The following is a 144,179-nucleotide window of genomic DNA, read 5'->3' on the forward strand; positions in this document are numbered from 1 at the left end:
GAGTGTGTTAATGCCCCCCTATGTCTGCACTGAGTGTGTTAATGCCCCCCCTATGTCTGCACTGAGTGTGTTAATGCCCCCCCTATGTCTGCACTGAGTGTGTTAATGCCCCCCCTATGTCTGCACTGAGTGTTAATGCCCCCCCCTATGTCTGCACTGAGTGTGTTAATGCCCCCCCTATGTCTGCACTGAGTGTGTTAATGCCCCCCCTATGTCTGCACTGAGTGTGTTAATGCCCCCCTATGTCTGCACTGAGTGTGTTAATGCCCCCCTTAATGGCCACCCTATGTCTGCACTGAGTGTGTTAATGCCACCCTATGTCTGCACTGAGTGTGTTAATGCCACCCTATGTCTGCACTGAGTGTGTTAATGCCACCCTATGTCTGCACTGAGTGTGTTAATGCCACCCTATGTCTGCACTGAGTGTGTTAATGCCACCCCCTCATGTCTGCACTGAGTGTGTTAATGCCACCCCCTCATGTCTGCACTGAGTGTGTTAATGCCACCCCCTCATGTCTGCACTGAGTGTGTTAATGCCACCCCCTCATGTCTGCACTGAGTGTGTTAATGCCACCCCCTCATGTCTGCACTGAGTGTGTTAATGCCACCCCCTCATGTCTGCACTGAGTGTGTTAATGCCACCCCCTCATGTCTGCACTGAGTGTGTTAATGCCACCCCCTCATGTCTGCACTGAGTGTGTTAATGCCACCCCCTCATGTCTGCACTGAGTGTGTTAATGCCACCCCCTCATGTCTGCACTGAGTGTGTTAATGCCACCCCCTCATGTCTGCACTGAGTGTGTTAATGCCACCCCCTCATGTCTGCACTGAGTGTGTTAATGCCACCCCCTCATGTCTGCACTGAGTGTGTTAATGCCACCCCCTCATGTCTGCACTGAGTGTGTTAATGCCACCCCCTCATGTTTGCACTGAGTGTGTTAATGTCACCCCCTCATGTTTGCACTGAGTGTGTTAATGCCACCCCCTCATGTTTGCACTGAGTGTGTTAATGCCACCCCCTCATGTTTGCACTGAGTGTGTTAATGCCACCCCCTCATGTTTGCACTGAGTGTGTTAATGCCACCCCCTCATGTTTGCACTGAGTGTGTTAATGCCACCCCCTCATGTCTGCACTGTGTGTTAATGCCTCCCCCATGTCTGCACTGAGTGTGTTAATGCCCCACTGTCTGCACTGAGTGTGTTAATGCCCCCCTATGTCTGCACTGAGTGTGTTAATGCCCCCCTATGTCTGCACTGAGTGTGTTACTGCCCCACCTATGTCTGCACTGAGTGTGTTAATGCCACCCTATGTCTGCACTGAGTGTGTTAATGCCACCCTATGTCTGCACTGAGTGTGTTAATGCCACCCTATGCCTGCACTGAGTGTGTTAATGCCACCCTATGCCTGCACTGAGTGTGTTAATGCCACCCTATGCCTGCACTGAGGGTGTTAATGCCACCCTATGCCTGCACTGAGGGTGTTAATGCCACCCTATGCCTGCACTGAGTGTGTTAATGCCACCCTATGCCTGCACTGAGTGTGTTAATGCCACCCTATGTCTGCACTGAGTGTGTTAATGCCACCCCCTATGTCTGCACTGTGTGTTAATGCCCCCCCTATGTCTGCACTGAGTGTGTTAATGCCCTCCCTATGTCTGCACTGAGTGTGTTAATGCCCCCCTATGTCTGCACTGAGTGTGTTAATGCCCCCCTATGTCTGCACTGAGTGTGTTAATGCCCCCCTATGTCTGCACTGAGTGTGTTAATGCCCCCCCTATGTCTGCACTGAGTGTGTTAATGCCCCCTACGTCTGCACTGAGTGTGTTAATGCCCACCCCCCCTGTCTGTACTGAGTGTGTTAATGCCCCCCCTATGTCTGCACTGAGTGTGTTAATGCCCCCCTATGTCTGCACTGAGTGTGTTAATGCCCCCCCTATGTCTGCACTGAGTGTGTTAATGCCCCCCCCCTATGTCTGCACTGAGTGTGTTAATGCCCCCCTTAATGGCCACCCTATGTCTGCACTGAGTGTGTTAATGCCACCCTATGTCTGCACTGAGTGTGTTAATGCCACCCTATGTCTGCTCTGAGTGTGTTAATGCCACCCTATGTCTGCTCTGAGTGTGTTAATGCCACCCTATGTCTGCACTGAGTGTGTTAATGCCACCCCCTCATGTCTGCACTGAGTGTGTTAATGCCACTCCCTCATATCTGCACTGAGTGTGTTAATGCCACCCCCTCATATCTGCACTGAGTGTGTTAATGCCACCCCCTCATGTCTGCACTGAGTGTGTTAATGCCACCCCCTCATGTCTGCACTGAGTGTGTTAATGCCACCCCCTCATGTCTGCACTGAGTGTGTTAATGCCACCCCCTCATGTCTGCACTGAGTGTGTTAATGCCACCCCCTCATGTCTGCACTGTGTTAATGCCTCCCCCTCATGTTTGCACTGAGTGTGTTAATGCCCCCCTATGTCTGCACTGAGTGTGTTAATGCCCCCCTGTCTGCACTGAGTGTGTTAATGCCCCCCTATGTCTGCACTGAGTGTGTTAATGCCCCCCTATGTCTGCACTGAGTGTGTTAATGCCCCACTGTCTGCACTGAGTGTGTTAATGCCCCCCTATGTCTGCACTGAGTGTGTTAATGCCCCCCTATGTCTGCACTGAGTGTGTTACTGCCCCCCCTATGTCTGCACTGAGTGTGTTAATGCCACCCTATGTCTGCACTGAGTGTGTTAATGCCACCCTATGCCTGCACTGAGTGTGTTAATGCCACCCTATGCCTGCACTGAGTGTGTTAATGCCACCCTATGCCTGCACTGAGTGTGTTAATGCCACCCTATGCCTGCACTGAGTGTGTTAATGCCACCCTATGCCTGCACTGAGTGTGTTAATGCCACCCTATGCCTGCACTGAGTGTGTTAATGCCACCCTATGCCTGCACTGAGTGTGTTAATGCCACCCTATGCCTGCACTGAGTGTGTTAATGCCACCCTATGCCTGCACTGAGTGTGTTAATGCCACCCTATGCCTGCACTGAGTGTGTTAATGCCACCCTATGCCTGCACTGAGTGTGTTAATGCCACCCTATGTCTGCACTGAGTGTGTTAATGCCCCCCCCCCTCATGTCTGCACTAAGAGTGTTAATGCCCCCCCTCATGTCTGCACTGAGTGTGTTAATGCCCCCCCCCCCTCATGTCTGCACTGAGTGTGTTAATGCCCCCCTCATGTCTGCACTAAGAGTGTTAATGCCCCCCCTCATGTCTGCACTGAGTGTGTTAATGCCCCCCCCCTCATGTCTGCACTGAGTGTGTTAATGCCCCCCTCATGTCTGCACTGAGTGTGTTAATGCCCCCTCATGTCTGAACTGAGTGTGTTAATGCCCCCCTCATGTCTGCACTGAGTGTGTTAATGCCCCCCTCATGTCTGCACTGAGTGTGTTAATGCCCCCCTCATGTCTGCACTGAGTGTGTTAATGCCCCCTATGTCTGCACTGAGTGTGTTAATGCCCCCTATGTCTGCACTGAGTGTGTTAATGCCCCCCTGTGTCTGCACTGATTGTGTTAGTGCCCCCCTATGTCTGCATTTAATGTTAGTGCCCCCCTATGTCTGCACTGAGTTTGTTAGTGCCCCCCTATGTCTGCACTGAGTCAGTTAATGCTCCCCTATGTCTGCACTGAGTCAGTTAATGCCCCCCCTCATGTCTGCACTGAGTGGGTTAATGCCCCCCTATGTCTGCACTGAGTGGGTTAATGCCCCCCTACGTCTGCACTGAGTGGGTTAATGCCCCCCTACGTCTGCACTGAGTGGGTTAATGCCCCCCTATGTCTGCACTGAGTGGGTTAATGCCCCCCTACGTCTGCACTGAGTGGGTTAATGCCCCCCTATGTCTGCACTGAGTGGGTTAATGCCCCCCTATGTCTGCACTGAGTGGGTTAATGCCCCCCTATGTCTGCACTGAGTGGGTTAATTCCCCCCCCCCCTATGTCTGCACTGAGTGGGTTAATGCCCCCCCCTATGTCTGCACTGTGTGTTAATGCCCCCCCTATGTCAGCACTGAGTGTGTTAATGCCCCCCTTAATGGCCACCCTATGTCTAACTGAGTGTGTTAATTCCACCCTATGTCTAACTGAGTGTGTTAATGCCACCCTATGTCTGCACTGAGTTTGTTAGTGCCCCCCTATGTCTGCACTGAGTCAGTTAATGCTCCCCTATGTGTGCACTGAGTCAGTTAATTCCCCCCCTCATGTCTGCACTGAGTGGGTTAATGCCCCCCTATGTCTGCACTGAGTGGGTTAATGCCCCCCTATGTCTGCACTGAGTGGGTTAATGCCCCCCCCTATGTCTGCTCTGAGTGGGTTAATGCCCCCCCCCCCCTATGTCTGCACTGTGTGTTAATGCCCCCCCTATGTCTGCACTAAGTGTGTTAATGCCCCCCTTAATGGCCACCCTATGTCTGCACTGAGTGTGTTAATGCCACCCCCTCATGTCTGCACTGAGTGTGTTAATGCCACCCCCTCATGTCTGCACTGAGTGTGTTAATGCCCTCCTTAATGGCCACCCTATGTCTGCACTGAGTGTGTTAATGCCACCCTATGTCTGCACTGAGTGTGTTAATGCCACCCTATGTCTGCACTGAGTGTGTTAATGCCACCCTATGTCTGCACTGTGTTAATGCCACCCTATGTCTGCACTGAGTGTGTTAATGCCCCCTATGTCTGCACTGAGTGTTAATGCCCCCCTATGTCTGCACTGATTGTGTTAGTGCCCCCCTATGTCTGCACTGAGTGTGTTAGTGCCCCCCTATGTCTGCACTGAGTCTGTTAATGCTCCCCTATGTCTGCACTGAGTCTGTTAATGCCCCCCCCCACATGTCTGCACTGAGTGTTAATGCCCCCCTCATGTCTGCACTGAGTGTGTTAATCCCCCCATGTCTGCACTGAGTGTGTTAATGCCCCCTATGTCTGCAATGAGTGTGTTAATGCCCCCCTATGTCTGCACTGAGTGGGTTAATGCCCCCCTATGTCTGCACTGAGTGGATTAATGCCCCCCCTATGTCTGCACTGAGTGGGTTAATGCCCCCCTATGTCTGCACTGAGTGTGTTAATGCCCCCCTATGTCTGCACTGAGTGTGTTAATGCCCCCCTATGTCTGCACTGAGTGTGTTAATGCCCCCCTATGTCTGCACTGAGTGTGTTAATGCCCCCCTATGTCTGCACTGAGTGTGTTAATGCCCCCTATGTCTGCACTGAGTGTGTTAATGCCCCCCTATGTCTGCACTGAGTGTGTTAATGCAACCCCCCTATGTCTGCACTGAGTGTGTTAATGCCCCCCCCCCTCATGTCTGCACTGAGTGTGTTAATGCCCCCCTATGTCTGCACTGAGTGTGTTAATGCCCCCCTATGTCTGCACTGAGTGTGTTAATGCCCCCCTATGTCTGCACTGAGTGTGTTAATGCCCCCCTATGTCTGCACTGAGTGTGTTAATGCCCCCCTATGTCTGCACTGAGTGTGTTAATGCCCCCCCCCTCATGTCTGCACTGAGTGTGTTAATGCCCCCCCCTCACGTCTGCACTGTGTGTGTTAATGCCCCCCCCTATGTCTGCACTGAGTGTGTTAATGCCCCCCCCTATGTCTGCACTGAGTGTGTTAATGCCCCCCCTATGTCTGCACTGAGTGTGTTAATGCCCCCCCTATGTCTGCACTGAGTGTGTTAATGCCCCCCCCCCTCATGTCTGCACTGAGTGTGTTAATGCCCCCCCTATGTCTGCACTGAGTGTGTTAATGCCCCCCCCTATGTCTGCACTGAGTGTGTTAATGCCCCCCCTATGTCTGCACTGAGTGTGTTAATGCCCCCCTATGTCTGCACTGAGTGTGTTAATGCCCCCCTATGTCTGCATTGAGTGTGTTAATGCCCCCCTATGTCTACATTGAGTGTGTTAATGCCCCCTATGTCTGCACTGAGTGTGTTAATGCCCCCCTATGTCTGCACTGAGTGTGTTAATGCCCCCCTATGTCTGCACTGAGTGTGTTAATGCCCCCCCCCCTATGTCTGCACTGTGTGTTAATGCCCCCCCCCTATGTCTGCACTGAGTGTGTTAATGGCCCCCCCTATGTCTGCACTGAGTGTGTTAATGCCCCCCCCTATGTCTGCACTGAGTGTGTTAATGCCACCCTGTCTGCACTGAGTGTGTTAATGCCACCCTATGTCTGCACTGAGTGTGTTAATGACCCCCCTATGTCTGCACTGAGTGTGTTAATGCCCCCCCCCTCATGTCTGCACTGAGTGTGTTAATGCCCCCCCTATGTCTGCACTGAGTGTGTTAATGCCCCCCCTATGTCTGCACTGAGTGTGTTAATGCCCCCCCTATGTCTGCACTGAGTGTGTTAATGCCCCCCCTATGTCTGCACTGAGTGTGTTAATGCCCCCCCTATGTCTGCACTGAGTGTGTTAATGCCACCCTATGTCTGCACTGAGTGTGTTAATGCCCCCCCTATGTCTGCACTGAGTGTGTTAATGCCACCCTATGTCTGCACTGAGTGTGTTAATGCCACCCTATGTCTGCACTGAGTGTGTTAATGCCCCCCTATGTCTGCACTGAGTGTGTTAATGCCCCCCTATGTCTGCACTGAGTGTGTTAATGCCACCCTGTCTGCACTGAGTGTGTTAATGCCACCCTATGTCTGCACTGAGTGTGTTAATGCCCCCCCTATGTCTGCACTGAGTGTGTTAATGCCCCCCCTATGTCTGCACTGAGTGTGTTAATGCCCCCCCCTATGTCTGCACTGAGTGTGTTAATGCCCCCCCTATGTCTGCACTGAGTGTGTTAATGCCCCCCCTATGTCTGCACTGAGTGTGTTAATGCCCCCCCCTATGTCTGCACTGAGTGTGTTAATGCCACCCTGTCTGCACTGAGTGTGTTAATGCCACCCTATGTCTGCACTGAGTGTGTTAATGCCACCCTATGTCTGCACTGAGTGTGTTAATGCCCCCCCTATGTCTGCACTGAGTGTGTTAATGCCCCCCCTATGTCTGCACTGAGTGTGTTAATGCCCCCCCTATGTCTGCACTGAGTGTGTTAATGCCCCCCTATGTCTGCACTGAGTGTGTTAATGCCCCCCCTATGTCTGCACTGAGTGTGTTAATGCCCCCCCTATGTCTGCACTGAGTGTGTTAATGCCACCCTATGTCTGCACTGAGTGTGTTAATGCCCCCCCTATGTCTGCACTGAGTGTGTTAATGCCACCCTATGTCTGCACTGAGTGTGTTAATGCCCCCCCCCATGTCTGCACTGTGTGTTAATGCCCCCCCCCTATGTCTGCACTGAGTGTGTTAATGGCCCCCCCCTATGTCTGCACTGAGTGTGTTAATGCCCCCCCCCTATGTCTGCACTGAGTGTGTTAATGCCACCCTGTCTGCACTGAGTGTGTTAATGCCACCCTATGTCTGCACTGAGTGTGTTAATGACCCCCCTATGTCTGCACTGAGTGTGTTAATGCCCCCCCCCTCATGTCTGCACTGAGTGTGTTAATGCCCCCCCTATGTCTGCACTGAGTGTGTTAATGCCCCCCCTATGTCTGCACTGAGTGTGTTAATGCCCCCCCTATGTCTGCACTGAGTGTGTTAATGCCCCCCCTATGTCTGCACTGAGTGTGTTAATGCCCCCCTATGTCTGCACTGAGTGTGTTAATGCCCCCCTATGTCTGCACTGAGTGTGTTAATGCCACCCTATGTCTGCACTGAGTGTGTTAATGCCACCCTATGTCTGCACTGAGTGTGTTAATGCCACCCTATGTCTGCACTGAGTGTGTTAATGCCCCCCTATGTCTGCACTGAGTGTGTTAATGCCCCCCTATGTCTGCACTGAGTGTGTTAATGCCCCCCCTATGTCTGCACTGAGTGTGTTAATGCCACCCTGTCTGCACTGAGTGTGTTAATGCCACCCTATGTCTGCACTGAGTGTGTTAATGCCCCCCCTATGTCTGCACTGAGTGTGTTAATGCCCCCCCTATGTCTGCACTGAGTGTGTTAATGCCCCCCCCTATGTCTGCACTGAGTGTGTTAATGCCCCCCCTATGTCTGCACTGAGTGTGTTAATGCCCCCCCTATGTCTGCACTGAGTGTGTTAATGCCCCCCCCTATGTCTGCACTGAGTGTGTTAATGCCACCCTGTCTGCACTGAGTGTGTTAATGCCACCCTATGTCTGCACTGAGTGTGTTAATGCCCCCCCTATGTCTGCACTGAGTGTGTTAATGCCCCCCCTATGTCTGCACTGAGTGTGTTAATGCCCCCCCTATGTCTGCACTGAGTGTGTTAATGCCCCCCCTATGTCTGCACTGAGTGTGTTAATGCCCCCCCTATGTCTGCACTGAGTGTGTTAATGCCCCCCCTATGTCTGCACTGAGTGTGTTAATGCCACCCTATGTCTGCACTGAGTGTGTTAATGCCACCCTATGTCTGCACTGAGTGTGTTAATGCCCCCCTATGTCTGCACTGAGTGTGTTAATGCCACCCTTTATCAGCACAGGGAGAAAGATGCCTAGTATGAGTTGTGTATACACTTCCACGCTGTTACTAGTATCGCCGTGGCCTATCATATTAGCCACGATGCCGGCAAATATTGTGGATTACTCTTCTGGTGCCTCAGGAACCGGAATCATAATCACAATAACTCTCTGCCGGAGCCGCGATAACAGAAACATTATTGGGAGCTTATATCGTATACCTACTTCTTCTTAGTTAAGGGCTCTGCTTCTTAGGCTACTGGACACCATTAGCTCCAGAGGGTTCGATCACTTGGTGCGCCTAGCTGCTTGTTCCCGGAGCCGCGCCGTCACCCCCTCACAGAAGCCAGAAGAAAGAAGCCGGGTGAGTATGTGAAGATCAGACGGCAGAAGACTTCAGTAACGAGGTAGCAACCGGTAGCGCTGCGCTCCATGCTCCCACACACTTCACCAACGGCACTTGCGGGTGCAGGGCGCTGGTGGGGGAGCGCTCTAGGCAGCATGTTACTGGGTCTTCTAAGGGCTGGCAGAAGGCACCGTTTTCCGTAACCCCGCCAGCATTTCAAGTTTAAATTTTAGTGGGACTGAAGAGCGCCGGGAAGGGGCGGGGCTTAGCCGCACAGCTCACCAGCGCCATTTTCTCACTTCCACAGCCGCTGCATGAGACGCTGGCCCGGGACCTCCAAGCTCCAATTCAAGTAAAAGGGAGGAAATCGAGGGGGTGGGCACAGATATTTGGTGCATATATATTCTAATTAACAGCAGCGCTTTCCACATATATTGTTTGGTGGGATATATGGGTGCTGGGGTGTGAGATGGCATACTCACTCTGTTTTCTCTATCCGAGCTTCCTTGCGAGTCTGTCCCCTAGTTGAGGCAGTGTGTGTGTGTTGGTACTACGTGTCGGCATGTCTGAAGCTGAGTGTTACTCGCCGGAGGAGGTTGCTGGGTGCGCAGATATGGGTCTGGAGATGGCTCTGTCGACACAGCCGACACTTGATTTGCTTACGATGTTAAGTACACTTAATACAAATGTGGCCTCATTGCCTAAGAGATTGGATAAATCGGAGTCTCAGACACAAGTTTGGAGAAAATCCATGGAGGATGCTTTGTCTCTGTGCGGGCCCCGTCAGGGTCGCAAAAGCGTTCGTTTACCCAGATGGTAGACACTGATTCTGATGTCGACTTCACTGAGGCTACTTTACACCCTAGGCTGGTTAACAGTATTCAGTACATGATTGTGGCTATTAAAGATGATTTACGTATATCTCTGACGAACCGGCGTTGCAGGAAACAAGGATTTGTTTGTGTAAAGGGAAAAAACCTGAGGTGAAGTTCTCCCCCCACCCCCCCTCCCCCTCTCATGAAATGAATACTCTTTGTGAAAAGGCTTGGGAGTCGCCACTCAAGAGGTGGCAGATTCCAAAGAGAATTTTCATGGCGTATCCTTTTCACTCTTATGACAGGGAAAAATGGGAGTAGTCTCCAAATGTCAACAAGGCTCTATCCCGTTTGTCTAAGAAGGTGGCGCTTCCGTCCCCTGACACGGCTGCTCTCAAAGATCCGGCGGATCGCAAGTTGGAGACGTGTCTGAAGGACATTTTCATTAATACTGGTGCATTGCTCAGACCCGCTGTGGCGTCGGTATGGGTGAGTAGTGCTATTGCTGAATGGGCTGAGAATTTAGCAGCTGATATTGATACCCTTGATAAAGATAATGTTCTTTTGACTCTTGGTTATATCAAGGACGCTGCAGATTACCTGAAGGATGCGGCGAGGGATGTTGGTCTCTTGGGATCAAGAGCCAATGCCATGGCGGTCTCGGCCAGGAGGGCGCTGTGGATCCATCAATGGAATGCTGATGCCGACTCCAAGAAAGCTATGGAAGCTCTCCCCTTCAAAAGGTAGTGTCTTGTTTGGGGACGGCTTGACTGACCTGGTGTCTACCGCGACTGCGGGTAAGTCATCTTTTCTTCCTTGTGTTCCCACACAGCAGAAAAAGGCACCCCATCAGCAGATGCAGTCCTTTCGTCCAAATAAATACAAGCGAGGAAAAGGCTCGTCCTTTCTCGCTTCAAAGGGTAGAGGATGGGGAAGAAAGTCTCCTGCAGTATCAGGCGCTCAGGACCAAAAGTCCTCCCCCGCCTCTACCAAGTCCACCGCATGACGCTTGGGCTCCCCTGGGGGAGGCCGGACCAGTGGGGTCTGTCTGCGGATCTTCAGTCAGGTCTGGGTTCACTCAGGCCTGGATCCTTGGGTCCTAGAAATAGTGTCTCAGGGATACAGGCTGGAGTTTCAGGAGATGCCCCCTCACCGCTTTTTCATTTCGGCCTTGCCAATGTCTCTTCCGGACAGGGAGGTCGTGAAGGCAGCAATACAAAAGTTGTGTCAACAGAGGGACATTGTTCCCGTTCCCCCGTCCCAACAGGGAGAGGGGTTCTACTCGAGCCTCTTTGTTGTACCGAAGCCGGACGGTTCGGTCAGACCTATTCTGAACCTAAAATCTCTCAATCCTTAAAAGTTTTCAAGTTCAAGATGGTATCACTTCGAGCTGTGACCTCCAGCCTAGAAGGGGGGGGGGATTTTATGGCGTCAGTCGATATAAAGTATGCCTATTTACACGTCCCGATATATCCTCCACATCAAGCTTTCCTCAGGTTTGCGATACAAGATTGTCATTACCAATTTCAGACGTTGCCGTTTGGGCCTTCCACGGCTCCGAGGATTTTCACCAAAAGTAATGGCGGAAATTATGGTTCTCCTTCGCAAACAAGGAGTTACAATTATCCCGTACTTGGACGATCTCCTGATAAAGGCGAGGTCCAAGGAAAAATTGTTAAGAAATGTGGAATTGTCTGTCGGTTCTGCGACAACACGGTTGGGTTCTAAATTTACCAAAGTCTCAGTTGATTCCGACCACTCGGCTGCCCTTTCTGGGCATAATTCTAGATACGGAAGTACAGAGAGTTTCTTCCGGAAGAGACGGCTCTGGAACTACAGACAATGGTCAGGGAGCTTCTGAGGCCGACAAGTGTGTCGATTAATCAGTGTACTCGGGTTCTGGGGAAGATGGTTGCGGCATACAAAGCCATTCCGTTCGGCAGGTTTCATGCCCGGGTGTTTCAGTGGGATCTGCTGAGAAAATAGTCCGGGTCTCACCTGCACATGCACCGGAAAATAAGTCTATCTTCCAGGGCCAGGATTTCTCTCCTGTGGTGGCTACAAAGCTCTCACCTTCTAGGAGGACGCTGATTCGGAATCCAGGACTGGGTCCTACTGACAACAGATGCAAGTCTCCGTGGCTGGGGCGCAGTCACCGAAGGAAGAAATTTCCAGGGGAAATGGTCAAACCAGAAATCTTGTCTCCACATAAATATCCTCGAGGTAAGAACCATTTTACAACGGCCTGCTACAAGCAAAGAGCCTTCTTCAGGGTCGACCTGTCCTGATCCAGTCGGACAACATAACAGCGGTGGTGCATGTAAACCGTGAAGGCGGAACAAGAAGCAGGGCGGCTATGGTGGAGGCCACAAGAATCCTTCGCTGGGCGGAACAGCACGTGAGCGCTCTGTCAGCAGTCTTCCTCCCGGGAGAGGACAACTGGGAAGCAGATTTCCTCAGCAGACACAATCTCCATCCGGGAGAGTGAGCTCTTCACTAAGAGGTATTTGCAGTAGTGACGAAGCGTTGGGGAATTCCTCTGATACAAGATGGCGTCTCGCCTCAATGAGAAGCTTCCGAGGTATTGTTCCAGTTCAAGGGACCCTCAAGCCAGTGCAGTGGACGCCCTGTTGACTCCGTGGGTGTTTCAGTCGGTATATGTGTTCCTTCCACTTCCTCTCATTCCAAAGGTGCTGGAAATCATACGACGAACAAGGGTTTGGGCGATTCTCGTAGTTCCAGATTGGCCGGGCAGCACCTGGTATCTGGATCTTCAGGAATTATGGGTGGAAGATCCTTGGCCGCTCCCTCTAAGAGAGGACCTGTTACTGCAGGGTCCATGCGGACTTACCGCGGCTGCGTTTGACGGCATGGAAGCTGAACGTCAAATTTTAGTTCGAATGGGTATTCCTGGGGAGGTCATCCCAACTCTCCTTAAGGCGAGGAAGGAGATTACGGCGAAACATTATCACCGTATTTGGAATAAGTATGTTTCGTGGTGTGAGACCAAAACTGCTCCGGCGGAGGAGTTTCACTTGGGTCGGTTTCTCCAATTTTTGCATGCAGGCGTCCATGCAGGCCTGACATTGGGTTCCATCAAAGTGCAGATTTCGGTTTATCTATTTTCTTTCAAAGGGAATTGGCCGCCCTTCCAGAGGTTCAGACGTTTGTGAAGGGAGTGCTGCATATCCATCCTCCATTTGTACCGCCTGTGGCGCCGTGGGATCTTGAAGTGGTCTTGCAGTTTCTTATGTCTCCCTGGTTTGAACCTTTACGTAAGGTTGAGTTAGTTTCTCACGTGGAAGGTAGTCATGCTTTTGGCTCTGGCGTCTGCCAGGCGAGTGTCAGTTGGCGGCCCTATCTCACAAGAGTCCATATTTGATCTTCCATTCGGATAGAGCAGAATTGAGGACTCGTCAACAATTTCTGCCGAAGGTGGTTTCTTCGTTTCACATAAACCATCCTATTGTGGTGCCTGTGGCTACGGATGCTGCAGCAGTTCCAGAGTCTCTTGATGTTGTAAGAGCTTTGAAGATTTACATCGCCAGCACGGCTCTTGCCAGGAAAACTGAGGCTCTCTTTGTCCTGTATGCTTCCAACAAGATTGAAAATCCTGCTTCCAAGCAGACTATTGCATGCTGGATTTGTAGTACAATTCAGCAAGCTCATTCTTCGGCTGGGCTACCGTTGCCAAAGTCAGTAAAGGCCCATTCTACCAGGAAAGTGGGCTCCTCTTGGGCGGCTGCCCGAGGGGTCTCGGCACTTCAGCTTTGCCGAGCTGCTACTTGGTCGGGTTCAAACACTTTTGCTAAGTTTTACAAGTTTGATACCCTGGCTGATGAGGACCTCATGTTTGCTCAATCGGTGCTGCAGAGTCGTCCGCACTCTCCCGCCCGGTCTGGAGCTTTGGCATAGACCCCATGGTCCTTTTGGAGTCCCCAGCATCCTCTAGGACGTAAGAGAAAATAGGATTTTAGTACCTACCAGTAAATCCTTTTCTCCTGGTCCGTAGAGGATGCTGGGCGCCCGTCCCAGTGCAGACTGTTACTTGCAGTGTATACAAAGTTAAAGTGCAATGCTTTGTAGGCGCCAACAATGTAATGGAAGAAAATTATATACGTTCCTTTTAGAGAACTTGAGCCAAGGCAGAACCAGGGTGTATAACCTTTCTTCTCCCTCTTTTGCAACACTTTCTATGCAGTTTTCATCAGCAGAACATCCTCCATATATGCCATATGTTAAAAGGACAGAGAGAATCGCATAGTGTGATACAGTATATTTAATGAACACTCTTTTTATAAAACACACACACGATCCCCCTTCAGATATCCTGAACGGTGAATCCAAAACAATTACCAGCTAAAAAACATATAGTGCGCTATAAAATCCTAAAATCCAACATGTCCTCCTCCCACAAGCAACACTCGACCTCCACTAGACCTCTGATTTCTCCTGGCAAAAAGCAGACCCTCTGTCCAGGTCCAGTGAGCGGTTCCGGGTCGCCAACTGAGTTTTTCATCTTCGGTCTGATTTCCAGGGATCTCTGGTAATTAAGCGAATCCTACCATCACCTAAGCTGTTCCCAAAATTCTGAGTGTTGCTTGTGAGGGGCTGAATTTAGGTGTCAAGAGACACTAGGAGGAGGGGCTGAATTTAGGTGTCAAGAGACACTAGGAGGAGGGGCTGAATCTGGGTGTAAAGAGATACTAGGAGGAGGGGCTGAATCTGGGTGTGAAGAGACACTAGGAGGAGGGGCTGAATCTGGGTGTGAAGAGATACTAGGAGGAGGGGCTGAATCTGGTGGTGAAGAGACACTAGGAGGAGGGGCTGAATCTGGGTGTGAAGAGACACTAGGAGGAGGGGCTGAATCTGGGTGTGAAGAGATACTAGGAGGAGGGGCTGAATCTGGTGGTGAAGAGACACTAGGGGGAGGGGCTGAATCTGGTGGTGAAGAGACACTAGGGGGAGGGGCTGAATCTGGGTGTGAAGAGACACTAGGGGGAGGGGCTGAATCTGGGTGTGAAGAGATACTAGGAGGATGGGCTGAATCTGGGTGTGAAGAGACACTAGGAGGAGGGACTGAATCTGGTGAAGAGACACTGGGAGGAGGGGCTGAATCTGGATGTGAAGAGACACTAGGAGGAGGGGCTGAATCTGGTGGTGAAGAGACACTAGGAGGAGGGGCTGAATCTGGGTGTGAAAAGACACTAGGAGGAGGGACTGAATATGGGTGTGAAGAGACACTAGGAGGAGGGGCTGAATCTGGGTGTGAAGAGACACTAGGAGGAGGGGCTGAATCTGGGTGTGAAGAGATACTAGGAGGAGGGGCTGAATCTGGGTGTGAAGAGATACTAGAAGGAGGGACTGAATCTGGGTGTGAAGAGACACTAGGAGGAGGGGCTGAATCTGGTGGTGAAGAGACACTAGGGGGAGGGGCTGAATCTGGTGGTGAAGAGACACTAGGGGGAGGGGCTGAATCTGGGTGTGAAGAGTTACTAGGAGGATGGGCTGAATCTGGGTGTGAAGAGACACTAGGAGGAGGGACTGAATCTGGTGAAGAGACACTGGGAGGAGGGGCTGAATCTGGATGTGAAGAGACACTAGGAGGAGGGGCTGAATCTGGTGGTGAAGAGACACTAGGAGGAGGGGCTGAATCTGGGTGTGAAAAGACACTAGGAGGAGGGACTGAATATGGGTGTGAAGAGACACTAGGAGGAGGGGCTGAATCTGGGTGTGAAGAGACACTAGGAGGAGGGGCTGAATCTGGGTGTGAAGAGACACTAGGAGGAGGGGCTGAATCTGGGTGTGAAGAGACACTAGGAGGAGGGACTGAATCTGGGTGTGAAGAGACACTAGGAGGAGGGACTGAATCTGGGTGTGAAGAGACACTAGGAGGAGGGGCTGAATCTGGTGGTGAAGAGACACTAGGGGGAGGGGCTGAATCTGGTGGTGAAGAGACACTAGGGGGAGGGGCTGAATCTGGGTGTGAAGAGATACTAGGAGGAGGGGCTGAATCTGGGTGTGAAGAGACACTAGGAGGATGGGCTGAATCTGGGTGTGAAGAGACACTAGGAGGAGGGACTGAATCTGGTGAAGAGACACTGGGAGGAGGGGCTGAATCTGGGTGTGAAGAGACACTAGGAGGATGGGCTGAATCTGGGTGTGAAGAGACACTAGGAGGAGGGACTGAGTCTGGTGAAGAGACACTGGGAGGAGGGGCTGAATCTGGGTGTGAAGAGACACTAGGAGGAGGGGCTGAATCTGGTGGTGAAGAGACACTAGGGGGAGGGGCTGAATCTGGGTGTGAAAAGACACCAGGAGGAGGGACTGAATATGGGTGTGAAGAGACACTAGGAGAAGGGGCTGAATCTGGGTGTGAAGAGACACTGGGAGGAGGGGCTGAATCTGGTGGTGAAGAGACACTAGGAGGAGGGGCTGAATCTGGGTGTGAAAAGACACTAGGAGGAGTGGCTGAATCTGGGTGTGAAGAGACACTAGGAGGAGGGGCTGAATCTGGGTGTGAAGAGACACTAGGAGGAGGGGCTGAATCTGGTGAAGAGACACTAGGAGGAAGGACTGATAATGGGTGTGAAGAGACACTAGGAGGAGGGACTGAATCTGGTGGTGAAGAGACACTAGGAGGAGGGACTGAATCTGGTGGTGAAGAGACACTAGGAGGAGGGGCTGAATCTGGTGGTGAAGAGACACTAGGAGGAGGGACTGAATCTGGTGGTGAAGAGACACTAGGAGGAGGGGCTGAATCTGGTGGTGAAGAGACACTAGGAGGAGGGACTGAATCTGGTGGTGAAGAGACACTAGGAGGAGAGGCTGAATCTGGTGAAGGGACACTTGGAAGAAGGACTGAATATGGGTGTGAAGAGACACTAGGAGGAGGGACTGAATATGGGTGTGAAGAGACACTAGGAGGAGGGACTGAATATGGGTGTGAAGAGACACTAGGAGGAGGGGCTGAATCTGGTGGTGAAGAGACACTAGGAGGAGGGGCTGAATCTGGGTGTAAAGAGACACTAGGAGGAGGGACTGAATCTGCGTGTGAAGAGACACTAGGGGAAGGGACTAAATCTGGTGGTGAAGAGACACTAGGGGGAGGGACTGAATATGGGTGTGAAGAGACACTAGGAGGAGGGGCTGAATCTGGTGGTGAAGAGACACTAGGGGGAGGGACTGAATATGGGTGTGAAGAGACACTAGGAGGAGGGACTGAATATGGGTGTGAAGAGACACTAGGAGGAGGGACTGAATATGGGTGTGAAGAGACACTAGGAGGAGGGGCTGAATCTGGGTGTGAAGAGACACTAGGAGGAGGGGCTGAATCTGGGTGTGAAGAGACACTAGGAGGAGGGGCTGAATCTGGGTGTGAAGAGACACTAGGAGGAGGGGCTGAATCTGGGTGTGAAGAGACACTAGGAGGAGGGACTGAATCTGGGTGTGAAGAGACACTAGGAGGAGGGACTGAATCTGGGTGTGAAGAGACACTAGGAGGAGGGGCTGAATCTGGTGGTGAAGAGACACTAGGAGGAGGGGCTGAATCTGGTGGTGAAGAGACACTAGGGGGAGGGGCTGAATCTGGTGGTGAAGAGACACTAGGGGGAGGGGCTGAGTCTGGTGAAGAGACACTAGGAGGAGGGGCTGAATCTGGGTGTGAAGAGACACTAGGAGGAGGGACTGAATCTGGTGAAGAGACACTGGGAGGAGGGGCTGAATCTGGGTGTGAAGAGACACTAGGAGGATGGGCTGAATCTGGGTGTGAAGAGACACTAGGAGGAGGGACTGAGTCTGGTGAAGAGACACTGGGAGGAGGGGCTGAATCTGGGTGTGAAGAGACACTGGGAGGAGGGGCTGAATCTGGTGGTGAAGAGACACTAGGAGGAGGGGCTGAATCTGGGTGTGAAAAGACACTAGGAGGAGGGACTGAATATGGGTGTGAAGAGACACTAGGAGGAGGGGCTGAATCTGGGTGTGAAAAGACACTAGGAGGAGGGACTGAATCTGGTGAAGAGACACTAGGAGGAGGGGCTGAATCTGGGTGTGAAGAGACACTAGGAGGAGGGGCTGAATCTGGGTGTGAAGAGACACTAGGAGGAGGGGCTGAATCTGGTGAAGAGACACTAGGAGGAAGGACTGATAATGGGTGTGAAGAGACACTAGGAGGAGGGACTGAATCTGGTGGTGAAGAGACACTAGGAGGAGGGACTGAATCTGGTGGTGAAGAGACACTAGGAGGAGGGGCTGAATCTGGTGGTGAAGAGACACTAGGAGGAGGGACTGAATCTGGTGGTGAAGAGACACTAGGAGGAGGGGCTGAATCTGGTGTTGAAGAGACACTTGGAGGAGGGACTGAATCTGGTGAAGGGACACTTGGAAGAAGGACTGAATATGGGTGTGAAGAGACACTAGGAGGAGGGACTGAATATGGGTGTGAAGAGACACTAGGAGGAGGGACTGAATATGGTGGTGAAGAGACACTAGGAGGAGGGGCTGAATCTGGTGGTGAAGAGACACTAGGAGGAGGGACTGAATCTGGTGGTGAAGAGACACTAGGAGGAGGGGCTGAATCTGGTGAAGAGACACTAGGAGGAGGGACTGAATATGGGTGTGAAGAGACTAGGAGGAGGGGCTGAATCTGGTGGTGAAGAGACACTAGGAGGAGGGGCTGAATCTGGGTGTGAAGAGACACTAGGAGGAGGGGCTGAATCTGGGTGTGAAGAGACACTAGGGGGAGGGACTAAATCTGAGTGTAAAGAGACACTAGGAGGAGGGACTGAATCTGCGTGTGAAGAGACACTAGGGGAAGGGACTAAATCTGGTGGTGAAGAGACACTAGGGGGAGGGACTGAATATGGGTGTGAAGAGACACTAGGAGGAGGGGCTGAATCTGGTGGTGAAGAGACACTAGGGGGAGGGACTGAATATGGGTGTGAAGAGACACTAGGAGGAGGGACTGAATATGGGTGTGAAGAGACACTAGGAGGAGGGGCTGAATCTGGTGAAGAGACACTGGGAGGAGGGGCTGAATCTGGGTGTGAAGAGACACTAGGAGGAGGGGCTGAATCTGGTGGTGAAGAGACTAGGAGGAGGGGCTGAATCTGGGTGTGAAAAGACACTAGGAGGAGGGACTGAATATGGGTGTGAAGAGACACTAGGAGGAGGGGCTGAATCTGGGTGTGAAGAGACACTGGGAGGAGGGGCTGAATCTGGTGGTGAAGAGACACTAGGAGGAGGGGCTGAATCTGGGTGTGAAAAGACACTAGGAGGAGGGACTGAATATGGGTGTGAAGAGACACTAGGAGGAGGGGCTGAATCTGGGTGTGAAAAGACACTAGGAGGAGGGACTGAATATGGGTGTGAAGAGACACTAGGAGGAGGGGCTGAATCTGGGTGTGAAGAGACACTAGGAGGATGGGCTGAATCTGGTGAAGAGACACTAGGAGGAGGGGCTGAATCTGGGTGTGAAGAGACACTAGGAGGAGGGACTGAATCTGGGTGTGAAGAGACACTAGGAGGAGGGGCTGAATCTGGGTGTGAAGAGATACTAGAAGGAGGGGCTGAATCTGGGTGTGAAGAGACACTAGGAGGAGGGGCTGAATCTGGGTGTGAAGAGACACTAGGAGGAGGGGCTGAATCTGGTGGTGAAGAGACACTAGGAGGAGGGGCTGAATCTGGGTGTGAAGAGACACTAGGAGGATGGGCTGAATCTGGGTGTGAAAAGACACTAGGAGGAGGGACTGAATCTGGTGAAGAGACACTAGGAGGAGGGGCTGAATCTGGGTGTGAAGAGACACTGGGAGGAGGGGCTGAATCTGGTGAAGAGACACTAGGGGGAAGGACTGAATCTGGGTGTGAAGAGACACTGGGAGGAGGGGCTGAATCTGGGTGTGAAGAGACACTAGGAGGAGGGACTGAATCTGGTGGTGAAGAGACACTAGGAGGAGGGGCTGAATCTGGGTGTGAAAAGACACTAGGAGGAGGGACTGAATATGGGTGTGAAGAGACACTAGGAGGAGGGGCTGAATCTGGGTGTGAAAAGACACTAGGAGGAGGGACTGAATATGGGTGTGAAGAGACACTAGGAGGAGGGACTGAATCTGGGTGTGAAGAGACACTAGGAGGAGGGACTGAATCTGGGTGTGAAGAGACACTAGGAGGAGGGACTGAATCTGGGTGTGAAGAGACACTAGGAGGAGGGGCTGAATCTGGGTGTGAAGAGACACTAGGAGGAGGGGCTGAATCTGGGTGTGAAGAGACACTAGGAGGAGGGGCTGAATCTGGTTGTGAAGAGACACTAGGGGGAGGGGCTGAATCTGGGTGTGAAGAGACACTAGGAGGAGGGACTGAATCTGGGTGTGAAGAGACACTAGGAGGAGGGGCTGAATCTGGGTGTGAAGAGATACTAAGAGGAGGGGCTGAATCTGGGTGTGAAGAGACACTAGGAGGAGGGGCTGAATCTGGGTGTGAAGAGACACTAGGAGGAGGGGCTGAAACTGGTGGTGAAGAGACACTAGGAGGAGGGGCTGAATCTGGGTGTGAAGAGACAATAGGAGGATGGGCTGAATCTGGGTGTGAAGAGACACTAGGAGGAGGGACTGAATCTGGTGAAGAGACACTAGGAGGAGGGGCTGAATCTGGGTGTGAAGAGACACTGGGAGGAGGGGCTGAATCTTGGTGTGAAGAGACACTAGGAGGAGGGGCTGAATCTGGTGGTGAAGAGACACTAGGAGGAGGGGCTGAATCTCGGTGTGAAAAGACACTAGGAGGAGGGACTGAATATGGGTGTGAAGAGACACTAGGAGGAGGGGCTGAATCTCGGTGTGAAAAGACACTAGGAGGAGGGACTGAATATGGGTGTGAAGAGACACTAGGAGGAGGGGCTGAATCTGGGTGTGAAGAGATACTAGGAGGAGGGGCTGAATCTGGTTGTGAAGAGACACTAGGAGGAGAGGCTGAATCTGGGTGTGAAGAGACACTAGGAGGAGGGGCTGAAGCTGGTGGTGAAGAGACACTAGGAGGAGGGACTGAATATGGGTGTGAAGAGACACTAGGAGGAGGGACTGAATCTGGGTGTGAAGAGACACTAGGAGGAGGGGCTGAATCTGGGTGTGAAGAGACACTAGGAGGATGGGCTGAATCTGGTGAAGAGACACTAGGAGGAGGGGCTGAATCTGGGTGTGAAGAGACACTAGGAGGAGGGACTGAATCTGGGTGTGAAGAGACACTAGGAGGAGGGGCTGAATCTGGGTGTGAAGAGATACTAGAAGGAGGGGCTGAATCTGGGTGTGAAGAGACACTAGGAGGAGGGGCTGAATCTGGTGGTGAAGAGACACTAGGAGGAGGGGCTGAATCTGGTGAAGAGACACTAGGAGGAGGGGCTGAATCTGGGTGTGAAGAGACACTAGGAGGAGGGGCTGAATCTGGTGAAGAGACACTGGGAGGAGGGGCTGAATCTGGTGAAGAGACTAGGGGGAAGGACTGAATCTGGGTGTGAAAAGAAACTAGGAGGAGGGACTGAATATGGGTGTGAAGAGACACTAGGAGGAGGGGCTGAATCTGGGTGTGAAGAGACACTAGGAGGAGGGGCTGAATCTGGTGAAGAGACACTAGGAGGAGGGGCTGAATCTGGGTGTGAAGAGACACTAGGAGGAGGGGCTGAATCTGATGAAGAGACACTAGGAGGAGGGGCTGAATCTGGTGAAGAGACACTGGGAGGAGGGGCTGAATCTGGGTGTGAAGAGACACTAGGAGGAGGGGCTGAATCTGATGGTGAAGAGACACTAGGAGGAGGGGCTGAATCTGGGTGTGAAAAGACACTAGGAGGAGGGACTGAATATGGGTGTGAAGAGACACTAGGAGGAGGGGCTGAATCTGGGTGTGAAGAGACACTAGGAGGAGGGGCTGAATCTGGTGGTGAAGAGACACTAGGAGGCGGGACTGAATATAGGTGTGAAGAGACACTAGGAGGAGGGGCTGAATCTGGGTGTGAAGAGACACTAGGAGGAGGGGCTGAATCTGGTGAAGAGACACTAGGAGGAGGGGCTGCATATGGGTGTGAAGAGACTAGGAGGAGGGGCTGAATCTGGTGAAGAGACACTGGGAGGAGGGGCTGAATCTGGGTGTGAAGAGACACTAGGAGGAGGGGCTGAATCTGGTGAAGAGACACTAGGAGGAGAGGCTGAATCTGGGTGTGAAGAGACACTAGGAGGAGGGGCTGAATCTGGTGAAGAGACACTAGGAGGAGAGGCTGAATCTGGGTGTGAAGAGACACTAGGAGGAGGGGCTGAATCTGGTTGTGAAGAGACACTAGGGGGAGGGGCTGAATCTGGTTGTGAAGAGACACTAGGAGGAGAGGCTGAATCTGGGTGTGAAGAGACACTAGGAGGAGGGGCTGAAGCTGGTGGTGAAGAGACACTAGGAGGAGGGACTGAATATGGGTGTGAAGAGACACTAGGAGGAGGGACTGAATCTGGGTGTGAAGAGACACTAGGAGGAGGGGCTGAATCTGGTGAAGAGACACTAGGAGGAGGGGCTGAATCTGGGTGTGAAGAGACACTAGGTGGAGGGGCTGAAGCTGGTGGTGAAGAGACACTAGGAGGAGGGACTGAATCTGGGTGTGAAGAGACACTAGGAGGAGGGGCTGAATCTGGTGAAGAGACACTAGGAGGAGGGGCTGAATCTGGTGAAGAGACACTGGGAGGAGGGGCTGAATCTGGTGAAGAGACTAGGGGGAAGGACTGAATCTGGGTGTGAAAAGAAACTAGGAGGAGGGACTGAATATGGGTGTGAAGAGACACTAGGAGGAGGGGCTGAATCTGGGTGTGAAGAGACACTAGGAGGAGGGGCTGAATCTGGTGAAGAGACACTAGGAGGAGGGGCTGAATCTGGGTGTGAAGAGACACTAGGAGGAGGGGCTGAATCTGGTGGTGAAGAGACACTAGGAGGAGGGGCTGAATCTGGTGAAGAGACACTGGGAGGAGGGGCTGAATCTGGGTGTGAAGAGACACTAGGAGGAGGGGCTGAATCTGATGGTGAAGAGACACTAGGAGGAGGGGCTGAATCTGGGTGTGAAAAGACACTAGGAGGAGGGACTGAATATGGGTGTGAAGAGACACTAGGAGGAGGGGCTGAATCTGGGTGTGAAGAGACACTAGGAGGAGGGGCTGATTCTGGTGGTGAAGAGACACTAGGAGGCGGGACTAAATATAGGTGTGAAGAGACACTAGGAGGAGGGGCTGAATCTGGGTGTGAAGAGACACTAGGAGGAGGGGCTGAATCTGGTGAAGAGACACTAGGAGGAGGGGCTGCATATGGGTGTGAAGAGACTAGGAGGAGGGGCTGAATCTGGTGAAGAGACACTGGGAGGAGGGGCTGAATCTGGGTGTGAAGAGACACTAGGAGGAGGGGCTGAATCTGGTGAAGAGACACTAGGAGGAGAGGCTGAATCTGGGTGTGAAGAGACACTAGGAGGAGGGGCTGAATCTGGTGAAGAGACACTAGGAGGAGAGGCTGAATCTGGGTGTGAAGAGACACTAGGAGGAGGGGCTGAATCTGGTGAAGAGACACTAGGAGGAGAGGCTGAATCTGGGTGTGAAGAGACACTAGGAGGAGGGGCTGAATCTGGATGTGAAGAGACACTAGAAGGAGGGGCGGAATCTGGTGAAGAGACACTAGGAGGAGAGGCTGAATCTGGGTGTGAAGAGACACTAGGAGGAGGGGCTGAATCTGGGTGTGAAGAGACACTAGGAGGAGGGGCTGAATCTGGGTGTGAAGAGACACTAGGAGGATGGGCTGAATCTGGGTGTGAAGAGACACTAGGAGGAGGGACTGAATCTGGTGGTGAAGAGACACTAGGAGGAGAGGCTGAATCTGGGTGTGGAGAGACACTAGGAGGAGGGGCTGAATCTGGATGTGAAGAGACACTAGAAGGAGGGGCTGAATCTGGGTGTGAAGAGACACTAGGAGGAGGGGCTGAATCTGGGTGTGAAAAGACACTAGGAGGAGGGACTGAATATGGGTGTGAAGAGACACTAGGAGGAGGGGCTGAATCTGGGTGTGAAGAGACACTGGGAGGAGGGGCTGAATCTGGTGGTGAAGAGACACTAGGAGGAGGGGCTGAATCTGGGTGTGAAAAGACACTAGGAGGAGGGACTGAATATGGGTGTGAAGAGACACTAGGAGGAGGGGCTGAATCTGGGTGTGAAAAGACACTAGGAGGAGGGACTGAATATGGGTGTGAAGAGACACTAGGAGGAGGGGCTGAATCTGGGTGTGAAGAGACACTAGGAGGATGGGCTGAATCTGGTGAAGAGACACTAGGAGGAGGGGCTGAATCTGGGTGTGAAGAGACACTAGGAGGAGGGACTGAATCTGGGTGTGAAGAGACACTAGGAGGAGGGGCTGAATCTGGGTGTGAAGAGATACTAGAAGGAGGGGCTGAATCTGGGTGTGAAGAGACACTAGGAGGAGGGGCTGAATCTGGGTGTGAAGAGACACTAGGAGGAGGGGCTGAATCTGGTGGTGAAGAGACACTAGGAGGAGGGGCTGAATCTGGGTGTGAAGAGACACTAGGAGGATGGGCTGAATCTGGGTGTGAAAAGACACTAGGAGGAGGGACTGAATCTGGTGAAGAGACACTAGGAGGAGGGGCTGAATCTGGGTGTGAAGAGACACTGGGAGGAGGGGCTGAATCTGGTGAAGAGACACTAGGGGGAAGGACTGAATCTGGGTGTGAAGAGACACTGGGAGGAGGGGCTGAATCTGGGTGTGAAGAGACACTAGGAGGAGGGACTGAATCTGGTGGTGAAGAGACACTAGGAGGAGGGGCTGAATCTGGGTGTGAAAAGACACTAGGAGGAGGGACTGAATATGGGTGTGAAGAGACACTAGGAGGAGGGGCTGAATCTGGGTGTGAAAAGACACTAGGAGGAGGGACTGAATATGGGTGTGAAGAGACACTAGGAGGAGGGACTGAATCTGGGTGTGAAGAGACACTAGGAGGAGGGACTGAATCTGGGTGTGAAGAGACACTAGGAGGAGGGACTGAATCTGGGTGTGAAGAGACACTAGGAGGAGGGGCTGAATCTGGGTGTGAAGAGACACTAGGAGGAGGGGCTGAATCTGGGTGTGAAGAGACACTAGGAGGAGGGGCTGAATCTGGTTGTGAAGAGACACTAGGGGGAGGGGCTGAATCTGGGTGTGAAGAGACACTAGGAGGAGGGACTGAATCTGGGTGTGAAGAGACACTAGGAGGAGGGGCTGAATCTGGGTGTGAAGAGATACTAAGAGGAGGGGCTGAATCTGGGTGTGAAGAGACACTAGGAGGAGGGGCTGAATCTGGGTGTGAAGAGACACTAGGAGGAGGGGCTGAAACTGGTGGTGAAGAGACACTAGGAGGAGGGGCTGAATCTGGGTGTGAAGAGACAATAGGAGGATGGGCTGAATCTGGGTGTGAAGAGACACTAGGAGGAGGGACTGAATCTGGTGAAGAGACACTAGGAGGAGGGGCTGAATCTGGGTGTGAAGAGACACTGGGAGGAGGGGCTGAATCTGGTGAAGAGACACTAGGGGGAAGGACTGAATCTGGGTGTGAAGAGACACTGGGAGGAGGGGCTGAATCTTGGTGTGAAGAGACACTAGGAGGAGGGGCTGAATCTGGTGGTGAAGAGACACTAGGAGGAGGGGCTGAATCTCGGTGTGAAAAGACACTAGGAGGAGGGACTGAATATGGGTGTGAAGAGACACTAGGAGGAGGGGCTGAATCTCGGTGTGAAAAGACACTAGGAGGAGGGACTGAATATGGGTGTGAAGAGACACTAGGAGGAGGGGCTGAATCTGGGTGTGAAGAGATACTAGGAGGAGGGGCTGAATCTGGTTGTGAAGAGACACTAGGAGGAGAGGCTGAATCTGGGTGTGAAGAGACACTAGGAGGAGGGGCTGAAGCTGGTGGTGAAGAGACACTAGGAGGAGGGACTGAATATGGGTGTGAAGAGACACTAGGAGGAGGGACTGAATCTGGGTGTGAAGAGACACTAGGAGGAGGGGCTGAATCTGGGTGTGAAGAGACACTAGGAGGATGGGCTGAATCTGGTGAAGAGACACTAGGAGGAGGGGCTGAATCTGGGTGTGAAGAGACACTAGGAGGAGGGACTGAATCTGGGTGTGAAGAGACACTAGGAGGAGGGGCTGAATCTGGGTGTGAAGAGATACTAGAAGGAGGGGCTGAATCTGGGTGTGAAGAGACACTAGGAGGAGGGGCTGAATCTGGTGGTGAAGAGACACTAGGAGGAGGGGCTGAATCTGGTGAAGAGACACTAGGAGGAGGGGCTGAATCTGGGTGTGAAGAGACACTAGGAGGAGGGGCTGAATCTGGTGAAGAGACACTGGGAGGAGGGGCTGAATCTGGTGAAGAGACTAGGGGGAAGGACTGAATCTGGGTGTGAAAAGAAACTAGGAGGAGGGACTGAATATGGGTGTGAAGAGACACTAGGAGGAGGGGCTGAATCTGGGTGTGAAGAGACACTAGGAGGAGGGGCTGAATCTGGTGAAGAGACACTAGGAGGAGGGGCTGAATCTGGGTGTGAAGAGACACTAGGAGGAGGGGCTGAATCTGATGAAGAGACACTAGGAGGAGGGGCTGAATCTGGTGAAGAGACACTGGGAGGAGGGGCTGAATCTGGGTGTGAAGAGACACTAGGAGGAGGGGCTGAATCTGATGGTGAAGAGACACTAGGAGGAGGGGCTGAATCTGGGTGTGAAAAGACACTAGGAGGAGGGACTGAATATGGGTGTGAAGAGACACTAGGAGGAGGGGCTGAATCTGGGTGTGAAGAGACACTAGGAGGAGGGGCTGAATCTGGTGGTGAAGAGACACTAGGAGGCGGGACTGAATATAGGTGTGAAGAGACACTAGGAGGAGGGGCTGAATCTGGGTGTGAAGAGACACTAGGAGGAGGGGCTGAATCTGGTGAAGAGACACTAGGAGGAGGGGCTGCATATGGGTGTGAAGAGACTAGGAGGAGGGGCTGAATCTGGTGAAGAGACACTGGGAGGAGGGGCTGAATCTGGGTGTGAAGAGACACTAGGAGGAGGGGCTGAATCTGGTGAAGAGACACTAGGAGGAGAGGCTGAATCTGGGTGTGAAGAGACACTAGGAGGAGGGGCTGAATCTGGTGAAGAGACACTAGGAGGAGAGGCTGAATCTGGGTGTGAAGAGACACTAGGAGGAGGGGCTGAATCTGGTTGTGAAGAGACACTAGGGGGAGGGGCTGAATCTGGTTGTGAAGAGACACTAGGAGGAGAGGCTGAATCTGGGTGTGAAGAGACACTAGGAGGAGGGGCTGAAGCTGGTGGTGAAGAGACACTAGGAGGAGGGACTGAATATGGGTGTGAAGAGACACTAGGAGGAGGGACTGAATCTGGGTGTGAAGAGACACTAGGAGGAGGGGCTGAATCTGGTGAAGAGACACTAGGAGGAGGGGCTGAATCTGGGTGTGAAGAGACACTAGGAGGAGGGGCTGAAGCTGGTGGTGAAGAGACACTAGGAGGAGGGACTGAATCTGGGTGTGAAGAGACACTAGGAGGAGGGGCTGAATCTGGTGAAGAGACACTAGGAGGAGGGGCTGAATCTGGTGAAGAGACACTGGGAGGAGGGGCTGAATCTGGTGAAGAGACTAGGGGGAAGGACTGAATCTGGGTGTGAAAAGAAACTAGGAGGAGGGACTGAATATGGGTGTGAAGAGACACTAGGAGGAGGGGCTGAATCTGGGTGTGAAGAGACACTAGGAGGAGGGGCTGAATCTGGTGAAGAGACACTAGGAGGAGGGGCTGAATCTGGGTGTGAAGAGACACTAGGAGGAGGGGCTGAATCTGGTGGTGAAGAGACACTAGGAGGAGGGGCTGAATCTGGTGAAGAGACACTGGGAGGAGGGGCTGAATCTGGGTGTGAAGAGACACTAGGAGGAGGGGCTGAATCTGATGGTGAAGAGACACTAGGAGGAGGGGCTGAATCTGGGTGTGAAAAGACACTAGGAGGAGGGACTGAATATGGGTGTGAAGAGACACTAGGAGGAGGGGCTGAATCTGGGTGTGAAGAGACACTAGGAGGAGGGGCTGATTCTGGTGGTGAAGAGACACTAGGAGGCGGGACTAAATATAGGTGTGAAGAGACACTAGGAGGAGGGGCTGAATCTGGGTGTGAAGAGACACTAGGAGGAGGGGCTGAATCTGGTGAAGAGACACTAGGAGGAGGGGCTGCATATGGGTGTGAAGAGACTAGGAGGAGGGGCTGAATCTGGTGAAGAGACACTAGGAGGAGGGGCTGAATCTGGGTGTGAAGAGACACTAGGAGGAGGGGCTGAATCTGGTGAAGAGACACTAGGAGGAGAGGCTGAATCTGGGTGTGAAGAGACACTAGGAGGAGGGGCTGAATCTGGTGAAGAGACACTAGGAGGAGAGGCTGAATCTGGGTGTGAAGAGACACTAGGAGGAGGGGCTGAATCTGGTGAAGAGACACTAGGAGGAGAGGCTGAATCTGGGTGTGAAGAGACACTAGGAGGAGGGGCTGAATCTGGATGTGAAGAGACACTAGAAGGAGGGGCGGAATCTGGTGAAGAGACACTAGGAGGAGAGGCTGAATCTGGGTGTGAAGAGACACTAGGAGGAGGGGCTGAATCTGGGTGTGAAGAGACACTAGGAGGAGGGGCTGAATCTGGGTGTGAAGAGACACTAGGAGGATGGGCTGAATCTGGGTGTGAAGAGACACTAGGAGGAGGGACTGAATCTGGTGGTGAAGAGACACTAGGAGGAGAGGCTGAATCTGGGTGTGGAGAGACACTAGGAGGAGGGGCTGAATCTGGATGTGAAGAGACACTAGAAGGAGGGGCTGAATCTGGGTGTGAAGAGACACTAGGAGGAGGGGCTGAATCTGGGTGTGAAGAGACACTAGGGGGAGGGACTGAATCTGGGTGTGAAGAGACACTAGGAGGAGGGACTGAATCTAGGTGTGAAGAAATGAGGAGGAGGGACAGAATCTGGGTGTGAAGAGACACTAGGGGGAGGGGCTGAATCGGTGTGAAGAGACACTATGGGGAGGGGCTACATCTGGTGGTGAAGAGACACTAGGAGGAGGGGCTGAATCTGGTGAAGAGACACTAGGAGGAAGGACTGAATATGGGTGTGAAGAGACACTAGGAGGAGGGACTGAATATGGGTGTGAAGAGACACTAGGAGGAGGGACTGAATCTGGTGGTGAAGAGACACTAGGAGGAGGGGCTGAATCTGGTGGTGAAGAGACACTAGGAGGAGGGGCTGAATCTGGGTGTGAAGAGACACTAGGAGGAGGGGCTGAATCTGGTGAAGAGACACTGGGAGGAGGGGCTGAATCTGGGTGTGAAGAGACACTAGGAGGAGGGGCTGAATCTGGTGAAGAGACACTAGGAGGAGAGGCTGAATCTGGGTGTGAAGAGACACTAGGAGGAGGGGCTGAATCTGGTGAAGAGACACTAGGAGGAGAGGCTGAATCTGGGTGTGAAGAGACACTAGGAGGAGGGGCTGAATCTGGTGAAAAGACACTAGGAGGAGAGGCTGAATCTGGGTGTGAAGAGACACTAGGAGGAGGGGCTGAATCTGGATGTGAAGAGACACTAGAAGGAGGGGCTGAATCTGGTGAAGAGACACTAGGAGGAGAGGCTGAATCTGGGTGTGAAGAGACACTAGGAGGAGGGGCTGAATCTGGGTGTGAAGAGACACTAGGAGGATGGGCTGAATCTGGGTGTGAAGAGACACTAGGAGGAGGGACTGAATCTGGTGGTGAAGAGACACTAGGAGGAGAGGCTGAATCTGGGTGTGAAGAGACACTAGGAGGAGGGGCTGAATCTGGATGTGAAGAGACACTAGAAGGAGGGGCTGAATCTGGGTGTGAAGAGACACTAGGAGGAGGGGCTGAATCTGGGTGTGAAGAGACACTAGGAGGAGGGGCTGAATCTGTGTGTGAAGAGACACTAGGGGGAGGGACTGAATCTGGGTGTGAAGAGACACTAGGAGGAGGGACTGAATCTGGGTGTGAAGAGACACTAGGAGGAGGGGCTGAATCTGGTGGTGAAGATACGCTAGGGGGAGGGGCTGAATCTGGGTGTGAAGAGACACTAGGAGGAGGGACTGAATCTAGGTGTGAAGAAATGAGGAGGAGGGACTGAATCTGGGTGTGAAGAGACACTAGGGGGAGGGGCTGAATCGGTGTGAAGAGACACTAGGGGGAGGGGCTGAATCTGGTGGTGAAGAGACACTAGGAGGAGGGGCTGAATTTGGTGAAGAGACACTAGGAGGAAGGACTGAATATGGGTGTGAAGAGACACTAGGAGGAGGGACTGAATATGGGTGTGAAGAGACACTAGGAGGAGGGACTGAATCTGGTGGTGAAGAGACACTAGGAGGAGGGGCTGAATCTGGTGGTGAAGAGACACTAGGAGGAGGGGCTGAATCTGGTGAAGAGACACTAGGAGGAGAGGGTGAATCTGGGTGTGAAGAGACACTAGGAGGAGGGGCTGAATCTGGTGAAGAGACACTAGGAGGAGAGGCTGAATCCGGGTGTGAAGAGACACTAGGAGGAGGGGCTGAATCTGGTGTAGAGACACTAGGAGGAGAGGCTGAATCTGGGTGTGAAGAGACACTAGGAGGAGGGGCTGAATCTGGATGTGAAGAGACACTAGAAGGAGGGGCTGAATCTGGTGAAGAGACACTAGGAGGAGAGGCTGAATCTGGGTGTGAAGAGACACTAGGAGGAGAGGCTGAATCTGGGTGTGAAGAGACACTAGGAGGAGGGACTGAATATGGGTGTGAAGAGACACTAGGAGGAGGGGCTGAATCTGGTGAAGAGACACTGGGAGGAGGGGCTGAATCTGGGTGTGAAGAGACACTAGGAGGAGGGGCTGAATCTGGTGGTGAAGAGACACTAGGAGGAGGGGCTGAATCTGGGTGTGAAAAGACACTAGGAGGAGGGACTGAATATGGGTGTGAAGAGACACTGGGAGGAGGGGCTGAATCTGGTGGTGAAGAGACACTAGGAGGAGGGGCTGAATCTGGGTGTGAAAAGACACTAGGAGGAGGTACTGAATATGGGTGTGAAGAGACACTAGGAGGAGGGGCTGAATCTGGGTGTGAAAAGACACTAGGAGGAGGGACTTAATATGGGTGTGAAGAGACACTAGGAGGAGGGGCTGAATCTGGGTGTGAAGAGACACTAGGAGGAGGGGCTGAATCTGGTGAAGAGACACTAGGAGGAGGGGCTGAATCTGGGTGTGAAGAGACACTAGGGGGAGGGGCTGAATCTGGGTGTGAAGAGACACTAGGAGGAGGGACTGAATCTGGGTGTGAAGAGACACTAGGAGGAGGGGCTGAATCTGGGTGTGAAGAGATACTAGAAGGAGGGGCTGAATCTGGGTGTGAAGAGACACTAGGAGGAGGGGCTGAATCTGGGTGTGAAGAGACACTAGGGGGAGGGACTGAATATGGGTGTGAAGAGACACTAGGAGGAGGGGCTGAATCTGGTGGTGAAGAGACACTAGGAGGAGGGGCTGAATCTGGGTGTGAAGAGACACTAGGAGGATGGGCTGAATCTGGGTGTGAAGAGACACTAGGAGGAGGGACTGAATCTGGTGAAGAGACACTAGGAGGAGGGGCTGAATCTGGGTGTGAAGAGACACTGGGAGGAGGGGCTGAATCTGGTGAAGAGACACTAGGGGGAAGGACTGAATCTGGGTGTGAAGAGACACTGGGAGGAGGGGCTGAATCTGGGTGTGAAGAGACACTAGGAGGAGGGGCTGAATCTGGTGGTGATGAGACACTAGGGGGAGGGGCTAAATCTGGGTGTGAAGAGACACTAGGTGGAGGGGCTGAATCTGGGTGTGAAGAGATACTAGGAGGAGGGACTGAATCTGGGTGTGAAGAGACACTAGGAGGAGGGGCTGAATCTGGGTGTGAAGAGACACTAGGAGGAGGGGCTGAATCTGGGTGTGAAGAGACACTAGGAGGAGGGACTGAATATGGGTGTGAAGAGACACTAGGAGGAGGCACTGAATCTGGGTGTGAAGAGGCACTAGGAGGAGGCACTGAATCTGGGTGTGAAGAGACACTAGGAGGAGGGACTGAATATGGGTGTGAAGAGACACTAGGCGGGGGGAGGGGGGGTGCTGAATGTAACAGATGCCGTGATGGTATATAAGTAGACATCAGACTCATTGGAGCTTGCACATTGCTGCAGCTTGGAATACTATAGTGCATTGTGACTATGAAACAGAAGCAGATGAGTTAGGATACAGGAACACAAAAATTGTCCATACCATTCATATCTGATACAATATTTGGATGTAACGCATTTGTTTTTCTCGAGGCATTCTAGAGACTCAGCTGCTGTCCGATCTGTATACAATGGTCTATCATACAGGAGGAGATCACTAAACTGCATGCTGAGATTTGTAGGATGTCTGTGTCCTTGAGGCCTCCACTACCTCAAAGAGCCACCAGAAGACATTCTGCCTGGACTTCTGTGTGCCCAGAGAGGCAGGGGGCTATGGGGACTTCTACTAACTATAGCGGGCTTGGTGCACGTTGGCACCAATGACAAAGTTAGCGGAAGGTGGGATGTCCTTAAGAAAGACCATAGGGAATTAGGCATGGACATCTAAGGTAATATTCTCCGAAATATTACCCATGCCACGCGCTAGTCCAGGGAGACAGAGGGAGATTAGGGGGTAAATTTGTGTTAGGGATTGGTGTAGGAAAGAAGGGTTTGTGTTCTTGGAACACTGGGCGGACTTCTCAGTCAGGCGCCATCTTTTTTGTTGTGATGGATTGCACCTGAATGAGGAGGGGGCAGCGGTGCTGGGGGGAAGGATAGTTAGAAGGTTGGAGGAGATTTTAAACTAGGTGCCTGGGGGGAGGGTTTAGCAAGAAATCACGGGTCATTCAGTAAGAATAGCAGGGGTGGGGTTAGTGAACAAAACGGGGGAGGAGTGGGGGGAGGAATAGAGCAGACGGCAAGGGTAGTAACATGGGAAATAAAAAGGGTGTTAGAATAACCGTAACCAATGACGATCACGGGTCATCTTTGCAGCATAAGAATTATGCTGTTGCCCCTAGCAATAGGGAGGAGCCTTTTTAAAGGTTATTATTTTGAGCAAATAAACATCATTGCCTCAAGAAGACTGCTTCATCTTGTGACCTTCAGGGTTATGCCAACCATAGCCTCGTTCTCCGGCTGTCCAGGGAAGCATCGGACATCTCCAAGCTCCGCCTTCCGCCAGCTACCGGTAGAGGCCTAGCAAGTGGCTAGTGGGGATTCGTCAACACCACACAGCTGTGGTAAGGCAGTGCGTCGGCACATACAGAGCAGAACCGTGGTTCCAAACGCCACGGCAGGTTAGGAGTTTGGTGGCAGCATAAACCCGCCCACAGCGCAGTGGGTGGAGTCAGTAACAGGCGGTTACTGACGGTAAGCGGGAATCCCCTATGTGGTCAGGCCTTGTGTGACTTGACCTTCCATTCTGTGCGCAGCCGACTGGACGCGAAAGCGGCGAGTGCTTTCGTACGGGACCGTCCTATCACAGAAATTGGTGGCATAGTGGTGGGATCGTCCCAGGCGGCTTTTCATCACCCGATTGGAGAAGCCGAGTTACTCAGGAGAGGAGTAACTGCAGCGCAGGAGAACGCACAAGATGACGGACTTCAGCGGAACGTCTAAGGGCGATCTGGAGATTGTGTGCCAGGAGAAGGGTGAGGATTTCCCTTCCAACGCGTCCAGAAGCGTCATGAAGGCGGCGCTCAGGAGCTGGGAGGAGTCCCATCGGGCGGAGGTGGAAAGCACTGACGGCGTCAGCATCGCAGAGGACGGCCCAACAGTGGACCTTCATAAGGAACCGGTGAGACCCACAAGCCCCGCCCTCTCTCACGGGGGGGGGGGGGGGGGGCGGCCCGGATACCCTAGCAGATCGGCTAGCGGAATTGGGGGAAAGGGCAACGGAGCAAGAGCGCTTGATCATCATCCAGATGTGGCGTGATGAACGGGCACCACAGGCCGTGGTACCCCGGGAGCCGTTGTCAGCTGTTGTACACAGATCAGGACGTTTTCAGTTTGCCAAGTTTGCAGACAATGATGGGGACATTGATGGACATTTGCAAGTTTTTGAAAGGACTTGTAAACTACACGATCTACCCAAGTCAGAGTGGGTGAGACACCTTGTGCCCACTCTGCATGGAGAGGCCTTGGAGGCCTATCGAGGAGTGGCCACGGAGGACTGTAGGGATTACGACGAAGTCGCGAAGGCCCTCCTCCAGTGATTCTTCATCACTCCAGAGTCTTACAGGAAGAAGTTCAAAGACTTGCCCAAGAATCCTAGCAGCACCCATGAGCAATTCGCCACCCAGCTGCGGCAGTACGTGGTGAAGTGGGTGAAGGATTCTGAAGCCACTACATGGGACGCACTGATCGACCTGATCTGCAGGGAGCAGTTCTACCGCAGGTGCACCCCAGAAGTGAAGGAGTGGGTGCTTGATCGGGAGGCACCCAGCTTAAAAATGGCTGCCCAATTAGCCGACAAATATGTGGCAATTCGGCCACGGGGGCAGAAGCGCCCAGCCAGCAGCCAGCTCCAAAAGACTGTACCACCAAGGGGACCCCCCTCTTCAACTCATCACCCCCAAAGACAAGCATCTTCCAACCCGGGTGCTCTTGGCCACCAACCGCACCGCAGCGTCCCTGCAACTGATCAGAGATCATCGGTGCCACGATTGGAGAAGAAGTGCTACGGCTGTGGGAAAATCGGACATCTGAGGATGAACTGTCCTGCATCCCAAGCACCCCAGACTCGTGCCCCAAATCCGAGTGCTGGAGCCCGGATCACTTGTTTGACGAGAGGAGATGAGCCTACAGAGACTGTTCCCTCTCCAGTCAGTCCGATGGAGTGTGGCGAGAGACAGGTGCACTTTGCGGAGAGAGTCACCTGCATGGCCAAACAGCCCCTACACAACATGTGGAGGCACCTGCAGCCAGTCCACGTGGGACCCCTGCAGCGGGAAGGCCTAAGAAACTCTGGGGCCTCAATCACTGTGGTGAGCCCCCACCTTATAGATCCTGCTGCAGTATTGCAGGGTCGCACTGCCAAGGTCACCCTGGCAGATGGAATGGAGAAAGCGGTTCCCATGGCAAAAGTCTACCTGGACTGGGGAGCTGGACCAGAGTTGCGAGAAGTTGCCGTCATGGATGGTCTCCCAACTGATGTGGTCCTAGGAAATGACCTGGGAGGTGGGATCGTCACTACGTTTGTTGGCGCCATTCCCCGGAGTCAAGTTCCACGACCACCGTTGACATCAGCTACTCCAGCACAGCCCAGCCCAGAGGAAAAGACTACAGCTGCTAGACAACTGCCAGCACAGCCAACCACAGCATCAACCAGCCCAGAGGAAAAGATTACAGCGGCTAGACCGGTACATCGACCCTGCATGCCTTTTGCCTCTGGTATGCCTACGTCCCCTAGCAACGCAGAGGATGTCGGTTCCAGCTTGTTTGATCCTGTGGGGGTGCCCAATGATGCTCCTGACCCAAGTGGTTTGCCAACTCCGGCGGTGAGTATGAAAAACCACACTGACTTTTCCATGACTGACCCCTACCAGACTGACCCTAGTAGTCCCCACCTAGATCCCCCTGTAGTGTGTCCCAATTTAGGAGAGATTGACGGCCGCAGGCAGGAGTTTAGGGAGGCTCAACTCTCTGACTCATCCCTGAAAGGCATGAGGTGCCACTCTGGCAGCGGCCTTGACAGGGTTGGGGCAGGAAGTTTGACCTGGCGGGAAGGGTTAAGGTACAGGGTAGCCAGGAAAGTGGGAGGGGATAGACCAGATAGTCAATGTGTCCAACTGGTCCCCCCAGGGAACGTTCCTGCGCAACCGGTGTTGGTTGCCAGCGAAACCCCTTTGGACAGTAACCCGGAGACAGACCGTACCCTGAAGTGCCTGACACAGAGCTTACCCTGGTCTGGAATGTCTGATGACGCCCAGACCAACTGTAAGGCTGGTGCCATGCGTTGGCAGCTGGGGCACTCAAGCGGTTGTGTTGTCTCCGGGCCTCTGCCCATAGGAGAACCCTTGCAGCAAGTTGCTGTGGACATAGCAGGTCCCCTGCCTGTGCGCAGTAGATCGGGGAAGACACGCAGCCTCCCTGTAGTGGATGCCACACAGGATCCAGAGGCTGGTGGTCTGGCCGCCATCACTGTGGCACAGGTAGCGGACGAGGAGGGAAGAGTAGGCCTAGGTGACAGGGTAGGTTTCCCGAGTCATAGGTCGACAGAAGAGGATTGGGGGGCAGGTCTGACAGTTCGGGCAGACAGTTGCCAGAGTGGTATGACGGAGGTGCAGTGCCTGGGGCACTATGTGGGAGGAGACAGGGGTAGGCCCAAACCATAGTGGGTGGAGGCAACCAGAGGCTGTCCCCGACCCACATCACCCAGACCGGTACTGACCTTAGAACCTGTAAGGCCCTACGGACATGTTGTCATTGACTTTAGTCCTGTAGTGAACCCCTTGACAGAGATGGCTAAGAAGGGCATTCCCAAGTCAGTGGACTTTGCACCCGCTTGCGAGTTGGCATTCTAGTCATTGAAGGAGGCTTGGGTACTCGCTCCAGTGCTGATGGCGCACATTCTTGACCAGGACTGTGTGTTACGAACTACTGCGCCACTGCATGGACTGGGAGCAGTACTGAGCCAGAAAGAGCCATATGGGCAGGAGCACCCTGTGACCTGTTTGAGCAGAAAACTGCTATGGTGGGAGGTGGGGTATGCCACAATTGGGACACCTTGGGTGGCACTTGTTTGTAACCAGCCCCCCGCCGTGGTGACTTACCACCCACCTGTTAGGTGGCGGCAACCTACCTTGGGGAAATTGGACAGACTTTTGTGGTGGAGCCTTGAACTTGGACTTCAGGTGGACTATTTGAACATTGTGCACCCACGAAGAGAGGCCCACTGCACTATGGATGAACTGTCTAGGCCGGAGCCTACACCCCCTAGGTAGCGTCCCCTTCAACACAAGGGACTGCGGGACCAGGTCCCAAATCGTTGGGACATGGGGCCCTGGTTGACCCGCTTGAATGGGGGGGAAGGAATGTGGCCGGAGAGACTAGCCAGCCACACGTGTAATGGCGTCTGCGGCACTGAAGGGGTTAACCCTCGTGCCCGGCACCATGTTGTGGACTGTTTAAAAGTTTGTTTAATGATGTGTTTTAACATGTCATATGTAGTGCTCTGTGCACAGTTGCAGGAAGACATGTTTAAATGTATTTATTTTATATTCAAGACAGGCTCAGTGTATATTTAAAGGGAAACACGTGTTTAAATGAAATGTGTTTAAAGGAAAAAAATGCAGTTACTATAGCTGTCTGAATAAGCATCTCTTATCCTCTGGAAATAGGAAGTGGCATGCTAATGGCCCTGTCCTAGCAGAGAGGTGTGAAGGACAATACTTTTTGATGTGTAAGTTCCTTAGAGAGAGATGCTAATCACTGGGTCTATGGGCTTGGAACTTGTTTCATGTAGGTGATTTAATTGATATACGATCCATGAATGGCAGATACAGGAAGTAACACTGTTTGTATTGTAACCATTCCTGTTGTAATCTCAAACACTGGGTTTGCCTGGAGATGTGAATGACCAGAAACATTTGTATTTTGAAGCTATGTGATAAATTTATCAATAGTGAATGTTAATCTGATACCAAACGTTGTCTGTGTGACAGGAAGGAGAAGATTGTTTTATTGCACTTATCTCCTTTTGAAATGTAATTTATTTATTGGTATTTCGTAAAATAACCTGATTGGTTGGAGAAGACAGGGAGGGCTTACCCCCCTGTGGTACTGTGTGGAAAACTGACATAAAAAGGAGACCTGCGTGCCTCCAGAGTTGTAGTATTGTACCATCTTATTCTGCTATGTGGTCAGGCCTCGTGTGACTTGACCTTCCATTCTGTGTGCAGCCGACGGGACGCGAAAGCGGCGAGTGCTTTCATACGGGACCGTCCTGTCACAACCTCTATTTTTGATCTTCATGGATTCGGTTAAATCGGGTATAGTTCCCAAAGACTGGCGTATAGCGGAGGTAGTGCCGATATTCAAAAAGGGGAGCAAAGCTGAACCAGGTAATTATAGACCAGTTAGTCTTACATCTATAGTGGGGAAAGTATTGGAAGTTATTCTAAGGGACAGTATTCAAAAGTTCCTTGAAGCAAATAAGGTAATTAAAAGGAACCAACATGGATTTGTGAAGGACAGATCATGTCAGACCAACTTACTTGGCTTTTATGAAACCGTAAGTGCGAACCTAGATCAGGCTAAAACTTTGTCAAAGCTTTCGATACTGTACCACACATGCGTCTTATCTATAAGCTACAAGAAATATGGCTAGGGAGCACAATATACACTCGGGTCAGTAATTGGTTAGATAATAGGGAGCAGCAAGTTGTGGTCAATGGATTATTTTCAAATAAGACTGTATAGGAGAAGACAAATAGGTTGAACTCGATGGACAATTGTCTTTTTTCAACCTTAGTTACTATAGGAACAGAAAAATGTAAATCTCCAAATAGGGCTGCACTTCTCTTTAGAGATTCCATTATTAGATGAGTACATCTGCTGGGAAAATGCTACTGGAGCATAGCAATAAGTAGGGTGTTTACCTGGAGGCATATGATGGCCTATTGGCCTGGTCTAGCCACAGAGAGAGCCGGGCTGGCTCTTTATCTGCTCCCCCAACCTAGAGGTATCGTTTCTGCAGGCAAATGAAAGAGGAGGCATATCAACAGCAACAGAAGACAATTAGATCAAACCCAAATAAACAAAGGCAGAGAGCAGAACATAGCTAAGAACAGGATGAGAACTGACACAACTCTAAGGGCAGGGTGTAGTAACATACATCGCCCCTCGCCCCTCTATACTAACGATGAGGTCCACCGTGATACCTGTGAGAAGGTTGGCAGGGGGTCTCTGTGTGGTCCGTCACCTCCCAGTGGGCTCCTCCTCCCTGCAGCCAGAAGGGGATTGTGGAGCTGCACCACAAGGCTGACCGGACGCAGGTAAGGGGGGGCGGTGGAGCGACACATGGCGGTGGGATGCCACTATAGGGTATCGCCATAAAAAGATGCCATGCGGATGCCAAAAGCATCACCACTTTCCAAGTGAATAACTTCAACTCTATCTCTTGTAGAGGCTCAAACCAATCTGATTGAAGGAACTGCAACACCACATTAAGGTCCCATGGTGCCACTGGAGGCACAAATGGAGGCTGGATGTGCAGAACCCCTTTCACGAAGGTCTGAATCTCTGGAAGAGAGGCCAATTGTTTTTGGAAGAACACTGACAAGGCTGAAATCTGGACCTTGATTGACCCCAATCGGAGGCACGCCTCCACACCCGCCTGCAGAAATGGAGAAAACGTCCCAACTGAAACTCTTCCGTAGGAGCCTTCATGGATTCACACCAAGACACATATTTTCTCCAAATACGGTGGTAATGTTTCGACGTTACTCCTTTCCTGGCCTGAATAAGGGTGGGGATGACTTCCTTGGGAATACCCTTTTGGACTAGGATCCGGCGCTCGACAGCCATGCCGTCAAACGTAGCCGTGGTAAGTCTTGATACACGCACACCCTCTGCTGCAGCAGGTCCTCGCGAAGAGGAAGAGGCCGAGGATCTTCTATGAGCAACTCCTGAAGATCTGGGTACCAAGCCCTCCTTGGCCAGTCTGGGGCAATGAAGATTGCTCGAACTCTTGTTCTCTCGTATGATCCTGAGCACTTTTGGGATCAGCGGAAGTGGAGGGAAGACATACACCCACTGGAACACCCACTGGGCCACTAGCGCATCCACTGCTATTGCTTGATGGTCTCTCGACCTGGAACAATATTTCTGAAGCTTCTTGTTGAGACGAGATGCCATCATGTCTACTTGAGGAACTACCCAAAGACTTGTCACCTCTGCGGAGACTTCTTTGCGGAGGCCCCACTCTCCTGGATGGAGATCATGTCTGCTGAGGAGGTCTGCTTCCCAGTTGTCTACTCCCGGAATGAAAATTGCAGACAGAGCCTTTACATATCTTTCTGCCTAGAGGAGGATCTTTGTCACCTCTGCCATTGCCGCTCTGCTTTTTGTTCACCCCTGCCTGTTTATGTACGCGACTGCTGTTGCATTGTCCGTCTGGATCTGCACGAAATGATCTTGAAGAAGATGCACCGCTTGTTAAAGGCCGTTGTAAATGGCTCTCAATTCCAGCACGTTTATGTGAAGGCAGGCTTCCTGACTTGACCATATTCCCTGGAAGCTTTCTCCCCGAGTGACAGCTCCCCAGCCTCGGAGACTTGCATCAGTGGTTACCAGGAGCCAGTCCTGAATCCCGAACCTGCGTCCCTCTAATAGGTGAGAACTGTGTAGCCACCACAAGAGCGAAATCCTGGCTTTTGACGACAGGATTATCTTCCGGTGCATGTGTAGGTGGGATCCCGACCACTTGTCCAACAGGTCCCACTGGAATACCCTGGCATGGAACCTGCCAAACTGTATGGCCTCGTAGGCCGCCACCATCTTCCCCAACAACCGAATGCACTGATGGATCGACACACTCAATGGTTTCAATATTTGTTTTACCATTTTCTGGATTTCCAGAGCCTTTTCCACCTGAAGAAATACTCTCTGAACTTCTGTGTCCAGAATCATCCCGAGAAAAGACAATCTTGTCGCCGGTTCCAACTGGGACTTTGGATAATGTATGATCCAACCGTGTTGTTGGAGTATTGACAGGGAAAGTGTGATGTTTTGTAGCAACTGCTCCCTGGATCTCGCCTTTATCAGGAGATCGTCTAGATAAGGAATTATATTGACTCCTTTTTGATGCAGGAGAACCATCATCTCCGCCATCACCTTGGTGAATACCCTCGGCGCTGTGGAGAGACCGAAAGGTAACGTCTGGAATTGGTAATGGCAGTCCTGAACCACGAATCTCAGATAAGCCTGGTGAGGAGGATAAATGGGAACATGCAGGTAAGCATCCTTTATGTCTACAGACATCATGTAGTCCCCCTCCTCCAGACTGGAAATTACTGTCCTCAGTGATTCCATTTTGAACTTGAATCATTTCAAGTAGAGATTCAGATTTTTTAGGTTTAGGATCGGTCTGATCGAGCCGTCCGGCTTCGGAACTACAAAAAGGCTTGAACAAAACCCGTCCCCTTGTTGTGACAAAGGTACCAGGACTATGACCTGATCCTGACATAATTTTTGGATTGCCGCTGTTACTGCTTCCCTTTCTGGAAGAGAAGCTGGCAAGGTCGATTTGAAAAATCGGCATGGGGGAACGTCTTGAAACTCCAGCTTGTATCCCTGGGACACTATTTGCAACACCCAGGGGTTCGGGCCAGACAGAATCCAACCTTGGCTGAACAGTCTGAGATGTGCCCCCACCCGAGCGGCCTCCTGCAAAGGAGCCCCAGCGTCATGCTGAAGATTTGGCAGAAGTAGGGGTAGACTTCTGCTCCTGGGAACCTGAAGCCGCTGTGGACTTCTTTCCCTTTCCCTGCAAAGAAGGGGGAACCTCTCGCTTTTTTGTATTTATTGGGCCGAAAGGACTGCATGTGCAGGTGATATGTCTTTTTTACCGGTGCAGTCGCAGAGGGCAAAAATGTTGACTTACCTGCGGTAGCCGCCGAGACTAATGCATCCAGTCCATCACCAAATAAGGCCTCACCTTTATATGGGAGAGCCTCCATATTTCTTTTGGAATCTGCATCCGCGTTCCACTGGCGAATCCACAACGCCCGCCAAGCAGATACTGCCATGGTAGTGGCTTGTGAACTCAAGAGTCCAATATCTTTCATCGCTTCTAGTATGTATGCGGCAGCGTCTTTGATATTCCCTAACTTAAGGAGTATCTCATCTTTATCAATCATGTCAATTTCTGATGACATGCTTTCTGACCATTTTTTAATAGCGCGACTCACTCACGCGCAAGCAATTGTGGGCCTGAGCAGGGCCGAAACTAGGATTTTTGTCACCCAGGGCAAAACAGTAATCCGGCGCCCCCCCCCCCTACACACACACGCACAGACAACCAACCCACCACCACGTGTAACTCTGTGAGAAGGCTGACAATGCCATCAGCCAGTACCAGCTAACGGGCTATTTCCACTCATGGGTGTCCACGACACCTATAGAGCGGGAATACAACCTGTGGCCAGCGCAGCGAAGCCCACAAGGGGCTTTTTTACACTCACCCCCTGACGGCATTCTGGCGGCCGGGATCCTGGTGTCGGTATGCTGACCGTGCACCGGCCACGTAACCCCAACCCATATATACTCCATGAGAGCAAAGGGCTGGTAGCTGCTATATAGCGTCTTTTCTAGACATTTAGCTGGACTCAGGGGGTCATTTCCAACCCGTTTGCACGCTGCGGTTCATTGCAGCGGTGCGAACGGGTCAGAACTGTGCGTGTGCGGCGGCTGCATTGTGCAGGCGCGTCACTGCCCGGTGACGGCAGTTTCCGGGCAGTGACGCCACTTACGAAGAAAGCGGTCTCAGCGGCAACTGCAAGAAGATTGCCAGGAGGAAGGCGTTTTGGGGCGTCTACTCACCGTTTTCCGGAAGTGGAGATCCAAATGCAGGTGTGTCCAGGCGTTTGGGGGGCGGATGTCTGATGTCAATTCCAGGACCTTCATCGCTGGATCCATCGCACAGGGTAAGTAACTGCAGGGCTAGTATTGTTTTACACAAAACTTTTTTAGCATAGCAGGCTGCACAAGCGATCACAGCCCTGCTATGCTAAAATACACTCCCCCATAGGCGGCGTCTAGTTGATCGCACCAGCAGCAAAAAGTTGCTTGGTGCGATCAAGTCGGAATGACCACAATAGTTAGACATTTGGGCTACAGATGAAATGAAAAAGGAAATAATACCCCATACATTGATACATATGTAAAATCACACACATACATACTGTCACACATCTAAACACATACACGCACGCACGCATACATTCACTCACATACATAGTCACACACCTGTATACATACATAGTCATACATACATACATACATACATACAGTGACACACAAGCACGCATACAGATATGTAGTGACACACCTATTCACATACATAGTCACACACCTGTATACATACATAGTCATACATACATACATACATACATACATACAGTGACACACAAGCACGCATACAGATATGTAGTGACACACCTATTCACATACATAGTCACACACCTGTATACATACATAGTCATACATACATACATACATACATACATACAGTGACACACAAGCACGCATACAGATATGTAGTGACACACCTATTCACATACATAGTCACACACCTGTATACATACATAGTCATACATACATACATACATACATACATACAGTGACACACAAGCACGCATACAGATATGTAGTGACACACCTATTCACATACATAGTCACACACCTGTATACATACATAGTCACACATACATACATACATACAGTGACACACAAGCACGCATACAGATATGTAGTGACACACCTATTCACATACATAGTCACACACCTGTATACATACATAGTCACACATACATACATACATACATACAGTGACACACAAGCACGCATACAGATATGTAGTGACACACCTGTTCACATACAGTCACACACATGCACAACACATTCATACTAGTGATGAGCGGGTTCGGTTTCCGAGAAACCGAACCCCCCCGAACGTCACACTTTTTACACGGGTCCGAGCCGTACTCGGATTCTCCCGTATGGCTCGGTTAACCCGAGCGCGCCCAAACGTCATCATCCCGCTGTCGGATTCTCGCGAGATTCGGATTCTATATAAGCAGCCGCGCGTCGCCGCCATTTTCACACGTGCATTGAGATTGATAGGGAGAGGACGTGGCTGGCGTCCTCTCCGTTATACAAGACAGTTGATTGCTTTTGCTCAGTTTATTTTACTATTGTGGGGAGGATTGGGGAGCAGCTGTTAGGACTCGGAGTAGAGTGCAGAGTTTTGCTGATAGTGACCACCAGGTTTTTTTTATCCGTTCTCTGCCTGAAAAAAACGCTCCATACCATATCTGTGCTCAGTGTGCTGCATGATATATCTGTGCTGAGTGCTCACACTGCTTAATTGTGGGGACTGGGGAGCAGCTATAGCTGGAGTACAGTGCACAGTTTTGCTGACAGTGACCACCAGTATACGTTTGTCTGCCTGAAAAACACTCCTGTGGTGGCTTTTTTTTTATACTAGTTTAGCAGTCTGCTGACAGTGTCCACCAGGTCCATTATACTGTATATAGCAGTACGGTAGGCCACTGCTGTACCTACCTCTGTGTCGTCACTCGTCGTCCATAAGTATACTATCCATCCATCTACATTGTATACCTGTGGTGGCTTTTTTTTTATACTAGTTTAGCAGTCTGCTGACAGTGTCCACCAGGTCCATTATACTGTATATATCAGTACGGTAGGCCACTGCTGTACCTACCTCTGTGTCGTCACTCGTCGTCCATAAGTATACTATCCATCCATCTACATTGTATACCTGTGGTGGCTTTTAGTTGTGCGCATTAAAATATGGAGAACAAAAATGTGGAGGTTAAAAAAATAGGGAAAGATCAAGATCCACTTCCACCTCGTGCTGAAGCTGCTGCCACTAGTCATGGCCGAGACGATGAAATGCCATCAACGTCGTCTGCCAAGGCCGATGCCCAATGTCATAGTACAGAGCATGTAAAATCCAAAACACAAAAGTTCAGTAAAATGACCCAAAAATCAAAATTAAAAGCGTCTGAGGAGAAGCGTAAACTTGCCAATATGCCATTTACGACACGGAGTGGCAAGGAACGGCTGAGGCCCTGGCCTATGTTCATGGCTAGTGGTTCAGCTTCACATGAGGATGGAAGCACTCATCCTCTCGCTAGAAAACTGAAAAGACTCAAGCTGGCAAAAGCACCGCAAAGAACTGTGCGTTCTTCGAAATCACAAATCCCCAAGGAGAGTCCAATTGTGTCGGTTGCGATGCCTGACCTTCCCAACACTGGACGTGAAGAGCATGCGCCTTCCACCATTTGCACGCCCCCTGCAAGTGCTGGAAGGAGCACCCGCAGTCCAGTTCCTGATAGTCAGATTGAAGATGTCAGTGTTGAAGTACACCAGGATGAGGAGGATATGGGTGTTGCTGGCGCTGAGGAGGAAATTGACAAGGAGGATTCTGATGGTGAGGTGGTTTGTTTAAGTCAGGCACCCGGGGAGACACCTGTTGTTCGTGGGACGAATATGGCCATTGACATGCCTGGTCAAATGACAAAAAACAAACAAAACACCTCTTCGGTGTGGAATTATTTTAACAGAAAAGCGGACAACAGGTGTCAAGCCGTGTGTTGCCTTTGTCAAGCTGTAATAAGTAGGGGTAAGGACGTTAACCACCTCGGAACATCCTCCCTTATACGTCACCTGCAGCACATTCATCATAAGTCAGTGACAAGTTCAAAAACATTGGGTGACAGTGGAAGCAGTCCACTGACCAGTAAATCCCTTCCTCTTGTAACCAAGCTCCTGCAAACCACCCCATCAACTCCCTCAGTGTCAATTTCCTCCTTCCCCAGGAATGCCAATAGTCCTGCAGGCCATGTCACTGGCAATTCTGACGAGTCCTCTCCTGCCTGGGATTCCTCCGATGCATCCTTGCGTGTAACGCCTACTGCTGCTGGCGCTGCTGTTGTTGCTGCTGGGAGTCGATGGTCATCCCAGAGGGGAAGTCGTAAGCCCACTTGTACTACTTCCAGTAAGCAATTGACTGTCCAACAGTCCTTTGCGAGGAAGATGAAATATCACAGCAGTCATCCTACTGCAAAGCGGATAACTGAGGCCTTGGCATCCTGGGTGGTGAGAAACGTGGTTCCGGTATCCATCATTACTGCAGAGCCAACTAGAGACTTGATTGAAGTACTGTGTCCCCGGTACCAAATACCATCTAGGTTCCATTTCTCTAGGCAGGCGATACCGAAAATGTACACAGACCTCAGAAAAAATAAGAATTTCTCTGACGTCCTAGTGGATGCTGGGGACTCCGTAAGGACCATGGGGAATAGACAGCTCCGCAGGAGACTGGGCACATCTAAAGAAAGATTTAGGACTATCTGGTGTGCACTGGCTCCTCCCCCTATGACCCTCCTCCAAGCCTTAGTTAGATTTCTGTGCCCGGCCGAGCTGGTTGCACACTAGGGGCTCTCCTGAGCTCCTAGAAAGAAAGTATAGTTTAGGTTTTTTATTTTACAGTGAGACCTGCTGGCAACAGGCTCACTGCAGCGAGGGACTAAGGGGAGAAGAAGCGAACCTACCTAAGTGGTGGTAGCTTGGGCTTCTTAGGCTACTGGACACCATTAGCTCCAGAGGGATCGCACACAGGACCCGACCTCGTCGTCCGTTCCCGGAGCCGCGCCGCCGTCCCCCTTACAGAGCCAGAAGCAAGAAGGTCCGGAAAATCGGCGGCTGAAGACTTCTGTCTTCTCCAAGGTAGCGCACAGCACTGCAGCTGTGCGCCATTGCTCCTCATGCACACCACACACTTCGGTCACTGATGGGTGCAGGGCGCTGGGGGGGGGGGGGGGCCCAGAGCAGCAATTAAAAACACCTTGGCTGGCAAACTGACACCATATATAGCCCCAGGGGCTATATAGGTGTAAATTAACCCCTGCCAGAATTATTAAAATAGCGGGAGAAAGCCCACCGAAAAAGGGGCGGAGTCATCTCCCTCAGCACACTGGCGCCATTTTACCTCACAGCTCCGCTGGAAGGATCGCTCCCTGGCTCTCCCCTGCAGTCCTGCACTACAGAAAGGGTAAAAAAGAGAGGGGGGGCACAAATTTAGGCGCAGTATAGAATATATATGCAGCTATAAGGGAAAACACTTTTCATAGGTGATATCCCTGTGGTATATAGCGCTCTGGTGTGTGCTGGCATACTCTCCCTCTGTCTCCCCAAAGGGCTTTGTGGGGTCCTGTCCTCTGTCAGAGCATTCCCTGTGTGTCTGCTGGGTGTCGGTACTGCTGTGTCGACATGTATGATGAGGAAAATTATGTGGAGGCGGAGCAAATGCCTGTGAATGTGCTGTCACCCCCTGCGGGGTCGACACCTGTGTGGATGGACTTATGGAAGGAATTACGTGACAGTGTCAACTCCTTACACAAAAGGTTTGACGACATAGGACAGCCGGCTACTCAGCTTGTGCCTGTTCCAGCGTCTTTAAAACGCCCGCTACCTCAGATGACAGATACAGATGTCGACACGGATACCGACTCCAGTGTCGACGACGATGAGACTAGTGTACCCTCCAATAGGTCCACCCGTTACATGATTGAGGCAATGAAAAATGTATTACACATTACTGATATTACCCCAGGTACCAGAAAAAAGGGTATTATGTTTGGTGAGAGAAAACTACCAGTAGTTTTTCCTGCATCTGAGGAATTAAATGAGGTGTGTGAGGAAGCCTGGACTTCCCCCGATAAGAAATTGATTATTTCTAAACGGTTATTGGCAGCGTACCCTTTCCCGCCAGAGGATAGGTCACGTTGGGAAACACCCCCTAGGGTAGATAAAGCGCTGACACGCTTATCAAAAAAGGTGTCACTACCGTCTCCGGATACGGCCGCCCTAAAGGAACCTGCTGATAGAAAGCAGCAGGCTACCCTTAAAGCTATATACACACACACGGGCATTATATTGCGACCAGCTATTGCATCGGCATGGATGTGCAGTGCTGCAGCTGCGTGGTCAGATTCCCTGTCGGATAATATTGATACCATGGATAGGGACAATATTTTGCTGACGATAGAGCATATAAAAGACGCTGTCTTATACATGCGTGATGCACAGAGGGATATTTGCCGGCTGGCATCAAAAATAAGCGCTGTGTCCATTGCCGCCAGAAGGGGGTTATGGTCAGGCGATGCCGACTCGAAGCGGCACATGGAAGTTTTGCCTTATAAGGGGGTGGAACTGTTTGGGGATGGTCTTTCGGACCTCGTTTCCACAGCTCCTGCTGGGAAATCAACTTTTTTGCCACAGACTACCCCACAGCAAAAGAAAGCACCGTATTATCAGGTACAGTCCTTTCGGTCCCAGAAAAGCAAGAGGGCTAGAGGCTCATCCTTTCTGTTGAGAGGCAGAGGTAGAGGGAAAAAGCTGCAGCACACAGCTAGTTCCCAAGAGCAGAAGTCCTCCCCTGCGTCCGGTAAGTCCACAGCATGACGCTGGGGCTGCTCAGGCGGACCCGGGTACGGTGGGGGCCCGTCTCAGGACGTTCAGCGCACAGTGGGCTCTCTCACAGGTGGATCCCTGGGTCCTTCAAGTAGTATCTCAAGGGTACATGCTGGAATTCGAGACGTCTCCCCCCCGCCGTTTCCTAAAATCTGCCTTACCGGCAACTCCCTCTGCCAGGGAGGCAGTGTTGGTGGCTATTCAAAAACTGTATTCACAACAAGTGATTGTCAAGGTACCCCTCCTTCAGCAAGGAAAGGGTTACTATTCCACAATGTTTGTGGTACCGAAACCGGACAGTTCGGTGAGACCCATCTTAAATTTAAAATCCTTGAACACTTATATCAAAAGATTCAAGTTCAAGATGGAATTGCTCAGGGCGGTTATTGCGAGCCTGGACGACGGGGATTACATGGTCTCCCTGGACATCAAGGATGCGTACCTGCATGTCCCCATTTACCCTCCTCACCAGGAGTACCTCAGATTTGTGGTACAGGACTGTCACTATCAGTTCCAGACGCTGCCGTTTGGGTTATCTATGGCACCGAGGGTTTTTACCAAGGTAATGGCCGAAATGATGATACTCCTTCGCAAGAAGGGAGTTTTAATTATCCCGTACTTGGACGATCTCCTGATAAAGGCGAGGTCCAAGGAACAGTTGGTAGTGGGGGTAGCACTTTTTCGGGAAGTGCTGCAACAGCACGGCTGGATTCTCAATATTCCAAAGTCACAGCTGGTCCCGACGACACGTCTTCTGTTCCTGGGAATGATTCTGGACACAGACCAGAAAAAAGTGTTTCTTCCAGTGGAAAAAGCAGAGGAATTGTCATCTCTAGTCAGAAACCTCCTAAAACCAGGACAGGTGTCGGTACATCAATGCACACGAGTCCTGGGAAAAATGGTAGCTTCATACGAAGCAATTCCATTCGGAAGGTTCCACGCAAGGATTTTCCAGTGGGACCTGTTGGACAAATGGTCCGGGTTCCATCTCCTGATGCAGCAGCGGATAACCCTGTCGGCAAGGACCAGGGTGTCGCTGCTGTGGTGGCTGCAGGGGGCTCATCTACTAGAGGGCTGCAGATTCGGAATACAGGACTGGGTCCTGGTGACCACGGATGCCAGCCTTCGGGGCTGGGGTGCAGTCACACAGGGAAGAAATTTCCAAGGACTGTGGTCAACTTAGGAGATTTCACTTCACATAAATATTCTGGAGCTAAGGGCCATTTACAATGCCCTAAGCCGAGCAAGACCCCTGCTTCAGAACCAGCCGGTACTGATCCAATCAGACAACATCACGGCGGTCGCCCATGTAAACAGACAGGGCGGCACAAGAAGCAGGAGGGCAATGGCAGAAGCCACAAGGATTCTCCGATGGGCGGAAAATCACGTGTTAGCACTGACAGCAGTGTTCATTCCGGGAGTGGACAACTGGGAAGCAGACTTCCTCAGCAGACACGACCTCCACCCGGGAGAATGGGGACTTCATCCAGAAGTCTTCCAAATGCTGGTGAACCGTTGGGAAAGACCACAGGTGGACATGATGGCGTCCCGCCTCAACAAAAAGCTAAAAAGATATTGCGCCAGGTCAAGGGACCCTCAGGCGATCGCTGTGGACGCTCTAGTAACACCGTGGGTGTACCAGTCAGTTTATGTGTTTCCTCCTCTGCCTCTCATTCCCAAGGTACTGAGAATAATACGAAGGCGAGGAGTGAAAACTATACTCGTGGTTCCGGATTGGCCAAGAAGAGCTTGGTACCCGGAACTTCAAGAGATGCTTTCAGAGGACCCATGGCCTCTACCGCTACGGCGGGACCTGCTGCAGCAGGGGCCCTGCCTGTTCCAAGACTTACCGCGGCTGTGTTTGACGGCATGGCGGTTGAACACCGGATCCTGAAGGAAAAAGGCATTTCGGAGGAAGTCATCCCTACCCTGATCAAAGCCAGGAAGGATGTCACTGCAAAACATTATCACCGCATTTGGCGGAAATATGTTGCTTGGTGTGAGGCCAGGAAGGCCCCAACGGAGGAATTTCAACTGGGTCGATTCCTGCATTTCCTGCAAGCAGGGGTGACGTTGGGCCTCAAATTGGGGTCCATTAAGGTCCAGATTTCGGCTCTGTCGATTTTCTTCCAGAAAGAACTGGCTTCACTGCCTGAAGTTCAGACTTTTGTCAAAGGAGTTCTGCATATTCATCCTCCTTTTGTGCCCCCGGTGGCACCTTGGGATCTCAATGTGGTTTTGGTGTTCCTGAAATCACATTGGTTTGAGCCACTTAAGATTGTGGATTTGAAATATCTCACGTGGAAAGTGGTCATGCTGTTGGCCCTGGCTTCGGCCAGGCGTGTATCAGAATTGGCAGCTTTATCTTGTAAAAGCCCTAATCTGATTTTCCATATGGATAGGGCAGAGTTGAGGACTCGTCCTCAGTTTCTCCCGAAGGTGGTCTCAGCTTTTCACTTGAACCAACCTATTGTGGTGCCTGCGGCTACTAGGGACTTGGAGGATTCCAAGTTACTGGACGTAGTCAGGGCCCTGAAAATTTATGTTTCCAGGACGGCTGGAGTCAGGAAAACTGACTCGCTGTTTATCCTGTATGCACCCAACAAGTTGGGTGCTCCTGCTTCTAAGCAGACTATCGCGCGCTGGATTTGTAGCACTGTTCAGCTGGCGCATTCTGCGGTGGGATTACCGCAGCCTAAATCTGTAAAAGCCCATTCCACGAGGAAGGTGGGCTCATCTTGGGCGGCTGCCCGAGGGGTCTCAGCTTTACAACTTTGCCGAGCTGCTACTTGGTCAGGGGCAAACACGTTTGCAAAATTCTACAAATTTGATACCCTGGCTGAGGAGGACCTGGAGTTCTCTCATTCGGTGCTGCAGAGTCATCCGCACTCTCCCGCCCGTTTGGGAGCTTTGGTATAATCCCCATGGTCCTTACGGAGTCCCCAGTATCCACTAGGACGTCAGAGAAAATAAGAATTTACTCACCGGTAATTCTATTTCTCGTAGTCCGTAGTGGATGCTGGGCGCCCATCCCAAGTGCAGATTGTCTGCAATACTTGTAAATAGTTATTGTTACACAAATCGGGTTGTTATTGCGAGCCATCTGTTCAGAGGCTCCGTTGTTATCATACTGTTAACCGGGGTTCCTATCACGTGTTATATGGTGTGATTGGTGTGGCTGGTATGAGTCTTACCCAGGATTCAAAATCCTTCCTTATTGTGTCAGCTCTTCCGGGCACAGTTCCTAACTGAGGCTTGGAGGAGGGTCATAGGGGGAGGAGCCAGTGCACACCAGATAGTCCTAAATCTTTCTTTAGATGTGCCCAGTCTCCTGCGGAGCCGTCTATTCCCCATGGTCCTTACGGAGTCCCCAGCATCCACTACGGACTACGAGAAATAGAATTACCGGTGAGTAAATTCTTATTTTCTCTGACGTCCTAGTGGATGCTGGGGACTCCGTAAGGACCATGGGGATTATACCAAAGCTCCCAAACGGGCGGGAGAGTGCGGATGACTCTGCAGCACCGAATGGGCAAACTCAAGGTCCTCCTCAGCCAGGGTATCAAATTTGTAAAACTTAGCAAAAGTGTTAGACCCTGACCAAGTAGCCGCTCGGCAAAGTTGCAGTGCCGAGACCCCTTGGGCGGCCGCCCAAGATGAGCCCACCTTCCTTGTGGAATGGGCTTTTACTGATTTAGGCTGCAGTAGTCCTACAGACAGAATGCGCAAGCTGAATAGTGCTACAAATCCAGCGAGCAATAGTCTGCTTAGAAGCAGGAGCACCCAGCTTGTTGGGTGCATACAGGATAAACAGCGAGTCAGTTTTCCTGACTCTAGCCGTCCTAGAAACATACATTTTCAGGGCCCTGACTACGTCCAGTAACTTGGAATCCTCCAAGTCCCTAGTAGCCGCAGGCACCACAATAGGTTGGTTCAAGTGAAAAGCTGATACCACCTTCGGGAGAAACTGAGGACGAGTCCTCAACTCTGCCCTATCCATATGGAAAATCAGATAAGGGCTTTTACAAGACAAAGCCGCCAATTCTGATACACGCCTGGCCAAAGCCAGGGCCAACAACATGACCACTTTCCACATGAGATATTTCAAATCCACAGTTTTAAGTGGCTCGAACCAATGTGACTTCAGGAATCCCAAAACCACATTGAGATCCCAAGGTGCCACTGGAGGCACGTAAGGAGGCTGAATATGCAGAACTCCCTTGACAAATGTCTGAACTTCAGGCAGTGAAGCCAGTTCCTTTTGGAAGAAAATCGACAGAGCCGAAATCTGGACCTTAATGGACCCCAATTTGAGGCCCATCGTCACCCCTGCCTGCAGGAAATGCAGGAATCGACCCAGTTGAAATTCCTCCGTTGGGGCCTTCCTGGCCTCACACCAAGCAACATATTTCCGCCAAATGCGGTGATAATGTTTTGCAGTTACATCCTTCCTGGTTTTGATCAGGGTAGGGATGACTTCCTCCGAAATGCCCTTTTCCTTCAGGATCCGTTGTTCAACCGCCATGCCGTCAAACGCAGCCGCGATAAGTCTTGGAACAGGCAGGGCCCCTGCTGCAGCAGGTCCCGCCTTAGCGGTAGAGGCCATGGGTCCTCCGAGAGTATCTCTTGAAGTTCCGGGTACCAAGCCCTTCTTGGCCAATCCGGAACCACGAGTATAGTTCTCACTCCTCCCCTTCGTATTATTCTCAGTACCTTGGGAATGAGAGGCAGAGGAGGAAACACATAAACCGACAGGTACACCCACGGTGTCACTAGAGCGTCCACAGCTATCGCCTGAGGGTCCCTTGACCTGGCGCAATATCTTTTTAGTTTTTTGTTGAGGCAGGACGCCATCATATCCACCTGTGGTCTTTCCCAACGGTTTACAATCAATTGGAAGACTTCTGGATGAAGTCCCCACTCTCTCGGGTGGAGGTCGTGCCTGCTGAGGAAGTCTGCTTCCCAGTTGTCCACTCCCGGAATGAACACTGCTGACAGTGCTAACACGTGATTTTCCGCCCATCGGAGAATCCTTGTGGCTTCTCCCATTGCCCTCCTGCTTCTTGTGCCGCCCTGTCTGTTTACATGGGCGACCGCCGTGATGTTGTCTGATTGGATCAGTACCGGCTGGTTTTGAAGCAGGGGTCTTGCTTGGCTTAGGGCATTGTAAATGGCTCTTAGCTCCAGAATATTTATGTGTAGTAAAATCTCCTGATTTGACCACAGTCCCTGGAAATTTTTTCCTTGTGTGACTGCACCCCAGCCCCGAAGGCTGGCACCCGTGGTCACCAGGACCCAGTCCTGTATTCCGAATCTGCGGCCCTCTAGGAGATGAGCACTCTGCAGCCACCACAGTAGAGACACCCTGGTCCTTGGCGACAGGGTTATCCGCTGCTGCATCTGAAGATGCAACCCGGACCACTTGTCCAACAGGTCCCACTGGAAAGTTCTTGCGTGGAACCTGCCGAATGGAATTGCTTCGTATGAAGCTACCATCTTTCCCAGGACACGCGTGCATTGATGCACCGACACCTGTCCTGGTTTTAGGAGGTTTCTGACTAGAGATGACAACTCCTCGGCTTTTTCCACTGGAAGAAACACTTTTTTCTGGTCTGTGTCCAGAATCATTCCCAGGAACAGAAGACGTGTCGTCGGGAGTCGGGACCAGCTGTGACTTTGGGATATTGAGAATCCAGCCGTGCTGTTGTAGTACTTCCCGAGAAAGCGCTACCCCCACCAACAACTGTTCCTTGGACCTCGCCTTTATCAGGAGATCGTCCAAGTACGGGATAATTAAAACCCCCTTCTTCCGAAGGAGTATCATCATTTCGGCCATTACCTTGGTAAAGACCCTCGGTGCCGTGGATAACCCAAACGGCAGCGTCTGGAACTGATAGTGACAGTCCTGTACCACAAATCTGAGGTACTCCTGGTGAGGAGGGTAAATGGAGACATGCAGGTAGGCATCCTTGATGTCCAGGGAGACTATGTAATCCCCCTCGTCCAGGCTCGCAATAACCGCCCTGAGCGATTCCATCGTGAACTTGAATCTTTTGATATATGTGTTCAAGGATTTTAAATTTAAAATGGGTCTCACCGAACCGTCCGGTTTCGGTACCACAAACATTGTGGAATAGTAACCCTTTCCTTGCTGAAGGAGGGGCACCTTGATTATCACCTGCTGTGAAATACAGCTTGTGTATAGCCTCCAACACTGCCTCCCTGACTGAGGGAGTTGCAGGTAAGGCAGATTTTAGGAAACGGCGGGGGGGAGACGTCTCGAATTCCAGCCTGTACCCCTGAGATACTACTTGAAGGATCCAGGGATCCACCTGTGAGAAAGCCCACTGTGTGCTGAAATTTCTGAGACGGGCCCCCACCGTACCCGGGTCCGCCTGAGCAGCCCCAGCGTCATGCGGTGGACTTAACGGAAGCGGGGGAGGACTTCTGCTCTTGGGAACTGGCTGTATGCTGCAGCTTTTTACCTCTGCCTCTCGGCAGAAAGGATGAGCCTCGAGCCCTCTTGTTTTTATGGGGCCGAAAGGAATGTACCTGATAATACGGTGCCTTCTTCTGCTGTGGGGCAACTTGTGGCAAAAATGTTGATTTCCCAGCCGTAGCCGTGGAAACAAGGTCTGAAAGACCATCGCCAAACAGCTCCACCCCTTTATAAGGCAAAACTTCCATGTGCCTTTTGGAATCGGCATCACCTGACCACTGCCGAGTCCATAACCCTCTCCTGGCGGCAATGGACATTGCGCTTATTTTTGATGCTAGACGGCAAATATCCCTCTGTGCATCGCGCATGTATAAGACGGCGTCTTTTATATGCTCTACTGTCAGCAAAATATTGTCCCTATCCAGGGTATCAATATTATCCGACAGGGAGTCTGACCACGCAGCAGCAGCACTGCACATCCATGCCGATGCAATAGCTGGTCGCAGTAAAATGCCCGTGTGTGTGTATATAGCCTTCAGGGTAGCCTCCTGCTTTCTATCAGCAGGTTCCTTTAGGGCGGCCGTATCCGGAGACGGTAGTGTCACCTTTTTTGACAAACGTGTAAGCGCTTTATCTACCCTAGGGGGTGTTTCCCAACGTGACCTATCCTCTGGCGGGAAAGGGTACGTTACTAATAACCGTTTAGAAATTACTAATTTCTTATCGGGGGAAGCCCACGCTTCTTCACACACCTCATTTAATTCCTCAGATGCAGGAAAAACTACTGGTAGTATTTTCTCACCAAACATAATACCCTTTTTTGTGGTACCTGGGGTATTATCAGAAATGTGTAAAACATTTTTCATTGCCTCAATCATGTAACGGGTGGACCTATTGGAGGGTACACTAGTCTCATCGTCGTCGACACTGGAGTCGGTATCCGTGTCGACATCTGTATCTGCCATCTGAGGTAACGGGCGTTTTAGAGCCCCTGATGGCTTTTGAGACGCTTGGAACAGGCACAAGCTGCGTAGCCGGCTGTCCCATGTCGTCAAACCTTTTATGTAAGGAGCTGACACTGTCACGTAATTCCTTCCATAAGTCCATCCACTCAGGTGTCGACCCCGCAGGGGGTGACATCACATTTACCGGCATTTGCTCCGCCTCCACATCATTATCCTCATCATACATGTCGACACAGCAGTACCGACACACCGCACACACACACACACACACACAGGGAATGCTCTGACAGAGGACAGGACCCCTCAAAGCCCTTTGGGGAGACAGAGGGAGAGTATGCCAGCACACACCAGAGCGCTATATAACACTGGGATATCACTATACAGAGTGTTTTCCCCTATAGCTGCTTGTATTTTATATACTGCGCCTAAATTTAGTGCCCCCCCCTCTCTTTTTTACCCTTTTTTACTGCAGGACTGCAGGGGAGAGCCTGGGAGCGATCCTTCCAGCGGAGCTGTGAGGGAAAATGGCGCCAGTGTGCTGAGGGAGATGGCTCCGCCCCTTTTTTGGCAGACTTTCTCCCGCTTTTTGTGTAATTCTGGCAGGGGTAATTTTCACCTATATAGCCTCAGGGACTATATATGGTGTATGTTTTCCCCCCAGTGCCCTGCACCCATCAGTGACCGGAGTGAGAGGTGTGCATGAGGAGCAATGGCGCACAGCTGCAGTGCTGTGCGCTACCTTGGTGAAGACAGAAGTCTTCTGCCGCCGATTTTCTGGACCACCTTCTTGCTTCTGGCTCTGTAACGGGGACGGCGGCGCGGCTCTGGGACCGGACTCCGAGGCTGGGCCTGTGTTCGATCCCTCTGGAGCTAATTGTGTCCAGTAGCCTAAGAAGCCCAAGCTAGCTGCAAGCAGGCAGGTTCGCTTCTTCTCCCCTTAGTCCCACGTAGCAGTGAGCCTGTTGCCAGCAGATCTCACTGAAAATAAAAAAACTAAACTAAACTTTCTTCTAGGAGCTCAGGAGAGCCCCTAGTGTGCATCCAGCTCAGCCGGGCACAAAAATCTAACTGAGGTCATAGAGGGAGGAGCCAGTGCACACCAGATAGACTTAAAGCTTTCTTTAATTGTGCCCAGTCTCCTGCGGCGCCGTCTATTCCCCATGGTCCTTACGGAGTCCCCAGCATCCACTAGGACGTCAGAGAAAGAGTCACCAGTGTCCTAAAAAAATGCAGTTGTACCCAATGTCCACTTAACCACGGACATGTGGACAAGTGGAGCAGGGCAGACTCAGGACTACATGACTGTGACAGCCCGCTGCGTAGATGTATTGCCTCCCGCTGCAAGAACGGCAGCGGCGGCACCAGTAGCAGCATCTCGCAAACGCCAACTCGTTCCTAGGCAGGCTACGCTTTGTATCACCGCTTTCCAGAATACGCACACAGCTGAAAACCTCTTACGGCAACTGAGGAAGATCATCGCAGAATGGCTTACCCCAATTGGACTCTCCTGGGGATTTGTGACATCGGACAACGCTAGCAATATTGTGTGTGCATTAAATATGGGCAAATTCCAGCACGTCCCATGTTTTGCACATACCTTGAATTTGGTGGTGCAGAATTATTTAAAAAAACGACAGGAGCGTGCAAGAGATGCTGTCGGTGGCCAGAAGAATTGCGGGACACTTTCGGCGTACAGGCACCACGTACAGAAGACTGGAGCACCACCAAAAACACCTGAACCTGCCCTGCCATCATCTGAAGCGAGAGGTGGTAACGAGGTGGAATTCAACCCTCTATATGCTTCAGAGGATGAAGGAGCAGCAAAAGGCCATTCAAGCCTATACAATTGAGCACGATATAGGAGGTGGAATGCACCTGTCTCAAGCGCAGTGGAGAATGATTTCAACGTTGTGCAAGGTTCTGCTGCCCTTTGAACTTGCCACACGTGAAGTCAGTTCAGACACTGCCAGCCTGAGTCAGGTCATTCCCCTCATCAGGCTTTTGCAGAAGAAGCTGGAGACATTGAAGGAGGAGCTAACACGGAGCGATTCCGCTAGGCATGTGGGACTTGTGGATGGAGCCCTTAATTCGCTTAACCAGGATTCACGGGTGGTCAATCTGTTGAAATCAGAGCACTACATTTTGGCCACCGTGCTCGATCCTAGATTTAAAACCTACGTTGGATCTCTCTTTCCAGCAGACACAAGTCTGCAGGGGTTCAAAGACCTGCTGGTGAGAAAATTGTCAAGTCAAGCGGAACGTGACCGGTCAACAGCTCTTCCTTCACATTCTCCCGCAACTGGGGCTGCAAGGAAAAGGCTAAGAATTCCGAGCCCACCCGCTGGCGGTGATGCAGGGCAGTCTGGAGCGAGTGCTGACATCTGGTCCGGACTGAAGGACCTGCCAACGATTACTGACATGTCGTCTACTGTCACTGCATATGAGTCTCTCACCATTGAAAGAATGGTGGAGGATTATATGAGTGACCGCATCCAAGTAGGCACGTCAGACAGTCCGTACGTATACTGGCAGGAAAAAGAGGCAATTTGGAGGCCCTTGCAGAAACTGGCTTTATTCTACCTAAATTGCCCCCCCTCCAGTGTGTACTCCGAAAGAGTGTTTAGTGAGGTTACTTCCAGAAAATGTGGAGAAGATGATGTTCATTAAAATGAATTATAATCAATTCCTCCGTGGAGACATTCACCAGCAGCAATTGCCTCCAGAAAGTACACGGGTACCTGAGATGGTGGATTCCAGTGGAGACGAATTAATAATCTGTGTGGAGGGGGATGTACACAGTGAAAGGGGTGATGAATGGGACGATGATGATGAGGTAGACATCTTACCTCTGTAGAGCCAGTTTGTGCAAGGAGAGATTGATTGCTTCTTTTTTGGTAGGGGCCCAAACCAACCAGTCATTTCAGTCACAGTCGTGTGGCAGACCCTGTCGCTGAAATGATGGGTTCGTTAAAGTGTGCATGTCCTGTTTATACAACATAAGGGTGGGTGGGAGGGCCCAAGGACAATTCCATCTTGCACCTCTTTTTTCTTTCATTTTTCTTTGCGTCATGTGCTGTTTGGGGAGTGTTTTTTGGAAGGGACATCCTGCGTGACACTGCAGTGCCACTCCTAGATGGGACAGGTGTTTGTGTCGGCCACTTGGGTCGCTGAGCTTAGTCACACAGCTACCTCATTGCGCCTCTTTTTTTTCTTCTTTGCGTCATGTGCTGTTTGGGGAGTAGTTTTTGGAAGGGCCATCCTGCGAGACACTGCAGTGCCACTCCTAGATGGGCCAGGTGTTTGTGTCGGCCACCAGGGTCGCTTAGCTTACTCACACAGCTACTTCATTGTGCCTCTTTTTTTCTTTGCGTCATGTGCTGTTTGGGGAGTATTTTTTGGAAGGGCCATCCTGCGTGACACTGCAGTGCCACTCCTAGATGGGCCAGGTGTTTGTGTCGGCCACTTGGGTCGCTTAGCTTAGCCATCCAGCGAACTCATTGCGCCTCTTTTTTTCTTTGCGTCATGTGCTGTTTGGGGAGTATTTTTTGGAAGGGCCATCCTGCGTGACACTGCACTGCCACTCCTAGATGGGCCAGGTGTTTGTGTCGGCCACTTGGGTCGCTGAGCTTAGTCACACAGCTACCTCATTGCGCCTCTTTTTTTTCTTCTTTGCGTCATGTGCTGTTTGGGGAGTGTTTTTTGGAAGGGCCATCCTGCGTGACACTGCAGTGCCACTCCTAGATGGGACAGGTGTTTGTGTCGGCCACTTGGGTCGCTGAGCTTAGTCACACAGCTACCTCATTGCGCCTCTTTTTTTTCTTCTTTGCGTCATGTGCTGTTTGGGGAGTAGTTTTTGGAAGGGCCATCCTGCGAGACACTGCAGTGCCACTCCTAGATGGGCCAGGTGTTTATGTCGGCCACCAGGGTCGCTTAGCTTACTCACACAGCTACTTCATTGCGCCTCTTTTTTTTTTCTTTGCGTCATGTGCTGTTTGGGGAGTATTTTTTGGAAGGGCCATCCTGCGTGACACTGCAGTGCCACTCCTAGATGGGCCAGGTGTTTGTGTCGGCCACTTGGGTCGCTGAGCTTAGTCACACAGCTACCTCATTGCGCCTCTTTTTTTTCTTCTTTGCGTCATGTGCTGTTTGGGGAGTGTTTTTTGGAAGGGCCATCCTGCGTGACACTGCAGTGCCACTCCTAGATGGGACAGGTGTTTGTGTCGGCCACTTGGGTCGCTGAGCTTAGTCACACAGCTACCTCATTGCGCCTCTTTTTTTCTTCTTCTTTGCATCATGTGCTGTTTGGGGAGTAGTTTTTGGAAGGGCCATCCTGCGAGACACTGCAGTGCCACTCCTAGATGGGCCAGGTGTTTGTGTCGGCCACCAGGGTCGCTTAGCTTACTCACACAGCTACTTCATTGCGCCTCTTTTTTTCTTTGCGTCATGTGCTGTTTGGGGAGTAGTTTTTGGAAGGGCCATCCTGCGTGACACTGCAGTGCCACTCCTAGATGGGCCAGGTGTTTGTGTCGGCCACTTGGGTCGCTTAGCTTAGCCATCCAGCGACCTCATTGCGCCTCTTTTTTTCTTTGCGTCATGTGCTGTTTGGGGAGTAGTTTTTGGAAGGGCCATCCTGCGAGACACTGCAGTGCCACTCCTAGATGGGCCAGGTGTTTGTGTCGGCCACCAGGGTCGCTTAGCTTACTCACACAGCTACCTCATTGCGCCTCTTTTTTTCTTTGCGTCATGTGCTGTTTGGGGAGTATTTTTTGGAAGGGCCATCCTGCGTGACACTGCAGTGCCACTCCTAGATGGGCCAGGTGTTTGTGTCGGCCACTTGTGTCACTTAGCTTAGTCACACAGCTACCTCATTGCGCCTCTTTTTTTCTTTGCGGCATGTGCTGTTTGGGGAGTGTTTTTTGGAAGGGCCATCCTGCGTGACACTGCAGTGACACTCCTAGATGGGCCAGGTGTTTGTGTCGGCCACTTGTGTCGCTTAGCTTAGCCATCCAGCGACCTCGGTGCAAATTTTAGGACTAAAAATAATATTGTGAGGTGTGAGGTGTTCAGAATAGACTGGAAATGAGTGGAAATTATGGTTATTGAGGTTAATAATACTATGGGATCAAAATGACCCCCAAATTCAATGATTTAAGCTGTTTTTGAGGGTTTTTTGAAAAAAACACCAGAATCCAAAACACACCCGAATCCGACAAAAAAACCGAACCCAAAACCAAAACCCAAAACCCGAAAAATTTCCGGTGCACATCACTAATTCATACACACACATGTAGTAGTTGCACACACATACAGTGCCCCTTCACTGTGTCACACTCACTATTTAGGCTGTGCTGCTGCTCCTCTCCCCTCCTCTCTCTGATGGTGCTGGATGGCCTGTCACTGTGAGCACAGTGCCGTGTAGCTCCACCCCTTTTTCGGACCTTAGGCTGCAGTCATTTATTTTTCCAGCTTAGCAGTGCTGCGGTGATCAAAGGCAGCAGGGGGGGCTGGGGTAACTTGTTCCCTGTGCCCCCTCTTAGGGCACAACAGGTAGCACACCACTGTCCACATAGAAGAAACTGAAAGTAAACTACAGCTCCCGCACAAGGGCTTCTGGGAGCTGTAGTCTATTTTCAGTTTCATCACACCGCAGCCTTGTGCTGCTCCGACGAAGAGACCTGTGCGCATCGGGACTTGGAGGGGGTGTAAGCATTGCGGCGCCCCCTCCAATCACATGCCCCCCTTGCCCCCCCTTAGTTACGGCTCTGGCCTGAGCAGCGTACCATTGGCAACATAAATGGATTTCAATGTAGTTTCCATCTTTCGGTCTGCCGGCTCTTTTAGTGAAGCCATACCAGGTGCAGGGAGAATTACCTTCTTTGTCAGCCTGGACAGTGCACTGTCTAACACAGGGGGTGACTCCCATTTTTTCCTGTCCTCCACCGGAAAAGGATAAGCTATCTGAATTCTCTTGGGAATACGAAATTTATTTTTGGGATTCACCCACATCCCTTCAAAGAGAGTATTAAGCTCGTGGGAAGGAGGGAAAGTGACTTTGGATTTATTTTCTTTATAGAAATACGCCTTCTCCTGAGGTACAGGAGTGGCTTCCGTGACTTCCAGAACTTCCCTTATAGCCACAATCATATATTGTATATTTTGTGCCAATTTATGATCTATTTCTCCGGAGTCACTATCGTCGACACAAGAATCAGTGTCCGTGTCGGTATCAGCATTCACAATATTCGCAAATGGTCTCTTATGTGACCCAGAGGGGTCACCTACGGATGGAAGAACAGAGCCCTGAAAAATCACATCTTCCACAGATGTTCTCCAGCATTCTGCATGAGACTCAGACTTATCTAATCTCCTATTGATCTGATGCATACTATCACGTATTTCTTTCACCCATGCAGGCTCTTGGTGTGCCGGCAGCGCCACCACATTACACTTCTGTGTCCCTAACATGGTTTCCTCCGGGGAGGAACTCCCTATCTCTGACATGTCTTACAACACCCACACAGACACACTGGGACTTATAGGGGATAGACCCACAGTAAAATCTGTCAGAGGGACACAGTTTAGGAGCAGCCAGTTCACAACCCCAGCGCCAGTATCTAATGCCTGTGAACACAGAATGCCCACAGACATGCAGCACTTTTTACACAGTAAAACACACTTGTAGAGCACCAAATTTGCCAGTGCCCCCCCCCCCCTCCCCCCGTTTTGCACCCTGATACTGGAAGTCAGAAGTGAAGGAGGACCAGCGATGTCTCTGCAGCCTGAGGAGAGAGAAAATGGCGCTGAGAGTGTGCTGGCTGCCTGAGGAAGAAGCTCCGCCCCCAGAATGGCGCAGTTTTACCTCAGAACTTTTCATAATATTTATACTGGCGGGGGTAGGGCTGTGCCTGGGCATCTTATGCCCCCTTTTTGCCAGTTTATAGAGGTGCTTTTGATGCCAGGGCACCCCCCCCCCGCGCACCCCCCCCCCCGCGCCCTGCAGTGTCTGTGTATATGTGGGCAACATGGCGCGCTGCGCTTCCACCAGCCGTGCGGTACCTTAGCCGTCACTCTCTTGATAGAAGATCTGTCTTCTAACACTCACCTTCTAACACTCACCTGTCTTCTGGCTCTGTGAGGGGGGTGACGGCATGCTGTGGGAGTGAGCATCTAGGCACGGCTAGCGTTCAGTACCCTTCAGGAGCTAATGGTGTCCTGTCAGCCAGAAGCAGAGCCATGAAACTCTTCAGGAAATTGGTTCCTACTTCTGCCCCCTCAGTCCCACGATGCAGGGAGACTGTTGCCAGCAGTTCTCCCTGAAAATAAAAAACCTAACATAAAGTCTTTCAGAGAAACTCAGTAGAGCTCCTCAGAGGTCTGGAGGAGGAGCATAGAGGGAGGAGCCAGTTCACACCCATTTAAAAGTCTTAAGAGTGCCCATGGCTCCTGCGGAACCATCTATACCCCATGGTTATGAAGTGGACCCCAGCATCCTCTAGGACGTATGAGAAAGCATGGCTGGGACATAGCTATACTGGGATATACTTTATTTAGGAAGGAGAGAATGGGAAGGATCGGGGGAGGGGTAGCAATGTATGTGATAAAATGCAGAAATACTACCTTAGTACAAAGCATTGAAGAAAAAACTGTGGCCTTTGGGTGACCACAGAAACAGGGAGAAGGTGATTCTATGTATTGGGCTGATATACAGGCCACCAGGACAGGAAGAAAAACTGGACAAGAACCTATTGCAGGACATCACTAAACCAGCTTTGAATGGAGGCAGTAATCATTAGACCAACCGAGAGGCCAAGGGTGTAACTAGTCCCAGAGCACCATTTTCATGACCCCCCCCATGATCCCATGCCTCACACGCCGACACTGCTGCGCTAGACCCAACGCCTCACACACAGACACTCTGCTGCACTAGATTCCACACTTCACATGCCATCTCTCTGCGCTGGATCCCACACCTCATATGCCGACACTCTGCTGCACTATATCCCACACCAGACTCGCCAACACCCTAATATGCTAGATCCCACACACCAATACTGCTACATTAGCTCCCACATGCCGACACTCTGTTAGATCCCACACCTCACACACCAACACTCTGCTGTGCTAGATCCCATGGCTCACACGCTGACACCGCTACACTAGACCCAACACCTCACATGCCAACACTCTGCTGTACTAGATCCCACTACTCTCTGACACTCTGCTATGTTAGATCCCACACCTCACACACTGACACTCTGCTCTTAGATCCCACACCTCACACACTGACACTCTGCTGTGCTAGATCCCACTACTCTCTGACACTCTGCTATATTAGATCCCACACCTCACACACTGACACTCTGCTCTTAGATCCCACACCTCACACACTGACACTCTGCTCTTAGATCCCACACCTCACACACTGACACTCTGCTGTGCTAGACATCACACACTGACACTCTGCTGTTAGATCCCTCACCTCACACACTGACACTCTGCTGTTAGATCCCTCACCTCACACACTGACACTCTGCTGTGCTAAACTAGATCCCACACCTCCCACTGACACACTACTGCTAGATCCCACACCTCACACACTGACACTCTGCTGTGCTAGACATCACACACTGACACTCTGCTATGTTAGATCCCACACCTCCCACTGACACACTACTGCTAGATCCCACACCTCACACACTGACACTCTGCTGTGCTAGACATCACACACTGACACTCTGCTATGTTAGATCCCTCACCTCACACACTGACACTCTGCTGTTAGATCCCACACCTCACACACTGACACTCTGCTGTGCTAAACCTCACACACTGACACTGCTGTGCTAGACATCACACACTGACACTCTGCTGTTAGATCCCTCACCTCACACACTGACACACTGCTGTTAGATCCCTCACCTCACACACTGACACTCTGCTGTGCTAGACTAGATCCCACACCTCACACACTGACACTCTGCTGTGCTAGATCCCATGGATCACACGCTGACACCGCTACACTAGACCCAACACCTCACATGCCAACACTCTGCTGTACTAGATCCCACTACTCTCTGACACTCTGCTGCCTAGATCCCACACCTCACACACTGACACTCTGCTGCACTAATTCCATACACTTCACATGCCGTTACTCTGCACTAGATCCCACACCCCATATGCCGACACTCTGCTGCACTTAAAGGCGGAACTACCGCCAGTGCAAGCAGTGCGTTGCACTGGGGCCCGCCTCTGTCCAGGGGCCCAAGCATGTAATGAGTCAAACTGACTCATTACATGCCGCTGCATGCTGCGGGCAACCGCTGCTCGCAGCGCACAGCCGCCCAGAGAGGAGAGGACCGCAGCGGCACGGACAGGGGAAGGAGGAGGAGGGAGGTGGAGGAGGGAGCCGCAGCAGTGCTCTGTTACTGGTGGAGGCGCTGCTGCTGCTGCCCCTCTGCTTCACTATAGGCTGTCTTCCGAGAACAGCCTATAGTGAAGCAGAGGGGCAGCAGCGCCTCCACCAATAACACAGCGCTGCTGCGGCTCCCTCCTCCACCTCCCTCCTCTACTGCCCGGGAATCGTCTGACGCTGCACCGAGGAGCCTGAGCCAGAGGAGAGGGTAAGCATAATTCTTCTTTCTTTTTATTTCTTTCTTTCTTTCTCTTTCTTTCCTACAAAAAAGGGGGACAGTGTGCCGCTATGTGTAAAAGTGGGGAATCTGCCTGCCGCAATGTGTAAAAAGGGGGAATCTGCCTGCCGCAATGTGTAAAAGTGGGGAATCTGCCTGCCGCAATGTGTAAAAAGGGGGAATCTGCCTGCCGCAATGTGTAAAAAGGGGGAATCTGCCTGCCGCAATGTGTAAAAAGGGGGAATCTGCCTGCCGCAATGTGTAAAAAGGGGGAATCTGCCTGCCGCAATGTGTAAAAAGGGGGAATCTGCCTGCCGCAATGTGTAAAAATGGGGAATCTGCCTGCCGCAATGTGTAAAAGTGGGGAATCTGCCTGCCGCAATGTGTAAAAGTGGGGAATCTGCCTGCCGCAATGTGTAAAAAGGGGGAATCTGCCTGCCGCAATGTGTAAAAGTGGGGAATCTGCCTGCCGCAATGTGTAAAAAGGGGGAATCTGCCTGCCGCAATGTGTAAAAATGGGTAATCTGCCTGCCGCAATGTGTAAAAATGGGTAATCTGCCTGCCGCAATGTGTAAAAAGGGGGAATCTGCCTGCCGCAATGTGTAAAAAGGGGGAATCTGCCTGCCGCAATGTGTAAAAAGGGGGAATCTGCCTGCCGCAATGTGTAAAAAGGGGGAATCTGCCTGCCGCTATGTGTAAAAGTGGGGAATCTGCCTGCCGCAATGTGTAAAAGTGGGGAATCTGCCTGCCGCTATGTGTAAAAGTGGGGAATCTGCCTGCCGCTATGTGTAAAAGTGGGGAATCTGCCTGCCGCTATGTGTAAAAGTGGGGAATCTGCCTGCCGCTATGTGTAAAAGTGGGGAATCTGCCTGCCGCTATGTGTAAAAGTGGGGAATCTGCCTGCCGCTATGTGTAAAAGTGGGGAATCTGCCTGCCGCTATGTGTAAAAGTGGGGAATCTGCCTGCCGCAATGTGTAAAAAGGGGGAATCTGCCTGCCGCAATGTGTAAAAAGGGGGAATCTGCCTGCCGCAATGTGTAAAAGTGGGGAATCTGCCTGCCGTAATGTGTAAAAGTGGGTAATCTGCCTGCCGCAATGTGTAAAAGTGGGGAATCTGCCTGCCGCAATGTGTAAAAATGGGTAATCTGCCTGCCGCAATGTGTAAAAATGGGGCAATCTGCCTGCCGCAATGTGTAAAAATGGGTAATCTGCCTGCCGCAATGTGTAAAAATGGGGGAATCTGCCTGCCGTAATGTGTAAAAAGGGGGAATCTGCCTGCCGTAATGTGTAAAAAGGGGGAATGTGCCTGCCGCAATGTGTAAAAGTGGGTAATCTGCCTAGCGCAATGTGTAAAAGTGGGGAATCTGCCTGCCGCAATGTGTAAAAATGGGGTAATCTGCCTGCCGCAATGTGTAAAAAGGGGGAATCTGCCTGCCGTGATGTGTAAAAAGGGGGAATCTGCCTGCCGCAATGTGTAAAAATGGGGAATCTGCCTGCCGCAATGTGTAAAAAGGGGTAATCTGCCTGCCGCAATGTGTAAAAAGGGGTAATCTGCCTGCAGCAATGTGTAAAAGTGGGGAATCTGCCTGCCGCTATGTGTAAAAGTGGGGAATCTGCCTGCCGCTATGTGTAAAAGTGGGGAATCTGCCTGCCGCTATGTGTAAAAGTGGGGAATCTGCCTGCCGCTATGTGTAAAAGTGGGGAATCTGCCTGCCGCTATGTGTAAAAGTGGGGAATCTGCCTGCCGCTATGTGTAAAAGTGGGGAATCTGCCTGCCGCTATGTGTAAAAGTGGGGAATCTGCCTGCCGCTATGTGTAAAAGTGGGGAATCTGCCTGCCGCTATGTGTAAAAGTGGGGAATCTGCCTGCCGCTATGTGTAAAAGTGGGGAATCTGCCTGCCGCTATGTGTAAAAGTGGGGAATCTGCCTGCCGCTATGTGTAAAAGTGGGGAATCTGCCTGCCGCAATGTGTAAAAGTGGGGAATCTGCCTGCCGCAATGTGTAAAAAGGGGGAATCTGCCTGCCGCAATGTGTAAAAAGGGGGAATCTGCCTGCCGCAATGTGTAAAAAGGGGGAATCTGCCTGCCGCAATGTGTAAAAAGGGGGAATCTGCCTGCCGCAATGTGTAAAAAGGGGGAATCTGCCTGCAGCAATGTGTAAAAAGGGGGAATCTGCCTGCCGCAATGTGTAAAAAGGGGGAATCTGCCTGCCGCAATGTGTAAAAAGGGGGAATCTGCCTGCCGCAATGTGTAAAAAGGGGGAATCTGCCTGCCGCAATGTGTAAATAGGGGTAATCTGCCTGCCGCTATGTGTAAAAGTGGGGAATCTGCCTGCCGCTATGTGTAAAAATGGGGTAATCTGCCTGCCACAATGTGTAAAAGTGGGTAATCTGCCTGCCGCAATGTGTAAAAGTGGGGAATCTGCCTGCCGCAATGTGTAAAAGTGGGGAATCTGCCTGCCGCAATGTGTAAAAATGGGGTAATCTGCCTGCCGCAATGTGTAAAAATGGGGTAATCTGCCTGCCGCAATGTGTAAAAATGGGGTAATCTGCCTGCCGCAATGTGTAAAAATGGGGTAATCTGCCTGCCGCAATGTGTAAAAATGGGGTAAACTGCCTGCCACAATGTGGAAGAATGGGTAATCTGCCCGCCACAATGTGTAAAAGTGGGGAATCTGCCTACCGTAATGTGTAAAAATGGGGTAATCTGCCTGCCGCAATGTGTAAAAATGGGGTAATCTGCCTGCCACAATGTGGAAAAATGGGTAATCTGCCCGCCACAATGTGTAAAAGTGGGGAATCTGCCTGCCGCAATGTGTAAAAAGGGGGAATCTGCCTGCCACAATGTGTAAAAGTGGGGAATCTGCCTGCCACAATGTGTAAAAGTGGGGAATCTGCCTGCCGCAATGTGTAAAAATGGGGTAATCTGCCTACCGCAATGTGTAAAAATGGGTAATCTGCCTGCCGCAATGTGTAAAAATGGGTAACCTGCCTGCCGCAATGTGTAAAAATGGGGTAATCTGCCTGCCGCAATGTGTAAAAATGGGGAATCTGCCTGCCGCAATGTGTAAAAATGGGGTAATCTGCCTGCCACAATGTGTAAAAGTGGGTAATCTGCCTGCCGCAATGTGTAAAAATGGGTAATCTGCCTGCCGCAATGTGTAAAAATGGGGCAATCTGCCTGCCGCAATGTGTAAAAAGGGGGAATCTGCCTGCCGCAATGTGTAAAAATGGGTAATCTGCCTGCCGCAATGTGTAAAAGTGGGGAATCTGCCTGCCGCAATGAGTAAAAATGGGGTAATCTGCCTGCCGCAATGTGTAAAAATGGGGTAATCTGCCTGCCGCAATGTGTAAAAAGGGGGAATCTGCCTGCCGCAATGTGTAAAAAGGGGGAATCTGCCTGCCGCAATGTGTAAAAAGGGGGAATCTGCCTGCCGCAATGTGTAAAAATGGGGTAATCTGCCTGCCGCAATGTGTAAAAGTGGGGAATCTGCCTGCCGCAATGTGTAAAAAGGGGGAATAAAAATGGGTAATCTGCCTGCCGCAATGTGTAAAAAGGGGGAATCTGCCTGCCGCAATGTGTAAAAATGGGTAATCTGCCTGCCGTAATGTGTAAAAAGGGGGAATCTGCCTGCCGCAATGTGTAAAAATGGGGTAATCTGCCTGCCGCAATGTGTAAAAATAAGATTTTACTCAACGGTAAATCTATTTCTCGTAGTCTGTAGTGGATGCTGGGAACTCCGTAAGGACCATGGGGAATAGCGGCTCCGCAGGAGACTGGGCACAACTAAAGAAAGCTTTAGGACTACCTGGTGTGCACTGGCTCCTCCCACCATGACCCTCCTCCAGACCTCAGTTAGGACACTGTGCCCAGAAGAGCTGGCACAATAAGGAAGGATTTTGAATCCCGGGTAAAACTCATACCAGCCACACCAATCACACCGTACAACTCGTGATAATAAACCCAGTTAACAGTATGATAACAATGGAGCCTCTGAACAGAGAGCTCTCAACAATAACCCGATTTGTTAACAATAACTATGTACAAGTATTGCAGACAACCCGCACTTGGGATGGGCGCCCAGCATCCACTACGGACTACGAGAAATAGATTTACCGGTGAGTAAAATCTTATTTTCTCTGACGTCCTAAGTGGATGCTGGGACTCCGTAAGGACCATGGGGATTATACCAAAGCTCCCAAACGGGCGGGAGAGTGCGGATGACTCTGCAGCACCGAATGAGCAAACTCAAGGTCCTCCTCAGCCAGGGTATCAAATTTGTAGAATTTTGCAAACGTGTTTGACCCTGACCAAGTAGCTGCTCGGCAAAGTTGTAAAGCCGAGACCCCTCGGGCAGCCGCCCAAGAAGAGCCCACCTTCCTCGTGGAATGGGCTTTTACAGATTTAGGATGCGGCAGTGCTACCACAGAATGCGCAAGCTGAATAGTGCTACAAATCCAGCGAGCAATAGTCTGCTTAGAAGCAGGAGCACCCAGCTTGTTGGGTGCATACAGAATAAACAGCGAGTCAGTTTTTCTGACTCCAGCCGTCCTGGAAACATAAGTTTTCAAGGCCCTGACTACGTCCAGTAACTTGGAATCCTCCAAGTCCTTAGTAGCCGCAGGCACCACAATAGGGTGGTTCAAATGAAAAGCTGATACCACCTTAGGGAGGAATTTGGGACGAGTCCGCAATTCTGCCCTATCCACATGAAAAATCAGATAAGGGCTTTTACATGATAAAGCCACCAATTCTGACACACGCCTTGCCGAAGCCAAGGCCAATAGCATGACCACTTTCCACGTGAGATATTTTAAATCCACAGTTTTGAGTGGCTCAAACCAATGTGACTTTAGGAAACCCAACACCACGTTGAGATCCCAAGGTGCCACTGGAGGCACAAAAGGGGGGCTGAATATGCAGCACTCCCTTGACAAATGTCTGAACTTCAGGCAGTGAAGCCAGTTCTTTCTGGAAGAAAATCGACAGAGCCGAGATCTGTACCTTAATGGAACCCAATTTTAGGCCCATAGTCACTCCTGCCTGTAGGAAGTGCAGAAATCGACCCAGCTGAAATTCCTTTGTTGGGGCCTTCCTGGCCTCGCACCACGCAACATATTTTCGCCATATGCGGTGATAGTGTTTTGCAGTTACATCTTTCCTGGCTTTAATCAGCGTAGGAATGACTTCCTCCGGAATGCCCTTTTCCTTCAGGATCCGGCGTTCAACCGCCATGCCGTCAAATGCAACCGCGGTAAGTCTTGGAACAGACAGGGAGCCTGCTGCAGCAGGACCTGTCTGAGCGGTAGAGGCCATGGGTCCTCTGAGATTATTTCTTGAAGTTCCGGGTACCAAGTTCTTCTTGGCCAATCCGGAACAATGAGTATAGTTCTTACTCCTCTTTTCCTTATTATCCTCAGTACCTTTGGTATGAGAGGCAGAGGAGGGAACACATAAACCGACTGGTACACCCACGGTGTCACTAGAGCATCCACAGCTATTGCCTGAGGGTCTCTCGACCTGGCGCAATATCTTTCTAGCTTTTTGTTTAGGCGGGACGCCATCATGTCCACCTGTGGCCTTTCCCAACGGTTTACAATCAGTTGAAAGACTTCTGGATGAAGTCCCCACTCTCCCGGGTGTAGGTCGTGTCTTCTGAGGAAGTCTGCTTCCCAGGTGTCCACTCCCGGAATGAACACTGCTAACAGTGCTAACACGTGATTTTCAGCCCATCTGAGAATCCTTGTGGCTTCTGCCATCGCCATCCTGCTTCTTGTGACGCCCTGTCAGTTTACATGGGCGACTGCCGTGATGTTGTCTGATTGGATCAGTACCGGCTGGTTCTGAAGCAGGGGTCTTGCCTGACTTAGGACATTGTAAATGGCCCTCAGTTCCAAATATTTATGTAGGGAAATCTCCTGATTTGTCCCTGGAAGTTTCTTCCCTGTGTGACTGCCCCCCAGCCTCGAAGGCTGGCATCCGTGGTCACCAGGATCCAGTCCTGTATGCCGAATCTGCGGCCCTCTTAGAGATGAGCACTCTGCAGCCCCCACAGCAGAGACACCCTGATCCTTGGAGACAGGGTTATCAGCCGATGCATCTGAAGATGCGATCCGGACCACTTGTCCAACAAGTTCCCACTGAAAAGTTCTTGCATGGAACCTGCCGAATGGAATTGCTTCGTAAGAAGCTACCATCTTTCCCAGGACTCGCGTGCAGTGATGCACCGAGACCTGTTTCGGTTTCAGTAGGCCTCTGACTAGAGATGACAACTCCTTGGCTTTCCCCTCCGGGAGAAACACTTATTTCTGGTCTGTGTCCAGAACCATACCCAGGAACAGTAGACTCGTCGTAGGAACCAGCTGCGACTTTGGAATATTCAGAATCCAGCCGTGCTGTCGTAGCACTTCCCAAGATAGTGCTACTCCGACCAACAACTGCTCCCTGGACCTCGCCTTTATAAGGAGATTGTCCAAGTACGGGATAATTATTCCGGCCATTACCTTGGTAAATACCCTCTGTGCCGGGGACAGACCAACGGCAACGTCCGGAATTGGTAATGACAATCTTGTACCACAATTTTGAGGTACCCCTGGTGAGGAGGGTAGATAGGGACATGCAGGTAAGCATCCATGATGTCCAGTGATACCCTGAAATTCTCCAGGCTTGCAATAATCGCCCTGAGCGATTTCATCTTGAATTTGAACCTTCGTATATAAGTGTTCAAGGATTTCAATTTTAGAATGGGTCTCACCGAACCGTCCGGTTTCGGTACCCCAAACATTTTGGAATAGTAACCCCGGCCTTGTTAAAGGAGGGGTACCTTGATTTCACCTGCTGGAAGTACAGCTTGTGAATTGCCGCCAGTACTACCTCCCTTTCTCCGAGAGCAGCAGGCAAGGCTGATGTGAGGTAACGGCGAGGGGGAGTCGCCTCGAACTCCAGCTTGTATCCCTGTGATACTCCTTGGAGAACCTAGGGATCCACCTGTGGGCAAGCCCCCTGGTCCCCGAGACGCGCCCCCACCGCACCTGTCTCCACCTGTGGAGCCCCAGCGTCATGCGGTGGACTCAGAGGAAGCAGGGGAAGATTTTTGATCCTGGGAACTTGCTGTCTGGTGCAGCTTTTTTCTTCTTCCCTTGTCTCTGTGCAGAAAAGAAGCGCCTTTGGCCCGCTTGCTTTTCTTAAGCCGAAAGGACTGTACCTGATAATACAGTGCTTTCTTAGGCTGTGAGGAGACCTGAGGTAAAAAAAAATTCTTCCCAGCTGTTGCTGTGGATTCGAGGTCCCAGAGACCATCCCCAAACAATTGCTCACCCTTATAAGGCAGAATCTCCATGTGCCTTTTACAGGCGGCATCACCTGTCCACTGCCGGGTCCCTAATACCCTCCTGGCAGAATGGACATTGCATTAATTCTGGATGCCAGCCGGCAAATATCCCTCTGTGCATCCCTCATATATAAGACGACGTCTTTAATATGCTCTACGTTGGCACAATATTATCCCTGTCTAGGGTATTAATATTATCTGACAGGGTAACAGACCCTGCTGCAGCAGCACTATTCATGCTGAGGCAATTGCAGGTCTCAGTATATAACCTGAGTGTGTATATACAGACTTCAGGATAGCCTCCTGCTTTTTATCAGCAGGCTCCTTTAAAGTGGCCGTATCCTAAGACGGCAGTGCCACCTTTTTTGACAAACATGTGAGCGCCTTATCCACCCTAGGGGATATCTCCCAACGTGCCCTATCCTCTGGCGGGAAAGGGTACGCCATCAGTTACTTTTTAGAAATTACCAGGTTCTTATCGGGGAAACCCACGCTTCTTTACACACTTCATTCACTCATCTGATGGGGGAACAAAACACTTGCTGCTTTTTCTCCCCAAACATAAAACCCTTTTTTAGTGGTACTTGGGTTAATGTCAGAAATGTGTAACACATATTTTTTTTATTGCCGAGATCATGCTACGGATGGTCCTAGTGGATTGTGTATATGTCTCAACCTCGTCGACACTGGAGTTATACTTCGTGTCGACATCTGTGTCTGTCATCTGAGGTAACGGGCGTTTTTTGAGCCCCTGATGGCCTTTGAGACGCCTGGGCAGGCGTGGGCTGAGAAGCCGGCTGTCCCACAGCTGTTACGTCATCCAGCCTTTTATGTAAGGAGTTGACACTGTCGGTTAATACCTTCAACCTATCCATCCACCCTGGTGTCGGCCCCACAGGGGGCGACATCACATTTATCGGCCTCTGCTCCGTCACCATATAAGCCTCCTCATCAAACATGTCGACACAGCCGTACCGACACACCGCACACACTGACAATGCTAAATTCCCTTGTCGTATAAACAACCCTTTATGAAGTCTAAGAACACTGTACGCTGTTTGCTTAAGAAGTACCGTAATGGTACGCTAGTTGCGTAACGATCGCTCAGCCGTAGGCGAGACGCTCAAGCGTCACGTTCGCTCACGGCCCAGTGATCACAGGACACGTTATTGGCTATGACTAGAGTAATGATTCGCTATGGCGTAGCGGACGCTCGAGACCACGAGGAGATCACCAGCGGCGCAGACGCTCACAACGCTATACCTTTATGTCTAAACTTTATACCAATGAAATACACGGAATACCTTAATGTGAATACAGGGTGTAAGTGCAACCTTGTGTAACCTGACTAACTACAAAGCTGCTTGAGCGTCACCGACGCTCAAGTGAACACTTAACACTATAGGAAATACACAGATACTGGTTTAGGGTCCAAAGCCTATTAACTGTATTATATCTAATGTATTTGTAAAAGGGGATAACAGTACAAATGATACACTACAATATAACAGAGACTTCCTAACCAAAATACAATACTATCTAATACAATACAATACTAGTCTAGGGGAGATACGAGAGAAAGAGAAGGGAAAGAGAGAGAGAGACGGAGAGAGATGAGAGAAATTGGCTCACAGAAAGACAGTGATTACGGAGAGAAACTTACGCACAAGGGTAAACGATCGCATGCGCCTGGACATCCAGCACCCGATTTTCAGCAATGAGAACCGTTGAAGAGTGAGAGCTGGATGTGGTCGGCCTGCCTATTTATGCCCCACACACAATGCAATCTCATAGTCCCTACAATCCCATTGTCCATTGGATGAAGGAATTCGACCCTGTATCACAACAAAAGGTCATAGGTTGATTCATACAGGTGGGCTGTGACGATTTCAAACAGCTCAGGTGGGTGGGGAACTAAGTTTCCCGCCGCATACCTGAGTATGAGTAAATAATAGAAATGGACATAAACTTCTTATGTCCATAACTATTCGCACGAGCGATTAATACGCTCCAAACCAACACCGGAATATTGCTAATTAAATACTCTTCCGATGGGTACCAAACACTGCTGTATGATTCCTGTTAGACCCTTCGTACAATACAAAGAGGGATTACTTTAAACAGGGACCTTCTATATTAACCAAACTTTCAGAAACTATCAAAGGGATCATGATCTATAAACTACATTAATTGTGAAAATATGTAACGAATGAGTCGCACGCTACGACTACATAAACTCTACCGTAAATACGCATACCGCGCCTGCGAGTGCACGCTATTGCGGGTATGCGCCTTCACGGGAGAGCGTACGCATGCGCAGCACGGACCAGTGTGCGGTGCAAATATGGCAACGTGTATGGGGATATTTTTCTGACTTTGACAGTCCACCCTTTGGCAGTCAATAATAACTGCCACCTTCTAAAACATTTCAAAAGGAGAAAAATATATGTCAGGGGTTAATTCATTTCCATGGTTGGGTGAGGGAGGAGAGAGGAGTAGGTGTGAAGAGGGTATGACCTAGTGTGATAGCAGAAGCATGTGTGTATGAGTCCATGTTTGGAGGGTCATGTATCATCGTGCCGTACGTGTTGTAAATCAAGCTTCGAGGTATTGCGAAGTATACATTTGAATTCCTTCTTATCCTGTGGTACAGGTCTGTGGATGGGCTGTCAAACTTTACCGAGCTCTTTTCGGATTTTGAACAAAATGGGGAGCACATTTTAGTTGATGATACATGAATGGGGGAGGTATGTGGTTGCTGATATCTGTGCCTGTATTCCCTATCGTCTATGTGTGTCATTACCTGAGGGTTGTAGAGATGAAGATAAAGAACACTTATGGAAAATGCAATGATATTCTATGTCAGGGAAATGTACATCTGTCGTCGAAGTTGTGTTCGGTATCTGTTGAGAGTCGTCTTCTTTGCGCTGTATTGCTCCTTGGGCATGAGCAAATAGCTTTGTCAGAGCCATCGGATTTACAAAAAAAATGTTGGGCTAGCGTGAGTTTAAATGTACTAGGGAAACTGGGGATCCATGGCAAAGTTCATCAAGTGTCCATTTCTCAAGTGGTCAAAACTTCATCTTTGGTGCTTGTCTGTTGTCTGTATAGCGTCTCGTCAACTTCCTCGTCCAAGGGGGTCTTTGTATCTTGGAGAAAAGCAGAAAAACAGGTGAAAGAAACGGACCGTATAATCGCATTTTCATCACATCCTGGTTTCTATCATTGGGTCATAAATCAAATCCAGGTTAATTACAGTTTCCTCACTCCTCATGCTCATCACTTTTGTACTTTGTTTGCACCTCATTAAAGCCTGCCCGCATCTAAATATCAATCCAATCGATATAACGACACCCAAGATACATAGTAGAAACTTTCCAACATCCATTATGATTCCTTGAGCCCAGTCTCCTAAACCGGAGAACCAATTTCGCGGGTTCAACCATGACACCCAACCAGTCAGCTCATTACCTACAGCAGCAAGGGTGAGATTGTGTTTTCGACGAAATTCCCACTTTAATTGCAGAATATCGTCCATCTTTTGGTCTATGACCTCTACCGGATCCTCGGTGCTATTCGTGATATAAGTGCAACACTTTATGCCGTACTGTGTTGCCAATGTAACACAATATCCGCCTGTTACTGCTGTAAGATAATTAAGAACCATCCTATGCTGAACTAGTTCTGTTTTATAAGCTTGAAGTTCTCTTCCAGTGTATCTAAACGTGTCATCATACATTTCAGTGATATTATCTAACAAATTGGCGAGTGCGGAAATGTATCTATAATTCATCACTCCTCGAGTGGTGCGAGTGAAATCTAACGCTACCAGGACCTGAATCCCGGTGGATTCATGGATAAGATCAGAGGCCGGATGCTCTAACCTTTCTGACAGTTGTCTTTTAACTCGGTGCTCGTAATGAGTGTGAGTATAAGGAGCTTGGGCACCACGGTGTATGTCTTTCATTTTGTCATGTGTTACAGTCATCACTTCAGGCAATACTTTTCCAATATAACACAATCCTTCAGAGTTTGGGGCAAGCCACTTGTACGCCTTTCTCCCGCATATGAAATATGCGTCATCGGGGAGAACATATGGGACGGAGAAGGACATTACCATGTTACAAACCTTCCAGGTGAAATCTCCTGACCCTAATTCTTCCATCTGCTTAATGCACGTATCAGTTTGTACGATATGTGCACAGTATCCTGGTGATACCTCTCCAACTCTAGTAATCCTATTTCCTAAGGTATATCGATACCGGAAAGATTTTCCTCTACTGGCTATGTGGCGTACCAGCTCTGTATCTGTAGGCATTCTATCTGCTCTGTGTGAAAAGGTCATGGTAAGGTTGCTCCATGACACTTCCCAATTTCCCGGCTTACGGGGGTTGGAGATATTAAAACATAAGAGGGACCTATCCACATGGTATTGGTGGAGCTTCAAACTAGGAGGGCTGGAGATGTTAAATCTCCGGTCCACCGGTCTCCCACCACTTAGCTCAAGTACCTCCCCTAACGTTAAAGGAAACGGTACTAGCCCTGATTTGCTATGACCCTGAGGTACTTGAGAGCATACCCAACAATCTGTTTGGTTTAACACATTACCCACTAAAGAGTGATAGTCACTCAATGGATGCCGGTCCATATGGATATTAAAACTGGATTGGCATTTCTTTATGCATCCATCTTCAACCAGATTATCACAGAGCCTACAGATATAATTTTCTTTTTGAGCTAACAATCCTTCAAAGAGAATGTTTACAGATAACATGGTTGTTAGATCGTGCCCGGTACTCGCCTTTGCTTGGTGATTGGGTTGCTATTGGAAATTTACACCTCCGTCTCAGTCATTAGAACCTTTCTGGATCCTTTCTCGACCTCGCTGGTACTCTCACCGAAACAGACTGCTCTGGTCAACATCATGGTTAACATCAAAATCCGGATCACAGTCTCTTGGGGCAAGTCCATCTTACAGGAGGAGAAAAGAAGAAATTTGTAAAGGGGGTATAAGAAAACAGTTTGAGGGGGAGAGAACTTGTTACGATAATAAGTTCTCTCGTCTTGTTGTTCTTCTTGTTCTGCTGTCTTCTCAAAGGTGCTGTCTCTCAGTCTTCCAAACGAACATTCTGGTGATGCAATATTCCTTCCCAACCGACGATCTTTCTGTAAGGAGCAAAAATCTGGCATTACCATTGGTCCAACTGAGGGGTGACATACCATCTTTAAACCATGGAAACATGAGTGAGAAGAGAGAGAAAGCACAAAAAGAAACAAAAGAGATAGAGAACAATTCATGTGCATATATACATTACCTAACTCGACAATAACCATCAATAAGAAAAGAGAAACAAAACATTTTTAAACATTGTCAACATTGAGAAAACCTTGTTAGCATTAGAAAAACATTGTCAGACTTATTAGGCTGTCATATCTATGTGTCTACTGGTCTCCTTGAGCAGTCCCTCCCCACCAGCACCTGCATTACTCCACTGTCTGTATCTGGCCAGAAATACATTGTGGCGGATAGGTCATGCTGGGGTTTGGTAGACTTCTGCAAGGACCAAGTGGATATGCAATGTGTGAATTCTTACCAATACTAGTCAGAGATGGGGATAGAGAGAGAGAGAGAAAAAAAAAACATTTTTCACAAATACATTTACAACTTTTCACCTGGTCATTCCGGTGTCTTCAGTGAATGACCTCCCACTTTATTAACCGTTACCTCAGGCTTGCCTCCATTCCTAATAATCACCTTTCCTGCCTATGTGATCCCTGATTATAATGGTGTGTATTGTAATTTTGCTCATTTCTTGGTCTAGGGGGTCTAACTTTATGTGGGTTATTACAGTTGCTAGCATAATGCCCTTCTCTCCTACAATGATAACAAATCCTGGGCTTTCTCCACGTGTCAATGACCTGAGGTTTTGGTTGATTTGATGCCTCCTCAAACGCTCGGATGCTCATCATCATCAATCGTTTCCCCTGTACTTCCCTGATTCCTTGGATTTTATGATTATGGTGTTGTCTTTCTCTTGATCTACAATCTCTTGCAAAGTGTCCCTTTTTATGACAATTGTAACAGACTTCCATATCTGGATTTCTCACAGGGGTGTGGGGCTTTTGTTGGGGTGGTCTTGTGTTTTGGGCCTGTATATTTGCTGCCATTAACTCATCTCTTTGTGACTCTCTGTATCTGATGATATTCTGATCATGATTGATGACGGCCTCTCTTAGTGCGGTCACCGAGATATCTCTCCAGTTTGGGTTGGTGGTCTGTACCCTTGTTTTTAATTCATCTTTTAAGCCATTCATTAATACCTTAACCGCTATTCCTTTATGTTGTGCATTTGTCTTGATGTCTGCGATCCCAGTGTTTCTAGCCATTATTTGCAGTGCTCGATTGAAATAATTAGAAACATTTTCCCTTTCGTTTTGCCTTATGGAGAGAATGTCATTCCACTTGACAGCAGCTGGGAAATATATTCCTAACTGTCGGTTAATCTGCCTAATACATTCCTGATTGTGTTCTTCCATACAAGGTACCTCCGTGTTTAATTTACAATCAGCAATGAACTTTTCAGGGTCAACACTGGAGGGCAAACATGCCCTCAGCACTGTCCGCCATTCTTTGTTGGTGGGTTCTGTGGCGTTTCCTAGTTCTTTAATAAACTTTTGACATTTGACTAGATTTTTCCTAGGATCAGGAAATTCAGACACAATTGATCTCAATTCGGTCCGGGACCAGAGACGGCGCATTGCACTGTCCTTGACGGGAATGATTCCCTGATCGTCAGTCTTCCCATTGGGGACTGAGATCACCCTGGCCAGATCGAGCTCAGTTACATCATCTTGTGTTGGTCTTATATTTTGGGGTACATCTGTTTGTGCGTGATATAAAACATTGTACGTACCTGTGGACACGACCTCACCTGACCCTCCGTTAGGGGGTTTGATTATTGCCTTTACCAATTTGGTCGCGTCCACCTGGATGGCTTTTGTGATGGTTGCTGGAAGAGGTGCTGACATCGTTCTGGGCTCACTTTCTTGTTTGTATTCCTGAGGGAAGTGTGACATGGGGTGCAACTTGCATAGGTTAATAGTTGTACATTCAACAGTATTACAATAATCATTGTTACAGTTATTACACTTATTCTTATAATCTATACTACAGTTGCTAAGAGCGTTTTTATTGTTCAACCTTGTGCTTTTCTCCGCAACCATAATCCTCCCCGATGCCATGTCTCTCCTCTCAAGATAAGATTCAGAAAAGTCAATTGACTCTCTTTGTAATTCACCTTCCTGTTGCCCTAACTGCACATAATCATAATGTTTACTTCGTCTCTTTGTTGGTTCAATGAGACATATCCTCCTCCTTAAATTTTGTAACACGTCTGGACTGAAGCTACCTATTCTTGGGAATTTGTCCCTGTCTTGTACAGTCATTCTCTCCCATTCATCACATAAAGATTCTGTGTGACTTCCGTATTTTTCACACATGATGTACCTTGCCGACCCAACGGGTCGGTTCTCTGAATCAACCCGAACCGAGGTTGATCGCCCCCTACCTGAACAAATGGCCCCCATAATTCTGCAGGTGTTGCTTATTCCTCCTTGGATCTTTATATCAAGGTTTTCAGCGAACCCTTACAAACAAACCAAGATGTCCTGGGCAGGCCGGCGGTGGCGGTTTACCAAGTACCCCACTTACTTCTCGCCCACGTTGGCCAGTACTGCAATAACTGTAACCAGAGCTGCTGTACCCAACCCAGGGCCCCTGTGAACCTTCTGTTTACTGGAACATATGAGGGTTACCCGAAGGACACTTACTCTTTCCAGTAAAGTTGGGGTTGTTAGATAGTTCCTGAGTGACCAGCGAACTTCCCTTTAAAAATAAAAAACTACACAAATCACGTCAGAATGTACAGATAGCGTTTGTGACCACTTTACTCTAATGGTATTAGGTCAGATTACTAACTACTGCACACAATTACGTGCGGTCCAATCGTTCAGTACATAAGCACTACTTGTCATGTACTGAAAGATCAATGGAATCGATGTTTCCGGCCGCGATTCCTTCAGCAAGAGCTTATGGCCTATATGGGTTCTGCACCAACGCCCCCAGGGGTTGTGCCACTGGACTTTTATAGCGGACCTCTTTGTCTATTTTACCTGTTACCTTATGACCTCCTGGTCTGTTACCGTCTGTTAATGACCTCCTGGTCTGTTACCTTATGACCTCCTGGTCTGTTACCTTATGGTCCGCTATACTCTAATGCTCAAATATTATTTAACCAAGGATGCCTCCCTAGCCACCGTATATGTCACTTACACGTGTGTCCCTTGACGAGTACCCGACTTTCCTTTTGGTTCAACCTCTTAAGTTATATAAACTTATGTAATAAAAACACACTCACTCAACACATGTACACTTTGTTTCTATATCTATTTCTGCGCAGAAATTGTCTTTAGTCCAACTGTGTTACCAATTAGGAGCAGGATCTGTTAAGCTAAATTTCAGATTTTTCCAAAAATAGATTTGCGTTATTTACCGCGTCGCGTTACTTATCGCCTTTGCGCTAATTATCGCTTTGCGCTAATTCAACTTTTCGTGACTTGAGCTACGTTGCGTAACCAGACGCTACGTTGCGTAATGTACGCTGCGTGCGTCTGCCGTTTGGATTGCGTACGCAAGTCTTTTGTTAGGGACACGTGTACGCAAAACAAAGATCCACCGTAACACAATTTCTACCTTTATCAATGTAGGTGATCCCTGATCATCTACCGCACACCACACTGACTGTCTTATCTCCCAGACAAGCCGTGTGTTGGTCTATATTTTAACTATTACCTCTACTATGAAATAACAGCAAATCTCTTTTTGCACTTTCTATCAACTATAAAACTTGGCAAACAGGAATAGTGATATACGAAATTTGAAAAAGAAATGCAGATAAATGTATACGTGCGTGTATACGCAAGACAGAAGAGAAATAAAACAGTTTTAAAAGACACAAGCGTTTTGTTCTTACTTCCGGTTCCCGGATTCCTTCAGCACTCTTTATCTAAGCGAAGCAGACGCTTATCCCGTCAGCACTGCGAGACAACCTCCCACCCTTTGCTGGGGGGATAATGTCTGCTGATCTACCTAGTGCAGATATGAGAAGGATAGGACGAGTCCCCAATTGACAATGCTAAATTCCCTTGTCGTATAAACAACCCTTTATGAAGTCTAAGAACACTGTACGCTGTTTGCTTAAGAAGTACCGTAATGGTACGCTAGTTGCGTAACGATCGCTCAGCCGTAGGCGAGACGCTCAAGCGTCACGTTCGCTCACGGCCCAGTGATCACAGGACACGTTATTGGCTATGACTAGAGTAATGATTCGCTATGGCGTAGCGGACGCTCGAGACCACGAGGAGATCACCAGCGGCGCAGACGCTCACAACGCTATACCTTTATGTCTAAACTTTATACCAATGAAATACACGGAATACCTTAATGTGAATACAGGGTGTAAGTGCAACCTTGTGTAACCTGACTAACTACAAAGCTGCTTGAGCGTCACCGACGCTCAAGTGAACACTTAACACTATAGGAAATACACAGATACTGGTTTAGGGTCCAAAGCCTATTAACTGTATTATATCTAATGTATTTGTAAAAGGGGATAACAGTACAAATGATACACTACAATATAACAGAGACTTCCTAACCAAAATACAATACTATCTAATACAATACAATACTAGTCTAGGGGAGATACGAGAGAAAGAGAAGGGAAAGAGAGAGAGAGAGAGAGATGAGATGAGAGAAATTGGCTCACAGAAAGACAATGATTACGGAGAGAAACTTACGCACAAGGGTAAACGATCGCATGCGCCTGGACATCCAGCACCCGATTTTCAGCAATGAGAACCGTTGAAGAGTGAGAGCTGGATGTGGTCGGCCTGCCTATTTATGCCCCACACACAATGCAATCCTACAGTCCCTACAATCCCATTGTCCATTGGACGTCGGAATTCGGCCCTGCATCATAACAAAAGGTCATAGGTTGATTCATACAGGTGGGCTGTGACGATTTCAAACAGCTCAGGTGGGTGGGGAACTAGGTTTCCCGCCGCATACCTGAGTATGAGTAAATAGTAGAAATGGACATAAACTTCTTATGTCCATAACTATTCGCACGAGCGATTAATACGCTCCAAACCAACACCGGAATATTGCTAATTAAATACTCTTCCGATGGGTACCAAACACCACTGTATGACCCCTGTTAGACCCTTCGTACAATACAAAGAGGGATTACTTTAAACAGGGACCTTCTATATTAACCAAACTTTCAGAAACTATCAAAGGGATCATGATCTATAAACTACATTAATTGTGAAAATATGTAACGAATGAGTCGCACGCTACGACTACATAAACTCTACCGTAAATACGCATACCGCGCCTGCGAGTGCACGCTATTGCGGGTATGCGCCTTCACGGGAGAGCGTACGCATGCGCAGCACGGACCAGTGTGCGGTGCAAATATGGCAACGTGTATGGGGATATTTTTCTGACTTTGACAACACACACAGGGAATGCTCTGACTGAGGACAGGACCCCACAAAGTCCTTTGGGGAGACAGAGAGAGAGTATGCCAGCACACACCAGAGCGCTATATAATGCAGGGATTAACACAATAACTGAGTGATTTTTTCCCCCATAGCTGCTTGTATACACATACTTGCGCCTAAATTTAGTGCCCCCCCTCTCTTTTTAACCCTTTGAGCCTGAAAACTACAGGGGAGAGCCTGGGGAGCTGTCTTCTAGCTGCACTGTGAAGAAAAAATGGCGCCAGTGTGCTGAGGGAGATAGCTCCGCCCCTTTTTCACTGACTTTTCTCCCGCTTTTTTATGGATTCTGGCAGGGGTATTTATCACATATATATGGGGCTATATATTGTGATTATTTTGCCAGCCAAGGTGTTTATATTGCCCTCAGGGCGCCCCCCCCAGCGCCCTGCACCCATCAGTGACCGGAGTGTGAGGTGTACATGAGGAGCAATGGCGCACAGCTGCAGACTGAAGTCTTCTGCCGCCGATTTTTCTGTAAGGGGGACGGCGGCGCGGCTCCGGGAACGAACACCAAGGCCAGTTCCATGTGGTCGATCCCTCTGGAGCTAATGGTGTCCAGTAGCCTAAGAAGCCCAAGCTAGCTGCAAGCAGGTAGGTTCGCTTCTTCTCCCCTTAGTCCCTCGGTGCAGTGAGCCTGTTGCCAGCAGATCTCACTGAAAATAAAAAACCTAAAATATACTTTCTTTTCTAGGAACTCAGGAGAGCCCCTAGTGTGCATCCAGCTCGGCCGGGCACAAAAATCTAACTGAGGTCTGGAGGAGGGTCATAGTGGGAGGAGCCAGTGCACACCGGATAGGTCTAAAGCTTTCTTTAATTGTGCCCAGTCTCCTGCGGAGCCGCTATTCCCCATGGTCCTTACGGAGTTCCCAGCATCCACTAAGACGTCAGAGAAAAGGGGAATCTGCCTGCCGCAATGTGTAAAAGTGGGGAATCTGCCTGCCGCAATGTGTAAAAGTGGGGAATCTGCCTGCTGTAATGTGTAAAAATGGGGTAATCTGCCTGCCGCAATGTGTAAAAGTGGGGAATCTGCCTGCCGCAATGTGTAAAAGTGGGTAATCTGCCTGCCGCAGTGTGTAAAAGTGGGGAATCTGCCTGCCGCAATGTGTAAAAATGGGGTAATCTGCCTGCCGCAATGTGTAAAAGTGGGGAATCTGCTTGCCGCAATGTGTAAAAGTGGGTAATCTGCCTGCCGCAGTGTGTAAAAGTGGGGAATCTGCCTGCCGCAGTGTGTAAAAAGGGGGAATCTGCCTGCCGTAATGTGTAAAAGTGGGTAATCTGCCTGCCGCAATGTGTAAAAGTGGGGAATCTGCCTGCCGCAATGTGTAAAAATGGGTAATCTGCCTGCCGCAATGTGTAAAAATGGGGAATCTGCCTGCCGCAATGTGTAAAAGTGGGGAATCTGCCTGCCGCAATGTGTAAAAGTGGGTAATCTGCCTGCCGCAATGTGTAAAAGTGGGTAATCTGCCTGCCGCAATGTGTAAAAATGGGTAATCTGCCTGCCGCAATGTGTAAAAGTGGGTAATCTGCCTGCCGCAATGTGTAAAAATGGGGAATCTGCCTGCCGCAATGTGTAAAAGTGGGGAATCTGCCTGCTGCAATGTGTAAAAATGGGGTAATCTGCCTGCCGCAATGTGTAAAAGTGGGGAATCTGCCTGCCGTAATGTGTAAAAATGGGGAATCTGCCTGCCGCAATGTGTAAAAGTGGGGAATCTGCCTTCCGCAATGTGTAAAAGTGGGGAATCTGCCTGCCGTAATGTGTAAAAATGGGGTAATCTGCCTGCCGCAATGTGTAGAAGTGGGGAATCTGCCTGCCGCAATGTGTAAAAGTGGGTAATCTGCCTGCCGCAGTGTGTAAAAGTGGGGAATCTGCCTGCCGCAATGTGTAAAAATGGGGTAATCTGCCTGCCGCAATGTGTAAAAGTGGGGAATCTGCCTGCCGCAATGTGTAAAAGTGGGTAATCTGCCTGCCGCAGTGTGTAAAAGTGGGGAATCTGCCTGCCGCAGTGTGTAAAAAGGGGGAATCTGCCTGCCGTAATGTGTAAAAGTGGGTAATCTGCCTGCCGCAATGTGTAAAAATGGGTAATCTGCCTGCCGCAATGTGTAAAAATGGGGAATCTGCCTGCCGCAATGTGTAAAAGTGGGGAATCTGCCTGCCGCAATGTGTAAAAGTGGGTAATCTGCCTGCCGCAATGTGTAAAAGTGGGTAATCTGCCTGCCGCAATGTGTAAAAATGGGTAATCTGCCTGCCGCAATGTGTAAAAGTGGGTAATCTGCCTGCCGCAATGTGTAAAAGTGGGGAATCTGCCTGCCGCAATGTGTAAAAGTGGGGAATCTGCCTGCCGCAATGTGTAAAAGTGGGGAATCTGCCTGCCGTAATGTGTAAAAATGGGGAATCTGCCTGCCGCAATGTGTAAAAAGGGGGAATCTGTCTGCCGCAATGTGTAAAAAGGGGGAATCTGCCTGCCGCAATGTGTAAAAAGGGGGAATCTGCCTGCCGCAATGTGTAAAAAGGGGGAATCTGCCTGCCGCAATGTGTAAAAGTGGGGAATCTGCCTGCTGCAATGTGTAAAAAGGGGGAATCTGCCTGCCGCAATGTGTAAAAAGGGGGAATCTGCCTGCCGCAATGTGTAAAAATGGGTAATCTGCCTGCCGCAATGTGTAAAAGTGGGGAATCTGCCTGCTGCAATGTGTAAAAGTGGGGAATCTGCCTGCCGCAATGTGTAAAAAGGGGGAATCTGCCTGCCGCAATGTGTAAAAATGGGTAAACTGCCTGCCGCAATGTGTAAAAGTGGGGAATCTGCCTGCCGCAATGTGTAAAAATGGGTAATCTGCCTGCCGTAATGTGTAAAAAGGGGGAATCTGCCTGCCGTAATGTGTAAAAATGGGTAATCAGCCTGCCGCAATGTGTAAAAGTGGGGAATCTGCCTGCCGCAATGTGTAAAAGTGGGGAATCTGCCTGCTGCAATGTGTAAAAGTGGGGAATCTGCCTGCTGCAATGTGTAAAAGTGGGGAATCTGTCTGCTGCAATGTGTAAAAGTGGGTAATCTGCCTGCCGCAATGTGTAAAAGTGGGGAATCTGCCTGCTGCAATGTGTAAAAGTGGGGAATCTGCCTGCCGTAATGTGTAAAAATGGGTAATCTGCCTGCCGCTATGTGTAAAAAGGGGGAATCTGCCTGCCGTAATGTGTAAAAATGGGGAATCTGCCTGCCGCAATGTGTAAAAGTGGGGAATCTGCCTGCCGCAATGTGTAAAAATGGGGAATCTGCCTGCCGCTATGTGTAAAAATGGGGAATCTGCCTGCCGCTATGTGTAAAAAGGGGGAATCTGCCTGCCGTAATGTGTAAAAATGGGGAATCTGCCTGCCGCAATGTGTAAAAGTGGGTAATCTGCCTGCCGCAATGTGTAAAAATGGGTAATCTGCCTGCCGCAATGTGTAAAAGTGGGGAATCTGCCTGCCGCAATGTGTAAAAGTGGGTAATCTGCCTGCCGCAATGTGTAAAAAGGGGGAATCTGCCTGCCGCAATGTGTAAAAGTGGGTAATCTGCCTGCCGCTATGTGTAAAAGTGGGGAATCTGCCTGCCGCAATGTGTAAAAGTGGGGAATCTGCCTGCCGCAATGTGTAAAAGTGGGGAATCTGCCTGCCGCAATGTGTAAAAATGGGTAATCTGCCTGCCGCAATGTGTAAAAGTGGGTAATCTGCCTGCCGCAATGTGTAAAAGTGGGGAATCTGCCTGCCGCAATGTGTAAAAGTGGGGAATCTGCCTGCCGCAATGTGTAAAAATGGGTAATCTGCCTGCCGCAATGTGTAAAAGTGGGGAATCTGCCTGCCGCAATGTGTAAAAATGGGGTAATCTGCCTGCCGCAATGTGTAAAAGTGGGTAATCTGCCTGCCGCAATGTGTAAAAGTGGGGAATCTGCCTGCCGCAATGTGTAAAAGTGGGTAATCTGCCTGCCGCAATGTGTAAAAATGGGGTAATCTGCCTGCCACAATGTGGAAAAATGGGTAATCTGCCTGCCGCAATGTGTAAAAGTGGGTAATCTGCCTGCCGCAATGTGTAAAAAGGGGGAATCTGCCTGCCGCAATGTGTAAAAATGGGTAATCTGCCTGCCGCAATGTGTAAAAATGGGTAATCTGCCTGCCGCAATGTGTAAAAGTGGGGAATCTGCCTGCCGCAATGTGTAAAAGTGGGGAATCTGCCTGCCGCAATGTGTAAAAAGGGGGAATCTGCCTGCCGCAATGTGTAAAAATGGGTAATCTGCCTGCCGCAATGTGTAAAAGTGGGGAATCTGCCTGCCGCAATGTGTAAAAATGGGTAATCTGCCTGCCGTAATGTGTAAAAAGGGGGAATCTGCCTGCCGTAATGTGTAAAAATGGGTAATCAGCCTGCCGCAATGTGTAAAAGTGGGGAATCTGCCTGCTGCAATGTGTAAAAGTGGGTAATCTGCCTGCCGCAATGTGTAAAAGTGGGGAATCTGCCTGCTGCAATGTGTAAAAGTGGGGAATCTGCCTGCTGCAATGTGTAAAAGTGGGGAATCTGTCTGCTGCAATGTGTAAAAGTGGGTAATCTGCCTGCCGCAATGTGTAAAAGTGGGGAATCTGCCTGCCGCAATGTGTAAAAGTGGGTAATCTGCCTGCCGCAATGTGTAAAAATGGGGTAATCTGCCTGCCACAATGTGGAAAAATGGGTAATCTGCCTGCCGCAATGTGTAAAAAGGGGGAATCTGCCTGCCGCAATGTGTAAAAATGGGTAATCTGCCTGCCGCAATGTGTAAAAAGGGGGAATCTGCCTGCCGCAATGTGTAAAAAGGGGGAATCTGCCTGCCACAATGTGTAAAAAGGGGGAATCTGCCTGCCGCAATGTGTAAAAGTGGGTAATCTGCCTAGCGCAATGTGTAAAAGTGGGGAATCTGCCTGCCGCAATGTGTAAAAATGGGGTAATCTGCCTGCCGCAATGTGTAAAAAGGGGGAATCTGCCTGCCGCAATGTGTAAAAATGGGTAATCTGCCTACTGCAATGTGTAAAAGTGGGGAATCTGCCTGCCGCAATGTGTAAAAGTGGGGAATCTGCCTGCCGTAATGTGTAAAAATGGGGAATCTGCCTGCCGCAATGTGTAAAAGTGGGGAATCTGCCTGCCGCAATGTGTAAAAGTGGGGAATCTGCCTGCCGCAATGTGTAAAAAGGGGGAATCTGCCTATTGCAATGTGTAAAAGTGGGGAATCTGCCTGCCGCAATGTGTAAAAGTGGGGAATCTGCCTGCCGCAATGTGTAAAAAGGGGGAATCTGCCTGCCGCAATGTGTAAAAATGGGTAATCTGCCTGCCGCAATGTGTAAAAGTGGGGAATCTGCCTGCCGCAATGAGTAAAAATGGGGTAATCTGCCTGCCGCAATGTGTAAAAAGGGGGAATCTGCCTGCCGCAATGTGTAAAAGTGGGGAATCTGCCTGCCGCAATGTGTAAAAATGGGGAACCTGCCTGCCGCAATGTGTAAAAAGGGGGAATCTGCCTGCCGCAATGTGTAAAAATGGGTAATCTGCCTGCCGCAATGTGTAAAAATGGGGTAATCTGCCTGCCGCAATGTGTAAAAGTGGGGAATCTGCCTGCCGCAATGTGTAAAAAGGGGGAATAAAAATGGGTAATCTGCCTGCCGCAATGTGTAAAAATGGGGTAATCTGCCTGCCGCAATGTGTAAAAATGGGGTAATCTGCCTGCCGCAATGTGTAAAAATGGGGTAATCTGCCTGCCGCAATGTGTAAAAATGGGGTAATCTGCCTGCCGCAATGTGTAAAAATGGGTAATCTGCCTGCCGCAATGTGTAAAAAGGGGGAATCTGCCTGCCGCAATGTGTAAAAAGGGGGAATCTGCCTGCCGCAATGTGTAAAAATGGGTAATCTGCCTGCCGCAATGTGTAAAAATGGGTAATCTGCATGCCGCTATGTGTAAAAGTGGGGAATCTGCCTGCCGCTATGTGTAAAAGTGGGGAATCTGCCTGCCGCAATGTGTAAAAAGGGGGAATCTGCCTGCCGCAATGTGTAAAAATGGGTAATCTGCCTAGCGCAATGTGTAAAAAGGGGGAATCTGCCTGCCGCAATGTGTAAAAATGGGTAATCTGCCTACTGCAATGTGTAAAAGTGGGGAATCTGCCTGCCGCAATGTGTAAAAGTGGGGAATCTGCCTGCCGCAATGTGTAAAAATGGGTAATCTGCCTGCCGCAATGTGTAAAAAGGGGGAATCTGCCTGCCGCAATGTGTAAAAAGGGGGAATCTGCCTGCCGCAATGTGTAAAAAGGGGGAATCTGCCTGCCGCAATGTGTAAAAAGGGGGAATCTGCCTGCCGCAATGTGTAAAAGTGGGGAATCTGCCTGCCGCAATGTGTAAAAATGGGGTAATCTGCCTGCCGCAATGTGTAAAAGTGGGGAATCTGCCTGCAGCAATGTGTAAAAATGGGTAATCTGCCTGCCGTAATGTGTAAAAATGGGGAATCTGCCTGCCGCAATGTGTAAAAAGGGGGAATCTGCCTGCCGCAATGTGTAAAAATGGGTAATCTGCCTGCCGCAATGTGTAAAAATGGGGTAATCTGCCTGCCGCAATGTGTAAAAATGGGGTAATCTGCCTGCCGCAATGTGTAAAAATAAGATTTTACTCACCGGTAAATCTATTTCTCGTAGTCTGTAGTGGATGCTGGGAACTCTGTAAGGACCATGGGGAATAGCGGCTCCGCAGGAGACTGGGCACAACTAAAGAAAGCTTTAGGACTACCTGGTGTGCACTGGCTCCTCCCACCATGACCCTCCTCCAGACCTCAGTTAGGACACTGTGCCCAGAAGAGCTGGCACAATAAGGAAGGATTTTGAATCCCGGGTAAAACTCATACCAGCCACACCAATCACACCGTACAACTCGTGATAATAAACCCAGTTAACAGTATGATAACAATGGAGCCTCTGAACAGAGAGCTCTCAACAATAACCCGATTTGTTAACAATAACTATGTACAAGTATTGCAGACAACCCGCACTTGGGATGGGCGCCCAGCATCCACTACGGACTACGAGAAATAGATTTACCGGTGAGTAAAATCTTATTTTCTCTGACGTCCTAAGTGGATGCTGGGACTCCGTAAGGACCATGGGGATTATACCAAAGCTCCCAAACGGGCGGGAGAGTGCGGATGACTCTGCAGCACCGAATGAGCAAACTCAAGGTCCTCCTCAGCCAGGGTATCAAATTTGTAGAATTTTGCAAACGTGTTTGACCCTGACCAAGTAGCTGCTCGGCAAAGTTGTAAAGCCGAGACCCCTCGGGCAGCCGCCCAAGAAGAGCCCACCTTCCTCGTGGAATGGGCTTTTACAGATTTAGGATGCGGCAGTGCTACCACAGAATGCGCAAGCTGAATAGTGCTACAAATCCAGCGAGCAATAGTCTGCTTAGAAGCAGGAGCACCCAGCTTGTTGGGTGCATACAGAATAAACAGCGAGTCAGTTTTTCTGACTCCAGCCGTCCTGGAAACATAAGTTTTCAAGGCCCTGACTACGTCCAGTAACTTGGAATCCTCCAAGTCCTTAGTAGCCGCAGGCACCACAATAGGGTGGTTCAAATGAAAAGCTGATACCACCTTAGGGAGGAATTTGGGACGAGTCCGCAATTCTGCCCTATCCACATGAAAAATCAGATAAGGGCTTTTACATGATAAAGCCACCAATTCTGACACACGCCTTGCCGAAGCCAAGGCCAATAGCATGACCACTTTCCACGTGAGATATTTTAAATCCACAGTTTTGAGTGGCTCAAACCAATGTGACTTTAGGAAACCCAACACCACGTTGAGATCCCAAGGTGCCACTGGAGGCACAAAAGGGGGGCTGAATATGCAGCACTCCCTTGACAAATGTCTGAACTTCAGGCAGTGAAGCCAGTTCTTTCTGGAAGAAAATCGACAGAGCCGAGATCTGTACCTTAATGGAACCCAATTTTAGGCCCATAGTCACTCCTGCCTGTAGGAAGTGCAGAAATCGACCCAGCTGAAATTCCTTTGTTGGGGCCTTCCTGGCCTCGCACCACGCAACATATTTTCGCCATATGCGGTGATAGTGTTTTGCAGTTACATCTTTCCTGGCTTTAATCAGCGTAGGAATGACTTCCTCCGGAATGCCCTTTTCCTTCAGGATCCGGCGTTCAACCGCCATGCCGTCAAATGCAACCGCGGTAAGTCTTGGAACAGACAGGGAGCCTGCTGCAGCAGGACCTGTCTGAGCGGTAGAGGCCATGGGTCCTCTGAGATTATTTCTTGAAGTTCCGGGTACCAAGTTCTTCTTGGCCAATCCGGAACAATGAGTATAGTTCTTACTCCTCTTTTCCTTATTATCCTCAGTACCTTTGGTATGAGAGGCAGAGGAGGGAACACATAAACCGACTGGTACACCCACGGTGTCACTAGAGCATCCACAGCTATTGCCTGAGGGTCTCTCGACCTGGCGCAATATCTTTCTAGCTTTTTGTTTAGGCGGGACGCCATCATGTCCACCTGTGGCCTTTCCCAACGGTTTACAATCAGTTGAAAGACTTCTGGATGAAGTCCCCACTCTCCCGGGTGTAGGTCGTGTCTTCTGAGGAAGTCTGCTTCCCAGGTGTCCACTCCCGGAATGAACACTGCTAACAGTGCTAACACGTGATTTTCAGCCCATCTGAGAATCCTTGTGGCTTCTGCCATCGCCATCCTGCTTCTTGTGACGCCCTGTCAGTTTACATGGGCGACTGCCGTGATGTTGTCTGATTGGATCAGTACCGGCTGGTTCTGAAGCAGGGGTCTTGCCTGACTTAGGACATTGTAAATGGCCCTCAGTTCCAAATATTTATGTAGGGAAATCTCCTGATTTGTCCCTGGAAGTTTCTTCCCTGTGTGACTGCCCCCCAGCCTCGAAGGCTGGCATCCGTGGTCACCAGGATCCAGTCCTGTATGCCGAATCTGCGGCCCTCTTAGAGATGAGCACTCTGCAGCCCCCACAGCAGAGACACCCTGATCCTTGGAGACAGGGTTATCAGCCGATGCATCTGAAGATGCGATCCGGACCACTTGTCCAACAAGTTCCCACTGAAAAGTTCTTGCATGGAACCTGCCGAATGGAATTGCTTCGTAAGAAGCTACCATCTTTCCCAGGACTCGCGTGCAGTGATGCACCGAGACCTGTTTCGGTTTCAGGAGGCCTCTGACTAGAGATGACAACTCCTTGGCTTTCCCCTCCGGGAGAAACACTTATTTCTGGTCTGTGTCCAGAACCATACCCAGGAACAGTAGACTCGTCGTAGGAACCAGCTGCGACTTTGGAATATTTAGAATCCAGCCGTGCTGTCGTAGCACTTCCCAAGATAGTGCTACTCCGACCAACAACTGCTCCCTGGACCTCGCCTTTATAAGGAGATTGTCCAAGTACGGGATAATTATTCCGGCCATTACCTTGGTAAATACCCTCTGTGCCGGGGACAGACCAACGGCAACGTCCGGAATTGGTAATGACAATCTTGTACCACAATTTTGAGGTACCCCTGGTGAGGAGGGTAGATAGGGACATGCAGGTAAGCATCCATGATGTCCAGTGATACCCTGAAATTCTCCAGGCTTGCAATAATCGCCCTGAGCGATTTCATCTTGAATTTGAACCTTCGTATATAAGTGTTCAAGGATTTCAATTTTAGAATGGGTCTCACCGAACCGTCCGGTTTCGGTACCCCAAACATTTTGGAATAGTAACCCCGGCCTTGTTAAAGGAGGGGTACCTTGATTTCACCTGCTGGAAGTACAGCTTGTGAATTGCCGCCAGTACTACCTCCCTTTCTCCGAGAGCAGCAGGCAAGGCTGATGTGAGGTAACGGCGAGGGGGAGTCGCCTCGAACTCCAGCTTGTATCCCTGTGATACTCCTTGGAGAACCTAGGGATCCACCTGTGGGCAAGCCCCCTGGTCCCCGAGACGCGCCCCCACCGCACCTGTCTCCACCTGTGGAGCCACAGCGTCATGCGGTGGACTCAGAGGAAGCAGGGGAAGATTTTTGATCCTGGGAACTTGCTGTCTGGTGCAGCTTTTTTCTTCTTCCCTTGTCTCTGTGCAGAAAAGAAGCGCCTTTGGCCCGCTTGCTTTTCTTAAGCCGAAAGGACTGTACCTGATAATACAGTGCTTTCTTAGGCTGTGAGGAGACCTGAGGTAAAAAAAATTCTTCCCAGCTGTTGCTGTGGATTCGAGGTCCCAGAGACCATCCCCAAACAATTGCTCACCCTTATAAGGCAGAATCTCCATGTGCCTTTTACAGGCAGCATCACCTGTCCACTGCCGGGTCCCTAATACCCTCCAGGCAGAATGGACATTGCATTAATTCTGGATGCCAGCCGGCAAATATCCCTCTGTGCATCCCTCATATATAAGATGACGTCTTTAATATGCTCTACGTTGGCACAATATTATCCCTGTCTAGGGTATTAATATTATCTGACAGGGTAACAGACCCTGCTGCAGCAGCACTATTCATGCTGAGGCAATTGCAGGTCTCAGTATATAACCTGAGTGTGTATATACAGACTTCAGGATAGCCTCCTGCTTTTTATCAGCAGGCTCCTTTAAAGTGGCCGTATCCTAAGACGGCAGTGCCACCTTTTTTGACAAACATGTGAGCGCCTTATCCACCCTAGGGGATATCTCCCAACGTGCCCTATCCTCTGGCGGGAAAGGGTACGCCATCAGTTACTTTTTAGAAATTACCAGGTTCTTATCGGGGAAACCCACGCTTCTTTACACACTTCATTCACTCATCTGATGGGGGAACAAAACACTGGCTGCTTTTTCTCCCCAAACATAAAACCCTTTTTTAGTGGTACTTGGGTTAATGTCAGAAATGTGTAACACATTTTTTTTATTGCCGAGATCATGCTACGGATGGTCCTAGTGGATTGTGTATATGTCTCAACCTCGTCGACACTGGAGTTATACTTCGTGTCGACATCTGTGTCTGTCATCTGAGGTAACGGGCGTTTTTTGAGCCCCTGATGGCCTTTGAGACGCCTGGGCAGGCGTGGGCTGAGAAGCCGGCTGTCCCACAGCTGTTACGTCATCCAGCCTTTTATGTAAGGAGTTGACACTGTCGGTTAATACCTTCAACCTATCCATCCACCCTGGTGTCGGCCCCACAGGGGGCGACATCACATTTATCGGCCTCTGCTCCGTCACCATATAAGCCTCCTCATCAAACATGTCGACACAGCCGTACCGACACACCGCACACACACACAGGGAATGCTCTGACTGAGGACAGGACCCCACAAAGTCCTTTGGGGAGACAGAGAGAGAGTATGCCAGCACACACCAGAGCGCTATATAATGCAGGGATTAACACAATAACTGAGTGATTTTTTCCCCCATAGCTGCTTGTATACACATACTTGCGCCTAAATTTAGTGCCCCCCCTCTCTTTTTAACCCTTTGAGCCTGAAAACTACAGGGGAGAGCCTGGGGAGCTGTCTTCTAGCTGCACTGTGAAGAAAAAATGGCGCCAGTGTGCTGAGGGAGATAGCTCCGCCCCTTTTTCACTGACTTTTCTCCCGCTTTTTTATGGATTCTGGCAGGGGTATTTATCACATATATATGGGGCTATATATTGTGATTATTTTGCCAGCCAAGGTGTTTATATTGCCCTCAGGGCGCCCCCCCCAGCGCCCTGCACCCATCAGTGACCGGAGTGTGAGGTGTACATGAGGAGCAATGGCGCACAGCTGCAGACTGAAGTCTTCTGCCGCCGATTTTTCTGTAAGGGGGACGGCGGCGCGGCTCCGGGAACGAACACCAAGGCCAGTTCCATGTGGTCGATCCCTCTGGAGCTAATGGTGTCCAGTAGCCTAAGAAGCCCAAGCTAGCTGCAAGCAGGTAGGTTCGCTTCTTCTCCCCTTAGTCCCTCGGTGCAGTGAGCCTGTTGCCAGCAGATCTCACTGAAAATAAAAAACCTAAAATATACTTTCTTTTCTAGGAACTCAGGAGAGCCCCTAGTGTGCATCCAGCTCGGCCGGGCACAAAAATCTAACTGAGGTCTGGAGGAGGGTCATAGTGGGAGGAGCCAGTGCACACCGGATAGGTCTAAAGCTTTCTTTAATTGTGCCCAGTCTCCTGCGGAGCCGCTATTCCCCATGGTCCTTACGGAGTTCCCAGCATCCACTAAGACGTCAGAGAAAAGGGGAATCTGCCTGCCGCAATGTGTAAAAGTGGGGAATCTGCCTGCCGCAATGTGTAAAAGTAAGGAATCTGCCTGCCGTAATGTGTAAAAATGGGGTAATCTGCCTGCCGCAATGTGTAAAAGTGGGGAATCTGCCTGCCGCAATGTGTAAAAGTGGGGAATCTGCCTGCCGCAGTGTGTAAAAGTGGGGAATCTGCCTGCCGCAATGTGTAAAAATGGGGTAATCTGCCTGCCGCAATGTGTAAAAATGGGGAATCTGCCTGCCGCAATGTGTAAAAGTGGGGAATCTGCCTGCCGCAATGTGTAAAAGTGGGTAATCTGCCTGCCGCAATGTGTAAAAGTGGGTAATCTGCCTGCCGCAATGTGTAAAAATGGGTAATCTGCCTGCCGCAATGTGTAAAAGTGGGTAATCTGCCTGCCGCAATGTGTAAAAATGGGGAATCTGCCTGCCGCAATGTGTAAAAGTGGGGAATCTGCCTGCTGCAATGTGTAAAAATGGGGTAATCTGCCTGCCGTAATGTGTAAAAATGGGGAATCTGCCTGCCGCAATGTGTAAAAGTGGGGAATCTGCCTTCCGCAATGTGTAAAAGTGGGGAATCTGCCTGCCGTAATGTGTAAAAATGGGGTAATCTGCCTGCCGCAATGTGTAGAAGTGGGGAATCTGCCTGCCGCAATGTGTAAAAGTGGGTAATCTGCCTGCCGCAGTGTGTAAAAGTGGGGAATCTGCCTGCCGTAATGTGTAAAAGTGGGTAATCTGCCTGCCGCAATGTGTAAAAGTGGGGAATCTGCCTGCCGCAATGTGTAAAAATGGGTAATCTGCCTGCCGCAATGTGTAAAAATGGGGAATCTGCCTGCCGCAATGTGTAAAAGTGGGGAATCTGCCTGCCGCAATGTGTAAAAGTGGGTAATCTGCCTGCCGCAATGTGTAAAAGTGGGGAATCTGCCTGCCGCAATGTGTAAAAATGGGTAATCTGCCTGACGCAATGTGTAAAAGTGGGGAATCTGCCTGCCGCAGTGTGTAAAAGTGGGGAATCTGCCTGCCGCTATGTGTAAAAAGGGGGAATCTGCCTGCCGCAATGTGTAAAAGTGGGTAATCTGCCTGCCGCAATGTGTAAAAGTGGGTAATCTGCCTGCCGCAATGTGTAAAAGTGGGGAATCTGCCTGCCGCAATGTGTAAAAGTGGGGAATCTGCCTGCCGCAATGTGTAAAAGTGGGGAATCTGCCTGCCGCAATGTGTAAAAGTGGGGAATCTGCCTGCCGTAATGTGTAAAAATGGGGAATCTGCCTGCCGCAATGTGTAAAAAGGGGGAATCTGTCTGCCGCAATGTGTAAAAAGGGGGAATCTGCCTGCCGCAATGTGTAAAAATGGGGAATCTGCCTGCCGCAATGTGTAAAAGTGGGGAATCTGCCTGCTGCAATGTGTAAAAGTGGGGAATCTGCCTGCCGCAATGTGTAAAAAGGGGGAATCTGCCTGCCGCAATGTGTAAAAATGGGGAATCTGCCTGCCGCAATGTGTAAAAATGGGTAATCTGCCTGCCGCAATGTGTAAAAGTGGGGAATCTGCCTGCTGCAATGTGTAAAAAGGGGGAATCTGCCTGCCGCAATGTGTAAAAAGGGGGAATCTGCCTGCCGCAATGTGTAAAAATGGGTAATCTGCCTGCCGCAATGTGTAAAAGTGGGGAATCTGCCTGCTGCAATGTGTAAAAGTGGGGAATCTGCCTGCCGCAATGTGTAAAAAGGGGGAATCTGCCTGCCGCAATGTGTAAAAATGGGTAATCTGCCTGCCGCAATGTGTAAAAGTGGGGAATCTGCCTGCCGCAATGTGTAAAAATGGGTAATCTGCCTGCCGTAATGTGTAAAAAGGGGGAATCTGCCTGCCGTAATGTGTAAAAATGGGTAATCAGCCTGCCGCAATGTGTAAAAGTGGGGAATCTGCCTGCCGCAATGTGTAAAAGTGGGGAATCTGCCTGCTGCAATGTGTAAAAGTGGGGAATCTGCCTGCTGCAATGTGTAAAAGTGGGGAATCTGTCTGCTGCAATGTGTAAAAGTGGGTAATCTGCCTGCCGCAATGTGTAAAAGTGGGGAATCTGCCTGCTGCAATGTGTAAAAGTGGGGAATCTGCCTGCTGTAATGTGTAAAAATGGGTAATCTGCCTGCCGCAATGTGTAAAAATGGGTAATCTGCCTGCCGCAGTGTGTAAAAGTGGGGAATCTGCCTGCCGCTATGTGTAAAAAGGGGGAATCTGCCTGCCGCAATGTGTAAAAGTGGGTAATCTGCCTGCCGCAATGTGTAAAAGTGGGGAATCTGCCTGCCGCAATGTGTAAAAGTGGGGAATCTGCCTGCCGCAATGTGTAAAAATGGGTAATCTGCCTGCCGCAATGTGTAAAAGTGGGGAATCTGCCTGCCGCAATGTGTAAAAATGGGTAATCTGCCTGCCGCAATGTGTAAAAGTGGGGAATCTGCCTGCCGCAATGTGTAAAAGTGGGGAATCTGCCTGCCGCAATGTGTAAAAGGGGGTAATCTGCCTGCCGCAATGTGTAAAAGTGGGTAATCTGCCTGCCGCAATGTGTAAAAGTGGGGAATCTGCCTGCCGCAATGTGTAAAAGTGGGTAATCTGCCTGCCGCAATGTGTAAAAGTGGGTAACCTGCCTGCCGCAATGTGTAAAAGTGGGGAATCTGCCTGCCGCAATGTGTAAAAATGGGTAATCTGCCTGCCGCAATGTGTAAAAGTGGGGAATCTGCCTGCCGCAATGTGTAAAAGTGGGTAATCTGCCTGCCGCAATGTGTAAAAGGGGGTAATCTGCCTGCCGCAATGTGTAAAAGTGGGTAATCTGCCTGCCGCAATGTGTAAAAGGGGGTAATCTGCCTGCCGCAATGTGTAAAAGTGGGTAATCTGCCTGCCGCAATGTGTAAAAGTGGGGAATCTGCTTGCCGCAATGTGTAAAAGTGGGTAATCTGCCTGCCGCAATGTGTAAAAAGGGGGAATCTGCCTGCCGCAATGTGTAAAAGTGGGTAATCTGCCTGCCGCTATGTGTAAAAGTGGGGAATCTGCCTGCCGCAATGTGTAAAAGTGGGGAATCTGCCTGCCGCTATGTGTAAAAGTGGGGAATCTGCCTGCCGCAATGTGTAAAAATGGGTAATCTGCCTGCCGCAATGTGTAAAAGTGGGTAATCTGCCTGCCGCAATGTGTAAAAGTGGGGAATCTGCCTGCCGCAATGTGTAAAAGTGGGGAATCTGCCTGCCGCAATGTGTAAAAATGGGTAATCTGCCTGCCGCAATGTGTAAAAGTGGGGAATCTGCCTGCCGCAATGTGTAAAAATGGGGTAATCTGCCTGCCGCAATGTGTAAAAGTGGGTAATCTGCCTGCCGCAATGTGTAAAAGTGGGTAATCTGCCTGCCGCAATGTGTAAAAGTGGGGAATCTGCCTGCCGCAATGTGTAAAAGTGGGGAATCTGCCTGCTGCAATGTGTAAAAGTGGGGAATCTGTCTGCCGCAATGTGTAAAAGTGGGTAATCTGCCTGACGCAATGTGTAAAAGTGGGGAATCTGCCTGCCGCAATGTGTAAAAGTGGGTAATCTGCCTGCCGCAATGTGTAAAAATGGGGTAATCTGCCTGCCACAATGTGGAAAAATGGGGTAATCTGCCTGCCGCAATGTGTAAAAATGGGGTAATCTGCCTGCCGCAATGTGTAAAAATGGGGTAATCTGCCTGCCGCAATGTGTAAAAATTGGGTAATCTGCCTGCCGCAATGTGTAAAAATGTGTAATCTGCCTGCCGCAATGTGTAAAAAGGGGGAATCTGCCTGCCGCAATGTGTAAAAAGGGGGAATCTGCCTGCCGCAATGTGTAAAAATGGGTAATCTGCCTGCCGCAATGTGTAAAAATGGGTAATCTGCATGCCGCTATGTGTAAAAGTGGGGAATCTGCCTGCCGCTATGTGTAAAAGTGGGGAATCTGCCTGCCGCTATGTGTAAAAGTGGGGAATCTGCCTGCCGCAATGTGTAAAAAGGGGGAATCTGCCTGCCGCAATGTGTAAAAATGGGTAATCTGCCTAGCGCAATGTGTAAAAAGGGGGAATCTGCCTGCCGCAATGTTTAAAAATGGGTAATCTGCCTACTGCAATGTGTAAAAGTGGGGAATCTGCCTGCCGCAATGTGTAAAAGTGGGGAATCTGCCTGCCGCAATGTGTAAAAATGGGTAATCTGCCTGCCGCAATGTGTAAAAAGGGGGAATCTGCCTGCCGCAATGTGTAAAAAGGGGGAATCTGCCTGCCGCAATGTGTAAAAAGGGGGAATCTGCCTGCCGCAATGTGTAAAAAGGGGGAATCTGCCTGCCGCAATGTGTAAAAATGGGTAATCTGCCTGCCGCAATGTGTAAAAATGGGTAATCTGCCTGCCGCAATGTGTAAAAGTGGGGAATCTGCCTGCCGCAATGTGTAAAAGTGGGGAATCTGCCTGCCGCAATGTGTAAAAGTGGGGAATCTGCCTGCCGCAATGTGTAAAAAGGGGGAATCTGCCTGCCGCAATGTGTAAAAATGTGTAATCTGCCTGCCGCAATGTGTAAAAAGGGGGAATCTGCCTGCCGCAATGTGTAAAAAGGGGGAATCTGCCTGCCGCAATGTGTAAAAATGGGTAATCTGCCTGCCGCAATGTGTAAAAATGGGTAATCTGCATGCCGCTATGTGTAAAAGTGGGGAATCTGCCTGCCGCTATGTGTAAAAGTGGGGAATCTGCCTGCCGCAATGTGTAAAAAGGGGGAATCTGCCTGCCGCAATGTGTAAAAATGGGTAATCTGCCTAGCGCAATGTGTAAAAAGGGGGAATCTGCCTGCCGCAATGTTTAAAAATGGGTAATCTGCCTACTGCAATGTGTAAAAGTGGGGAATCTGCCTGCCGCAATGTGTAAAAGTGGGGAATCTGCCTGCCGCAATGTGTAAAAATGGGTAATCTGCCTGCCGCAATGTGTAAAAAGGGGGAATCTGCCTGCCGCAATGTGTAAAAAGGGGGAATCTGCCTGCCGCAATGTGTAAAAAGGGGGAATCTGCCTGCCGCAATGTGTAAAAAGGGGGAATCTGCCTGCCGCAATGTGTAAAAATGGGTAATCTGCCTGCCGCAATGTGTAAAAATGGGTAATCTGCCTGCCGCAATGTGTAAAAGTGGGGAATCTGCCTGCCGCAATGTGTAAAAGTGGGGAATCTGCCTGCCGCAATGTGTAAAAGTGGGGAATCTGCCTGCCGCAATGTGTAAAAAGGGGGAATCTGCCTGCCGCAATGTGTAAAAATGGGTAATCTGCCTGCCGCAATGTGTAAAAGTGGGGAATCTGCCTGCCGCAATGTGTAAAAATGGGTAATCTGCCTGCCGTAATGTGTAAAAAGGGGGAATCTGCCTGCCGTAATGTGTAAAAATGGGTAATCAGCCTGCCGCAATGTGTAAAAGTGGGGAATCTGCCTGCTGCAATGTGTAAAAGTGGGGAATCTGCCTGCCGCAATGTGTAAAAGTGGGGAATCTGCCTGCTGCAATGTGTAAAAGTGGGGAATCTGCCTGCTGCAATGTGTAAGTGGGGAATCTGTCTGCTGCAATGTGTAAAAGTGGGTAATCTGCCTGCCGCAATGTGTAAAAGTGGGGAATCTGCCTGCCGCAATGTGTAAAAGTGGGTAATCTGCCTGCCGCAATGTGTAAAAATGGGGTAATCTGCCTGCCACAATGTGGAAAAATGGGTAATCTGCCTGCCGCAGTGTGTAAAAAGGGGGAATCTGCCTGCCGCAATGTGTAAAAATGGGTAATCTGCCTGCCGCAATGTGTAAAAAGGGGGAATCTGCCTGCCGCAATGTGTAAAAAGGGGGAATCTGCCTGCCACAATGTGTAAAAAGGGGGAATCTGCCTGCCGCAATGTGTAAAAATGGGGTAATCTGCCTACCGCAATGTGTAAAAATGGGTAATCTGCCTGCCGCAATGTGTAAAAATGGGTAACCTGCCTGCCGCAATGTGTAAAAATGGGGTAATCTGCCTGCCGCAATGTGTAAAAATGGGGAATCTGCCTGCCGCAATGTGTAAAAATGGGGTAATCTGCCTGCCGCAATGTGTAAAAGTGGGTAATCTGCCTGCCGCAATGTGTAAAAATGGGTAATCTGCCTGCCGCAATGTGTAAAAATGGGTAATCTGCCTGCCGCAATGTGTAAAAAGGGGGAATCTGCCTGCCGCTATGTGTAAAAGTGGGGAATCTGCCTGCCGCAATGTGTAAAAATGGGTAATCTGCCTGCCGCAATGTGTAAAAATGGGGCAATCTGCCTGCAACAATGTGTAAAAGTGGGGAATCTGCCTGCCGTAATGTGTAAAAAGGGGGAATCTGCCTGCCGCAATGTGTAAAAGTGGGTAATCTGCCTAGCGCAATGTGTAAAAGTGGGGAATCTGCCTGCCGCAATGTGTAAAAATGGGGTAATCTGCCTGCCGCAATGTGTAAAAAGGGGGAATCTGCCTGCCGCAATGTGTAAAAATGGGTAATCTGCCTACTGCAATGTGTAAAAGTGGGGAATCTGCCTGCCGCAATGTGTAAAAGTGGGGAATCTGCCTGCCGTAATGTGTAAAAATGGGGAATCTGCCTGCCGCAATGTGTAAAAGTGGGGAATCTGCCTGCCGCAATGTGTAAAAGTGGGGAATCTGCCTGCCGCAATGTGTAAAAAGGGGGAATCTGCCTATTGCAATGTGTAAAAGTGGGGAATCTGCCTGCCGCAATGTGTAAAAGTGGGGAATCTGCCTGCCGCAATGTGTAAAAAGGGGGAATCTGCCTGCCGCAATGTGTAAAAATGGGTAATCTGCCTGCCGCAATGTGTAAAAGTGGGGAATCTGCCTGCCGCAATGAGTAAAAATGGGGTAATCTGCCTGCCGCAATGTGTAAAAAGGGGGAATCTGCCTGCCGCAATGTGTAAAAGTGGGGAATCTGCCTGCCGCAATGTGTAAAAATGGGGAACCTGCCTGCCACAATGTGTAAAAAGGGGGAATCTGCCTGCCGCAATGTGTAAAAATGGGTAATCTGCCTGCCGCAATGTGTAAAAATGGGGTAATCTGCCTGCCGCAATGTGTAAAAGTGGGGAATCTGCCTGCCGCAATGTGTAAAAAGGGGGAATAAAAATGGGTAATCTGCCTGCCGCAATGTGTAAAAATGGGGTAATCTGCCTGCCGCAATGTGTAAAAATGGGGTAATCTGCCTGCCGCAATGTGTAAAAGTGGGGAATCTGCCTGCCGCAATGTGTAAAAAGGGGGAATCTGCCTGCCGCAATGTGTAAAAGTGGGGAATCTGCCTGCCGCAATGTGTAAAAATGGGGTAATCTGCCTGCCGCAATGTGTAAAAATGGGTAATCTGCCTGCCGCAATGTGTAAAAAGGGGTAATCTGCCTGCCGCAATGTGTAAAAGTGGGGAATCTGCCTGCCGCAATGTGTAAAAGTGGGGAATCTGCCTGCCGCAATGTGTAAAAATGGGTAATCTGCCTGCCGCAATGTGTAAAAAGGGGGAATCTGCCTGCCGCAATGTGTAAAAGTGGGGAATCTGCCTGCCGCAATGTGTAAAAAGGGGGAATCTGCCTGCCGCAATGTGTAAAAGTGGGGAATCTGCCTGCCGCAATGTGTAAAAATGGGGTAATCTGCCTGCCGCAATGTGTAAAAATGGGTAATCTGCCTGCCGCAATGTGTAAAAAGGGGGAATCTGCCTGCCGCAATGTGTAAAAGTGGGGAATCTGCCTGCCGCAATGTGTAAAAGTGGGGAATCTGCCTGCCGCAATGTGTAAAAGTGGGGTAATCTGCCTGCCGCAATGTGTAAAAATGGGTAATCTGCCTGCCGCAATGTGTAAAAGTGGGGAATCTGCCTGCCGCAATGTGTAAAAGTGGGGAATCTGCCTGCCGCAATGTGTAAAAGTGGGGAATCTGCCTGCCGTAATGTGTAAAAGTGGGGAATCTGCCTGCCGCTATGTGTAAAAGTGGGGAATCTGCCTGCCGCAATGTGTAAAAGTGGGGAATCTGCCTGCCGCAATGTGTAAAAGTGGGGAATCTGCCTGCCGCAATGTGTAAAAGTGGGGAATCTGCCTGCCGCTATGTGTAAAAGTGGGGAATCTGCCTGCCGCAATGTGTAAAAATGGGTAATCTGCCTGCCGTAATGTGTAAAAGTGGGTAATCTGCCTGCCGCAATGTGTAAAAGTGGGGAATCTGCCTGCCGTAATGTGTAAAAGTGGGGAATCTGCCTGCCGTAATGTGTAAAAGTGGGGAATCTGCCTGCCGCTATGTGTAAAAGTGGGTAATCTGCCTGCCGCAATGTGTAAAAATGGGTAATCTGCCTGCCGTAATGTGTAAAAGTGGGGAATCTGCCTGCCGCAATGTGTAAAAGTGGGGAATCTGCCTGCCGCAATGTGTAAAAAAGGGTAATCTGCCTGCCGCAATGTGTAAAAGTGGGGAATCTGCCTGCCGCAGTGTGTAAAAGTGGGGAATCTGCCTGCCGCAATGTGTAAAAGTGGGTAATCTGCCTGCCGCAATGTGTAAAAGTGGGGAATCTGCCTGCCGCAATGTGTAAAAGTAGGGAATCTGCCTGCCGCAATGTGTAAAAATGGGTAATCTGCCTGCCGCAATGTGTAAAAGTGGGGAATCTGCCTGCCGCAATGTGTAAAAGTGGGGAATCTGCCTGCCGCAATGTGTAAAAGTGGGGAATCTGCCTGCCGCAATGTGTAAAAGTGGGGAATCTGCCTGCCGCAATGTGTAAAAGTGGGGAATCTGCCTGCCGCAATGTGTAAAAATGGGGTAATCTGCCTGCCGCAATGTGTAAAAATGGGTAATCTGCCTGCCGCAATGTGTAAAAAGGGGGAATCTGCCTGCCGCAATGTGTAAAAGTGGGGAATCTGCCTGCCGCAATGTGTAAAAGTGGGGTAATCTGCCTGCCGCAATGTGTAAAAATGGGTAATCTGCCTGCCGCAATGTGTAAAAGTGGGGAATCTGCCTGCCGCAATGTGTAAAAGTGGGGAATCTGCCTGCCGCAATGTGTAAAAGTGGGGAATCTGCCTGCCGTAATGTGTAAAAGTGGGGAATCTGCCTGCCGCTATGTGTAAAAGTGGGGAATCTGCCTGCCGCAATGTGTAAAAGTGGGGAATCTGCCTGCCGCAATGTGTAAAAGTGGGGAATCTGCCTGCCGCAATGTGTAAAAGTGGGGAATCTGCCTGCCGCTATGTGTAAAAGTGGGGAATCTGCCTGCCGCAATGTGTAAAAATGGGTAATCTGCCTGCCGTAATGTGTAAAAGTGGGTAATCTGCCTGCCGCAATGTGTAAAAGTGGGGAATCTGCCTGCCGTAATGTGTAAAAGTGGGGAATCTGCCTGCCGTAATGTGTAAAAGTGGGGAATCTGCCTGCCGCTATGTGTAAAAGTGGGTAATCTGCCTGCCGCAATGTGTAAAAATGGGTAATCTGCCTGCCGTAATGTGTAAAAGTGGGGAATCTGCCTGCCGCAATGTGTAAAAGTGGGGAATCTGCCTGCCGCAATGTGTAAAAAAGGGTAATCTGCCTGCCGCAATGTGTAAAAGTGGGGAATCTGCCTGCCGCAGTGTGTAAAAGTGGGGAATCTGCCTGCCGCAATGTGTAAAAGTGGGGAATCTGCCTGCCGCAATGTGTAAAAGTGGGGAATCTGCCTGCCGCAATGTGTAAAAATGGGTAATCTGCCTGCCGCAATGTGTAAAAGTGGGGAATCTGCCTGCCGCAATGTGTAAAAGTGGGGAATCTGCCTGCCGCAATGTGTAAAAGTGGGGAATCTGCCTGCCGCAATGTGTAAAAGTGGGGAATCTGCCTGCCGCAATGTGTAAAAATGGGGTAATCTGCCTGCCGCAATGTGTAAAAATGGGTAATCTGCCTGCCGCAATGTGTAAAAAGGGGGAATCTGCCTGCCGCAATGTGTAAAAATGGGTAATCTGCCTGCCGCAATGTGTAAAAGTGGGGAATCTGCCTGCCGCAATGTGTAAAAGTGGGGAATCTGCCTGCCGCAATGTGTAAAAGTGGGGAATCTGCCTGCCGTAATGTGTAAAAGTGGGGAATCTGCCTGCCGCTATGTGTAAAAGTGGGGAATCTGCCTGCCGCAATGTGTAAAAGTGGGGAATCTGCCTGCCGCAATGTGTAAAAGTGGGGAATCTGCCTGCCGCAATGTGTAAAAGTGGGGAATCTGCCTGCCGCTATGTGTAAAAGTGGGGAATCTGCCTGCCGCAATGTGTAAAAATGGGTAATCTGCCTGCCGTAATGTGTAAAAGTGGGTAATCTGCCTGCCGCAATGTGTAAAAGTGGGGAATCTGCCTGCCGTAATGTGTAAAAGTGGGGAATCTGCCTGCCGTAATGTGTAAAAGTGGGGAATCTGCCTGCCGCTATGTGTAAAAGTGGGTAATCTGCCTGCCGCAATGTGTAAAAATGGGTAATCTGCCTGCCGTAATGTGTAAAAGTGGGGAATCTGCCTGCCGCAATGTGTAAAAGTGGGGAATCTGCCTGCCGCAATGTGTAAAAAAGGGTAATCTGCCTGCCGCAATGTGTAAAAGTGGGGAATCTGCCTGCCGCAGTGTGTAAAAGTGGGGAATCTGCCTGCCGCAATGTGTAAAAGTGGGTAATCTGCCTGCCGCAATGTGTAAAAGTGGGGAATCTGCCTGCCGCAATGTGTAAAAGTGGGGAATCTGCCTGCCGCAATGTGTAAAAATGGGTAATCTGCCTGCCGCAATGTGTAAAAGTGGGGAATCTGCCTGCCGCAATGTGTAAAAGTGGGGAATCTGCCTGCCGCAATGTGTAAAAGTGGGGAATCTGCCTGCCGCAATGTGTAAAAGTGGGTAATCTGCCTGCCGCAATGTGTAAAAGTGGGGAATCTGCCTGCCGCAATGTGTAAAAAGGGGGAATCTGCCTGCCGCAATGTGTAAAAATGGGGAATCTGCCTATTGCAATGTGTAAAAGTGGGGAATCTGCCTGCCGCAATGTGTAAAAGTGGGGAATCTGCCTGCCGCAATGTGTAAAAGTGGGGAATCTGCCTGCTGCAATGTGTAAAAGTGGGGAATCTGCCTGCTGCAATGTGTAAAAGTGGGGAATCTGTCTGCTGCAATGTGTAAAAGTGGGTAATCTGCCTGCCGCAATGTGTAAAAGTGGGGAATCTGCCTGCTGCAATGTGTAAAAGTGGGGAATCTGCCTGCTGTAATGTGTAAAAATGGGTAATCTGCCTGCCGCAATGTGTAAAAATGGGTAATCTGCCTGCCGCAGTGTGTAAAAGTGGGGAATCTGCCTGCCGCTATGTGTAAAAAGGGGGAATCTGCCTGCCGCAATGTGTAAAAGTGGGTAATCTGCCTGCCGCAATGTGTAAAAGTGGGGAATCTGCCTGCCGCAATGTGTAAAAGTGGGGAATCTGCCTGCCGCAATGTGTAAAAATGGGTAATCTGCCTGCCGCAATGTGTAAAAGTGGGGAATCTGCCTGCCGCAATGTGTAAAAATGGGTAATCTGCCTGCCGCAATGTGTAAAAGTGGGGAATCTGCCTGCCGCAATGTGTAAAAGTGGGGAATCTGCCTGCCGCAATGTGTAAAAGGGGGTAATCTGCCTGCCGCAATGTGTAAAAGTGGGTAATCTGCCTGCCGCAATGTGTAAAAGTGGGGAATCTGCCTGCCGCAATGTGTAAAAGTGGGTAATCTGCCTGCCGCAATGTGTAAAAGTGGGTAATCTGCCTGCCGCAATGTGTAAAAGTGGGTAACCTGCCTGCCGCAATGTGTAAAAGTGGGGAATCTGCCTGCCGCAATGTGTAAAAATGGGTAATCTGCCTGCCGCAATGTGTAAAAGTGGGGAATCTGCCTGCCGCAATGTGTAAAAGTGGGTAATCTGCCTGCCGCAATGTGTAAAAGGGGGTAATCTGCCTGCCGCAATGTGTAAAAGTGGGTAATCTGCCTGCCGCAATGTGTAAAAGGGGGTAATCTGCCTGCCGCAATGTGTAAAAGTGGGTAATCTGCCTGCCGCAATGTGTAAAAGTGGGGAATCTGCTTGCCGCAATGTGTAAAAGTGGGTAATCTGCCTGCCGCAATGTGTAAAAAGGGGGAATCTGCCTGCCGCAATGTGTAAAAGTGGGTAATCTGCCTGCCGCAATGTGTAAAAGTGGGTAATCTGCCTGCCGCTATGTGTAAAAGTGGGGAATCTGCCTGCCGCAATGTGTAAAAGTGGGGAATCTGCCTGCCGCTATGTGTAAAAGTGGGGAATCTGCCTGCCGCAATGTGTAAAAATGGGTAATCTGCCTGCCGCAATGTGTAAAAGTGGGTAATCTGCCTGCCGCAATGTGTAAAAGTGGGGAATCTGCCTGCCGCAATGTGTAAAAGTGGGGAATCTGCCTGCCGCAATGTGTAAAAATGGGTAATCTGCCTGCCGCAATGTGTAAAAGTGGGGAATCTGCCTGCCGCAATGTGTAAAAATGGGGTAATCTGCCTGCCGCAATGTGTAAAAGTGGGTAATCTGCCTGCCGCAATGTGTAAAAGTGGGTAATCTGCCTGCCGCAATGTGTAAAAGTGGGGAATCTGCCTGCCGCAATGTGTAAAAGTGGGGAATCTGCCTGCTGCAATGTGTAAAAGTGGGGAATCTGTCTGCCGCAATGTGTAAAAGTGGGTAATCTGCCTGCCGCAATGTGTAAAAGTGGGGAATCTGCCTGCCGCAATGTGTAAAAGTGGGTAATCTGCCTGCCGCAATGTGTAAAAATGGGGTAATCTGCCTGCCACAATGTGGAAAAATGGGGTAATCTGCCTGCCGCAATGTGTAAAAATGGGGTAATCTGCCTGCCGCAATGTGTAAAAATGGGGTAATCTGCCTGCCGCAATGTGTAAAAATGGGGTAATCTGCCTGCCGCAATGTGTAAAAATGTGTAATCTGCCTGCCGCAATGTGTAAAAATGTGTAATCTGCCTGCCGCAATGTGTAAAAAGGGGGAATCTGCCTGCCGCAATGTGTAAAAAGGGGGAATCTGCCTGCCGCAATGTGTAAAAATGGGTAATCTGCCTGCCGCAATGTGTAAAAATGGGTAATCTGCATGCCGCTATGTGTAAAAGTGGGGAATCTGCCTGCCGCTATGTGTAAAAGTGGGGAATCTGCCTGCCGCAATGTGTAAAAATGGGTAATCTGCCTAGCGCAATGTGTAAAAAGGTGGAATCTGCCTGCCGCAATGTTTAAAAATGGGTAATCTGCCTACTGCAATGTGTAAAAGTGGGGAATCTGCCTGCCGCAATGTGTAAAAGTGGGGAATCTGCCTGCCGCAATGTGTAAAAATGGGTAATCTGCCTGCCGCAATGTGTAAAAAGGGGGAATCTGCCTGCCGCAATGTGTAAAAAGGGGGAATCTGCCTGCCGCAATGTGTAAAAAGGGGGAATCTGCCTGCCGCAATGTGTAAAAAGGAGGAATCTGCCTGCCGCAATGTGTAAAAATGGGTAATCTGCCTGCCGCAATGTGTAAAAATGGGTAATCTGCCTGCCGCAATGTGTAAAAGTGGGGAATCTGCCTGCCGCAATGTGTAAAAGTGGGGAATCTGCCTGCCGCAATGTGTAAAAGTGGGGAATCTGCCTGCCGCAATGTGTAAAAAGGGGGAATCTGCCTGCCGCAATGTGTAAAAATGGGTAATCTGCCTGCCGCAATGTGTAAAAGTGGGGAATCTGCCTGCCGCAATGTGTAAAAATGGGTAATCTGCCTGCCGTAATGTGTAAAAAGGGGGAATCTGCCTGCCGTAATGTGTAAAAATGGGTAATCAGCCTGCCGCAATGTGTAAAAGTGGGGAATCTGCCTGCTGCAATGTGTAAAAGTGGGTAATCTGCCTGCCGCAATGTGTAAAAGTGGGGAATCTGCCTGCTGCAATGTGTAAAAGTGGGGAATCTGCCTGCTGCAATGTGTAAGTGGGGAATCTGTCTGCTGCAATGTGTAAAAGTGGGTAATCTGCCTGCCGCAATGTGTAAAAGTGGGGAATCTGCCTGCCGCAATGTGTAAAAGTGGGTAATCTGCCTGCCGCAATGTGTAAAAATGGGGTAATCTGCCTGCCACAATGTGGAAAAATGGGTAATCTGCCTGCCGCAGTGTGTAAAAAGGGGGAATCTGCCTGCCGCAATGTGTAAAAATGGGTAATCTGCCTGCCGCAATGTGTAAAAAGGGGGAATCTGCCTGCCGCAATGTGTAAAAAGGGGGAATCTGCCTGCCACAATGTGTAAAAAGGGGGAATCTGCCTGCCGCAATGTGTAAAAATGGGGTAATCTGCCTACCGCAATGTGTAAAAATGGGTAATCTGCCTGCCGCAATGTGTAAAAATGGGTAACCTGCCTGCCGCAATGTGTAAAAATGGGGTAATCTGCCTGCCGCAATGTGTAAAAATGGGGAATCTGCCTGCCGCAATGTGTAAAAATGGGGTAATCTGCCTGCCGCAATGTGTAAAAGTGGGTAATCTGCCTGCCGCAATGTGTAAAAATGGGTAATCTGCCTGCCGCAATGTGTAAAAATGGGTAATCTGCCTGCCGCAATGTGTAAAAAGGGGGAATCTGCCTGCCGCTATGTGTAAAAGTGGGGAATCTGCCTGCCGCAATGTGTAAAAATGGGTAATCTGCCTGCCGCAATGTGTAAAAATGGGGCAATCTGCCTGCAACAATGTGTAAAAGTGGGGAATCTGCCTGCCGTAATGTGTAAAAAGGGGGAATCTGCCTGCCGCAATGTGTAAAAGTGGGTAATCTGCCTAGCGCAATGTGTAAAAGTGGGGAATCTGCCTGCCGCAATGTGTAAAAATGGGGTAATCTGCCTGCCGCAATGTGTAAAAAGGGGGAATCTGCCTGCCGCAATGTGTAAAAATGGGTAATCTGCCTACTGCAATGTGTAAAAGTGGGGAATCTGCCTGCCGCAATGTGTAAAAGTGGGGAATCTGCCTGCCGTAATGTGTAAAAATGGGGAATCTGCCTGCCGCAATGTGTAAAAGTGGGGAATCTGCCTGCCGCAATGTGTAAAAGTGGGGAATCTGCCTGCCGCAATGTGTAAAAAGGGGGAATCTGCCTATTGCAATGTGTAAAAGTGGGGAATCTGCCTGCCGCAATGTGTAAAAGTGGGGAATCTGCCTGCCGCAATGTGTAAAAAGGGGGAATCTGCCTGCCGCAATGTGTAAAAATGGGTAATCTGCCTGCCGCAATGTGTAAAAGTGGGGAATCTGCCTGCCGCAATGAGTAAAAATGGGGTAATCTGCCTGCCGCAATGTGTAAAAAGGGGGAATCTGCCTGCCGCAATGTGTAAAAGTGGGGAATCTGCCTGCCGCAATGTGTAAAAATGGGGAACCTGCCTGCCACAATGTGTAAAAAGGGGGAATCTGCCTGCCGCAATGTGTAAAAATGGGTAATCTGCCTGCCGCAATGTGTAAAAATGGGGTAATCTGCCTGCCGCAATGTGTAAAAGTGGGGAATCTGCCTGCCGCAATGTGTAAAAAGGGGGAATAAAAATGGGTAATCTGCCTGCCGCAATGTGTAAAAATGGGGTAATCTGCCTGCCGCAATGTGTAAAAATGGGGTAATCTGCCTGCCGCAATGTGTAAAAATGGGGTAATCTGCCTGCCGCAATGTGTAAAAATGGGGTAATCTGCCTGCCGCAATGTGTAAAAATGGGGTAATCTGCCTGCCGCAATGTGTAAAAATGGGTAATCTGCCTGCCGCAATGTGTAAAAAGGGGGAATCTGCCTGCCGCAATGTGTAAAAAGGGGGAATCTGCCTGCCGCAATGTGTAAAAATGGGTAATCTGCCTGCCGCAATGTGTAAAAATGGGTAATCTGCATGCCGCTATGTGTAAAAGTGGGGAATCTGCCTGCCGCTATGTGTAAAAGTGGGGAATCTGCCTGCCGCAATGTGTAAAAAGGGGGAATCTGCCTGCCGCAATGTGTAAAAATGGGTAATCTGCCTAGCGCAATGTGTAAAAAGGGGGAATCTGCCTGCCGCAATGTGTAAAAATGGGTAATCTGCCTACTGCAATGTGTAAAAGTGGGGAATCTGCCTGCCGCAATGTGTAAAAGTGGGGAATCTGCCTGCCGCAATGTGTAAAAATGGGTAATCTGCCTGCCGCAATGTGTAAAAAGGGGGAATCTGCCTGCCGCAATGTGTAAAAAGGGGGAATCTGCCTGCCGCAATGTGTAAAAAGGGGGAATCTGCCTGCCGCAATGTGTAAAAAGGGGGAAGCTGCCTGCCGCAATGTGTAAAAATGGGTAATCTGCCTGCCGCAATGTGTAAAAGTGTTAGGGTCTCCTGCCCTGTGCTGCCACGTCGTCATGGCAACCGGGAGACAAGTGATTTGCCCTTATACCTTAACCCTCGATGTGATGGCCTCTCAGACGTCTGGGAGTGTAAACCTTCATGCTATCAGTTACATGCACAACACAAGCAGTAAAGATTCACACTGTTTATTTAATAAATTACAGAGTACTATATAGAAAAGAAACATGGGTGTATACAATATGTGCAAGCATATGATTGGATAAATAGAAGTAGCATACGACATTACATGCAGGATATTTTAGTAACACACAGAAGTAACAGTTTTGATCTGGTATGTAATTGTCCTTGAAGATAAGACACACACAAGCCTTATATTATATGAACAGACAAAGGCATCTTGTAGAGAGTGCGTACGTGTCTATTCAAACACATAACAATTCATATAGCATGTTTAACCCTTCATTAGGGAGGTAGAAATATTCACTTTTACACTATACTTATTATAAGGAAATTGATCATATAAAAAGTAATATTTACAAAGACAGAAGAGCTAACCCTTCAATCCCCTCTTAGAATCATGATTATTATATGACATGATTCTTGAGTGAGGCTCCTTTCTTGTTCCTCCAGTTCTTGAGATATTGGACATAATCGTCGGGTCCCTCACTATCAGAGGAGGTGACAGGACTGGTGGTTATATCATAGTACATCAGGGCCTTATCAATGCCTTTGGAGGTAAGTTTCTTTCCACAGGGGATTACACAATAAACTATAATGCCTACAAGAATTAAAGTTACAAGTATGAATATGCTTATTTGCACAAGAGCCTGTTTCCAATTTTCAAACCATCCAAAATATTGGCTCCATGGGTTATCAATACCTGAATTTTTCTTAAGTTCTATGGATAAGGTTTCTAACTCGTTTATGGCTAAAGTAACCTTACCATTGGGACCAGTGTTGTCAGGAATATATGTACAACAGCCTTCCACCTTACTAATGTAAACACATGTACCGCCTTTTTCTGCTAGGATCATGTCAAGGGCCATTCTATTTTGAAATGTCATTTGGGAAGTGGCTTCTAGCTGTTCAGCTATACCTTTAAGAGCATCTTTGGTATCATTAACAAATCTTTGTTGATTATAATATATATAATTAATCCAGGCTACGTTTTTATTTACAGTTACTATAGGGAACAATGACTCAAAACCCGCAGCCACCTCATCTCTAGCTTTGAACTCATTTGGAACACCTCTTGGGACCCCTATAGCATCAATGTATACGTGGGGGTCAAAGCTACCTCCTGGGAGTGCTCTTTTCTTTCGATTAGCAGGAGTATTAGAGGGAGGAGTGGGGTCATCGGTGATCATTAAAAAGGCTGAAAAAACAATTTTCCTGTTCTAGGGGTATATTAAGGGGCACTGTACCTAGGTGGGGCCTAGATTTGCCACAGACATAACAGTTGCTTTTATTGTGTTTGTGAGCACTATACTTCATCCATTCCAACCAAAAATTAATGTCAGGGAAACCAGTTTCAATAGCTAGGGTGTCTTCAAAGGTAGGGTTAGTAATAGCCACCATATCTTTAGAAGTGGCAATATGTGGCTTTAAAGGTTTGTTTTGGGGAGCAATTTTAGGCTGGTATTTTGGGTTTTTATACATGTCCCACAAATAAAACATTTGTCTTGCACTATAGTACCATTCGTCAGTAACACAAATATATACTGTCTCAGACATTCCTGATTTCCTCCTTTGTTGTATATAATATTTGTCATCAGCAATTTTGGGGAACATAAAATAGTCAAGGATATATGTGGCTACGTGTGTGTTAGAGGAATTATGCCACAAGGTGGGGATCCCATTTGTTTGTGTGATGTCGACTTCACATATTGTGAGGTGAATGAGGGCCAGTAGGGCTATCGAGATAGTCCCCAGGATAGAGATAGGGGACAGGTTCCTCATCTTCTTCTGTTCTTCTTTCTTCGCTAGGTGGGAGGTCAGGGCTGTCTGCCCCGGTTCGTACCTCACTGGAATCACTTGCTTCCCTCTCTAGGTCTGGTCTAGGAACCTTTTTTACTCGGGATGCATGGATCCAGGCAGGACTTTCCTCTGTCAGGACTGCTGTCCGGGTAACTGCTACGACCTCTGTCTCTGGACCATAGGTGAAGTCTCCTGGGCTCTTGTTCCTGGGGAGCACCTTCACCACGACTCTGTCTCCGACTTTAAAGGGGTGTGTAGGTTCCTGTGGATTCAAAAGGGTTTTTACAAACAACCTCATGTTCAATTTCATTCAGTTTTGTTATCAGGGACCTGACATACTCTTCCCTGATGAGTTCTAGATCTCCTTCCTGTATTACTAGTGGTTTCTTAGCCCAGGGTGTAGGAAATGGGGAGTAACCTAGAGTCTTTTGTGGGGTATTCAAGATGCTGGTGTTTAGCTTTATTAGGGTTGTTCCTGAGGCAAGTGATGCATCTGCTAACATACTGGTCCACAAGTGACCTGGCACTAGCAACACAAAAATCATTGGTTAGTAGGAGGAGTGTTGTGGCTTCACCACGGTGACCAACACCACGGCACTGGGCAACGAGCAAAGGGGCACTGGACTGGGGTATACAGGGTTTCCCCTCTTTGCAGATTAATCCTGATTTAGGATTTTTTCTGCAGAATTGGGTAAGTTCAGTCGGAGAGATCAGCATTAGTCGCAGCAGCTTGAAGTTGAGTGAGCAGATGGACGTTGTCAAGGGAGGGACATGCTCTAGTGAGTGCAATGAGTTCTGCAGCTTGCGCGGACTGATAAGGTATTGGTAGGGTTTCCAACACAGTATCAGGGAGGGTGACAATGGCATAGCCAGCCTGGTATGTATTGTCATTGGGCCTACTACATGAGCCGTCAACAAAAACTACGTCTGCGCCTGGTATGGGAACGGGAGACATGTCAAGTCTGGGAGAAGTTTCACAGTCATGTAGGTCGGGTGGTTCATCCTCGGGACCTTTCAAGCCTAAAAGGGCATTGAGAATGGGTGCAGGGCCAGAAGAACTAGCAGTGTACTTAATGGTAAGGGTAGGGTTACTCAAAAGGAGTACTTCATATCCACTAAGGCGTTGTGCTGACATGTACTGTGTGTGTAAGCCTTTAAGTATTGCCAGGACATCATGTGTGGTGTGGAGTACTGTGATGTGGCCTAAAGTGAGGGTAGTGGCCATTTCTGCAACCATTGCACAGGCTGCCAAAGCCCTGAGGCAGGCAGGCATACCCTGAGCGCAGCTGATACTCCGGTTCGGGTCTTTTGCTGTGCAGTGGTTACAGGCTCTGTGCACGGCAGGGGATCCGGTGCTGGTTTTTGTGCTCAGTCTGTGAGGTCTGAGTGGGGCGTGGACAGCACCTGCTATATAAACCCTCTTCTCAGGTTAAGCAGATGCTGCTGAATCTTTGTTGGTTAGTCAGTTCCTGAAAGTTAGCCAGTACTGTGTAGCTTTGTATTTGTTGTTGCTTACTGCAAATAGGCCTGGGGATTTGGTACTACACTCTGCCAATCCAGACCTAGCAGTAAGACTGGAGTCAGTCGTTTAACTTGCTGGGGTTCTTTTGCTACTCTGTGAACTTAGCAAGTTTGCGGCTGTATTCTCAGACTTGCCTGCCTAATCCTGTCTCACTGTGCAAGGTGTTCAGGTGTCAGCTTAGTGGCAGTAAGCTGAACCTGTGCACTGCAAGTGAGGATTAGGATTGTGGAGACTCTCCTTGTGTCTATCATTCCATCTCTGACCAAGGAGTTTACTGCCACACCCGTTGGTAACCCTTTAGGGTTTTGCTGTTGCCCTTAGCAACAGCATTTCGGGTTCTCTACGTATTAAAACACAACATCTTGCTTTTTCCATCTGAGCATTCCTAATACTAGGGAGACACCCAGTTTCTTAGCCTCTGGGCTTCTCTGTTCACTTTGTGTTTATTTCGTTACCCTATCACCTTCTGTGTACGTAATGTCATATTCCCCAGTCTGTCTGTGAGTTCATTTGTTTTGCATCCCTATCCGTTCAGATACCAGTACATTCCTGCAGGCACTGGTGTGCATAACAGTTCAGACACCAGTACATTCCTGCAGGCACTGGTGTGCATAACAGTTCAGACACCAGTACGTTCCTGCAGGCACTGGTGTGCATAACATATTCAGCAGCCTAATACTCCTGTTGAAATTTTGTGGGAATATGGAGCATACCCCTCAAAATACGTTGCAGCAGGTGGTCGATCAGGTGCAGGTCCTGACTCGACAATTTAATGATTTGTCCATTAAAATGCACACCTCCCAGGCCGCTGGCGGAGCTCCCGCAGCAGAAGCACCTTCAGGGGTTAAGGAGCCGAAAGTAAATCTCCCGGATCGTTTTTCTGGAGATCGCTCGCAGTTCTTTTGTTTCAAGGAGAGCTGCAAGCTATACTTCCGGCTTAGGCCTCAGTCTTCTGGGTCGGAGATTCAGCGGGTGGGCATAGTGATTTCCTTGCTACAAGGAGACCCACAGGTCTGGGCATATGGGTTGCGGCCTGACTGTCCGTCGCTTAAAAGTGTTGATGTTTTTTTTACGGCACTGGGCATGTTGTATGATGACCCTGACAAGACGACCTCAGCCGAGGCTCAGATTTCGATCCTTAAGCAAGGGCGAAGGCCAGTTGAGGTTTACTGTACGGAGTTTCGGAGGTTGGCCCATGATACCCAGTGGAATGACCCAGCCCTGAGACACCAGTACCGAAGAGGTCTTTCTAACCAGATAAAAGACCAACTGGTACAATATCCCTTGCCTGATAGCTTGGATCAGCTCATGCAGTTATCCATCCGGGTGGATAGACGGCTGAGAGAGCGTAGGCTTGAAAGGGAGACCGAGGTTTCCTTCTTTCCCAAGGGAACCTCAGACTCTGAGGAATTTTACGAGGAGCCTATGCAGACTGGGGCTACCCGCCTCTCCTCGCGTGAGAAGACGCGGAGGAGACAGCAGGGGTTGTGTTTGTACTGTGGGAATAAAGGTCATGTGGTAGTATCATGCCCAGAAAAGCCGGAAAACTTCAGGGCCTGAGGGTGATGGGAAATATCCTGTCAGGCCAGAAGTCAGAATTTCCCAAGAAGACTTTTATCATTCCGGTGACCTTGAAGATCCTCGGTCAAACTGTCAAGACTGAGGCCTTTGTGGACAGTGGGGCCGACGGGGTTTTTATGGACCGCCAATTCGCCCTGAAACACTCTGTTCCCTTAGTACCCTTGGCATCGGAAATTGAGATTTGTGGGTTAAACGGGGAACCATTATCCCAAGGTAAAATTACCTCTTGCACTAGCCAGATTTCTTTGTTTATTGGAGCCACACACTCTGAAAAATTGTCCTTTTATGTGACTGTCTGTACTTTTGCCCCATTGGTGTTGGGGTTACCCTGGTTAAGGGCCCACAATCCTCAATTTGACTGGGTCTCTGGGGAGATTCTTAGTTGGGGTACTGATTGTTTCAGGAGTTGCTTGAGCCTTCCAGTCAGGCTCTCGCAGCTAAGTTTGCCAGGATTGCCAGGGTGTTATGCAGATTTTGCGGACGTGTTCTCCAAAAAAGTTGCAGAGGTACTACCTCCCCATCGCCCCTATGACTGTGCCATTGATTTGTTGCCGAATGCTAAGCTTCCCAAGAGCAGGTTGTACTCCCTGTCACGTCCTGAGACTCAGGCTATGGCAGAGTACATTCAGGAGAACTTGGCTAAGGGATTTATCAGACCTTCACAGTCTCCGGTTGGGTCGGGGTTCTTCTTCGTGGGTAAAAAGGACGGTTCGTTGCGACCCTGCATCGACTTCAGGGAATTGAACCGTATCACGATTAAAAACTCATACCCACTGCCTCTCATTTCGGTCTTGTTTGACCAGCTTCGTACTGCCACCATTTTTTCTAAGATTGACCTACGCGGGGCGTACAATCTAATCCGAATAAGAGAGGGGGATGAATGGAAGACTGCCTTTAATACCCACTCAGGGCATTATGAATATTTGGTGATGCCTTTTGGGCTCTGTAATGCCCCGGCAGTCTTCCAGGATTTCATGAACGATGTACTCAGGGAATATTTGGATAGATTCTTAGTTGTATACTTAGATGACATCCTAATCTTCTCCCATTCCCTGGAGGAACATCGGAAGCATGTACGCGTAGTCCTCCAGAAACTCAGAGACAACCGGCTTGGGGCGAAGCTGGAGAAGTGCGAATTTGAAGTTCAGCAAATCGCATTTCTAGGATATATGATCTCCCCAGAAGGTTTCCAAAAGGAGGGTTCCAAGGTACAGGCAGTCCTGGATTGGGTGCAGCCCACTAGTTTGAAGGCGCTTCAGCGTTTCCTGGGCTTTGCGAATTTTTATAGCCGATTTATCGCTGGATTTTCGTCTATAGTGGCGCCCTTAGTGGCACTCACTAAGAAAGGGGCGGATGTTGCTCACTGGTCTTGTGAGGCTAAAGCGGCTTTTGCCCGTCTCAAAAGGGCATTTGTCTCGGCCAAGGTGCTGCGACACCCAGATCCAGAGCGTCCTTTTGTGGTGGAGGTGGATGCCTCTGAGATGGGTATTGGGGCAGTGCTCTCTCAGATGGGAGTGTCTGATAATCGCCTTCATCCCTGTGCTTGCTTTTCCCGTAAATTTTCGCCTGCCGAGATGAATTATGACGTGGGTAACCGGGAATTGTTGGCTATTAAGGATGCACTCGAGGAGTGGAGACACTGGCTTGAGGGGGCTAAGTTTGTGGTCTCAATTCTCACCGACCATAAGAATCTGGCATATTTAGAGTCAGCGAAGCGTCTCAATGCCAGGCAGGCACGATGGGCTTTGTTTTTTGCTCGCTTTAATTTTTTGATAACATATCGCCCTGGGTCAAAAAACATCAAGGCTGATGCGCTCTCGCAGAGTTTTGCTCCAATCCAGGAGACCACCGAGGAGCCGTTGCCCATTGTGTCCCCATCATGTATTAAAGTGGGCATAACCCAGGACCTCTTGTCATTAGTCCTTAGAGCACAGGAGCAGGCTCCTCCAGACCTTCCGGTAGGTCTTTTGTTTGTGCCTCCTACGTTAAGACAGCGAGTGTTCCTGGAATTCCATGCCAAGAAGTCGGCAGGACACCCGGGTATTGCCAGAACTCGGGAGTTGCTATCTAGGGCGGTGTGGTGGCCCTCGGTAGCTAAGGATGTGGATCAGTGGGTTCGGGCACGTGACATCTGTGCCCGAAATAAGACTCCTAGAGGGGTTCCTGTTGGCCCATTACATCCACTCTCTATTCCATCTAAGCCATGGACCCACATTTCAATGGATTTTGTGGTGGACTTGCCCAAATCCTCGGGGATGACAGCCAACTGGGTTGTCGTTGACAGGTTTTCGAAGATGGCGCACTTCGTTCCACTGGTTGGGCTGCCATCGGCCAGACGCCTGTCTGAATTATTTATGCTGCATGTTGTGCGTCTCCACGGGTTGCCACTTGATGTGGTCTCTGACCGCGGATCCCAGTTTGTGGCCAAATTCTGGAGGGCATTTTGTTCCGATCTCCAGATTTCTGTCAGCTTGTCGTCAGGCTACCATCCGCAGTCTAATGGGCAGACTGAAAGGGTGAACCAGTCCTTGGAGCAGTTCCTCAGGTGTTATGTCTCCAAGTGTCAGACTGACTGGGTTGCTCATCTGTCCATGGCGGAGTTTGCCTATAACAACGCGGCTCACTCTGCTTTAGGGATCTCTCCCTTCCTTTGTGTGTATGGGCATCATCCTAAGGCCAATTGTTTTGACCCCCTGGACTCCACGCCTGGTGGTTCCTCTGTGGTTTCGGTCCTTAGGGGTATTTGGAGGAAAGTGAAGAAAGCCCTTGTGTCTGTGTCATTAGTGACCAAAAGGGTTTTTGATAAGCGGAAAAGACCCTGCAGCTTCAAATTAGGAGACTTCGTCTGGTTGTCTACCAAGAATTTGAAGTTGAGACAGCCATCTCATAAGTTAGGACCCCGGTTCATCGGCCCTTATAAGATCACCAGGGTTATCAATCCGGTGGCATTTCAGTTAGATCTGCCCCGTTCTTTGGGTATCAATAAAACATTTCATTGTTCCCTTTTAAAACGGGCGATTAGTAATCCTTCTTCCAGTGGAAGACCTTCCCCTCTTCTGATACGTGGCCAGAGGGAGTTTGTTGTTGAAAGGATTCTTGACTCCAAGATGGTTCGGGGTCGGCTGTCATTTTTGGTGCACTGGAAGGGGTATGGCCCGGAGGAGCGGTCGTGGGTGCGCAGTTGTGATCTTCATGCCCCCAGACTGATACGCTCTTTCTTCTCGCAGTTCCCCGATAAACCCGGTGGTAGGGGTTCTTTGACCCCTCGTCAGAGGGGGGGTACTGTTAGCGTCTCCTGCCCTGTGCTGCCATGTCGTCATGGCAACCGGGAGACAAGTGCTAGCGGAGTAACCTGAGCGCAGCTGATACTCCGGTTTGGGTCTTTTGCTGTGCAGTGGTTACAGGCTCTGTGCACGGCAGGGGATCCGGTGCTGGTTTTTGTGCTCACAGTCTGTGAGGTCTGAGTGGGGTGTGGACAGCACCTGCTTTATAAACCCTCTTCTCAGGTTAAGCAGATGCTGCGGAATCTTTGTTGGTTAGTCCAGTGGTTCCCAAACTGTGTGCCGTGGCACCCTGGGGTGCCGCGGGACACTTGCAGGGGTGCCTCAGGTTGGTGGTCAAGGACCAATTCAAACTATTTATTGTCAATTTAATAGGCAAAACCAGTGCTGATGGCTTCCAGTTATAAAATATGTGGACAAACAGAAGCAAATCTTGTCCCTCACCACATAACTGACCCTAAGGATGACATATAAACATAATTTACTTAATCTAATATTTTTTTATAAATTTCTCAATAAGAAACTTGTGGCCTAGGGGTGCCATGAAAAAAAAAATCTGACACTCCAGGGTGCCGTGACTCACAAAAGTTTGGGAACCACTGGGTTAGTCAGTTCCTGAAAGTTAGCTAGTACTGTGTAACTTTGTATTTGTTTGTTGCTTACTGCAAATAGGCCTGGGGATTTGGTACTACACTCTGCCAATCCAGACCTAGCAGTAAGACTGGAGTCAGTCGTTTAACTTGCTGGGGTTCTTTTGCTACTCTGTGAACTTAGCAAGTTTGCGGCTGTATTCTCAGACTTGCCTGCCTAAATCGTGTCTCACTGTGCAAGGTGTTCAGGTGTCAGTTTAGTGGCAGTAAGCTGAACCAGTGCACTGCAAGTGAGGATTAGGATTGTGGAGACTCTCCTTGTGTCTATTATTCCATCTCTGACCAAGGAGTTTACTGCCACACCCGTTGGTAACCCTTTAGGGTTTTGCCCTTAGCAACAGCATTTTGGGTTCTCTACGTATTAAAACACAACATCTTGCTTTTCCCATCTGAGCATTACTAATACTAGGGAGACACCCAGTTTCTTAGCCTCTGGGCTTCTCTGTTAACTTTGTGTTTATTTTGTTACCCTATCACCTTCTGTGTACGTAATGTCATATTCCCCAGTCTGTCTGTGAGTTCATTTGTTTTGCATCCCTATCCGTTCAGACACCAGTACATTCCTGCAGGCACTGGTGTGCATAACAGTTCAGACACCAGTACATTCCTGCAGGCACTGGTGTGCATAACAGTTCAGACACCAGTACATTCCTGCAGGCACTGGTGTGCATAACAAAAAGTGGGGAATCTGCCTGCCGCAATGTGTAAAAGTGGGGAATCTGCCTGCCGCAATGTGTAAAAATGGGTAATCTGCCTGCCGCAATGTGTAAAAATGGGTAATCTGCCTGCCGCAATGTGTAAAAATGGGTAATCTGCCTGCCGCAATGTGTAAAAGTGGGGAATCTGCCTGCCGCAATGTGTAAAAGTGGGGAATCTGCCTGCTGCAATGTGTAAAAAGGTGGAATCTGCCTGCCGCAATGTGTAAAAGTGGGGAATCTGCCTGCCGCAATGTGTAAAAATGGGGAATCTGCCTGCTGCAATGTGTAAAAGTGGGGAATCTGCCTGCCGCAATGTGTAAAAGTGGGGAATCTGCCTGCCGCAATGTGTAAAAATGGGTAATCTGCCTGCCGCAATGTGTAAAAATGGGTAATCTGCCTGCCGCAATGTGTAAAAGTGGGGAATCTGCCTGCTGTAATGTGTAAAAATGGGGTAATCTGCCTGCCGCAATGTGTAAAAGTGGGGAATCTGCCTGCCGCAATGTGTAAAAGTGGGTAATCTGCCTGCCGCAGTGTGTAAAAGTGGGGAATCTGCCTGCCGCAATGTGTAAAAATGGGGTAATCTGCCTGCCGCAATGTGTAAAAGTGGGGAATCTGCCTGCCGCAATGTGTAAAAGTGGGTAATCTGCCTGCCGCAGTGTGTAAAAGTGGGGAATCTGCCTGCCGCAGTGTGTAAAAAGGGGGAATCTGCCTGCCGTAATGTGTAAAAGTGGGTAATCTGCCTGCCGCAATGTGTAAAAGTGGGGAATCTGCCTGCCGCAATGTGTAAAAATGGGTAATCTGCCTGCCGCAATGTGTAAAAATGGGGAATCTGCCTGCCGCAATGTGTAAAAGTGGGGAATCTGCCTGCCGCAATGTGTAAAAGTGGGTAATCTGCCTGCCGCAATGTGTAAAAGTGGGTAATCTGCCTGCCGCAATGTGTAAAAATGGGTAATCTGCCTGCCGCAATGTGTAAAAGTGGGTAATCTGCCTGCCGCAATGTGTAAAAATGGGGAATCTGCCTTCCGCAATGTGTAAAAGTGGGGAATCTGCCTGCCGTAATGTGTAAAAATGGGGTAATCTGCCTGCCGCAATGTGTAGAAGTGGGGAATCTGCCTGCCGCAATGTGTAAAAGTGGGTAATCTGCCTGCCGCAGTGTGTAAAAGTGGGGAATCTGCCTGCCGCAATGTGTAAAAATGGGGTAATCTGCCTGCCGCAATGTGTAAAAGTGGGGAATCTGCCTGCCGCAATGTGTAAAAGTGGGTAATCTGCCTGCCGCAGTGTGTAAAAGTGGGGAATCTGCCTGCCGCAGTGTGTAAAAAGGGGGAATCTGCCTGCCGTAGTGTGTAAAAAGGGGGAATCTGCCTGCCGTAATGTGTAAAAGTGGGTAATCTGCCTGCCGCAATGTGTAAAAATGGGTAATCTGCCTGCCGCAATGTGTAAAAATGGGGAATCTGCCTGCCGCAATGTGTAAAAGTGGGGAATCTGCCTGCCGCAATGTGTAAAAGTGGGTAATCTGCCTGCCGCAATGTGTAAAAGTGGGTAATCTGCCTGCCGCAATGTGTAAAAATGGGTAATCTGCCTGCCGCAATGTGTAAAAGTGGGTAATCTGCCTGCCGCAATGTGTAAAAGTGGGGAATCTGCCTGCCGCAATGTGTAAAAGTGGGGAATCTGCCTGCCGCAATGTGTAAAAGTGGGGAATCTGCCTGCCGTAATGTGTAAAAATGGGGAATCTGCCTGCCGCAATGTGTAAAAAGGGGGAATCTGTCTGCCGCAATGTGTAAAAAGGGGGAATCTGCCTGCCGCAATGTGTAAAAAGGGGGAATCTGCCTGCCGCAATGTGTAAAAAGGGGGAATCTGCCTGCCGCAATGTGTAAAAGTGGGGAATCTGCCTGCTGCAATGTGTAAAAAGGGGGAATCTGCCTGCCGCAATGTGTAAAAAGGGGGAATCTGCCTGCCGCAATGTGTAAAAATGGGTAATCTGCCTGCCGCAATGTGTAAAAGTGGGGAATCTGCCTGCTGCAATGTGTAAAAGTGGGGAATCTGCCTGCCGCAATGTGTAAAAAGGGGGAATCTGCCTGCCGCAATGTGTAAAAATGGGTAAACTGCCTGCCGCAATGTGTAAAAGTGGGGAATCTGCCTGCCGCAATGTGTAAAAATGGGTAATCTGCCTGCCGTAATGTGTAAAAAGGGGGAATCTGCCTGCCGTAATGTGTAAAAATGGGTAATCAGCCTGCCGCAATGTGTAAAAGTGGGGAATCTGCCTGCCGCAATGTGTAAAAGTGGGGAATCTGCCTGCTGCAATGTGTAAAAGTGGGGAATCTGCCTGCTGCAATGTGTAAAAGTGGGGAATCTGTCTGCTGCAATGTGTAAAAGTGGGTAATCTGCCTGCCGCAATGTGTAAAAGTGGGGAATCTGCCTGCTGCAATGTGTAAAAGTGGGGAATCTGCCTGCCGTAATGTGTAAAAATGGGTAATCTGCCTGCCGCTATGTGTAAAAAGGGGGAATCTGCCTGCCGTAATGTGTAAAAATGGGGAATCTGCCTGCCGCAATGTGTAAAAGTGGGGAATCTGCCTGCCGCAATGTGTAAAAATGGGGAATCTGCCTGCCGCTATGTGTAAAAATGGGGAATCTGCCTGCCGCTATGTGTAAAAAGGGGGAATCTGCCTGCCGTAATGTGTAAAAATGGGGAATCTGCCTGCCGCAATGTGTAAAAGTGGGTAATCTGCCTGCCGCAATGTGTAAAAATGGGTAATCTGCCTGCCGCTATGTGTAAAAAGGGGGAATCTGCCTGCCGTAATGTGTAAAAATGGGGAATCTGCCTGCCGCAATGTGTAAAAGTGGGTAATCTGCCTGCCGCAATGTGTAAAAGTGGGTAATCTGCCTGCCGCAATGTGTAAAAGTGGGGAATCTGCCTGCCGCAATGTGTAAAAGTGGGTAATCTGCCTGCCGCAATGTGTAAAAAGGGGGAATCTGCCTGCCGCAATGTGTAAAAGTGGGTAATCTGCCTGCCGCTATGTGTAAAAGTGGGGAATCTGCCTGCCGCAATGTGTAAAAGTGGGGAATCTGCCTGCCGCAATGTGTAAAAGTGGGGAATCTGCCTGCCGCAATGTGTAAAAATGGGTAATCTGCCTGCCGCAATGTGTAAAAGTGGGTAATCTGCCTGCCGCAATGTGTAAAAGTGGGGAATCTGCCTGCCGCAATGTGTAAAAGTGGGGAATCTGCCTGCCGCAATGTGTAAAAATGGGTAATCTGCCTGCCGCAATGTGTAAAAGTGGGGAATCTGCCTGCCGCAATGTGTAAAAATGGGGTAATCTGCCTGCCGCAATGTGTAAAAGTGGGTAATCTGCCTGCCGCAATGTGTAAAAGTGGGGAATCTGCCTGCCGCAATGTGTAAAAGTGGGTAATCTGCCTGCCGCAATGTGTAAAAATGGGGTAATCTGCCTGCCACAATGTGGAAAAATGGGTAATCTGCCTGCCGCAATGTGTAAAAGTGGGTAATCTGCCTGCCGCAATGTGTAAAAAGGGGGAATCTGCCTGCCGCAATGTGTAAAAATGGGTAATCTGCCTGCCGCAATGTGTAAAAATGGGTAATCTGCCTGCCGCAATGTGTAAAAGTGGGGAATCTGCCTGCCGCAATGTGTAAAAGTGGGGAATCTGCCTGCCGCAATGTGTAAAAAGGGGGAATCTGCCTGCCGCAATGTGTAAAAATGGGTAATCTGCCTGCCGCAATGTGTAAAAGTGGGGAATCTGCCTGCCGCAATGTGTAAAAATGGGTAATCTGCCTGCCGTAATGTGTAAAAAGGGGGGAATCTGCCTGCCGTAATGTGTAAAAATGGGTAATCAGCCTGCCGCAATGTGTAAAAGTGGGGAATCTGCCTGCTGCAATGTGTAAAAGTGGGTAATCTGCCTGCCGCAATGTGTAAAAGTGGGGAATCTGCCTGCTGCAATGTGTAAAAGTGGGTAATCTGCCTGCCGCAATGTGTAAAAGTGGGGAATCTGCCTGCCGCAATGTGTAAAAGTGGGTAATCTGCCTGCCGCAATGTGTAAAAATGGGGTAATCTGCCTGCCACAATGTGGAAAAATGGGTAATCTGCCTGCCGCAATGTGTAAAAAGGGGGAATCTGCCTGCCGCAATGTGTAAAAATGGGTAATCTGCCTGCCGCAATGTGTAAAAAGGGGGAATCTGCCTGCCGCAATGTGTAAAAAGGGGGAATCTGCCTGCCACAATGTGTAAAAAGGGGGAATCTGCCTGCCGCAATGTGTAAAAGTGGGTAATCTGCCTAGCGCAATGTGTAAAAGTGGGGAATCTGCCTGCCGCAATGTGTAAAAATGGGGTAATCTGCCTGCCGCAATGTGTAAAAAGGGGGAATCTGCCTGCCGCAATGTGTAAAAATGGGTAATCTGCCTACTGCAATGTGTAAAAGTGGGGAATCTGCCTGCCGCAATGTGTAAAAGTGGGGAATCTGCCTGCCGTAATGTGTAAAAATGGGGAATCTGCCTGCCGCAATGTGTAAAAGTGGGGAATCTGCCTGCCGCAATGTGTAAAAGTGGGGAATCTGCCTGCCGCAATGTGTAAAAAGGGGGAATCTGCCTATTGCAATGTGTAAAAGTGGGGAATCTGCCTGCCGCAATGTGTAAAAGTGGGGAATCTGCCTGCCGCAATGTGTAAAAAGGGGGAATCTGCCTGCCGCAATGTGTAAAAATGGGTAATCTGCCTGCCGCAATGTGTAAAAGTGGGGAATCTGCCTGCCGCAATGAGTAAAAATGGGGTAATCTGCCTGCCGCAATGTGTAAAAAGGGGGAATCTGCCTGCCGCAATGTGTAAAAGTGGGGAATCTGCCTGCCGCAATGTGTAAAAATGGGGAACCTGCCTGCCGCAATGTGTAAAAAGGGGGAATCTGCCTGCCGCAATGTGTAAAAATGGGTAATCTGCCTGCCGCAATGTGTAAAAATGGGGTAATCTGCCTGCCGCAATGTGTAAAAGTGGGGAATCTGCCTGCCGCAATGTGTAAAAAGGGGGAATAAAAATGGGTAATCTGCCTGCCGCAATGTGTAAAAATGGGGTAATCTGCCTGCCGCAATGTGTAAAAATGGGGTAATCTGCCTGCCGCAATGTGTAAAAATGGGGTAATCTGCCTGCCGCAATGTGTAAAAATGGGGTAATCTGCCTGCCGCAATGTGTAAAAATGGGTAATCTGCCTGCCGCAATGTGTAAAAAGGGGGAATCTGCCTGCCGCAATGTGTAAAAAGGGGGAATCTGCCTGCCGCAATGTGTAAAAATGGGTAATCTGCCTGCCGCAATGTGTAAAAATGGGTAATCTGCATGCCGCTATGTGTAAAAGTGGGGAATCTGCCTGCCGCTATGTGTAAAAGTGGGGAATCTGCCTGCCGCAATGTGTAAAAAGGGGGAATCTGCCTGCCGCAATGTGTAAAAATGGGTAATCTGCCTAGCGCAATGTGTAAAAAGGGGGAATCTGCCTGCCGCAATGTGTAAAAATGGGTAATCTGCCTACTGCAATGTGTAAAAGTGGGGAATCTGCCTGCCGCAATGTGTAAAAGTGGGGAATCTGCCTGCCGCAATGTGTAAAAATGGGTAATCTGCCTGCCGCAATGTGTAAAAAGGGGGAATCTGCCTGCCGCAATGTGTAAAAAGGGGGAATCTGCCTGCCGCAATGTGTAAAAAGGGGGAATCTGCCTGCCGCAATGTGTAAAAAGGGGGAATCTGCCTGCCGCAATGTGTAAAAGTGGGGAATCTGCCTGCCGCAATGTGTAAAAATGGGGTAATCTGCCTGCCGCAATGTGTAAAAGTGGGGAATCTGCCTGCAGCAATGTGTAAAAATGGGTAATCTGCCTGCCGCAATGTGTAAAAAGGGGGAATAAAAATGGGTAATCTGCCTGCCGTAATGTGTAAAAATGGGGAATCTGCCTGCCGCAATGTGTAAAAAGGGGGAATCTGCCTGCCGCAATGTGTAAAAATGGGTAATCTGCCTGCCGCAATGTGTAAAAATGGGGTAATCTGCCTGCCGCAATGTGTAAAAATAAGATTTTACTCACCGGTAAATCTATTTCTCGTAGTCTGTAGTGGATGCTGGGAACTCTGTAAGGACCATGGGGAATAGCGGCTCCGCAGGAGACTGGGCACAACTAAAGAAAGCTTTAGGACTACCTGGTGTGCACTGGCTCCTCCCACCATGACCCTCCTCCAGACCTCAGTTAGGACACTGTGCCCAGAAGAGCTGGCACAATAAGGAAGGATTTTGAATCCCGGGTAAAACTCATACCAGCCACACCAATCACACCGTACAACTCGTGATAATAAACCCAGTTAACAGTATGATAACAATGGAGCCTCTGAACAGAGAGCTCTCAACAATAACCCGATTTGTTAACAATAACTATGTACAAGTATTGCAGACAACCCGCACTTGGGATGGGCGCCCAGCATCCACTACGGACTACGAGAAATAGATTTACCGGTGAGTAAAATCTTATTTTCTCTGACGTCCTAAGTGGATGCTGGGACTCCGTAAGGACCATGGGGATTATACCAAAGCTCCCAAACGGGCGGGAGAGTGCGGATGACTCTGCAGCACCGAATGAGCAAACTCAAGGTCCTCCTCAGCCAGGGTATCAAATTTGTAGAATTTTGCAAACGTGTTTGACCCTGACCAAGTAGCTGCTCGGCAAAGTTGTAAAGCCGAGACCCCTCGGGCAGCCGCCCAAGAAGAGCCCACCTTCCTCGTGGAATGGGCTTTTACAGATTTAGGATGCGGCAGTGCTACCACAGAATGCGCAAGCTGAATAGTGCTACAAATCCAGCGAGCAATAGTCTGCTTAGAAGCAGGAGCACCCAGCTTGTTGGGTGCATACAGAATAAACAGCGAGTCAGTTTTTCTGACTCCAGCCGTCCTGGAAACATAAGTTTTCAAGGCCCTGACTACGTCCAGTAACTTGGAATCCTCCAAGTCCTTAGTAGCCGCAGGCACCACAATAGGGTGGTTCAAATGAAAAGCTGATACCACCTTAGGGAGGAATTTGGGACGAGTCCGCAATTCTGCCCTATCCACATGAAAAATCAGATAAGGGCTTTTACATGATAAAGCCACCAATTCTGACACACGCCTTGCCGAAGCCAAGGCCAATAGCATGACCACTTTCCACGTGAGATATTTTAAATCCACAGTTTTGAGTGGCTCAAACCAATGTGACTTTAGGAAACCCAACACCACGTTGAGATCCCAAGGTGCCACTGGAGGCACAAAAGGGGGGCTGAATATGCAGCACTCCCTTGACAAATGTCTGAACTTCAGGCAGTGAAGCCAGTTCTTTCTGGAAGAAAATCGACAGAGCCGAGATCTGTACCTTAATGGAACCCAATTTTAGGCCCATAGTCACTCCTGCCTGTAGGAAGTGCAGAAATCGACCCAGCTGAAATTCCTTTGTTGGGGCCTTCCTGGCCTCGCACCACGCAACATATTTTCGCCATATGCGGTGATAGTGTTTTGCAGTTACATCTTTCCTGGCTTTAATCAGCGTAGGAATGACTTCCTCCGGAATGCCCTTTTCCTTCAGGATCCGGCGTTCAACCGCCATGCCGTCAAATGCAACCGCGGTAAGTCTTGGAACAGACAGGGAGCCTGCTGCAGCAGGACCTGTCTGAGCGGTAGAGGCCATGGGTCCTCTGAGATTATTTCTTGAAGTTCCGGGTACCAAGTTCTTCTTGGCCAATCCGGAACAATGAGTATAGTTCTTACTCCTCTTTTCCTTATTATCCTCAGTACCTTTGGTATGAGAGGCAGAGGAGGGAACACATAAACCGACTGGTACACCCACGGTGTCACTAGAGCATCCACAGCTATTGCCTGAGGGTCTCTCGACCTGGCGCAATATCTTTCTAGCTTTTTGTTTAGGCGGGACGCCATCATGTCCACCTGTGGCCTTTCCCAACGGTTTACAATCAGTTGAAAGACTTCTGGATGAAGTCCCCACTCTCCCGGGTGTAGGTCGTGTCTTCTGAGGAAGTCTGCTTCCCAGGTGTCCACTCCCGGAATGAACACTGCTAACAGTGCTAACACGTGATTTTCAGCCCATCTGAGAATCCTTGTGGCTTCTGCCATCGCCATCCTGCTTCTTGTGACGCCCTGTCAGTTTACATGGGCGACTGCCGTGATGTTGTCTGATTGGATCAGTACCGGCTGGTTCTGAAGCAGGGGTCTTGCCTGACTTAGGACATTGTAAATGGCCCTCAGTTCCAAATATTTATGTAGGGAAATCTCCTGATTTGTCCCTGGAAGTTTCTTCCCTGTGTGACTGCCCCCCAGCCTCGAAGGCTGGCATCCGTGGTCACCAGGATCCAGTCCTGTATGCCGAATCTGCGGCCCTCTTAGAGATGAGCACTCTGCAGCCCCCACAGCAGAGACACCCTGATCCTTGGAGACAGGGTTATCAGCCGATGCATCTGAAGATGCGATCCGGACCACTTGTCCAACAAGTTCCCACTGAAAAGTTCTTGCATGGAACCTGCCGAATGGAATTGCTTCGTAAGAAGCTACCATCTTTCCCAGGACTCGCGTGCAGTGATGCACCGAGACCTGTTTCGGTTTCAGGAGGCCTCTGACTAGAGATGACAACTCCTTGGCTTTCCCCTCCGGGAGAAACACTTATTTCTGGTCTGTGTCCAGAACCATACCCAGGAACAGTAGACTCGTCGTAGGAACCAGCTGCGACTTTGGAATATTCAGAATCCAGCCGTGCTGTCGTAGCACTTCCCAAGATAGTGCTACTCCGACCAACAACTGCTCCCTGGACCTCGCCTTTATAAGGAGATTGTCCAAGTACGGGATAATTATTCCGGCCATTACCTTGGTAAATACCCTCTGTGCCGGGGACAGACCAACGGCAACGTCCGGAATTGGTAATGACAATCTTGTACCACAATTTTGAGGTACCCCTGGTGAGGAGGGTAGATAGGGACATGCAGGTAAGCATCCATGATGTCCAGTGATACCCTGAAATTCTCCAGGCTTGCAATAATCGCCCTGAGCGATTTCATCTTGAATTTGAACCTTCGTATATAAGTGTTCAAGGATTTCAATTTTAGAATGGGTCTCACCGAACCGTCCGGTTTCGGTACCCCAAACATTTTGGAATAGTAACCCCGGCCTTGTTAAAGGAGGGGTACCTTGATTTCACCTGCTGGAAGTACAGCTTGTGAATTGCCGCCAGTACTACCTCCCTTTCTCCGAGAGCAGCAGGCAAGGCTGATGTGAGGTAACGGCGAGGGGGAGTCGCCTCGAACTCCAGCTTGTATCCCTGTGATACTCCTTGGAGAACCTAGGGATCCACCTGTGGGCAAGCCCCCTGGTCCCCGAGACGCGCCCCCACCGCACCTGTCTCCACCTGTGGAGCCACAGCGTCATGCGGTGGACTCAGAGGAAGCAGGGGAAGATTTTTGATCCTGGGAACTTGCTGTCTGGTGCAGCTTTTTTCTTCTTCCCTTGTCTCTGTGCAGAAAAGAAGCGCCTTTGGCCCGCTTGCTTTTCTTAAGCCGAAAGGACTGTACCTGATAATACAGTGCTTTCTTAGGCTGTGAGGAGACCTGAGGTAAAAAAAATTCTTCCCAGCTGTTGCTGTGGATTCGAGGTCCCAGAGACCATCCCCAAACAATTGCTCACCCTTATAAGGCAGAATCTCCATGTGCCTTTTACAGGCAGCATCACCTGTCCACTGCCGGGTCCCTAATACCCTCCAGGCAGAATGGACATTGCATTAATTCTGGATGCCAGCCGGCAAATATCCCTCTGTGCATCCCTCATATATAAGATGACGTCTTTAATATGCTCTACGTTGGCACAATATTATCCCTGTCTAGGGTATTAATATTATCTGACAGGGTAACAGACCCTGCTGCAGCAGCACTATTCATGCTGAGGCAATTGCAGGTCTCAGTATATAACCTGAGTGTGTATATACAGACTTCAGGATAGCCTCCTGCTTTTTATCAGCAGGCTCCTTTAAAGTGGCCGTATCCTAAGACAGCAGTGCCACCTTTTTTGACAAACATGTGAGCGCCTTATCCACCCTAGGGGATATCTCCCAACGTGCCCTATCCTCTGGCGGGAAAGGGTACGCCATCAGTTACTTTTTAGAAATTACCAGGTTCTTATCGGGGAAACCCACGCTTCTTTACACACTTCATTCACTCATCTGATGGGGGAACAAAACACTGGCTGCTTTTTCTCCCCAAACATAAAACCCTTTTTTAGTGGTACTTGGGTTAATGTCAGAAATGTGTAACACATTTTTTTTATTGCCGAGATCATGCTACGGATGGTCCTAGTGGATTGTGTATATGTCTCAACCTCGTCGACACTGGAGTTATACTTCGTGTCGACATCTGTGTCTGTCATCTGAGGTAACGGGCGTTTTTTGAGCCCCTGATGGCCTTTGAGACGCCTGGGCAGGCGTGGGCTGAGAAGCCGGCTGTCCCACAGCTGTTACGTCATCCAGCCTTTTATGTAAGGAGTTGACACTGTCGGTTAATACCTTCAACCTATCCATCCACCCTGGTGTCGGCCCCACAGGGGGCGACATCACATTTATCGGCCTCTGCTCCGTCACCATATAAGCCTCCTCATCAAACATGTCGACACAGCCGTACCGACACACCGCACACACACACAGGGAATGCTCTGACTGAGGACAGGACCCCACAAAGTCCTTTGGGGAGACAGAGAGAGAGTATGCCAGCACACACCAGAGCGCTATATAATGCAGGGATTAACACAATAACTGAGTGATTTTTTCCCCCATAGCTGCTTGTATACACATACTTGCGCCTAAATTTAGTGCCCCCCCTCTCTTTTTAACCCTTTGAGCCTGAAAACTACAGGGGAGAGCCTGGGGAGCTGTCTTCTAGCTGCACTGTGAAGAAAAAATGGCGCCAGTGTGCTGAGGGAGATAGCTCCGCCCCTTTTTCACTGACTTTTCTCCCGCTTTTTTATGGATTCTGGCAGGGGTATTTATCACATATATATGGGGCTATATATTGTGATTATTTTGCCAGCCAAGGTGTTTATATTGCCCTCAGGGCGCCCCCCCCAGCGCCCTGCACCCATCAGTGACCGGAGTGTGAGGTGTACATGAGGAGCAATGGCGCACAGCTGCAGACTGAAGTCTTCTGCCGCCGATTTTTCTGTAAGGGGGACGGCGGCGCGGCTCCGGGAACGAACACCAAGGCCAGTTCCATGTGGTCGATCCCTCTGGAGCTAATGGTGTCCAGTAGCCTAAGAAGCCCAAGCTAGCTGCAAGCAGGTAGGTTCGCTTCTTCTCCCCTTAGTCCCTCGGTGCAGTGAGCCTGTTGCCAGCAGATCTCACTGAAAATAAAAAACCTAAAATATACTTTCTTTTCTAGGAACTCAGGAGAGCCCCTAGTGTGCATCCAGCTCGGCCGGGCACAAAAATCTAACTGAGGTCTGGAGGAGGGTCATAGTGGGAGGAGCCAGTGCACACCGGATAGGTCTAAAGCTTTCTTTAATTGTGCCCAGTCTCCTGCGGAGCCGCTATTCCCCATGGTCCTTACGGAGTTCCCAGCATCCACTAAGACGTCAGAGAAAAGGGGAATCTGCCTGCCGCAATGTGTAAAAGTGGGGAATCTGCCTGCCGCAATGTGTAAAAGTAAGGAATCTGCCTGCCGTAATGTGTAAAAATGGGGTAATCTGCCTGCCGCAATGTGTAAAAGTGGGGAATCTGCCTGCCGCAATGTGTAAAAGTGGGGAATCTGCCTGCCGCAGTGTGTAAAAGTGGGGAATCTGCCTGCCGCAATGTGTAAAAATGGGGTAATCTGCCTGCCGCAATGTGTAAAAATGGGGAATCTGCCTGCCGCAATGTGTAAAAGTGGGGAATCTGCCTGCCGCAATGTGTAAAAGTGGGTAATCTGCCTGCCGCAATGTGTAAAAGTGGGTAATCTGCCTGCCGCAATGTGTAAAAATGGGTAATCTGCCTGCCGCAATGTGTAAAAGTGGGTAATCTGCCTGCCGCAATGTGTAAAAATGGGGAATCTGCCTGCCGCAATGTGTAAAAGTGGGGAATCTGCCTGCTGCAATGTGTAAAAATGGGGTAATCTGCCTGCCGTAATGTGTAAAAATGGGGAATCTGCCTGCCGCAATGTGTAAAAGTGGGGAATCTGCCTTCCGCAATGTGTAAAAGTGGGGAATCTGCCTGCCGTAATGTGTAAAAATGGGGTAATCTGCCTGCCGCAATGTGTAGAAGTGGGGAATCTGCCTGCCGCAATGTGTAAAAGTGGGTAATCTGCCTGCCGCAGTGTGTAAAAGTGGGGAATCTGCCTGCCGTAATGTGTAAAAGTGGGTAATCTGCCTGCCGCAATGTGTAAAAGTGGGGAATCTGCCTGCCGCAATGTGTAAAAATGGGTAATCTGCCTGCCGCAATGTGTAAAAATGGGGAATCTGCCTGCCGCAATGTGTAAAAGTGGGGAATCTGCCTGCCGCAATGTGTAAAAGTGGGTAATCTGCCTGCCGCAATGTGTAAAAGTGGGTAATCTGCCTGCCGCAATGTGTAAAAATGGGTAATCTGCCTGCCGCAATGTGTAAAAGTGGGTAATCTGCCTGCCGCAATGTGTAAAAGTGGGTAATCTGCCTGCCGCAATGTGTAAAAATGGGGAATCTGCCTGCCGCAATGTGTAAAAGTGGGGAATCTGCCTGCTGCAATGTGTAAAAATGGGGTAATCTGCCTGCCGCAATGTGTAAAAGTGGGGAATCTGCCTGCCGCAGTGTGTAAAAGTGGGGAATCTGCCTGCCGCTATGTGTAAAAAGGGGGAATCTGCCTGCCGCAATGTGTAAAAAGGGGGAATCTGCCTGCCGTAATGTGTAAATAAGGGGAATCTGCCTGCTGCAATGTGTAAAAGTGGGGAATCTGCCTGCCGCTATGTGTAAAAATGGGTAATCTGCCTGCCGTAATGTGTAAAAGTGGGTAATCTGCCTGCCGCAATGTGTAAAAGTGGGGAATCTGCCTGCCGCAATGTGTAAAAATGGGTAATCTGCCTGCCGCAATGTGTAAAAGTGGGGAATCTGCCTGCCGCAATGTGTAAAAGTGGGTAATCTGCCTGCCGCAATGTGTAAAAGTGGGTAATCTGCCTGCCGCAATGTGTAAAAAGTGGGGAATCTGCCTGCCGTAATGTGTAAAAATGGGTAATCTGCCTGCCGCAATGTGTAAAAGTGGGTAATCTGCCTGCCGCAATGTGTAAAAGTGGGTAATCTGCCTGCCGCAATGTGTAAAAGTGGGGAATCTGCCTGCCGCAATGTGTAAAAATGGGTAATCTGCCTGACGCAATGTGTAAAAGTGGGTAATCTGCCTGCCGCAATGTGTAAAAGTGGGGAATCTGCCTGCCGCAGTGTGTAAAAGTGGGGAATCTGCCTGCCGCTATGTGTAAAAAGGGGGAATCTGCCTGCCGCAATGTGTAAAAGTGGGTAATCTGCCTGCCGCAATGTGTAAAAGTGGGTAATCTGCCTGCCGCAATGTGTAAAAGTGGGGAATCTGCCTGCCGCAATGTGTAAAAGTGGGGAATCTGCCTGCCGCAATGTGTAAAAGTGGGGAATCTGCCTGCCGCAATGTGTAAAAGTGGGGAATCTGCCTGCCGTAATGTGTAAAAATGGGGAATCTGCCTGCCGCAATGTGTAAAAAGGGGGAATCTGTCTGCCGCAATGTGTAAAAAGGGGGAATCTGCCTGCCGCAATGTGTAAAAATGGGTAATCTGCCTGCCGCAATGTGTAAAAGTGGGGAATCTGCCTGCTGCAATGTGTAAAAGTGGGGAATCTGCCTGCCGCAATGTGTAAAAAGGGGGAATCTGCCTGCCGCAATGTGTAAAAATGGGGAATCTGCCTGCCGCAATGTGTAAAAATGGGTAATCTGCCTGCCGCAATGTGTAAAAGTGGGGAATCTGCCTGCTGCAATGTGTAAAAAGGGGGAATCTGCCTGCCGCAATGTGTAAAAAGGGGGAATCTGCCTGCCGCAATGTGTAAAAATGGGTAATCTGCCTGCCGCAATGTGTAAAAGTGGGGAATCTGCCTGCTGCAATGTGTAAAAGTGGGGAATCTGCCTGCCGCAATGTGTAAAAAGGGGGAATCTGCCTGCCGCAATGTGTAAAAATGGGTAATCTGCCTGCCGCAATGTGTAAAAGTGGGGAATCTGCCTGCCGCAATGTGTAAAAATGGGTAATCTGCCTGCCGTAATGTGTAAAAAGGGGGAATCTGCCTGCCGTAATGTGTAAAAATGGGTAATCAGCCTGCCGCAATGTGTAAAAGTGGGGAATCTGCCTGCCGCAATGTGTAAAAGTGGGGAATCTGCCTGCTGCAATGTGTAAAAGTGGGGAATCTGCCTGCTGCAATGTGTAAAAGTGGGGAATCTGTCTGCTGCAATGTGTAAAAGTGGGTAATCTGCCTGCCGCAATGTGTAAAAGTGGGGAATCTGCCTGCTGCAATGTGTAAAAGTGGGGAATCTGCCTGCTGTAATGTGTAAAAATGGGTAATCTGCCTGCCGCAATGTGTAAAAATGGGTAATCTGCCTGCCGCAGTGTGTAAAAGTGGGGAATCTGCCTGCCGCTATGTGTAAAAAGGGGGAATCTGCCTGCCGCAATGTGTAAAAGTGGGTAATCTGCCTGCCGCAATGTGTAAAAGTGGGGAATCTGCCTGCCGCAATGTGTAAAAGTGGGGAATCTGCCTGCCGCAATGTGTAAAAATGGGTAATCTGCCTGCCGCAATGTGTAAAAGTGGGGAATCTGCCTGCCGCAATGTGTAAAAATGGGTAATCTGCCTGCCGCAATGTGTAAAAGTGGGGAATCTGCCTGCCGCAATGTGTAAAAGTGGGGAATCTGCCTGCCGCAATGTGTAAAAGTGGGGAATCTGCCTGCCGCAATGTGTAAAAGGGGGTAATCTGCCTGCCGCAATGTGTAAAAGTGGGTAATCTGCCTGCCGCAATGTGTAAAAGTGGGGAATCTGCCTGCCGCAATGTGTAAAAGTGGGTAATCTGCCTGCCGCAATGTGTAAAAGTGGGTAATCTGCCTGCCGCAATGTGTAAAAGTGGGTAACCTGCCTGCCGCAATGTGTAAAAGTGGGGAATCTGCCTGCCGCAATGTGTAAAAATGGGTAATCTGCCTGCCGCAATGTGTAAAAGTGGGGAATCTGCCTGCCGCAATGTGTAAAAGTGGGTAATCTGCCTGCCGCAATGTGTAAAAGGGGGTAATCTGCCTGCCGCAATGTGTAAAAGTGGGTAATCTGCCTGCCGCAATGTGTAAAAGGGGGTAATCTGCCTGCCGCAATGTGTAAAAGTGGGTAATCTGCCTGCCGCAATGTGTAAAAGTGGGGAATCTGCTTGCCGCAATGTGTAAAAGTGGGTAATCTGCCTGCCGCAATGTGTAAAAAGGGGGAATCTGCCTGCCGCAATGTGTAAAAGTGGGTAATCTGCCTGCCGCTATGTGTAAAAGTGGGGAATCTGCCTGCCGCAATGTGTAAAAGTGGGGAATCTGCCTGCCGCAATGTGTAAAAGTGGGGAATCTGCCTGCCGCTATGTGTAAAAAGGGGGAATCTGCCTGCCGCAATGTGTAAAAGTGGGTAATCTGCCTGCCGCAATGTGTAAAAGTGGGGAATCTGCCTGCCGCAATGTGTAAAAGTGGGGAATCTGCCTGCCGCAATGTGTAAAAATGGGTAATCTGCCTGCCGCAATGTGTAAAAGTGGGGAATCTGCCTGCCGCAATGTGTAAAAATGGGTAATCTGCCTGCCGCAATGTGTAAAAGTGGGGAATCTGCCTGCCGCAATGTGTAAAAGTGGGGAATCTGCCTGCCGCAATGTGTAAAAGTGGGGAATCTGCCTGCCGCAATGTGTAAAAGGGGGTAATCTGCCTGCCGCAATGTGTAAAAGTGGGTAATCTGCCTGCCGCAATGTGTAAAAGTGGGGAATCTGCCTGCCGCAATGTGTAAAAGTGGGTAATCTGCCTGCCGCAATGTGTAAAAGTGGGTAATCTGCCTGCCGCAATGTGTAAAAGTGGGTAACCTGCCTGCCGCAATGTGTAAAAGTGGGGAATCTGCCTGCCGCAATGTGTAAAAATGGGTAATCTGCCTGCCGCAATGTGTAAAAGTGGGGAATCTGCCTGCCGCAATGTGTAAAAGTGGGTAATCTGCCTGCCGCAATGTGTAAAAGGGGGTAATCTGCCTGCCGCAATGTGTAAAAGTGGGTAATCTGCCTGCCGCAATGTGTAAAAGTGGGTAATCTGCCTGCCGCAATGTGTAAAAGTGGGTAATCTGCCTGCCGCAATGTGTAAAAGTGGGGAATCTGCTTGCCGCAATGTGTAAAAGTGGGTAATCTGCCTGCCGCAATGTGTAAAAAGGGGGAATCTGCCTGCCGCAATGTGTAAAAGTGGGTAATCTGCCTGCCGCTATGTGTAAAAGTGGGGAATCTGCCTGCCGCAATGTGTAAAAGTGGGGAATCTGCCTGCCGCTATGTGTAAAAGTGGGGAATCTGCCTGCCGCAATGTGTAAAAATGGGTAATCTGCCTGCCGCAATGTGTAAAAGTGGGTAATCTGCCTGCCGCAATGTGTAAAAGTGGGGAATCTGCCTGCCGCAATGTGTAAAAGTGGGGAATCTGCCTGCCGCAATGTGTAAAAATGGGTAATCTGCCTGCCGCAATGTGTAAAAGTGGGGAATCTGCCTGCCGCAATGTGTAAAAATGGGGTAATCTGCCTGCCGCAATGTGTAAAAGTGGGTAATCTGCCTGCCGCAATGTGTAAAAGTGGGTAATCTGCCTGCCGCAATGTGTAAAAGTGGGGAATCTGCCTGCCGCAATGTGTAAAAGTGGGGAATCTGCCTGCTGCAATGTGTAAAAGTGGGGAATCTGTCTGCCGCAATGTGTAAAAGTGGGTAATCTGCCTGCCGCAATGTGTAAAAGTGGGGAATCTGCCTGCCGCAATGTGTAAAAGTGGGTAATCTGCCTGCCGCAATGTGTAAAAATGGGGTAATCTGCCTGCCACAATGTGGAAAAATGGGGTAATCTGCCTGCCGCAATGTGTAAAAATGGGGTAATCTGCCTGCCGCAATGTGTAAAAATGGGGTAATCTGCCTGCCGCAATGTGTAAAAATTGGGTAATCTGCCTGCCGCAATGTGTAAAAATGTGTAATCTGCCTGCCGCAATGTGTAAAAAGGGGGAATCTGCCTGCCGCAATGTGTAAAAAGGGGGAATCTGCCTGCCGCAATGTGTAAAAATGGGTAATCTGCCTGCCGCAATGTGTAAAAATGGGTAATCTGCATGCCGCTATGTGTAAAAGTGGGGAATCTGCCTGCCGCTATGTGTAAAAGTGGGGAATCTGCCTGCCGCAATGTGTAAAAAGGGGGAATCTGCCTGCCGCAATGTGTAAAAATGGGTAATCTGCCTAGCGCAATGTGTAAAAAGGTGGAATCTGCCTGCCGCAATGTTTAAAAATGGGTAATCTGCCTACTGCAATGTGTAAAAGTGGGGAATCTGCCTGCCGCAATGTGTAAAAGTGGGGAATCTGCCTGCCGCAATGTGTAAAAATGGGTAATCTGCCTGCCGCAATGTGTAAAAAGGGGGAATCTGCCTGTGTAAAAAGGGGGAATCTGCCTGCCGCAATGTGTAAAAATGGGTAATCTGCCTGCCGCAATGTGTAAAAATGGGTAATCTGCCTGCCGCAATGTGTAAAAGTGGGGAATCTGCCTGCCGCAATGTGTAAAAGTGGGGAATCTGCCTGCCGCAATGTGTAAAAGTGGGGAATCTGCCTGCCGCAATGTGTAAAAAGGGGGAATCTGCCTGCCGCAATGTGTAAAAATGGGTAATCTGCCTGCCGCAATGTGTAAAAGTGGGGAATCTGCCTGCCGCAATGTGTAAAAATGGGTAATCTGCCTGCCGTAATGTGTAAAAAGGGGGAATCTGCCTGCCGTAATGTGTAAAAATGGGTAATCAGCCTGCCGCAATGTGTAAAAGTGGGGAATCTGCCTGCTGCAATGTGTAAAAGTGGGTAATCTGCCTGCCGCAATGTGTAAAAGTGGGGAATCTGCCTGCTGCAATGTGTAAAAGTGGGGAATCTGCCTGCTGCAATGTGTAAGTGGGGAATCTGTCTGCTGCAATGTGTAAAAGTGGGTAATCTGCCTGCCGCAATGTGTAAAAGTGGGGAATCTGCCTGCCGCAATGTGTAAAAGTGGGTAATCTGCCTGCCGCAATGTGTAAAAATGGGGTAATCTGCCTGCCACAATGTGGAAAAATGGGTAATCTGCCTGCCGCAGTGTGTAAAAAGGGGGAATCTGCCTGCCGCAATGTGTAAAAATGGGTAATCTGCCTGCCGCAATGTGTAAAAAGGGGGAATCTGCCTGCCGCAATGTGTAAAAAGGGGGAATCTGCCTGCCACAATGTGTAAAAAGGGGGAATCTGCCTGCCGCAATGTGTAAAAATGGGGTAATCTGCCTACCGCAATGTGTAAAAATGGGTAATCTGCCTGCCGCAATGTGTAAAAATGGGTAACCTGCCTGCCGCAATGTGTAAAAATGGGGTAATCTGCCTGCCGCAATGTGTAAAAATGGGGAATCTGCCTGCCGCAATGTGTAAAAATGGGGTAATCTGCCTGCCGCAATGTGTAAAAGTGGGTAATCTGCCTGCCGCAATGTGTAAAAATGGGTAATCTGCCTGCCGCAATGTGTAAAAATGGGTAATCTGCCTGCCGCAATGTGTAAAAAGGGGGAATCTGCCTGCCGCTATGTGTAAAAGTGGGGAATCTGCCTGCCGCAATGTGTAAAAATGGGTAATCTGCCTGCCGCAATGTGTAAAAATGGGGCAATCTGCCTGCAACAATGTGTAAAAGTGGGGAATCTGCCTGCCGTAATGTGTAAAAAGGGGGAATCTGCCTGCCGCAATGTGTAAAAGTGGGTAATCTGCCTAGCGCAATGTGTAAAAGTGGGGAATCTGCCTGCCGCAATGTGTAAAAATGGGGTAATCTGCCTGCCGCAATGTGTAAAAAGGGGGAATCTGCCTGCCGCAATGTGTAAAAATGGGTAATCTGCCTACTGCAATGTGTAAAAGTGGGGAATCTGCCTGCCGCAATGTGTAAAAGTGGGGAATCTGCCTGCCGTAATGTGTAAAAATGGGGAATCTGCCTGCCGCAATGTGTAAAAGTGGGGAATCTGCCTGCCGCAATGTGTAAAAGTGGGGAATCTGCCTGCCGCAATGTGTAAAAAGGGGGAATCTGCCTATTGCAATGTGTAAAAGTGGGGAATCTGCCTGCCGCAATGTGTAAAAAGGGGGAATCTGCCTGCCGCAATGTGTAAAAATGGGTAATCTGCCTGCCGCAATGTGTAAAAGTGGGGAATCTGCCTGCCGCAATGAGTAAAAATGGGGTAATCTGCCTGCCGCAATGTGTAAAAAGGGGGAATCTGCCTGCCGCAATGTGTAAAAGTGGGGAATCTGCCTGCCGCAATGTGTAAAAATGGGGAACCTGCCTGCCACAATGTGTAAAAAGGGGGAATCTGCCTGCCGCAATGTGTAAAAATGGGTAATCTGCCTGCCGCAATGTGTAAAAATGGGGTAATCTGCCTGCCGCAATGTGTAAAAGTGGGGAATCTGCCTGCCGCAATGTGTAAAAAGGGGGAATAAAAATGGGTAATCTGCCTGCCGCAATGTGTAAAAATGGGGTAATCTGCCTGCCGCAATGTGTAAAAATGGGGTAATCTGCCTGCCGCAATGTGTAAAAATGGGGTAATCTGCCTGCCGCAATGTGTAAAAATGGGGTAATCTGCCTGCCGCAATGTGTAAAAATGGGGTAATCTGCCTGCCGCAATGTGTAAAAATGGGTAATCTGCCTGCCGCAATGTGTAAAAAGGGGGAATCTGCCTGCCGCAATGTGTAAAAAGGGGGAATCTGCCTGCCGCAATGTGTAAAAATGGGTAATCTGCCTGCCGCAATGTGTAAAAATGGGTAATCTGCATGCCGCTATGTGTAAAAGTGGGGAATCTGCCTGCCGCTATGTGTAAAAGTGGGGAATCTGCCTGCCGCAATGTGTAAAAAGGGGGAATCTGCCTGCCGCAATGTGTAAAAATGGGTAATCTGCCTAGCGCAATGTGTAAAAAGGGGGAATCTGCCTGCCGCAATGTGTAAAAATGGGTAATCTGCCTACTGCAATGTGTAAAAGTGGGGAATCTGCCTGCCGCAATGTGTAAAAGTGGGGAATCTGCCTGCCGCAATGTGTAAAAATGGGTAATCTGCCTGCCGCAATGTGTAAAAAGGGGGAATCTGCCTGCCGCAATGTGTAAAAAGGGGGAATCTGCCTGCCGCAATGTGTAAAAAGGGGGAATCTGCCTGCCGCAATGTGTAAAAAGGGGGAAGCTGCCTGCCGCAATGTGTAAAAATGGGTAATCTGCCTGCCGCAATGTGTAAAAGTGTTAGGGTCTCCTGCCCTGTGCTGCCACGTCGTCATGGCAACCGGGAGACAAGTGATTTGCCCTTATACCTTAACCCTCGATGTGATGGCCTCTCAGACGTCTGGGAGTGTAAACCTTCATGCTATCAGTTACATGCACAACACAAGCAGTAAAGATTCACACTGTTTATTTAATAAATTACAGAGTACTATATAGAAAAGAAACATGGGTGTATACAATATGTGCAAGCATATGATTGGATAAATAGAAGTAGCATACGACATTACATGCAGGATATTTTAGTAACACACAGAAGTAACAGTTTTGATCTGGTATGTAATTGTCCTTGAAGATAAGACACACACAAGCCTTATATTATATGAACAGACAAAGGCATCTTGTAGAGAGTGCGTACGTGTCTATTCAAACACATAACAATTCATATAGCATGTTTAACCCTTCATTAGGGAGGTAGAAATATTCACTTTTACACTATACTTATTATAAGGAAATTGATCATATAAAAAGTAATATTTACAAAGACAGAAGAGCTAACCCTTCAATCCCCTCTTAGAATCATGATTATTATATGACATGATTCTTGAGTGAGGCTCCTTTCTTGTTCCTCCAGTTCTTGAGATATTGGACATAATCGTCGGGTCCCTCACTATCAGAGGAGGTGACAGGACTGGTGGTTATATCATAGTACATCAGGGCCTTATCAATGCCTTTGGAGGTAAGTTTCTTTCCACAGGGGATTACACAATAAACTATAATGCCTACAAGAATTAAAGTTACAAGTATGAATATGCTTATTTGCACAAGAGCCTGTTTCCAATTTTCAAACCATCCAAAATATTGGCTCCATGGGTTATCAATACCTGAATTTTTCTTAAGTTCTATGGATAAGGTTTCTAACTCGTTTATGGCTAAAGTAACCTTACCATTGGGACCAGTGTTGTCAGGAATATATGTACAACAGCCTTCCACCTTACTAATGTAAACACATGTACCGCCTTTTTCTGCTAGGATCATGTCAAGGGCCATTCTATTTTGAAATGTCATTTGGGAAGTGGCTTCTAGCTGTTCAGCTATACCTTTAAGAGCATCTTTGGTATCATTAACAAATCTTTGTTGATTATAATATATATAATTAATCCAGGCTACGTTTTTATTTACAGTTACTATAGGGAACAATGACTCAAAACCCGCAGCCACCTCATCTCTAGCTTTGAACTCATTTGGAACACCTCTTGGGACCCCTATAGCATCAATGTATACGTGGGGGTCAAAGCTACCTCCTGGGAGTGCTCTTTTCTTTCGATTAGCAGGAGTATTAGAGGGAGGAGTGGGGTCATCGGTGATCATTAAAAAGGCTGAAAAAACAATTTTCCTGTTCTAGGGGTATATTAAGGGGCACTGTACCTAGGTGGGGCCTAGATTTGCCACAGACATAACAGTTGCTTTTATTGTGTTTGTGAGCACTATACTTCATCCATTCCAACCAAAAATTAATGTCAGGGAAACCAGTTTCAATAGCTAGGGTGTCTTCAAAGGTAGGGTTAGTAATAGCCACCATATCTTTAGAAGTGGCAATATGGGGCTTTAAAGGTTTGTTTTGGGGAGCAATTTTAGGCTGGTATTTTGGGTTTTTATACATGTCCCACAAATAAAACATTTGTCTTGCACTATAGTACCATTCGTCAGTAACACAAATATATACTGTCTCAGACATTCCTGATTTCCTCCTTTGTTGTATATAATATTTGTCATCAGCAATTTTGGGGAACATAAAATAGTCAAGGATATATGTGGCTACGTGTGTGTTAGAGGAATTATGCCACAAGGTGGGGATCCCATTTGTTTGTGTGATGTCGACTTCACATATTGTGAGGTGAATGAGGGCCAGTAGGGCTATCGAGATAGTCCCCAGGATAGAGATAGGGGACAGGTTCCTCATCTTCTTCTGTTCTTCTTTCTTCGCTAGGTGGGAGGTCAGGGCTGTCTGCCCCGGTTCGTACCTCACTGGAATCACTTGCTTCCCTCTCTAGGTCTGGTCTAGGAACCTTTTTTACTCGGGATGCATGGATCCAGGCAGGACTTTCCTCTGTCAGGACTGCTGTCCGGGTAACTGCTACGACCTCTGTCTCTGGACCATAGGTGAAGTCTCCTGGGCTCTTGTTCCTGGGGAGCACCTTCACCACGACTCTGTCTCCGACTTTAAAGGGGTGTGTAGGTTCCTGTGGATTCAAAAGGGTTTTTACAAACAACCTCATGTTCAATTTCATTCAGTTTTGTTATCAGGGACCTGACATACTCTTCCCTGATGAGTTCTAGATCTCCTTCCTGTATTACTAGTGGTTTCTTAGCCCAGGGTGTAGGAAATGGGGAGTAACCTAGAGTCTTTTGTGGGGTATTCAAGATGCTGGTGTTTAGCTTTATTAGGGTTGTTCCTGAGGCAAGTGATGCATCTGCTAACATACTGGTCCACAAGTGACCTGGCACTAGCAACACAAAAATCATTGGTTAGTAGGAGGAGTGTTGTGGCTTCACCACGGTGACCAACACCACGGCACTGGGCAACGAGCAAAGGGGCACTGGAC

This window comes from Pseudophryne corroboree (genome assembly GCF_028390025.1).
Source record: "Pseudophryne corroboree isolate aPseCor3 chromosome 3 unlocalized genomic scaffold, aPseCor3.hap2 SUPER_3_unloc_18, whole genome shotgun sequence".
NCBI classification, from domain to species: domain Eukaryota; kingdom Metazoa; phylum Chordata; class Amphibia; order Anura; family Myobatrachidae; genus Pseudophryne; species Pseudophryne corroboree.